We start from the raw sequence: 144,179 nt of genomic DNA, 5'->3' as shown, positions 1-144,179 counted from the left end.
TGATGGAGGTCAGTATAGATGGACTAATAGAATGATGCTATGCCCAAAAGATTTTACTTCACTAGGTGCAGTAAAAAAATTGGTATTCTATACACAGGTGGTATATCTTGCAACACAGATAGGCTACTCCACTGACTAACACACTCTGCAATAGGCCAAAAAGGATTAGCTTTGCTAGATTCAGCCAAATGCTGTGAAAAAAACTTGCACAGCACTGGCACAGACCTGCCTGGCAAAAACTGATAGGAACTGATGTAACCTAGTCCTGAAAAGGACTCCAATTACAATTAGTCTTTACTCCCACAATCTATCTATTTAAGAGCACAGACCTGGCTGATAAAAGTCGTAGGAAATGCTGTAACCTAGTCCTTAAAAGGACTGCAATCACAACTATTCCCTACTCCCAAGCTATCTGTAGATTTGTGCGAAAATTGGCTTGAAATTAACAAGGTATAGCGCACACAGCAACAGCGGTGCCGTCTAACACGCAGCTGCAGCAGTGAGAAAATGGTGGCGACGGGGAAAATGGCTTGGTCTTATAGGGCAAGGACATGTGACATACACTGCCAATGACACATGCCCTTGCTTGTGTGAAAAAAAGCACTTCGCTCCGTGTGTGCGCTGCTGATAGGCTGACAGATTGCACCTCCCCACTGCAAATGCGGGAAAGAGAAAAAAAAATGGAGATCTTCATTGTTCCTGCAGAGATCCATCCCCTGCCCCTCCCCCCACCCCGCTGTACACTCAAACTGCGTATTAACATTAATTTTCATCATTACTGAGAAAAAATCCAGTTATGATTTTGGTGCACGAACAGTTATCGAACATAACCTCGAACAGCCGAATTTTTCTCAAATTGTTCGTGTTCGCCGACCGGCTCGAACACGGCTCAAAACAGCTCGAATTTGAGATTGGCGAACAGTTCGAGTGGAACAATGCTCATCTCTAGTCTTCATAGACATATAATAAGTTAGTAATGTAAGATTTAATGGGTGAGAAAGAACAGGCTGGAGAAAAATACAAGACAACGGCTCAAAATATGGGGAGCACATTTGGCACAAAGAAGCTAAAAGGTGATATCTGATAAATCAAGTTTGTAAAATGTATTGAGCAAGTAAGAGATAAGGATCCCACCCTAGTATAGAACAGAAACAGGTAAATTCGATTTACATTTTATTTGTTTATTGATCAATTTACAAAGACAGTTCATATGATCAGAAATTCACAAGATGAATGAGCGTCCTCAACTCTTTTACAATCTCTGACTTAATTTTTTGTCAAAGGTAATGTGAGAACTGTGATTTCACTTTACTGTATACTGCAATACTGTGGTATTGAAGTATATAGTATAAGTAACGAAATGATCACAGACTGCGTTAGTAATAATGACACACAGCTCTACAGTGACATCAGGAGAGCAGACTATAAGTCATAACATGCCTCACACTGATAATGTACCCTATCATTTATAATAAGCTCTGGAGGCAGTTTCTTGGGGAGATCTATGTCCGGCCCATAGATCTTAATAGCTCATTTACATATTAAGAAAAACTGAAAAAAAACGCATTCTCTGGAATAAGAAATCAGATCGCAGATATCAAGGTATAATTTTATTCAACATTCTATGACCTACATACCCATCTACAGAGCTTATAAGGTGACCTTACTGACAGATTGCCTTTAATTTTTCTCAAGCAGCCACCATTTTTATTTGTTTTTTTTTAACACTAATCATGGATGACTGTAATGGACTGGATGGTTGAACCACTGTGCCGTGTCCCGAGGAGAACATGGGGGGGCCATAACTAAGTGCCACACCAAAACTGACCTTGGATGCACGGCAGCTGACTGTGCCACGATCCGAGGAGAGCACGGGGGCCCAAGACCAGGTTCTACACCAGGACTGACCTCGGATGCACGCAGCTGACCACCAAGGGACACAAAGCTGGAACTTCCAGGAATGACTAGACTTGGCAAGTACAGGCAGACACGGTAGGTATACCTAACAAAATAAAGTAGCACTCTGCAATGCTAGGTATGCAAAAATTAAATATATGAAATTTAAATAGCATTACTGCTCTAGAAAATAGAATTAACTGAGAAATCTTAGCGCATAAATTGGCCAAGTCATGTGTACCTGGTAGCCACGGTAAGGCGTTTCTTGTACACATGAATTGGCCAATTTATACGCTAAGATTTCTCAGTTCTTTCTATTTTCTAGAGCAGTAATGATATTCAAATTTCATATATTTCATGTTCACATACTTAGCGTTGCAGTGTGCTACTTTATTTGTTAGTTGTATATGGAGGTAGCTGCTCCTAGTAAGCACCTGTACACACCTATTTCTTGTTTTGGAAGTGCTGGTCAGTTTTTTCTGTTTATATGTATAGGCTCTCTGACTGAGCACTCCGTCTCTACGCCACAGGCAGTTTTAATTGCAGCTGGATCGTGCCTTCCTATAAACATGCAGACTTTGGCCTCTTAGAGAGGAGTTCACATTGGCAGGGTCCTGGTATCAAGAAACGCCTTACCGTGGCTACCAGGTACACATGAATTGTTCAATTTATGCCCTAAGATTTCTCAATTATTTCTATTTTCTACAGCAATAATGCTATTCAAATTTCATATATTTCATGTTTGCATACTTTGCGTTGCAGAGTGCTACTTTATTTGTTAGTTGTATATGGAGGTAGCTGCTCCTAGTAAGCATCTGTACACACCTATTTCTTGTTTTGGATGTGCCGGTCAGTTTTTTCTGTATAAACGGTAGGTATACTGACAGGCACAGCTGATTCACAGACAGGCTGGTACTGGTGGGCACGGCTGAAATATAGGCAGGTGCTGGCGGACACAGCTGATATACAGGCAGGCAAGTGAGCTGGAATATATAACTGTTACACGGGCAGGCAAGGCAGACGTGGATATACAGAACAGGTATACTTGGATACGAGCACTGGGTTACCTGAGAACTAGCAAGCATGCAAGACAAAACTAACATGTTGCTCAGGCACCTCCCAACAGGTGGAGGTGCCTTAAATAATAGGTGTCTGCCAGCCATTTGCTGGGCACACTTTAGGACGGCTCGCTGCCCCGCATCCTAAGCACTGTGTTAGGGGATCTGAGAGCAGGTATCTGAGATCTGAGAGCTGTTTGCAGACCCTGGGCAGCAGCAGGAGGAGGAGGGGAAGGAGCGAGAAGGGGGCTGCGGTGGTGAGTGAGTCTGCGTCTTTCTGGTAGAGGGGGAACAGGTGCAGAGACGTCGGAGCTACAATGACCTATAATACGTATTTATATTTATAGTGTATAGTAAAATTCTGAGCCAAAAAGTTGCAGAAAAACATGTTTTTTATTGTTTAACCTTCTCCATGTTTTACTTGTCTTTTGGAAAGAGGAAGGGGGCATGGATTTTTGCTTTAACTGTGAACAGAGACTGAAGGAAAGGGAGGAAATAGGTTAGACTGCTGCCTGATACCTCTAGCTCCCACATACCCTTAGAATAAGAGAATATTACTGACCCATTGTTGAGTCCATCCACAACACATGACTACTCCATTACCTTGACATTGTTCCTTGATATCCCATGACATACAAGAGCCTTTTAACCATAAAATATATACAGAATGTTCATGAAACACCTTTAGTACTAAATATTTACATGCCACACCATGTAATCATCTGATTCCTCATGACTTCTTTGTCTACAGAATTAAAAATGTTTTCTATTTAATGAAGTCATTGTCAGCAAATATTGACAGCGCATGATGATCAGGAGAACTGATCATCCACTAACAACAAAGTATAACTCTAAAATATAATGTTCCATTGCAATGATATATTTTTTCTTACTGAAAGGCTATGTATAAAGAAATTTTTTTAGAGTACATTGGTTTTCAGAATGCAAAGTTAAGCAACTTTACAAATAGTCTTCATTAAAATTTTCTCATCATTGTGCTGATGCAAAGTATATGAAAATGCTTTGCAAAAATGTTAGAAATCTGTTAGAGCTAATGTTGCTAGTCCTGAAGGCTCTCTATGCTCTCCCCGCCTTCCTCTTTGTGTGACAACAACAGGGAGCGGGTTGTATATAGATATCCACAGCATGGAGAGAGGGGAAAGCATGTACAGTCTCAAGGAGGTCAGAGAAATAGGCTGTAGTCGAGAGAAAAACACATAAAGAAGAAATTAGTGCAAGATAGAAGCTTGCATGATATGTGAGCTAATGATGGAGACAGAAGTTCAATGTCTTGTTGAGTGGTTGCCGCATTTCAGCCTTCTTTACCTCGACCGTGCCTCTGAGCACTAAACACCTTTTACTACTAACTGTTATGATCTGCAACAAGTACTAAGGAAAGATAGGGGAAAGCTGTCCCTACAGTAAGACTAAGCTGAATCTCTATGATGTAGCGGGCAGCCTGTTCCTAGCGAACAGACCCGCCTTACTCCTCGGCTAGTCTAAATGAAGACCTATAGCATAAAGGAAGGGGTCCCTAAAAGAACTAAGGACTGGGATAAAAAAGGGACATCTCCTAAACAGAGAAGTTGTTGCAGAACACAAAAAGACAAACTGACAAAAAGGTACTAGAGGTCCCAGAAGGACCAAGCGAACTGACAGAGAAAGGCACAGAAGCACCTGGCTAGAGAAACAGTCAAACACTGAAGTCTAGCACAGCCAAAAGGGCGGAGCTGGAATATAAAGGAAGATGATCACGTAACCGCAAAACACAAGATGGAAAAAACAAACAGGAGGGTTCTAACAGTACCCCCTCTTTTATGAGGATCCTCCGGATCCTCCAGGCCCAGGCTTATCCGGAAACCTCTTGTGGAACGCTTTAATAAGCCTAGGAGCAGAGACATCATCAGTCCTTACCCAGGAGTTGTCTTCGGGACCGAAACCCTTCCAGGAGACAAGATACTGTCTCCTGCAATCTGGCTTCCGACCGCATCACTCGACTGAAACTGCCCTGACCAAAGTCACCAACGACCTACTAAATGCCAAATCCAAGTGACACTACTCCATCCTCCTCCTTCTGGGCTTGTCATCTGCCTTTGACACAGTGGACCATTCCCTCTTACTCCAGATTCTCTCATCTCTTGGCATCACGGACTTGGCTCTATCTTGGATCTCCTCATACTTAACAGACAGGACATTCAGCGTCTCCCACTCATGCACCACCTCCTCATCTCGCCCCCTATCTGTCGGTGTCCCCCAAGGTTCAGTTCTAGGACCTCTGCTCTTCTCCATCTACACCTTTGGCCTGGGACAGCTCATAGAGTCTCACGGTTTTCAGTATCACCTCTATGCTGATGACACACAGATCTACCTCTCTGGACCCGATATCTCCTCCCTACTAACCAAAATCCCACAATGTCTGACCGCCATTTCATCCTTCTTCTCTGACAGATTTCTAAAACTCAACATGGATAAAACAGAGTTCATCATCTTTCCACCCTCTCATTCACATCCCCCATCTGACCTAGCCATCAACGTCAATGGCTGTTCACTCTCCCCAGCCCCACAAGCTCTCTGCCTTGGAGTAACCCTGGACTCTGATCTCTCCTTCAAGCCACATATCCAAGCCCTTTCCACTTCCTGCCGACTCCAACTCAAAAACATCTCCCGGATCCGTGCATTCCTCAGCAAAGACTCTGCAAAAACACTAGTGCATGCCCTCATCATATCCCGCCTCGACTACTGCAACCTCCTGCTCCGTGGCCTCCCTTCCAACACTCTTGGCCTCTCCAATATATCCTAAACTCTGCTGCTCGACTAATCCACCTGTCCCCCCGCTATTCCCCGGCCTCTCCTCTCTGTCAATCTCTTCACTGGCTCCCCATTGCCCAGAGAATTCAGTTCAAAACTCTAACCATGGCATACAAAGCCATCCATAACCTGTCTCCCCCATACATCTGTGACCTAGTCTCCCAGTACTTACCTGCACACAACCTCCGATCCTCACAAGATCTCCTTCTCTACTCCCCTCTTATCTCCTCCTCCCACAATTGTATACAAGATTTCTCCCATGCATCCCCCCTACTCTGGAACTCTCTACCCCAACACATCAGACTCTCGCCGACAGTGGAAACCTTCAAAAGAAACCTGAAGATCTACCTCTTCCGACAAGCCTACAACCTGCAGTAACCACCGCTGCACGACCAGCTCTACCCTCACCTAATGTATCCTCACCCATCCCTTCTAGACTGTGAGCCCTCGCGGGCAGGGTCCTTGCTCCTCCTGTACCAGTCGCTGACTCGTTTTGTTAAGATTATGTAAATGCTTTTGTTATGTATATCCCTATCACATGTAAAGCGCCATGGAATAAATGGCGCTATAATAATAAATAATAATAATAATAATACTGTAATCTCCCTCTATGCCATCTAGAATTCAAGATACAAGAAATTTCATATTCACCGTCTTCCACCACAGGAGGAACTGTGACAGTGGCGTCCCTATCTGATACATCAGCCTTTTTCAACAAGGAAACATGAAAACCAGGATTAATCTTCCAGGAAGTAAGGGCATCCAACCTAACAGCAGACGGGTTAACAACCTGAAGCACTTTAAATGGACCCACAAACTTAGGACCCAGTTTTTTAGATGGAATCCTCAACCGCAGGTTCTTTGAGGACAACCAAACCATGTCACCCACAGTAAACAAAACCTCCTTACGTTTCCTGTCAAAATACTTCTTGGACTTCTTGTTAGCCTCTTGAAGGTTGCAACGTACATTAGTCCAAACTCTCTCCAAATCACCGGAAAAATTCTCCTCCTCCGGCACCACCGACCCCAATTTGGAGAACGAACCAAAAGACGGATGTCTCCCAGTACAACAAAAAAAGGAGAACACCCAGCAGAAGAGGATGTATGATTGTTAAGAGCAAATTCTGTGAGAGGCAGAAACTCAGACCACACCTCTTGATTGTCCGCCACAAAACAAAGCAAAAACTGTTCTACATCCTGGTTCTTTCTTTCAGTCTGTCCATTAGACTCAGGATGATAACCAGACGAAAATGACAAATGGACTCCCAACCAGTCACAAAAAGCACGTCAAAAACGAGCCACAAACTGAGGTCCTCTATCAGAAACAATATCCGTGGGAACGGCATGGAGCTTGACAATCTCCTTAACAAACGCCTTAGCGAGTGTCTTGGTGCAGGGCAACTTAATGAAAGGAACCAAATGACACATCTTACTATAACGGTCCACGACCACCCAGATGACAGTAAAACCCTTGGACACAGGAAGATCAGTAATAAAATCCATTGTGAGATGCGTCCAGGGTGCACTAGGAACCTTCAGAGGGCAAAGCAACCCCGCAGCAGGAGTATGTGAAGCCTTTGACCTAGCTCACACAGTACATTACCACACCCACTTGATGACTTCCTTCTGCCATCCAGGCCACCAAAAACTGCGACTGATAAGTCTTTTAGTCTCTGAAATTCCTGGATTACCTGCCAACCGAGACTCATGACACTCCACAAACAAATCTCTCCTAAAGGCTCTAGGCACGAGCAACCTCCCGTGGGGCATGTTAGATGGAGCAACATCTTGAGCTTTCAGAATCCCATTCTCCAAAACGGAGTCCAATGCCGCCACCACAATTCCTTTCTGTAAAATGCTCTCCTCCTCCTCGGCACCAACCGTAGGAGAGAATCTGCGAGATAAAGCATCGGCTTTAACATTCTTAGTACCAGGGATATAGGTAACAGAAAAATGAAACCGAGAAAAAAAAAGTGCCCACCTAGCTTGACTGGCATTCAAGCGATTGGCAGCATCCAGATAGATCAAATTCTTATGATCTGTGAAAACCTAAATAGTAAATCTAGCGCCCTCCAAAAAATGACGCCAATGTTCAAACTCGAGTTTAATAGTCAGCAACTCCCGATTTCCAACATCATAATTCAGTTCGGTTTTTGATTTTTTTTATCGAAAAGAAGGCACAAGGATGTACTTCATCCTTGTTCTCCTGAGACAAAACTGCTCCGACCCCCACCGATGAAGCATCGACCTCAACCAAAAAAGACTTGGTCTCATCAGGCTGCATAAGGATAGGGGCAGAACTGAACCTCTCTTTGAGATACTCAAACGCTTCAATGGCCTCAGTAGTCCACTGGACCGTATTCGCACCTTTCCTGGTGAGATCCGTCAGAGGTAGTGATGAGAGAACGCGCTCGCTACTACTCGGTGTTCGCCCGAGCATCAGGGTGCTCGACAAGCTCGGCGAGTATTTCCGGGTTTCACAGGCGGGAACTTGGGTCCTCTCCCTGCATGTTTGGCGCTCTTTAGAGAGCCAATGAACATGCAGGGATTGCCTACCATGCACTGTAATGCCGTATCCATGTTGGTTGTGGGCATTACAGTGATTGGCTGGCCGCACAGCGTCATCAGGTCTATATAAGACCTGGCGCCGCCATGCTCGTCACAGTCACTCTGGATCAGACAGTGTAGGGAGAGCTGCTGCTGTGTCAGGGAGACATTTAATCGTGTATTAGGTAGTGTAGGGAGAAAAACCATACATTACACTTATCCATCTTAACAAACAGTCCTTTTGAGGACTAACTAATCCATCTGCAGAGATATCAGGCAGGCAGTGTATATAGGTAGGCAGGCAAGGTATATAACAGACTGAAGTGCACATAGGACAAGAGGCTCCATTCCAGTTCAGCCTTCTGCTGCTGTTATATTTCTAGAAATAGGCCCAGGTCTCAGGGGCCAGGAATAATTTTTTTTGCATCTTAATCCTCATAATTTGCTTAAAAAGCAATCCAGAGAACACCGTTTTTCTGTGCCATTTGCTTGTTGGCACTGCAGAATACAGCCAGGTCCTTTCCATATTACAGCGCTAGAAATCCAGCTATTTAAAACTGTGTTTTCTTCGTCACATGGATCACATATACGTTTTCTGAAAATACTGCCATTTCTGGCCTACATTAAATTTTTTTTTCAGTGTGTCAGCAAAGTTTTTGACACTGGTTTACTGTTCAAAATAGGTACCTACAGGCCAGGTATTTAAAACTGTGTTTTCTCCGTCACATGGCTCACATATACGTTGTCAGAAAATACTGCCATTTCTGGCCTCCATTAAAAAATTTTTTCAGTGTGTCAGAGAAGCAATTCACAACAGTTTGCTGTTCAAACTACTTACCTACAGGGCAGGTATTTTAAACTGTGTTTTCTCTGTCAAACAGCTCACATATAAGTTCACTCCAAACTCAGTCATTTGTAGTGAGCGTGGAAGATACTGTCCTCTATTTAAAATGGGCAGGGCACGTGGCAAGGGACAGGGAACTGGATGTGATGGTAATGGTGCATGCAGAGGCCGAGGACAAGGCCGTGGGCAAGCCGAAATTGTGCCACACAAACACCCACATCATCTCGCCTTACCTTCCTGCCCCAATTTCTAGGGGACTGCAGCACACCACTATCGAACCCAGAGCAGTGTCAAAAGGTTGTTGGTTGGAAAGCGGATAATGCTTCCAGTCACTTAGCCACCACCACCACCCTGTCTTCCACACGGTCAAGTCTCAGTAGCCGTGAGTCTGGACCGCATATTCCTCACCCTGATCCTCCTTCCTCTCACCATGCCGAGTACCCAGAGACAACTGATCGCGCACTTGAACACTCTGAAGAGCTGTTCACTTTTCCATTTATAGATTCGGGCCTCTCGCCGGGTCCACTTGAAGCGGGGCAAGAGGAGATTGCGTGTAGCGATGCCCAAATATTTGAGCAGCCACGGTCACACGAAGGCGACGGTGGAAACGTGTCACAAGAGGTGGACGATGATGAGACACAATTGCCAGAAAGTCAGGAGAAGGACTATGGTGCGGAAGTGGAAGACGAGGTGGTGGACGATATAGTAACTGACCCAACCTGGCAGGAGGGCATGCAGAGCGAGGACAGCAGCACACAGGGGGAGGGAGGCAGAGCACCCCAACAGCAGGAAGAAGCAGTGTGGTGGTCGCAGACAGAAGGCAGGCAACCATTCCCCGTAACACCAACACAAAGGAAGTTGCCAGTACAACTGTTAGGTCTTCCCGAGTCTGGTTGTTTTTTAAAGACTCTGCAGATAACGCCAAAAAGGCCATTTACACCACCTGCCAGGCCATCATCAGCAAGGGTGGCAAAACGACCAGCCTGACCACCACCAGCATGATCAGGCACATGGCAGCAAAGCACCCGACTTGTTGGGTCAAACCCCAGGATCCAGGAACAGTGTCTGCGGGTGGCACCATTGCTTCTTCCGTTGTTGTGGATGCAAGCCAATCCCCTGTCCATGGTGCATGCTTAGATGCCTCCTGCCCTGCACCTGTCGTTGCACACTCTCAAGTAGCAGCATCAGGAAGCATGTCCATGTCCTTGTCCCAGCACAGCGTTCAGTTGTCCATACCCCAGTCCTTGGAATGCTAGCGCAAATATGCAGCCAACGCCCCACAGGCCACACTGCTAAACTTTCACATTTCACGACTGCTTGCGCTTGAAATGTTGTCTTTTAGGCTCGTGGAGACGGAAGCATTCCTCAACATGATGGCGGCCGCCATCCCTCGGTACTCAGTCCCCAGCCGCCACTATTTCTCCCGGTGTGCCGTCCCCGCATTACACAAGCACGTGTCCCAAAACATTAGCCGTGCTTTCAACAACGCAGTTACCGGTAAAGTCCACCTAACCACGAACACATGGATAAGTGCTTGTGGGCAGGGACGGTACATCTCGCTGACGGCACACTGGGTTAACATAGTGAAAGCCAGTACCCAGTCAGACCTTGGGACGGAACACGTCCTTCCGACGCCAAGGATTGCGGGCCCTAGGTCAATCAGGGTTGCCCCCATGGTCTACAGCTCCTGCACCTCATCCTCCTCAGCCTCCACCTCCTCTTCAGCCTCCATCTCTGAAATGACCACATCAGTCACAAGCTGGAAGTACTGCAGCACTGCCTCGGCCAAGCGGCAACAGGCTGTGCTGAAGCTAATATGCTTAGGTGAAAAACCGCACAATGCTGAAGAGTTGTGGACAGCTCTGAAAGAGCAGGCAGGTCTGTGGCTCACACCACTGAACCTACAGCCAGGCATGGTCGTGTGTGACAATGGCCGGAACCTGGTGGTGGCTCTGAGGCGAGGAGAGCTCACACACGTACCATGCCTGGCCCATGTGCTTAACCTCGTGGTTCAGCGGTTTCTCAAATCCTACCCAGAGCAGCTTGTTAAAGTACGCCGCCTGTGTGCCCATTTTAGAAAGTCAGCTACAGATTCCGCCGCCCTTGCAGTGTTTCAGCAGCGTTTGCAGCTTCTGGCTCACATACTGGTGTGTGATGTCCCCACGTGTTGGAACTCTACACTGCAGATGTTGTGAAGGATTTGTGAGCAGAAGAGGGCAGTTGTTGAGTACCAGCATCTACAAGGCCGTCGGTATTCAGTTCAGACTCCACACATAAGACCTCAGGAGTGGACATGGATGTCAGACATATGTACCATCCTCCAAAACTTTGAGGACTCCACCAAGATGGTGAGCGGCGATGACGCCATAATTAGCATCACCATCCCACTTCTCTGTCTTCTGAAACGCTCTCTGCTCACAATCAAAGAGGATGCATTGCAGGCGGAGCACGATGAGATGGAGCAAGGAAACATACAGGGTGATTAAACACAGCCAAGCTTCATCTCATCCCAACGTGGATTGGGTGACAATGAGGAGGAGGAGGAGGAGTATGGACAGGAGCTAGTTTCATGCACTATAGACTGTACTACCTGCACAGCTGTCATACCTTCTGTTCAGCGTGGACAGCCAGAGGACAGAGAGGAGGAGGAGGAGGAGAGCATGGTCAGTCATCCTCTTGGTGAGGACACGGAAGTCTTGCCTGTTAGCAGTCTGGCACGCATGGCTGAGTTTATGTTATGCTGCCTTTCCCATGACCCTCGCATTCTCAAAATTTTGGGTGACAGCCATTACTGGTTGGTGACACTTCAAGACCCATGCTACAAGGAGAACTTTATATCTCTTATTCCTGAGGCGGACAGGTCTACAAAAATGGGGCTGTACCAGAAGGCCGTTGTTGCGGAACTATTAAAAAAATTCCCATCTGAAAACGCTGGCGGCAGAGGTCACACTTCGTTGGACAACCAAGGAGTAGAGGCAAGGGAGACGCAACTTCAATCCAGCAGAGGCAGGGGAACACTGTCAAAGTTCTAGGAGAGTTTTCTCCGACCCTCCCATCGGACAGGCCCTGAGGCGCGGGGTAATCTCACAAGGAGTGCAAAGTTTGGGAAGATGCTGAGGGAGTACCTTGCCGACCGTACCAACGTCCTACGTGATTCCGCTGTGCCTTATTATTATTTGGTATCCAAGCTGGATACGTGGAATGAACTGGCTCTCTATGCCTTGGAGGTCCTGGCCTGCCCTGCCGCCAGCGTTTTATCAGAGCGGGTTCTTAGTGGCGCTGGTAGAATTATAACTTGTAAGCGCATCCGCCTGTCAACTGAAAATGCTGACAGGCTGACTCTTATAAAAATGAACAAGGGCTGGATTGGGCCAGACTTCTCAACACCACCGAATGATAGCAGCGTAACATAAACTCAAATCTAGTGTCTTTTCTTGAGAGGTGTACTCCCATGCACCTTTTCACACCCACACATGGGTATACGCTTCCTGATTTTGGCTATTTTCTCTTGTCTTCCTCCTCATCCTCCACCACCATATTACCAGGGTGACCGTGGTCCGTGATGCAACACCCACCTAATTTTTTTAAAGGAAGTTTATGATGCCTGTAAAAAATTTTTTTGATACAGTATGTTCATGTATACCCCCCAGGGGTAAATGTTTGTCAGCCCATACACTTAGTGCATGGGCATTACAAGTATAGGAGGCCCGCTCCTTTCTAATGGGAACATTTTTCTATGAGGCTCTCCTCCACGTCTCTTTCAAGGGGCATTGAAGTGCCTCCAAATTTTTGGCAGCCCTTGCATTCACTGCATAGGCCAACACTATGGGAGACTCTCTCCTTTTTAATGGGAATTTGTCGTTCCTTGTTACTGTGGCCCTGCTCTATGTGTCTTTAAATTCTTAGTGGGGTTTTTCCTAAAATTGTCAGGCGTTGGACTCACTGCATACCCTATAACTGTATAGCAGACCCTCTCCTTTCTAATGGGAACATGTCATACCTTGTTACTGTGGCCTTGCTCTGTGTGTCTTTAAATTCTTAGTGGGGTTTTTCCTAAAATTGTCAGCCGTTGGACTGACTGCATACCATATAACTGTATAGCAGACTCTCTCCTTTCTAATGGGAACATGTCGTACCTTGTTACTGTGGCCCTGCTCTGTGTGTCTTTAAATTCTTAGTAGGGTTTTTCCTAAATTTTGGCAGCCCTTACAGTCACAGCAGGGGCATTACCACTTATAGGAGACCCGCTCCTTTATAATGGGAACATTTTTTTACTGTGACCCTCCTCTATGTCTCTTCAAAGGGGTATTGGGTTGCGTCCAAATTTTTGGCAGCCCTTGCAGTCACTGGATACGCAATAACAGTATAGGTGACCCACTTGTTAATAATGGGAACAACAAAGCAAAGCCGGCTGATGGCTCTCTAACAATAGCTAGGGCCGACTGCTGGCCTTTTAAGAATAGTAAGGGCCGTCTGATGTCCCTATAAAAATAGGCTTTAAGACTTTCAGAGTCCCTCCATTATAAATAAAACAGGAAGTGTCTGATGATGTGTCACACACCACATTGCCAGCTAAGGTTGTAAAATGTTAAAATGACATTTCCCGGTGAATGCATTTGTCTTAAAAAATAAACTTAAAAAAAACAAAACAATAGGATCTTTCTTTAGTATAAAAAACAGCGTCACCAATTTAACAACAATGTAATTGACAAGCCCAGGGAATGGGGATGACTCGGTACCCGGGCCTCTGCCTGGCCTTTGAGGATGTCGCGGTGGTCGTCTCCCGGGCCCGTACCCTGGGGTCAGCTTTTAAAAGGGGATTGTTTGTTAAGTTTATGAAAGTTCGTGACGCCACCTGTGGTTTCTGGTGAGAATCACCAGCGCTGCGGCAGTCCACTGAGGCCGGTGATAAGGCAGCTCGATGGTATAGCTCCCCACAGGTGGAGCAGGGCCTCAGGGCAGCGTACGGAGAGGGGGATGCAGGACAGGCGAGACCCAGCCAGGTCAGAGCAAGAACGGGGATGGACACGGTAGTCACTTCAGTACCTTTTACTGGTGGTAATTCAGGCACATCCTGGAGCACTGTAGGGTGAGGGGTGCATGTCCGGATTCTCCCCAGTGAGCGGGTGTAGGGCCTCCTGTCTCTTGCCTCTCTGTAGTAAGTTTTCTGACCTGCCTGGAGCTAGGCCTAACTGGGTTTCTGTTCTGCACCTGCTGACTTGGCGATAGGGCCTTCTGTTGGAGATCACTCTCCCTATTCTCTGGGGTCTCCATGATTCCTGACCCTGGTACGTATCAGCTTTTGGTGATCCTGGGACATGTAGTTCGCCAGGGGTTCCAGTTGTTTTCTACTGGTCATGAAGATCCACAAAGACTCTCGGACCCGGTGTATGCTTCGGGGTGAGCTGGTTAAGCTCCTCTGCCCCCTATGTTACTCACCTTCCACTCGCCTTTGGCCCCGCTCGGGCCCTCACTAGGATACACACACTGCAGCCGGGACGCTGCTCTTCTTCGCCACTCTCAGAGTGTCGGCACACTCCTAGCTCTCTATCCTGAGCTTTGTGAGTTCTAGTCTGGACTCACTCTACAGACTGTACTGAACTCTTTCTGCAGGAACTGCTAGGCTCTGGCTTGACTGCACTGACTCCTTCTGTGTCTGAGCAGGAACTCCCTAGCTGCTCTGTACTCTAGTAGGCTAGGAACTGAACTGCTTAGCTTCACCTTCCCTATTTATATCCCTAACGGGCTCCCTCTGGTGGTCTGAGGTGGAAGGTGGAGGTGTGTGTATGCTGTGGGGGCCTCTTGTGGAGAAATCTGGCAATACACCCCTCTAGGATCTGTGGTACCAAGCGCAGCTGGGCGCCACATTATCACCTTGTTCAGCTCATGCACCTCCTCCTCCATCTCCGAAATGACCACACCAGTCACAAACTGACAGCACTGCAGCACTGCCTTGGCCAAGCGGCAAAAGGCTGTGCTGAAGAAAACATGCTTAATGCTCAATTGACAAACTGCCCAGCGCTGCAGAGTTGTTGAAAGCTGTAACACAGGAGCCTGATCTGTGTCTCTCACTGCTGAACATACAGCCAGGCATGGTCGTGTGTGACAATGGGCGAACCTGGTGACGGAGAAATGACAGCCGGGGTAGATACGGTTTCCCTCTATGCCAGTCCTTTCACCGGGCTAAAGAATATGGCTGTGGTGAAATACAACTCCCACTGAGAAGCTGTTTCAGATTGAAAATCATTGTGCCCACCAGAGTATTTGATTCTGAGGGCTAACCTTTCTCCCCCACTTAAGAGCCCCATAGCAGCTGCAAAGTTAGCGCTATCATGAACTTTCCTGAGGTAGAAGCCAAGGCACACCAGAGGATTCTCTGGTGGGACCGTCCAACCCTGCCGAGAAGCAGTCCTGGCTAAGAAAAGTGTGTGGAAAGGTTCCCGGACACTCTATGGCTGCTTTTTTAATGTGGATCAGCCATGCTTATGCATGTTATTTCTCAAACCGCATTACAGATCAGGCCATTGTCCAACTCTGTATTCAAGAAATTAAATGCGCAAAGAAAGATGTGTGTGTGTGTCAAAGCACCACCGACAAGGGCGAGTTGATGTTGGATGGGCTGCCATTGCTTCTGCAACAAGATGCATTACAGGACTTCCTGTGAGAAATGACATGCAGGGTAGATAGGGTTTCCCTCTATGCCAGTCCTTTCACCAAGCTAAATACAACTGTCAGCAAAAAAAAGTTGTGGACTGGCTCCGTACCGTCCCTGGCCACATTCACCTGTCCACGTGTTTGTGGTTAGGCTTTTCTTCCCAGTAAGTGCACTGGGGAGAGCACGGGTAATGTTGTGGGACCCGTGCTTTTGGAAGGTGGAGGCTATACCGGGAAATATAGTGGCTGCTGGGGACCGAGTATGGATACCTGGCCGCCGCCGGCATGAGGTTGTGAAAAGCTTCCACCTTCACGAACTTAATAGGCCACATTTCAAGTGCAAGCAGCTGTCAAAAATTTGGCAGTATAGTATTGCAGCCTGTGGGTTGGTGGGTGGCTGGCTGCATACTTGCGCTTGCATTCCAAGAAATGGGGTAGGGACAACTGAACGCTGCAGTGGGACAAGGACGTGGACGGTGATTGTTGCAAGTCTGCAACGACAGGTGCATGGCGGGAGGCATCTTCACATGCACCAAGGATCACTTATGATGGGCACACTTTTAGACAGTGACCTGGGAGTCAGAGATGCTTCCAGAGGTCTTCCCTATGCTGTTCCCATGTCTTTTCAGCACTGTATGCATGTGTCTGATGATGTGTCACACACCACATGGCCAGATAAGGTTGTAAAATGTTAAAATTACATTTCCCAGTGAATGCATTTGTCTTCGTTGAAAGCTATGCAAAAGTGCAAAAACGCATCAAAACGCCCCTCACCTGGTGAGCACAGTACGGCGTGGGCAGCCGTTACCTGCAGAAGTGGTCTGGATAATAAGAACTGTGAGTAAAGGCCCTGGACTGCATCACTGACTCCGTGTCGTTACTGCTGCTGCCCTGCACCATCACCCCCATCCTCCGCATACACTGCCCTGAGGCTATACTCCTCCCGTGGGGAGTTATACTCCGCTCTGCTGTACCCACAATACCAGCCTCAGCGGTCTGCCCTGCAGCGGCGGTTCACTCTGACCGCAATCCACGGGTGGCGTAGTCGGACATTTAAACATCAAAACCACATAAATAGTTCCGCCACTGGTTTGACCGCCCTGAGCGACGGAACCGGGTCGCCGCCACGGAGACTACAACCCCCAGCATCCACCAAAAAGGGTCCGGCTCCGGGTGTCCCAAGGCCCAGGGGGCGCGTCAGAACATTTTCATCATCTTTCATAATCACCAATGGGACAAGGCAGGGATGTCCTCTGTCCCCTCTCTTATTCATCCTAGTGATGGAGCACCTGCTCTCATCAATTCGCCATAACCACAATATTAGGTGGATTGAGGTGGGAGGCACCGAGTACAAGTGCTCTGCATTTGCTGATGATGTCCTAGTATATATCACTCAATCACATATATCCATCCCTGCTGTTATGGCTGAAATAGATCAATTTGTTACATGATGAAATTTTAAAATCAATGCAGCGAAGTCTGAGGCCCTCGATGTCTCCCTCCCCAAATCCATACAGGATTCCATCCAGTCCAACTTTCACTTTGCCTGGCCCTCACAGGGTATCAAATACTTAGGAATTCCTATTCATAGAGACCTCTCCCGTCTATGTTATCTTAATTTTGGGCCCTTTATTGAACAACTCCATACAGACCACGGTTGGCAAGTTAGAACTGTAAGATTCACTACGTGAACCCTGGTGTTTTGTGGAAAAGCACATGTACACTGTGTTCCAAATTATTATGCAAAAAGTGTTTAGGAGTGATAAGGTAAGAATTTTTTTGTTTGTCAGTTAAACTCAATGATGGTGATGTGTGTCAGGGCTCTTTATATCACTGTAAGCAATTGCAGACACCTGTGCTAATTAGTTTGGCAGGTGTGTCCAATGAAAGGCAAGACTACTTAAGAAGGCTGTCCCACATTATTAAGCAGCCTACATTTTCTGCCAAAATGGGAAAGAAAAAGGATGTGTCGGCTGCTGAGAAGCAACAAATTGTGGAGTGTTTAGATCAAGGCATGACTACAATCAACATTGCCAAGACACTTCATCCTGATCATCGCACAATCAAGAAGTATGTATCTGATTCACAGTACACACGTGTGCGTGCTGATAAGGTAAAATTGAGGACTCTTTCCTACAGGCAATTATGTCAGGTTAAAAGAGCAGCGGCAAAAAAGCCTTGTCATAGCAGCAGACAAGTTTTTGAAGCTGCTGGTGCCTCCAACGTCCCTCGAACAGCAAGATGCAGAGTCCTTCAGAGGTTTGCAGCTGTGCGTAAGCCATCCTGTCGACCTCCTCTATCCACTGCACACAAGCAGAAATGGCTCCAGTGGGCCAAACAATACATGAAGACTGACTTCAAAACTGTTTTGTTCACCGATGAGTGCCATGCAACGCTCGATGGTCCAGATGGATGGAGTGGAGGATGGCTGGTTGATGGACACCCCACGAAAACACGGCTACAGTGCCAACAAGGAGGAGGTGGAGTAATGTTTTGGGCTGGAATCATGGGGAGAGAGATTGTCGGCCCCTTTAGGATCCCTGAAGGGGTAAAGATGAACTCCATAATGTATGTGGAGTTTCTCAAACAGCACTTCCTGCCATGGTTCAAGAAGAAGAACCGTGTATTCCACAGCAAGATCATTTTCATGCATGATAATGCACCGTCTCATGCTGCACATAACACATCTGCATCTCTGGCTGATATGGGCATAAAAGGGGACAAACTTATGGTGTGACCCCCATGCTCCCCTGACTTCAACCCCATTCAGAACCTCTGGAGCATCATCAAAAGGAGTGTCTATGATGGCGGGAGGCAGTTCACATCTAAGCAACAGTTCTGGGAGGTTATTCTGTCCTCATGCAAAACAATTGAAGCAGAAACCATCCAAAACCTGACAAATTCAATGGACGAGACAGTCCAGAACCTCCTTTCGAACAAGGGGTCCTATGTGCAAATGTAACATCACCTAGAATAAAGTTTTGAGTTGAAAACTGTTTGATTTCAGTTTCCAATAACATGCTAATGCTTATAATTTCAAAAATGACCATTTTTTTGTTCTTTATTAAAATGAAAAGGTTGATCGAAGAGTGTGGGGGATCTAAGAGTGTGGCAACCCAGTAGTCATGATTACTTCGAATTCTGACAATCTGAGGGTCATGTTGCAGGTAGTGCAGCAAGAAGGCACTCATGTGTCTTGCGCATCTAGGAGACCCAAAATTATTTTCCGGGCTAGATGCAGCTAAAACTTATTATTAATTTGAAAGCTGGTGGAGCTTAGTATAGATGGCCTAACAGAATCAGTACTGCACACTGCTACAAAGCCCAAATTATTTTCCAGCCAAGATACAGATAAACATGATTAGCAATTTTAAAGCTTAAAACGGTTGGTGAGGTGATTTTAACAAATCATCAAGCTTTTACTCTCCCCAGGATGACACAGGGGTAGAAAAGTCGTTTCGGATCCATGATTTGTTCATCTTTATGAACGTGAGTCTGTCTACATAATCAGTGGAGAGCCGCGTGCGCTTATCTGTCAGCACACCACCAGCAGCGCTGAACACACATTCAGACAGAACGCTGGCTGCGGGGCATGACAAGATCTCCAAGGCTTAAGTGGCGAGCTCCGGCCATTTATCCAGATTGGAAGCCCAAAAAGAGCAAGGGTCTAGTGACACAGTCATGGCTTCAATGTTTACTTGGAGATATTCCTGTACCATCGTCTCTAGGCGTTGACTATGTGTCAGACTTCTTGTCTCCTGTGGCCTTGCAAAGGATGGGCTAAAAAAGTGGTGAAATGATTCTGCAAAATTGATGTTACCAGCAGATACTGTGTTTCTGTTACGGTTTGAGTGCTGAACACTCGACGGTCCCAGGGTTGGCAAGTTGGAACTGTGAGATTCACTACGTGCACCACTGGTGTTTTGTAGAAAAGCACATGTAAGATGCTGCAACAGTCTCTGCTGATACTCCTGCATGCGTGCATCCCTTTCTATGGCAGGAATAATTTCTGCAAATTTACTTTTGTACCGGGGATCTAACAGTGTGGCAACCCAGTAGTCAGGATTATTTCTAATTCTCACAATTCGAGGGTCATGTTACAGGTAGTGCAGCAAGAAGGCACTCATGTGTCTTGCGCATCCAGGAGCACCAAGTCCCTGTTGTGTTGGTGGCGAGGTAACAATCATGCTTCCTTCCCCTGTCCTCTCCCCCCAACCTCGCACAACAGAAATGTGATCAAGGTCTCCCTCATCTGATGAGTCTTGCATCAGTTCGTCCTCCACTTCTTCCTGGGCTCCTGCACCTTCCTCACTAGTTTGGCTGCTACCATGCGCCCTGGTAAAACCATCTCCCCCACCCTCACATGCCTGCCGCCTTGGTGCTGCCGACCGTCTGGACCTTGCAGATGTTAGCCCTTCCGCATACAACTCCTCCTCCTCTACTTCCTCCACCTCCTCTTGTGCCAACACCTGACTCCGAATTCTGTTTAACATGTGCTCCAGCATGTAAATCACTGGAATAGTCATGCTGATAATGGCATCGTCAGCACTAAACATCTTCGTCGCCATTTCAAAACTGTACAGAAGGGTGCATAGGTCCCTGATCTGAGACCACTCCTCCAGCGTGATTTGCCCCACCTCTGGATCTCGTTGGCCCAGGCTATACATCAGAATGTATTGCACCAGGGCTTGTCGGTGCTGCCACAGTCGCTGCAACATGTGCAGAGTTGAATTCCACCGGATAGGCACATCGCATTTTAGCCGGTGAAGTGGCAGGCCCAACGACTTCTGTAGAGATGTAAGTCGCTGAGCTGCGGGATGCGAACGGCGGAAGTGAGCACACAGCGACCGTGCCCTCTGCAGAAGGCCATCTAGTCCGGGATAGTGGGCTAAAAATTGCTGGACAACCAGGTTCAACACGTGAGCCATACAAGGCACGTGTGTGACATTGCCCCGGCGAAGGGCCGCACCCAAGTTTGCAGCATTGTCGCACACAGCCTTCCCTGGTTTTAGGTCCAGTGGAGACAACCATTCATGAAACTGGTTCTCCAGAGCTCACCACAACTCCTCAGCTGTGTGACTCACATTTCCCAGACATTTCAAAGTAAAAACCGCCTGATGACATTGAGCCCTGCTGCCAGCATAGTAAGGAGGTGTGCAGGATCCCTTCTGCGCAGTTAGAAAGCTTTGGGCATGACCAGACAGGCTTTGGGTGCAGGTGGAGGACCGAGAGGAGGTTGAGGAGGCAGAAGCAGTGGAGGAACTTCGAGATAAAGAGGATTGACGCACAACTCGTGGGGACGGCAAGACTTGGACAGCAGCCCCTTGTCCTGCTGTCACCATAGTTACCCAGTGCCCAGTCAGCGACATGTAACGCCCCTGTCCATACCTACTCGTCCAAGTGTCTGTGGTGAAATGCACCCTGTCACACACAGAGTTTCTCAAAGAAGCGGTGATGTTGTGTGCGACATGCTGGTGGAGAGCAGGCACACCTTTCTTTGAGAAGTAGTGCCGACTGGGCATCTGGTACTGGGGCACTGCGACGGACATAAGGTCTCGAAAATCCTCTGTGTCCACCAGGCGGAAAGGCAGCATTTCTGTAGCCAAGAGCTTGCAGATGGTGAAATTCAACCTCTTAGCTTTCTCATGGCTAGGAGGAAATGGTCTTTTACTTGTCCACATCTGAGGGACCGAGGGCTGGCTGTTGTGCTTAGACGGGGTTGAGAAGGGTGTCCCCGGCAAACTGCCGGTCTGTGAGGAAGATGCAGGTGGACATGTTAGGTTGCCTTGATCCAAAGGTGGTGCTATCGATGTCGGACAGCGCTCAACACCAGCTGGTGTTACCACCTCCAAAGAAAATGATGACCTGCCAATCACGCTGGCTGTTGCGGGTAAAGAGGTGGCAGGTCTGCGTCCCAAACGGGGTGTGACTGCTGTCCCCCCAGTCACAGAGGATGAAGAGGCCGCGGATGCACATGATGTGTCAGACGGCGGTTGGCCCGGCCGGCTAGGCCGCATTGTAGCACAGTGAGCTTTTCACTGCAACTTATGCTTCATGTCCATGTGCCGGTTCATGCATGAAGTACTCAAACTATGTATTTTTTGGCCTCTACTTAGCTTTTGCTGACAAATGTTACAGATAACACGAGTTGCATCATCTTTATCGATCTGAAAAAATGCCCAGGCTATGCAAGGCTTAGCACCCATGCGACCTGAAGAGCCACCACGACTTGTGGTCAGAGGCAGAGTTGTGTTTGAGGATGCAGTTGTTGACGTGCTTCCAGTACTACGTCTCTGTCCAGGAAGGCGCAACCTGACCTCGTCGTCACTAGCATCCTCCTCCACCTCCTCTGCTGACCTCATCTCTTGGCTGACTGTGGTTGACAGTAAGTGGGATCTCCAACCTCATCATCATCACCCTGTGTGTTATCACACCCGTCGTCCTCAGAGCCAACCTGTTCCTGCCCTGACAAAAAACTAAAGTTGTCGCTCGAATCAGGTATTTGAGTCTCATCATCGTCTTCCTCATTGTCTCCACCAACAGGAGTTACAGTTTGGGAACGAGGGTCTACATTATGGTCAGAACCTTCTGCGTCTGGTCCTGGATCCGACTCATAAAGATTCTGGGCATCAGTGCAGATCATTTCCTCGTCTGGATTCACAGAAGCTCTGGAGCCGACCTCTGATTCCCAGGCTATAGTATGAGTAAACAGCTCTGCAGACTCAACCATCTGTTCTACCCCATACTCAGACGGGCAGCTGGAGACTTGGGAGCTGTGAGGAAGCAAGTGCGATTGGGGTGACACCTCTGAGGACTGGAGTATTTGTGATGTTGAAGTTGAGGTGGAGGAGAGCCCACTTAAAGGAGCACTTGATATCCGTTGAAGCACCTGCTGTTTTTGTGCCTCATCTGGAATTTGTAGCGATTGGCGTGGCCGTAAGAAAGGGATCTTATCACATTGTCCGCTGAAAGAAGTAGACATTTTAGTTTGGGTGGAAGATGGTCTTTCTTCTGCAGATGTTACTGTTGCATTAACACCTACCCCACGGACACAACCTTTATCCCCTTCCCAACACGCCTATTCCCCTTTCCATCAGCAGCAGGCCTTTTTCCACTCATTTTGGTGGTTAACTAATTCACAACTCTGGAGTTGTTTGCACAAAAAGATGGGAACCGAGCAGAGCTGAGTGGCCAAACTGTGGTATTAAGCCAAAAGTATTGGCTGGGTTAGATGCAGATAAAAATTATATTGAATTTGCAACCTGATGGAGGTCATTATAGATGGACTAATAGAACAAGTCCCACACACTGCTAGAAGCTGAAATATTTTTCAGAGCTAGATGCAGAAAAAAATTATATTGAATTTTCAACCTGATGGAGGTCAGTATAGATGGACTAATAGAACAAGTCCCACACACTGTTAGAAGCTGAAATATTTTTTCAGAGCTAGATGCAGAAAAAAATTATATTGAATTTGCAACCTGATGAAGGTCAGTATAGACCTCCATCAGTATAGGGATTGAAGCTTGAAGAGGACAATTTGCATATTCCAGGTGCCTTCTGGGAAAAGCGAAGAGTCTCCTTCAGCTAGAAGATCGTTGGGTACAGCCGGGACCAGCTGCTTGGAAAGCATCGCCAAACCAGGGATTGAAGCTTGAAGAGGACAATTTGCATATTCCAGGTGCCTTCTGGGAAAAGCAAAGAGTCTCCTTCAGCTAGAAGATCGTTGGGTACAGCCGGGAGCAGCTGCTTGGAAAGCATCTCCAAACCAGGGATTGAAGCTTGAAGAGGACAATTTGCATATTCCAGGTGCCTTCTGGGAAAAGCGAAGAGTCTCCTTCAGCTAGAAGATTGTTGGGTACAGCCGGGACCAGCTGCTTGGAAAGCATCGCCAAACCAGGGATTGAAGCTTGAAGAGGACAATTTGCATATTCCAGGTGCCTTCTGGGAAAAGCGAAGAGTCTCCTTCAGCTAGAAGATCGTTGGGTGCAGCCGGGACCAGCTGCTTGGAAAGCATCGCCTAATTTGTTTAATTTGTTTATCCTAGGGTATCACAAGAAAGAAGACAGACATCAAGTCAGCAGGGGCAAGGAGCAGCATGGCAGATGTGACAACCTATATGGTGAGCTGCAACATGTGCTACATGTTCACAGATCGACCAGAAGCTGAAACCAACTTCACCTGCCAGAAGTGTAGACTACTGGCTCTTTTAGAAGAAAAGGTGTGGGGACTGGAAGAAAGAATTGCGACATTAAAACTCATCAAGGAAAATGAAGACTTCCTGGACAGAACAGAAGCGTCACTACTGGTCACGGAAAGTGAAGGAAGCGTCAGAGAACCTCCAGAGGCAGACAAGTGGAGGCAAGTGATCAAAAGAAGCAAGAAGACCATGGAGACTCCACCAACCACACAACTGAGAAACAGATTCCAAGGACTTGTGGAGGACGAAGATGGCACACCTAAGGATGAGGAACTACCAGCAAGCAAAAAAGAAAAGAGTACCCAGAAACACCCAGAAGTGACAAGAAAAAGGACAGCCAAGAAGGGAAGAAGAGTGGTGGTGGTGGGAGACTCACTACTGAGAGGAACAGAAGCAGCTATCTGCAGACCGGACATAACCGCAAGAGAAGTATGCTGCCTCCCAGGGGCGAAGATCAAGGATGTTACCGATAGGATACCGAAGCTCATCAGTTCCAAGGATGTCCACCCATTTCTTCTGATACATGTTGGCACCAATGACACGGCAAAGAAGGACCTACCGACAATCTGCAAGGACTTTGAAGCATTGGGGAAGAAAGTAAAAGAACTGGATGCGCAGGTAGTTTTTTCTTCTATTCTTCCAGTAGACGGGCATGGCGTCAGGAGATGGAACAGGATCCTTGATGTGAACAACTGGCTGAGACGATGGTGCAGACAACAAGGATTTGGATTCCTGGACCACGGTGTGAATTACCTCTATGACGGACTCCTTGCCAGAGACTGACTACACCTCAACAAACCCGGGAAACACACATTCGCCAGGAGACTCGCAACACTCATCAGGAGGGCGTTAAACTAGAAGAAGAGGGGATGGGAAGAAAAACGCCGGACACGAACATGCAACCAGAGAACATACTAATGAAAGATATGAAGTGCGACAAAGAAGGTCCAAGACAAGATACTTGGAAGGGAGGTAAGAAAATTTCTAATACAATCCACAGGGAGAAGATTGGAACAAAACAAAATTGTGTAAACTGCGTGCTAGCAAATGCCAGGAGTCTGACAAACAAGATGGATGAACTGGAAGCAGAAATATCTACAGGTAACTATGACATAGTGGGAATAATCGAGACATGGTTAGATGAAAGCTATGACTGGGCAGTTAACTTACACGGTTACAGTCTGTTTAGAAGGGATCGAAGAAATCGGAAAGGGGGTGGAGTCTGTCTATATGTAAAGACGTGTCTAAAGCCTACAATACGGGAGGATGTATGGGAGGGAAATGAGGAGGTCGAGTCCTTATGGGTGGAGATACATGGGGCAAAAAACAATAATAAAATTATCATAGGAGTCTGTTATAAACCACCAAATATAGCAGAAGCCACGGAAAGTCTATTAATGAGACAAATAGATGAAGTAGCAAAAAATAACGAGGTGATTATTATGGGGGACTTCAACTACCCCGATATAGACTGGGAAACCGAAAGCTGTAGATCTCAGAAAGGAAACAGGTTTCTGTCAATTATCAAAGACAATTATTTGTCACAACTTGTGCAGGAACCAACTAGAGGGACGGCCCTTTTAGACTTAATATTAACTAACAGGCCAGACAGAATAACTGAGGTGCAGGTCGGGGGGCACCTGGGAAATAGTGACCACAACATGATACAATTCCACATGTGCTTCAGTAGGGTGCCCAGCAAGGGAGTCACAAAAACACTGAACTTCAGGAGGGCAAAGTTTGATCAGCTAAGAGATGCCCTTCATCTTATAGACTGGGATAGTATCTTTAGTAATAGGAGCACGGATAGAAAATGGGAAATTTTCAAAACAGTCCTACATAGTCACTGTAGAAGGTACATACCTTACGGGAATAAAAGGGCTAGGAATAGGAGAAAGCCAATGTGGCTAAATAAGGAAGTCAAGAGGGCAATGAAAAACAAAAAAAGGGCTTTCGGTAAACTTAAACAAGAAGGCAGCGAGGAAGCGCTAATATCTAATAGGGAAAAAAACAAAATCTGTAAGAAACAAATAAGAATAGCAAAAGAGGAGACAGAGAGACTAATTGCCAAGGAAAGTAAAACGAATCCCAAACTGTTCTTTAACTATATAAACAGTAAAAGGATTAAAACTGATGGAGTTGGCCCATTGAAAAATAACCTGGGTAAAATCATAGAGGGCGATGAGGGTAAAGCAAACCTACTCAATAGCTTCTTCTCCACTGTTTTCAGAAAAGAAAACAATTTATCGGAGGAAATGCAGAGTGATAAAGTAAACCCTCCGCTAAATATCACCCACCTAACCCAGGAGGAAGTTCAGAAATGCCTAAATAATATCAAAATAGACAAGTCACCAGGCCCAGATGGCATACACCCCCGGGTACTAAAAGAATTAAGTAATGTGATTGACAGGCCGCTGTATCTTATATTCAAGCACTCTTTATGGACAGGGACTGTCCCACTAGACTGGCGCCAAGCAAATGTGGTACCAATATTCAAAAAGGGGTCTAAAAGTGACCCTGGGAACTATAGACCAGTCAGCTTAACGTCTGTTGTGGGTAAATTGTTTGAAGGATTTCTTAGAGATGCTATTGTAGAATATCTTAATGATAATAACTGTCTAACTCCTTATCAACATGGATTCATGAGGGATCGCTCCTGCCAAACAAACCTGATGGCCTTCTACGAGGAGGTGAGCTCACAGCTGGACCGGGGAGAGTCAGTGGATGTTGTATACCTTGACTTCTCCAAAGCGTTTGATACCGTGCCACACAAAAGGTTGGTATATAAAATGAGAATGCTTGGTCTGGGGGATAATGTGTGCAAGTGGGTAAATAGCTGGCTGAGTGATAGAAAGCAGAGGGTGGTTATCAATGGAGTAAGCTCAGGGTGTGTCAGGGTTACTAGTGGGGGGCCTCAAGGGTCTGTCTTGGGCCCTATATTATTTAATATATTTATTAATGATCTAGTGGAAGGGTTGCATAGTAAAATAGCAATATTTGCAGATGATATTAAACTTTGTAAAGTAGTTAATACAGATGAGGATAGGGCACAGCTACAGGAGGATTTAGATAAATTGGGGAGTTGGGCCAAAAAGTGGCAAATGGGGTTCAATGCCGATAAATGTAAGGTCATGCACATGGGAAAGAAAAACAGCAGTCACCCATACATATTAAATTGGAAACCGTTGGGGAAATCTGACATGGAGAAGGACCTGGGCGTCTTGGTTAATAGCAAATTAAATTGGAGTGCCCAGTGTCAGGCAGCAGCTGCGAAGGCAAATAGAGTCATGGCATGCATCAGAAGAGGAATAGGGGCATATGATGAGAACATTGTTCTTCCTCTGTATAAAGCGCTGGTAAGGCCGCACTTAGAATATTGTGCACAATTCTGATCTCCGGTGCTCAGGAAAGACATATTGGAGCTAGAGAGGGTACAATGGAGGGCGACTAAGGTAATAAAGGGAATGGAGGGACTAGAATACCCAGAGAGGTTGTCAAAATTAGGCCTATTTACGTTGGAAAAGAGAAGGCTTAGGGGAGACCTCATAAACATGTATAAATACATCAGGGGGCAGTACAGAGATCTCTCCCATGACCTGTTTATACCAAGGATGGCGACAAAGACGAGGGGGCACACTATGCGTCTGGAGGAAAGGAGGTTCCTGCACCAGCATAGAAGGGGATTCTTTACGGTCAGAGCCATGTGACTCTGGAACTCTCTGGGAGAGGAAGTGGTGATGTCCAACTCACTTAATGAGTTCAAGAGAGGCCTGGACGCCTTTCTTGAGAACAATAGAATTACATCTTATGCTTAGTTAATTAATCCAGGGATTTAATCTGACTGCCAGATTGGTGTCGGGAAGTGAATTTTTCCTCAATGATGTAAATTGGCCTATACCGCATGTTTTTTTTTTGCCTTCCCCTGGATCAACGCTGCGGAATAGCTGCAGTGCACAAGAAATAGGCTGAACTGGATGGACGCTTGTCTTTTTTCGGCCTTATAAACTATGTAACTATGTAACTATGTATAGATGGACTAATAGAACAAGTCCCACACACTGCTAGAAGCCTAAATATTTTTTCAGAGCTAGATGCAGAAAAAAATTATATTGAATTTGCAACCTGATGGAGGTCAGTATAGATGGACTAATAGAACAAGTCCCACACACTGCTAGAAGCTGAAATATTTTTTCAGAGCTAGATGCAGAAAAAAATTATATTGAATTTGCAACCTGATGGAGGTCAGTATACAGTAGATGGACTAATAGAATGATGCTATGCCCAAAAGGTTTTACTTCACAAGGTGCAGTAAAAAATTGGTATTCTATACACAGGTGGTATATCTTGCAACACAGATAGGCTACTCCACTGACTAACACACACTGCAATAGGCCAAAAAGGATTAGCTTTGCTAGATTCAGCCAAATGCTGTGAAAAAAACTTGCACAGCACTGGCACAGACCTGCCTGGCAAAAACTGATAGGAACTGATGTAATCTAGCCCTGAAAAGGACTGCAATTACAATTAGTCTTTACTCCCAACCTATCTATTTAAGAGCACAGACCTGCCTGATAAAAGTCGTATGAAATGCTGTAACCTAGTCCTTAAAAGGACTGCAATCACAACTATTCCCTACTCCCAAGCTATCTGTCGATTTGTGCGAAAATTGGCTTGAAATTAACAAAGTATAGCGCACACAGCAACAGCGGTGCCGTCTAACACGCAGCTGCAGCAGTGAGAAAATGGTGGCGACGGGGAAAATGGCTGGGTCTTATAGGGCAAGGACATGTGACATACACTGCCAATGACACATGCCCTTGCTTGTGTGAAAAAAAGCACTTCGCTCCGTGTGTGCGCTGCTGATAGGCTGACAGATTGCACCTCCCCACTGTAAATGCGGGAAAGAGAAAAAAAAATGGAGATCTTCATTATTCCTGCAGAGATCCATCCCCTGCCCCTCCCCCCGCCCCGCTGTACACTCAAACTGCGTATTAACATTAATTTTCAGCATTACTGAGAAAAAATCCAGTTATGATTTTGGTGCACGAACAGTTATCGAACATAACCTCGAACAGCCGAATTTTTTTCAAATCGTTCGTGTTCGCCGAACGGCTCGAACACCGCCCAAAACAGCTCGAATTTGAGATTGGCGAACAGTTCGAGTCGAACAAGGCTCATCTCTAGACCCGAGCAACGAGTACCCGAGCATTTTAGTGCTCGCTCATCACTTGTCAGAGGCTTAACAATTATGGAAAAATTCTTAATGAATTTCCTCTAATAATTGGCAAAACCCCAAAATCTCTGCATAGATTTCAAACCAATAGGCCTAGGCCATTCCTGCACAGCCTGAACCTTCACTTGGTCCATCTCAAAGCCCGCGCTGGAGACAATGTAGCCCAAAAAACTAATTTTCTGCACAGCGAACTCACATTTCTCCAGCTTAGCAAAGAGTGAATTATCACTCAATAACTGCAAAACTTCACGTACACTCTGCCAATGGGACTCTAAATCTGCTGAATAAATCAAAATGTCATCCAAATACACAACCACATTCTTACCAATCAAAGGTCTCAGGATGTCATTAATAAGGTTCTGAAAAAATGCAGTTGCATTGGTAAGACCAAAGGCATCACCAGATTCTCAAAATGACCTACCGGAGTGTTAAAAGCAGTTTTCCATTCATCACCCTCCTTCACTCGTAACAAATTGTATGCCCCCTGGAGATCAATTTTAGAGAACCACTTGGCCCCCACCAATTGCTTAAACAAGTCAGGAATTAACGGCAATGGGTAGGAATTGCGTACAGTAATCTTATTAATTTCACGAAAATCCAGACATGGACGTAAACCCCCGTCCTTTTTTTAACAAATAAAAATCCAACTGCCACAGGCGACTTAGAAGGTCTAATGTGACCAGCAGCCAGGCTAGTCTGTATGTACTCCTCCAAGGCCTTTCTTTCAGGAATAGTCAGATTAAACAAGCGACTCTTGGGAAGAGTAGCTCCAGGAACAAACTCAATGGCGCAATCATAATCCCTATGAGGAGGTAAAACTTGCGACTCCTCCTCTGAAAAAACTCTCCAAAAATCTTGAATAGGTACAGGTAATTCCCCTTTTTCCACAGCCGCAATGCGACCATTGCAACATTTATCATAGCACTTCGGACTCCAAGACTTAATCACATTAGTAGACCAGTCCAGCAAAGGATTGTGCAGTTTTAACCAAGGCAAACCTAAAACGACCGGAGAGGGTAAATTATCTAATACAACCAAGTCCAAAATTTCTTGGTGCACTCCATTGATAGTAATAATAATAATAATAGTTTTTATTTTTATAGCGCCAACATATTCCGCAGCACTTTACAAATTTTAGGCGGGACATATACAGACAATACAGAATAAGCATATCACATATCGAAAGGAGTGAGGGCCCTGCTCGCAAGCTTACAGTCTATGAGGAAATGGGGGAGACACAAAAGGTAAAAAGTACATATATTGTATAATGCAGCCTTGATATACTGAATAGGATAAATAATAATACATGGACTGGTGTCCTGCCAGTATGTGTACTGTCCTGACAGAGGCTATTAAGTGCATGGTTGGTGTGAACCTGAAGTTGAAGAAGATTTTAATATGGGGGAAAACTGGGACGGACAGAGTGTGTTTAGGCGATACGCCAGTCTAAAGAAATGTGTTTTTAGGGTTCGCTTGAAACTGTGGGTATTGGGAATTAATCGAACTGTCCTGGGTAGTGCATTCCAAAGAATTGGCGCAGCACGCGAGAAATCTTGGAGACGGGAGTGGGAAGTTCGGATTATGGAGGATTTTAGTTTTAAGTCATTTGCAGAACGGAGGGCACGTGTAGGGTGGTAGACTGAGACAGGGGAGGAGATGTAGGGGGGTACTGAAGCATGGAGCGCTTTGTGGGTAAGCATGATAAGTTTAAAATGAACTCTATATTGGATGGGCAACCAATGCAATGACTGGCACAGGGAAGAGGCATCGGTGTAGCGGTTGGCGATGAATATGATCCTGGCTGCTGCATTAAGGACGGATTGGAGAGGGGAGAGTTTAGTAAGAGGGAGACCGATTAGTAGAGTGTTGCAATAATCAAGATGAGAATGAATAAGAGCTACAGTAAGAGTTTTTGCTGAGTCAAAGGTGAGAAAAGTCCTGATTCTTGAGATATTTTTGAGGGGTAAATGACATGAACGAGCGAGTGATTTGATGTGAGGAGTGAAAGAAAGATCTGAATCAAAAATGACCCCAAGACAGCGGGCTTGTTGCTGGGGAGTAATGGTTGAGCCACAAACGGAAATGGCAATATCGGGCACAGGTAGGTTAGTGGAGGGAGGAAATACGAGTAGTTCAGTTTTTGACAGATTCAGTTTTAGGTAGAGGGAGGACATAATGTTAGACACAGCAGAAAGACAATCACTGGTCTTTTGTAGTAATGCAGGGGTGATGTCCGGAGCAGAGGTGTATAATTGGGTGTCATCAGCATACAGATGGTACTGAAAACCGAATCTACTGATTGTTTGTCCAATAGGAGCAGTGTATAAGGAGAAGAGAAGGGGACCTAGGACTGATCCTCGAGGAACCCCGACAGTATGGGGAAGTAGGGAGGAGGAGGAGCCAGCAAAAGACACAGAGAAGGAGCAGTCAGAGAGATAGGAGGAGAACCAGGAGAGAACAGTGTCCTTCAGGCCAATAGTGTGAAGCATAGTGAGGAGGAGCTGTTGATCCACAGTGTCGAATGCTGCAGAGAGATCCAGGAGAATCAACAGGGAGTAGTGACCATTAGATTTAGCTGTTAGTAGATCATTAGAGACTTTAGTGAGGGCAGTTTCAGTAGAATGTAAAGAGCGGAAACCAGATTATAAAGGGTCAAGAAGAGAGTTGTCTGAGAGATAGCGGATGAGACGGGAGTGGACCAGGCGTTCTAGGAGTTTAGAGATAAAGGGAAGATTGGAAACAGGTCTGTGGTTGGCCTTGCATTTCTGGTCAAGGGATGGTTTTTTAAGTAATGGTTGTATGCTGGCGTGTTTAAAAGAAGAGGGAAATACCAGATGAGAGGGAGAGGTTGAAAATTTTAGTTAGGTGAGTGGTGACAGCTGGAGCAAGGGACTGAAGGAGATGTGAGGGAATAGGGTCACTGGTGCAGGTGGTAGGGCGAGAAGATGCAAGGAGCCTGATCACTTCATCTTCCGTGACGGGGGAGAGCATGCATAACATTTGGGGATTGGGAGAAAATTTCCTGTCGGATATGGTCAATTTTTTTCTTTGAAATAATTGGCCAGATCGTCAGCGCTGAGGTCGGTAGTCGGGGCCTGTGTTGTTTGATTGAGGAGAGAGTGAAATGTGTCAAAGAGTCGTTTAGGATTATTGGAAAGTGAGATTATGAGGTTGTTAAAGTAGGTTTGTTTGGAGAGGTCAAGGGCAGAGTTATACGTTTTCAGCATAAAGTTATAATGGAGGAAATCTTCGGGCAGATTTGATTTTCTCCACAGCCGTTCAGCACACCTGGAGTACCTCTGGAGAAGATGTGTTTGAGGCGTGTGCCAGGGTTGTCGCCGTCTATGCCGAATTTTCCTTTGTGTAGGAGGTGCGGCTTCATCCAGGGCGCATAGCATTATTTTGTTATAATGCTTCAATGCAGAGTCGGGACATGAGAGGGAGGAGATTGGGGCCAATGATAATTGCAACCTTTTTATAAATTTCTGGGTGTTAATGGCGCATATATTTCTATAAGTGTGGAAAGTTTGGGGGGTCTTGAGTAGAGTCACAGTTCTTGACAAAGAATGAAAGAAGATTATGGTCAGAGAGTGGAAGGGGAGAGTAAGTAAAGTCATGTACTGAGCAAAGCTGGGAGAAGATCAGGTCCAATGTGTTCCCGTCCTCATGTGTAGGAGAATTAGCAAGCTGTGAAAGGCCGAAGGAGGAGGCTAGTGATAAAAGATGTGTGGCAGATGGGGAAAGAGGATCGCCAATTGGGATGTTAAAATCTCCCATGATTATCGTGGGGATGTCACAGGATAGAAAATTTGGTAGTCAGGCAGCAAAGTGATCCAGGAATTGACGGGGGGGGGACCTGGAGGGCGATAGACAACCGCCACTCGCAGGGAGAAGGGCCGGTAGAGTCTGACTGTGTGGGCCTCAAAAGATGGGAAGATAAGGGAGGGTACAGGGGGGATAACCTGAAAAGTACATTTTGTTGAAAGAAGCAGACCAACACCTCCCCCTGATCTGTTGTCAGGTCGCGGTGTATGAGAGAAATGTAGGCCACCATAGGAGAGAGCTGCAGCGGCGGTGGTGTCCGACTGCTGGATCCAGGTTTCAGTGAGAGCCAGAAGGTTGAGTGAATTGGAGAGGAAAAAGTCATGGATGTAAGAGAGTTTATTACAAGCTGAGCACGCATTCCAAAGGGCACAGTTGAATGAGACTGAAGATATGCAGGGAATATTAATGAGATTAGCAGGGTTTCTGAATGTAACAGGGAAAGAGTTAGTGTTGTTATTACTGGAGGGTCCTGGATTAGGAGAAATATCACCTGCGACTAATAGAAGGAAGATACAGAGAGTGAGCAGATGATTGTGTGATTTGTGAGAGCGTTTCCTGTGTTGTATGGTGGGAATGAATGGATCTGCGTGGTATAACATTGTGAAGAGAGCATGACAACTGTACATAGGAGAAGAGAGGAGTGAGGGATTAATATGGATGAAGTGTGCCACAATTGTGGGAGAACGGTGAATGTGGATGATTGTAGCAGCCAGAATATAAATGGCACAGATACAAATGGTGAATACTGTTTGCCAAAAACATGACCTTGAAGCAAGTTTGTTTAAATCTCTTGCATGTCTTACCTGTCTCCTGCCCTGTCCAACTGCCATTTTCTAACTGCCAGGGCACTTTGATAAATTATGGCACTTCGATAAAGTATGCATAAATGCCCCCGCATAAATGCTGCCCCTTAACTATGTCTCAATATATAGGGACGTATCTGCTTAGACCTACACAGATTTAACTCGTTAGCAATCAATCACTAGCTTAAAAGACAACAGGAGACCATAAAGTGCAGGGAAAAAAACAAAAAAAACAGACTAGCAAATTCAGCATGGATCATAAACTCTTAAAGTAAGTGTGACCTTAAAGTATCATGGATTAAAAAACGTAGAGGAGTGAAAAATATATACCAGTAATTTATAGGCTGCAGAGCATTGCATGGAGATACAAGGCAGTTTTCAGGATAGATCACACAAGCAGTGAAAAATATATACCTGTAAGAAGAGAAGAAATGCAGCAACCTTGTGAGTAATACATTTCAAGGGAGTGTTATCAATTGCAATCACACAAATAGGTGATGACAAAGGTTTGGATTTCAATTTAAGGTTTTCCAAAAACCCTTTATCAATCACATTAAGTGTTGAACAACAATCCACAAATACCTGAAATTCAATCAAATTTTCCTGCAAAGTAGTACTCCCAGAAAGAAATACTCCTGCAGAGCGTAAAGAAGCTATATGGGCGTAACTGACTTTTTTTTTTCTTTACTTAAACGAAGCTCACAATACTTAATCAAATGGTCAGCTTTACCACAATAAAGACACAATCCCTCGGCGAACCTCCGGTCTCTTTCCTGAGAGCGGAGTGACATCGCCCCAACCTCCATTGGTTCTCCACTGTCAGAGCAGATTTTCTGGGGACTAGGACCTGGCATTACAGGAGTCTTTACCTCATTCAGCCTGGACCTCAGCCTCCTATCCACACGAACAGCTAATTGCATGGCATCCTGCAGAGTCTCAGGTGCGGGGAATGCAATTAGCAGATCCTTAACCCTTTCACTCAGACCAGCAAGAAATAAACATTTCAGCGCAGGATCATTCCATTTGACTTCTGACACCCATCTCCTGAAGTGTGTGCAATAATTTTCAACAACACTTGACCCCTGATTCAAACGCCTGAGTTCTGCCTCAGCAGATGAGATTCTATCAGGATCGTCATATAATAGCCCCATAGCAGAAAAAAATTCTTCCACAGACCTTAAACACGGATCATTAGGTTGGAGAGAAAAGGCCCACCCCTGTGGTTCATTGCGTAAAAGTGACATAATAAAACCAATGCGCTGTGATTCATACCCAGAGGACCTTGGTCTCAAACGAAAATATAACAAGCAAGCATTTTTAAAGGAAAAAAAATCTTGCTGTTTACCATAAAAAACATCAAGCAGTCCTACATTGGGTTCCACAAAATGCGCTCCAGGACAGCTACTCACGTGTTGCTGTAGCTCGGCCACCTCCAGAGACAATCCCTGCAAGCGTTGTGCCAAATCCTGGACGGAAACCATACTGATACCCGAATTTCTTTCCTTTTAGTTTTTTGGGCTGGACTTACTGTTATAATCTGCAACAAGTACTAAGGAAAGATAGGGGAAAGCTGTCCCTACAGTAAGACTAAGCTGAATCCCTACGATGTAGCGGGCTGACTGTTCTTAGCGAACAGACCCGCCTTGGTCCTCGGCTAGTCTGAACGAAGACCTATAGCATAAGGGGAGGGGTCCCTAAAAGAACTAAGGACTGGGACAAAAAAGAGACACCTCCTAAACAGAGAAGTTGTTGCAGAACACAAAAATACAAACTGACAAAAAGGTACTAGAGGTCCCAGAAAGACCAAGCGAACTGACAGAGAAAGGCACAGAAGCACCTGGCTAGAGAAACAGTCAAACACTGAAGTCTAGCACAGCCAAAAGGGCGGAGCTGGAATATAAAGGCAGATGGTCACGTGACCGCAAAACACAAGATGGAAAAAACAAACAGGAGGGTTCTAACACTAACGTTCCAAATGATAGCCGGCATTCACATCTTCTTAAAAGAATTGCTTTATTGATCCAGTAGTATAAAAGACACAAAAAATAGTTGAGCACAACAGCACAAAAATGTATTATCTTGACAAAGGACCATGCAGGTCTCAAACATGTTTCCTGGGAGCTCAATGGATATTTCTTTTCTGCCTTTTTATTTTTTTCATAAATGTATTCTATCCAGATTGTTAAATCTCAAAAGTTGATGCTAGTCTTAATATTTCATATGTGATATGAATACCTGTGTGTTACATAGTTAATAGAATGCAAATCACTAGAAGTCTTATGATACCACCGGATCTCCCTGAGGATCAGATTAGGTTCCAACAGTATTTTCTTGCCAAATAAAGGGTCCAAAAACAAAGGTGTGATAGCAATAAAATAATCATGTTCTACAAGAAATCCATTATAAGAATCACATGTTGCCATTATACCAAACCTTACTGGGCTTTTTAGTACATGTCTGCCATTTTCTGCAAGTTTTGCATAGTAAGAAATGTAAAAGGCAGTGAATGTGCACCCTTCAACTATTTTATTTCCTTCTATCTACATCTGGGATGTCAAACTCAAACACACAAAGGGCCAAAATGAAAAACTTGGACAAAGCCGTGAGCCAACCAGTGTACAGTATAATGGGCCCCACATAGTCCTCCTTATAGTATTATGGCCCCCACATTTCCTTCTATACAGTATAATGGACCCCACAAAGCCCTCCATACAAAATAATGGCCCCACATAGTGGTGGTGGTTCTGGTGTCACGGGCCAAATATAATCACCCTGGGGGTCAGATTTGGGCCACGCCCAGAGTTTGACATGTATGATTTAAATGAAGTCTATAATTCTGTACCAATTTATTTTACCTTATATCTTTCTAGAAGTTGTATATTCAATTTTTTCCCTTTCAGAGCTGCAACTCCATTCCTTATCACTTACCGGTAATTTAAATGATAGGACTCTTTCTTATGCCTCATTCAGATGTCCGAGTTTTGAGTACGAGTGGTTTTCACGGATAGCACTCATACATGTGATCGTCTATAGGGCCATTCACATGTCCGATGTTTTCCTCAGATCGAGAGGTCCATAGAGACATGTCCTATTTTGATCTGAGTGTCGGCAATGTAAGCCAATGGGTCTGTGAAAATATCTCTCCGATGACATCTGAGTGCAGTCCAATTTCAGAATGGAGAAAGTGGAGAAAATTGGATAACTCTCGTACCACCCTCTGATCATAAATTGATCAGAATTATAGGTCCGATCTTCTTGTACGCGAAAAAATCCGACATATGAATAAGGCCTTAAAGTGACCTCTAGGAGGAACTTGTATACAGCTATAATCAATTTGAATTCAATAATACATCTATTCTCCTAAACTTCCCTTGTGCCGACTTCCCTTGTGTGCAGAAACAATTGTATGTCATTTTCTAACAAAAGTGATTGGCTGCAGCATTGACCTAATTGGACCTTTCCGTGCCAGCATATCATTGTTGGTGGCCAGGACACAGAGGCTGGCCAGGGAAGTAGTTTCCCAGAAGCCATAAGAGATCAGAAAGGTCTATTAATTTAAGATGAGCTGATTTTAATACTGATGTTTGTCAAGATTCCATATTACTGGTGAAAAATTTCAGTAGCTGGACAAGCTCCTGACGTTATATCAGTGCAGGGAATCTGAATTTGGTATAAGAAATGGAGGATTCAATTTTTGTAAAGATATATGATATAATTAAAATTTTGAGCCCACCCCAAAAGAGAAGAATTAAAAAAAGTAATGTTCTTTATTGCAGTAATATAATTAATTTGAAAATTTCATAGACACAACACTGAGATAATACACCCGACTGGATCTAAACATCTTTTTTAATGCAGAACCTATTAGGCAAATTGACAGGATAATCAATATATATAAACTCTGTTCAAATCTTCTTTTCTTTGTGAAAAATGAAACTCAATTACCCAGCTTAGCTGGTTTATTCAGCTACAAAGTGATCACGGCAATATCCATAACATTTCGCAGGACGCGTTTTGGGCCGTTCTGAACTTTTCTTTGTGAGCTGCAATGAACATAATGGCTTTATAGTCAATAAGGTCACTTACAGCTGTTTTCTCCTTAACCTTACAGTAGTCAATAACGTAACCTTCTCCAACTACAGAGCTGCAAATAATGTCCTCATTACACTTAAGATGGTGGATCTTGTCTTTCCCAGCAGTTACGTATGTTGTCTCTAAACCACCAATTAGTATGATGTGTCCTCCAGCTTTCAACAACCTTGAGAACTTCCTGAGATATCTGATGTAATCATATTGGTCCTTGCTGACAACCCCTAGGAGCCAAACACTGATGATACAATCTGCTGGTGGTAAGATGATCGGATCCATCATATCTTCTTTCTCGAGGTCGCATTTCACAACGTGTTGAAGGGCTGATCGCACTTTTTTCTTCTTTGTTTTCTAATTGATTACTAAAAATGGGATATATGGGTTTGTGAGAAAAGATTCAGTATAACTTGTGTTTTTATGATTTAATCCTCTCCTCTTTCTGGGATTCTTTGTCCAGTGGACGGTCCTATCAGTGATTGACAGCTATCTCTCTATGCACACTTATACAAAGAAAGCTGTCAGTCACTGATAGGACCTCTCACAGGACTGAAAGTCCCAGGAAGAGCAGAAGTTTAAATGAATAAATCACATTTAATGATTAAATCACAAAACTCCATATCAATCTGCTCAACTTCTCCTGCTCTGTAACAGGATGTCGGCGGGCTGGACGGTATTTCATGAAGACAGGTACTCTTTTAGAAGCATGCCAATTTTCACAATTCTGACCACTGTCTCTTTATGAGGTACAGTTAGGTCCATATATATTTGGACAGAGACAACATTTTTCTAATTTTGGTTCTAGACATTACCACAATGAATTTTAAACAAAACAATTCAGATGCAGTTGAAGTTCAGACTTTCAGCTTTCATTTGAGGGTATCCACATTAAAATTGGATGAAGGGTTTAGGAGTTTCAGCTCCTTAACATGTGCCACCCTGTTTTTAAAGGGACCAAAAGTAATTGGACAATTGGCTCCAAGGCTATTTCATGGACAGGTGTGGGCAATCCCTTTGTTATGTCATTCTCAATTAAGCAGATAAAAGGCCTGGAGTTGATTTGAGGTGTGGTGGTTGCATTTGGAAGGTTTTGCTGTGAAGTAAACATGCGGTCAAAGGAGCTCACCATGCAGATGAAACAAGCCATCCTTAAGCTGCAAAAACAGAAAAAGCCCATCCGAGAAATTGGTACAATATTTGGAGTGTCAAAATCTACAGTTTGGTACATCCTGAGAAAGAAAGAAAGCACTGGTGAACTCATCAATGCAAAAAGAACTGGGCGCCCATGGAAGACAACAGTGGTGGATGATCGCAGAATAATCTCCATGGTGAAGAGAAACCCCTTGACAACAGCCAACCAAGTGAACAACACTCTCCAGGAGGTAGGCGTATCAATATCCAAATCTACCATAAAGAGAAGACTGCATGAAAGTAAATACAGAGGGCTCACTGCATGGTGCAAGCAACTCATAAGCATCAAGAATAAAAAGGCTAGACTGGACTTTGCTAAAAAACATCTAAAAAAGCCAGCACAGTTCTGGAAGAACATTCTTTGGACAGATGAAACCAAGATCAACCTCTACCAGAATGATGGAAAGAGAAAAATATGGCGAAGGCGTGGTACAGCTCATGATCCAAAGCATGCCACATCATCTGTAAAACACGGCGGAGGCAGTGTGATGGCTTGGGCATGCATGGCTGCCAGTGGCACTGGGTCACTAGTGTTTATTGATGATGTGACACAGGACAGAAGCAGCCGAATGAATTCTGATGTATTCAGAGCCATACTGTGTGCTCAGATCCAGCCAAATGCAGCCAAACTGATTGGTCATCGTTTCATACTACAGATGGACAATGACCCAAAACATAAAGCCAAAACAACCCAGGAGTTTATTAAAGCAAAGAGGTGGAATATTCTTGAATGGCCAAGTCTGTCACCTGATCTCAACCCAATTGAGCATGCATTTCACTTGTTAAAGACTAAACTTCAGACAGAAAGGCCCACAAACAAACAGCAACTGAAAACTACAGCAGTGAAGGCCTGGCAGAGCATCAAAAAGGAGGAAACACAGCGTCTGGTGATGTCCATGAGTTCAAGACTTCAGGCAGTCATTGTCAACAAAGGGTTTTCAACCAAGTACTAGAAATGAACATTTTATTTACAATTATTTAATCTGTCCAATTACTTTTGGTCCCTTTAAAAACAGGGTGACACATGTTAAGGAGCTGAAACTCCTAAACCCTTCATCCAATTTTAGTGTGTATACCCTCAAATGAAAGCTGAAAGTCTGAACTTCAACTGCATCTGAATTGTTTTGTTTAAAATTCATTGTGGTAATGTCTAGAACCAAAATTAGAAAAATGTTGTCTCTGTCCAAATATATATGGACCTAACTGTAATTAGTCTGGAAAGCTTCAACGGATTCCTCTGATTCTGAGATTGTTTTTTCATGACATATTGCACTTCATGAGTGTGGTAAAATTTCTTCGATATCACTTGCATTTATTTGTGAAAAAAATGGAAATTTGGTGAAAATTTTGAAAATGTAGCAATTTTCAAAATTTGAATTTTTATGCCCTTAACCCCTTACTGACATCTGACGTACTAATACGCGTCTGTGCACTGGGACTTAATGCCCAGACCCGTATTAGTACGTCATATCTTTAATGCGGCACCGCGACTCAAGTCGCGGTGACAGCATTAAAGTTACGGTGCCATCCTACCTCCTGGTAGATGGCGTCATCATCCCGGGGGCTGTCGCCGCCCCCCCGCACCAGCGATCGCTGTGATTGGCTGTTCAAATCTGAACAGCCAATCACAGCATTTCTCACTGTTTCCGGCAATGTGATTGCCGGAAACAGTGATCTGCAGCCTAGGATCGGTGCTCCTATGAGCACCGATCCTAGACTGTTGCTAGGACACCCCAGCCCTGGCCCCGGACTGCTATGATCGGTGCGATCGCCGATCACATCGATCGCACCGATCGTAGCGCGACCGCGCGGTGACAGGGCGGTCATGGGGCGGTGACCGGCTTGTGACCTGCCTGTCACCGCCCCATGACCCCCTGTAAAGTGATTCAAGCCCCCAGACTGCTGTGATTGGAGCGATCGATGATGACATCGATCGCTCCAATCAGAGTACTTGAATACAGGTGACCAGGCGGTCACAGGGAGGTGTCACCTTTCTGTGACCCCCTGTGGTGCGTGCTCTGCTCCAGCCATGTCTGATTGGTGCAATCAGTGTCACCAATCAGATGGCTGGGGCACAACATGCACCACAGGGGGTCACAGAAAGGTGACACCTCCCTGTGACCGCCTGGTCACCTGTATTCAAGTACTCTGATTGGAGCAATCAATGTCATCAATGATTGCTCCAATCAGATTACCTCCACCTGTCACCACCCCATCATCACCCTGTGACCGCCCTGCAGACCCTCACATTTGGTGAGGATTTCTACAGAGCGATCACATCTGATGTGTCTGTGCTGGGCCTTGTAGTGCCACAGAATATTCTGTGACGCCACAAGACCATCTTCTCACTGTTCCAGTCGCTGCTGCTGCCGCTGCTCCTGGATCTTCTGTTCCAGCGTCCTGGATCTTCTGTTCCAGCGTCCTGGATCTTCTGTTCCAGCGTCCTGGATCTTCTGTTCCAGCATCCTGGATCTTCTGTTCCAGCGTCCTGGATCTTCTGTTCCAGCGTCCTGGATCTTCTGATCCAGCGTCCTGGATCTTCTGTTCCAGCGTCCTGGATCTTCTGTTCCAGCATCCTGGATCTTCTGTTCCAGCGTCCTGGATCTTCTGTTCCAGCGTCCTGGATCTTCTGTTCCAGCGTCCTGGATCTTCTGCTCCAGCTCCTGGATCTTCTGCTCCTGACCTGCTGTGGTTCCTGCTCCAGAGCCTGCTGCTGATCCTGCAGAGAAGACTTTGGTAAGTCTGTTCTCCCCTCATCCACCCCAATCCCCCCTCCCCCCTATATTTACCCCCCCTTACCTTTTTTTCTGTGTCCTGCAGCGGTCTCCAGCTCTGGTCCGAGTATCCAGCTCCACTCCCGGTCACCAGCGACGGGCTCCTGGTCACCAGCGCCGGGCTCCCGGTCTCCTGCTCTGGGTCTTCTGTTCCAGTCCTGCAGACCCTTTGGTAAGTCCATCTCTGATCTCCCCTCATTCACCCCAATCCCCCTCTTCCCACTCCCCTGTCTTTTTACCCCTCTTCCCACTCCCCTGTCTTTTAACCCCCCTTCCCACCCCAGTGTCCCTGTTAATTCTTTTGCTTCTGATCTCCAGCTCCAGTACCGGTCTCCTGCTCCGGGCTCCTGGTCTCCTGCACCGGGCTCCTGGTCTCCTGTTCCGGGCTCCTGCGCCGGGCTCCCGGTCACCAGCTTCGGGCTCCTGGTCTCCTGCACCGGGCTCCTGGTCTCCTGCACCGGTCTCCTGGTCTCCTGCACCGGGCTCCTGGTCTCCTGTACCGGGCTCCTGGTCTCCTGTTCCGGGCTCCTGCGCCGGGCTCCCGGTCACCAGCTTCGGGCTCCTGGTCTCCTGCACCGGGCTCCTGGTCTCCTGCACCGGGCTCCTGGTCTCCTGCACCGGGCTCCTGGTCTCCTGCTCCGGGTTCCTGGTCTCCTGCTCCGGGCTCCCGGGCTCCTGCTCTGGGTCTTCTGTTCCAGTCCTGCTGACCCTTTGGTAAGTCCATCTCTGATCTCCCCTCATCCACCCCAATCCCCCTCTTCCCACTCCCCTGTCTTTTTACCCCTCTTCCCACTCCCCTGTCTTTTTACACCCTTCCCACCCCAATCCGCCTCACCCCAGTGTCCCTGTTAATTCTTTTGCTTCTGATCTCCAGCTCCAGTACCGGTCTCCTGCTCCCGTCTTCCTGCTCCGGGCTCCCGTCTTCCTGCTCCGGGCTCCCGGTCTCCAGCGCCGGGCTCCCGGTCACCAGCGCCGGGCTCTCGGTCACCAGCGCCGGGCTCTCGGTCACCAGCGCCGGGCTCTCGGTCACCAGCGCCGGGCTCCCGGTCACCAGCGCCGGGCTCCCGGTCTCCAGCGCCGGGCTCCCGGTCACCAGCGCCGGGCTCCCGGTCACCAGCGCCGGTCTCCAGCGCCGGGCTCCCGGTCACCAGCGCCGGGCTCCCGGTCACCAGCGCCGGGCTCCCGGTCACCAGCGCCGGGCTCCCGGTCCTGATAGAAGAACAGAGAGGACTTTGGTAAGTAATCTGATCTCCCCTCATCCTCCCCTCTTCCCACTCCCCACACATTTGTGCGCACATCCAGCAGCCGCCGAGTGTTGATCGGTGGCATAGTTCACCAATCCACACTCGTGCTCGCTGTTTGCACCACATACAGTATTTCCTTTTTCCACACACTCTAAATAAAGTACTGACACACACACACTCTCAAAGTATTGACACACACGCACCACATACATAACAAACAATGTCCTGCTCATCCCAAACTCAGTATTCAGCGGAGGAGGCTTACGCTATTCTTGCCTCCGACACTGACACTGACAGTGAGGGTGAGGATCCCACATTTCTTTGTTTCTCCGACTCCTCGTCGTCTTCCTCCTTCTCTTCTTCCTCCTCTTCCTCAGGTTCTGCTGGCCCGCCCCGCCGTCGTCGCAGGAGAGATGTTCCAGCGCCCCCCACTACTGAGCCTATATGGACTTCACCCCCCGAAAATTATGAGCCGCTGATTCCTGATTTCGTAGCGGAATCAGGAATCAAGTTTGACACCACCGGCCTCACAGAAATAGACTTTTTCAAAGTCTTTTTCTCTGAGGATTTTATAAACCTCATGGTGGGCCAAACTAATTTATACGCTCATCAATTTTTTGTACAAAACCCCTCTTCATCATTTTCTAACTGGTCTCCTGTAGACGCAGTAGAAATGATGAAGTTTTGGGGCCTGGTCCTTCTTATGGGGATCTTGAAGAAGCCCGAGCTTCGGCAATACTGGAGTGTTGACATTTTGTATAACACTCCAGTGTTCCGAATGGTCATGCCCCGGACACGTTTTGAGGCCATCCACAAGTTCTTGCATTACCAAGATAATGCAAGGTGTCCTGCACGCGATGACCCGAACTTTGATCGTCTTTTCAAAGTTCGGCCAGTCATCGAACACTTCAACAACAAGTTTGGTGAAGTGTACGTGCCCCAAAGGGACATCTGCGTGGATGAGTCCTTAATTTCTTTTAAGGGGCGGCTTGGATTCCGGCAGTACCTGCCCAGTAAGAGGGCAAGGTATGGGATCAAGCTGTATAAACTTTGTGAGAGTACCTCAGGATACACTCACAAGTTTAGAGTTTATGAAGGGAAGGACTCCCTGATTGAACCCCCTGAATGCCCCCCTGTTCTGGGAGTGAGTGGGAAAATTGTGTGGGACTTGGTGCACCCACTGCTTGATAAAGGTTATCACCTCTACGTGGATAACTTTTATACAAGTATCCCGCTCTTCCAGTCCCTCTCTGCGCGACGTACCGCAGCCTGCGGTACTGTCCGCAAAATTCAGAAAGGCCTCCCAAAGACGCTAATTGGGCAGCTGCTCAAAAGGGGTGAGAGCAGAGCCCAATGTAGCGACCACCTGTTGATGGTCAAGTACAAGGACAAAAGGGATGTCCTTTTCTTGACCACCATACATGGTGATGGCAGCACACTCAGCACTATACGAGGTTCCACTACACAGGTCGTCAAACCAGACTGTGTAGTGGGGTACAACAAGTACATGGGGGGAGTTGATCTCTCTGATCAAGTCCTCCAGCCATACAGTGCTTTGAGAAAGGCCAGAGTGTGGTACAAGAAGCTGGCCGTGCACATTGTACAGATGGCAATGTACAATGCTTTCCTTCTGTCACAATGTGCAGGCCAGACTTCTGCGTCGTATCTTCAGTTTCAGGAAACGGTTATCAAGGCCCTGATATTTGGCAGCGGTGACAGAGCGGGCCCCAGTACTTCTGGAATTGAAGGACCAAGAATTGTACCAGGCCAGCATTTCCCAGGGCAGATCCCTCACAGCGGAAAAAAAGGAAAGTCACAAAAGAGGTGCCGAGTGTGTTATAAAAGTGGAATACACAAGGACACCATTTATCAATGTGACACCTGCCCTGACAAACCTGGCCTGTGTATGAAAGACTGCTTCAAAAGGTACCATACTTCGATGGACTATTAAATTAATTTCTGAAGTATGACAACCTGACGAACACTGTACAGCTGACGTAGTGTTCGTCAGGTTGTCATACGTCACTTGTGTAGTGTTCGTCAGATTGTCCTACACAACTGATGTATAACACTACATTACAAAATTCAAAAATCAACTAACACTACCAAAAAGGGGGCACTTGTTAGGCATTTCACTGTTTAGGCACATCAAGGGTTCTGAGAACATGACCTGACGCCCGCAGACCATTCCATCAAAGTCTGCGTTCAAAAGCGTCACTCCTTCCCTTCCGAGCCCTTACATGCGCCCAAACAGTAGTTTTTTCCAACACATGGGGTATATGAGTACTCAGGAGAAATTGCACAACAACTTATGGGGTGCAATTTCTCCTGGTACCCTTGTGAAAATATTTTTTTTTGCATTTTTGTGGAAAAAATGTTTTTTTTATATTTTCACAAGTCAACATTATGATTTTCTGTGAGGCACCTGGGGGTTCAATGGGCTCACCACAAATCTATATAAGTTCCCTGGGGGGTCTAGTTTCCAAAATGGGGTCACTTGTGGGGGAGCTCCAATGTTTGGGCACACAGGGACTCTTCAAATGCAACATGGTATCCGCTAACAAATTGTTAGCGGATACCATGTTGCATTTGAAGAGTCCCTGTGTGCCCAAACATTGGAGCTCCCCCACAAGTGACCCCATTTTGGAAACTAGACCCCCCAAGGCACCTATCTAGATGCATAGTGAGCACTTGTAACCCTCAGGTGCTTCACAAATTGATTCATAAAAATGAAAAAGTGAAAAAAAAAACACTTTTTCATTTTTATGAATCAATTTGTGAAGCACCTGGGGGTTCCAAGTGCTCACTATGCATCTAGATAGGTGCCTTGGGGGGTCTAGTTTCCAAAATGGGGTCACTTGTGGGGGAGCTCCAATGTTTGGGCACACAGGGACTCTTCAAATGCAACATGGTATCCGCTAACAATTTGAGCCGACAATTTGTTAGCGGATACCATGTTGCATTTGAAGAGTCCCTGTGTGCCCAAACATTGGAGCTCCCCCACAAGTGACCCCATTTTGGAAACTAGACCCCCCAAGGCACCTATCTAGATGCATAGTGAGCACTTGTAACCCTCAGGTGCTTCACAAATTGATTCATAAAAATGAAAAAGTGAAAAAAAAAAACACTTTTTCATTTTTATGAATCAATTTGTGAAGCACCTGGGGGTTCCAAGTGCTCACTATGCATCTAGATAGGTGCCTTGGGGGGTCTAGTTTCCAAAATGGGGTCACTTGTGGGGGAGCTCCAATGCTTGGGGACACAGGGGCTCTCCAAACGCAACATGGTGTCACTAACAATTTGAGCCGATTTTCCGTTAAATTTGTTAGCGGACACCATGTTGCATTTGGAGAGTCCCTGTGTGCCCAAACATTGGAGCTCCCCCACAAGTGACCCCATTTTGGAAACTAGACCCCCCAAGGCACCTATCTAGATGCATAGTGAGCACTTGGAACCCTCAGGTGCTTCACAAATTGATTCATAAAAATGAAAAAGTGTTTTTTTTTTCACTTTTTCATTGTTACAAATCAATTTGTGAAGCACCTGGGGGTTCCAAGTGCTCACTATGCATCTAGATAGGTGCCTTGGGGGTCTAGTTTCCAAAATGGGGTCACTTGTGGGGGAGCTCCAATGCTTGGGGACACAGGGGCTCTCCAAACGCAACATGGTGTCGCTAACAATTTGAGCCGATTTTCCGTTAAATTTGTTAGCGGACACCATGTTGCATTTAGAGAGTCCCTGTGTGCCCAAACATTGGAGCTCCCCCACAAGTGACCCCATTTTGGAAACTAGACCCCCCAAGGCACCTATCTAGATGCATAGTGAGCACTTGGAACCCCCAGGTGCTTCACAAATTGATTCGTAACAATGAAAAGTGAAAAAAAAAACACTTTTTCATTTTTATGAATCAATTTGTGAAGCACCTGAGGATTCCAAGTGCTCACTATGCATCTAGATAGGTGCCTTGGGGGGTCTAGTTTCCAAAATGGGGTCACTTGTGGGGGAGCTCTAATGTTTGGGGACACAGGGGCTCTCCAAACGCAACATGGTGTCCGCTAATTATTCAAGCAAATTTTACAATCAAAAAGTCAAATGACGCTCCTTCCCTTCCGAGCCCTGCCGTGCGCCCAAACAGTGTTTTTTCCCCAAATGTTGGGTATCTGCGTGCCCAGGGGAAATTGCACAACAAATTTTGGGGTCCATTTTTTCTTGTTACCCCTGTGAAAATAAAAAAAAATGGGTCTAAAGTAAAATTTTTGTGAAAGAAGTTAAATGTTCATTTTTTTCTTCCACATTCAAAAAATTCCTGTGAAGCACCTGAAGGGTTGATAAAGTTCTTGAATGTGGTTTTGAGCACCTTGAGGGGTGCAGTTTTTAGAATGGTGTCACTTTTGGGTATTTTCTGTCATAAAGACCTCTCAAAGTGACTTCAAATGTGATGTGGTCCCTAAAAAAATGGTTTTGTAAATTTTGTTGTAAAAATGAGAAATCGCTGGTGAACTTTTAACCCTTATAGCTCCCTAACAAAAAAAAATTTGGTTCCAAAATTGTGCTGATGTAAAGTAGACATGTGGGAAATGTTATTTATTAACTCTTTTGTGTGACATATCTCTCTGATTTCAGGGCTCAAAAATTCAAATTTTGAAAATTGCAAAATTTTCAAAATTTTCACCAAATTTCCGCTTTTTTCACAAATAAACGCAAGTGATATCGTAGAAATTTTACCAGAATCATGAAGTACAATATGTCACGAAAAAACAGTCTCAGAATCAGGGGGATCCGGTGAAGCGTTCCAGAGTAATTACCTCATAAATTGACAGTGGTCAGAATTGTAAAAATTGGCCTGGTCATTAACGTGCAAACCACCCTCGGGGCTTAAGGGGTTAAATCAGAGAGATATGTCACACAAAATAGTTAATAAATAACATTTCCCACATGTCTACTTTACATCAGCACAATTTTGGAACCAATTTTTTTTTTATTAGGGAGCTATAAGGTGTAACGGGTCTGGGAGGCGGAACCTCTGAGCTACTATACAAGGGGGCAGTCCTTGTAAGGGAGCGGGTGGTGACCAGGGAAGACGGGCAGGAGGTCACAGCAGGTGACTGGGACAGTCTCTGAGTGAACGGGCTGGAGGTCACGGCAAGTGACCGGGGCAGTCTCTGGATGAACGGGCTGATGGTCACGGCAAGTGACCGGGGCAGTCTCTGAATGAACGGGCAGATGGTCACGGCAAGTGACCGGGGCAGTCTCTGGATGAACGGGCAGATGGTCACGGCAAGTGACCGGGGCAGTCTCTAGGTAAAGGGTTGGTACGACCTGTGGCGGCTGATGATAGACGTGGGCTCCCAGGTGAGCAGGCGAGAGTCTCTGGATGAACGGGTGGTCACAGCACGTGACGACGGAGCCTCCAGGAAGACCAACAGACAGGCGGCAGATGAGCGCTCCCAGGTGAGCGAGCAGGAGTCACAGGACAGGCAGGTGGTCACAGCACGTGACGGCGGAGCCTCCAGGTAGACTAGCAGGCAGGTAGCAGGTGTGTGCTCCCAGGTGAGCGGGCAAGCTGGTCCATAGACAGACTGACAGGAGTTGGAAGGCAGACCGTCGGACCTCGGGCAAGCAGGCAGGTGGCTGATGTGCGCTCCCAGGTGAGCGGGCAGACTGGTCCTTAGACAGACTGACAGGAGTAGTAAGGCAGACCGTCGGACCTCTGACTAGCAGGCAGGTAGCAGATAATCAGGCAGGAATCTGGCAGGTAACTGGCAGGTAACTGGCTGGTAACTGGCAACGGGACCTGAGGGCTGAAGCAGAGTAGTAAACAGTGCAACAACATTGCTCGGGCACCTCCATTTTGGAGGAGGTGCCTTATATATGGTGAAGTCCTCCAGCCATTGGCCGGGGACTCCTTAGGACGGCGCGCGCGGCCCCTTTAAGAGGGAGGGAGAGCGCGCGCGCGCGCCCTAAGCACAGTAGACGGGAAGGAGCACGCGCTGCCAGCAGAGCGAGAGGAGGACGCCGGGCACGGAGCAGGGAGGTGAGGGGAACAGCGTCCCTGCCTAGCAGAGGGCAGGGACGCCGGCGCTACAGTACCCCCCCCTTTAGGCCCCCCCTTTTTTAGGCCAGACAGAAATTTAGCTAGGATAAGAGGGGCATGGATGTTCTCCCGGGGCTCCCACGTTCTCTCCTCAGGACCAAACCCCCTCCAATCTACTAGAAAAAAGGTCTTTCCTCTTACCCTTTTGGTGGCAAGAATGTTCTCTACCTCAAACTCGTCCTCAGCAGAAACCGGAGCAGGAGGCGTACCTGTAGACTTGGAAAAAGAGTTAAGTACCACAGGTTTGAGGAGAGATACATGGAAGGAGTTAGGGATCCGTAAGTTGGCCGGGAGTTTTAATTTATAGGCCACCGGGTTGATCTGACTGATGACCTCCAGAGGACCGATGAACCGAGGCCCTAACTTGTAAGAAGGTATCTTGAGTCGGACATATTTAGACGAGAGCCAGACTTTATCTCCAGGACGAAATTGTGGAGGATCCAGGCGTTTTTTGTCAGCGTGTCTTTTCATCCGTTCGGACGACTGGAGGAGTGCGGATCGGGTACTCTCCCAAATGGAGGAAAATTTGCTAACGAGGGATTCCGCAGCCGGGTTGTCCACAGAGGTGGAGACAGGAAAAGGAATCCGAGGATGCTGACCGAAGACTACAAAAAACGGGGATTTGGAGGAGGATTCGCTCTCGTGATTGTTATAGGAGAACTCGGCCCATGGTAGGAGATCCACCCAGTCAGAATGATGGGCATTAACGAAGTGCCGCAGGTAACTGGTCAGGTTCTGATTGATCCGCTCCACTTGACCATTAGACTGTGGGTGGTAAGCGGAGGAGAAGTCCAGGGTGACGTCTAGCAGTTTACAAGTGGCTCTCCAGAAGCGTGAGGTGAACTGTACCCCACGATCCGACACGATGTGGAGGGGCAGGCCATGAAGACGGAAGATGTGGCGGATAAAGTCTTTAGCCAGCTCGGGTGCAGACGGGAGACCAGGCAGGGGAATAAAGTGAGCCATCTTGGAAAAGCGGTCAGCGACCACCCAAATGACCGTACAACCGGCAGAGACGGGGAGATCAGTTATGAAGTCCATAGCAATATGCTGCCAGGGGGCAGCAGGCACAGGAAGCGGAAGAAGGCGACCGGTTGGCAGGTGTCTCGGGACCTTGTTGCGGGCGCAGGATACACAGGCAGAAACAAAGTCTATTACGTCCTTGTGCAGGGTAGGCCACCAGTAGTGCCGGGCAATAAGCTGGAGGGTCTTTTTCTGACCGGCGTGGCCAGCTAGTTTAGACGAGTGACCCCAGTGTAGGATCCTCTCCCGATCAGGTACTGATACGAACGTCTTACCGGGAGGGAGACGATTTAGGCTCACGCATTACTCTGGCGGGATCGATGATATGTTTAGGTTCTTCCTCGAGATCGGACACCAGAAAGGATCGGGACAAGGCATCTGCTTTGACGTTTTTGTCAGCCGGGCGAAAATGAAGAACAAAATCAAAGCGAGCAAAAAACAAGGACCACCGGGCTTGGCGCGGGTTAAGTCTCTGGGCATGCTGGAGGTAAGCCAAGTTCTTGTGGTCAGTGTAAATTATTACCGGGTGAAGAGCCCCCTCGAGTAGGTAATGCCACTCCTCCAATGCCAGTTTGATGGCCAATAACTCTCGGTCTCCTATGGAATAGTTGCGCTCAGAAGAGGAGAAGAGTTTGGAGAAGAAGCCACAAGTTACCATTCTCCCGGAAGATGATTTTTGAGTAAGTACCGCTCCGGCTCCAGAGGAGGAGGCGTCAACTTCCAGGAAGAACTGCTTGTTGCCGTCCGGGCGATGCAGCACCGGGGCGGAAGAGAAGGCCTGTTTTAGGGAAAGAAAGGCCTCCTCTGCTTCGGACGGCCACTCTTTGGGATTAGTACCCTTACGGGTGAGCGCGGAAATTGGGGCAGTCCGGGAAGAGAAGTGTGGTATGAAGAGACGGTAGTAGTTGGCGAAGCCCAGGAATCGCTGAATGGCCTTCAACCCCTCCGGTCGAGGCCATTTCTCGATGGCAGACAGTTTCTCTGGATCCATTCGTAGGCCGGTGTGAGAAATAATGTAGCCCAAAAACGGAAGCGAGGTCTGCTCAAAGAGGCACTTCTCGTATTTAGCGAAGAGGTGATTCTGCCTGAGCCTGAGCAGGACCTGACGAACGTCCCTCCGGTGAGTCTGGAGATCCGGAGAGAAGACCAAGATGTCGTCCAGGTACACCACTACGCAGGAGTAGAGAAGGTCCCGGAAGATGTCATTGACCAACTCTTGAAAGACGGCAGGAGCGTTACAGAGACCAAAGGGCATTACCAGATATTCAAAGTGGCCGTCCCGGGTGTTGAATGCCGTCTTCCATTCATCCCCCTGACGGATACGAACCAGGTTGTACGCCCCACGGAGGTCCAGTTTGGTGAAGATTCTAGCCCCCCTCAGACGATCAAATAACTCCGGAATGAGCGGAAGGGGGTACTTATTCTTCACCGTGATCTGGTTAAGGCCTCTATAGTCTATACAGGGACGGAGAGAGCCGTCCTTCTTTTTGACGAAAAAGAAGCCTGCTCCCGCCGGGGAGGTAGATTTCCGGATGAATCCCCTGGCCAGATTCTCCTCAATATATTCGGACATCGACCGGGTCTCAGCAGCAGATAAAGGATAAATACGCCCACGGGGAGGAGTAGTACCAGGTAACAGGTCGATAGGGCAGTCGTATGGTCTATGAGGGGGTAGTGTCTCTGCCTCCTTTTTATTAAAGACATCAGCATAAGACCAATAAGGAATCGGAAGTCCAGGTAGATTAGCTGAGGTAGGAGAAGGACGGACGGGATGGACGGGAACCAGACAGGTCTTATGAGAGTCCTGTCCCCAGCGAAGGACTTCTCCGGTCTGCCAGTCAAGCACGGGTGCATGTCTCTGGAGCCAAGGTAGGCCTAGCAAGAGGGCGTGAGAGAGTCCAGGCAGAACATGAAAGGAGATACTCTCAGAATGCAGCATTCCCACCTGCAGAGTAATGGATTCAGTGATGAGTTGGATGGGGCGTGGTAAGAGGCCCCCATCCACGGCAGCAACAGACAAGGGTACAGCCAGAGGTTTGGTGGGGATGCGGTATTTCTCTACCAGGGACTGTGAAATAAGATTCCCGGCTGCTCCAGAGTCAAGTTGGGCTAGTTCGAAAAAACGGTTCTCCCCGCAGACGATTGAGACTGACAGCAGCAGAGATGGAGAGGATTTATTCTTGTCTAGGTTGACCTCTCTGAGCGAACCTAGACACAGGCGTTTCCCGACCTCTCTGGGCAGGCACGGATCCGGAGCTCCTTACTGCCACAGTAGAAGCAGCTCCCTTCGGCACGGCGTAAGTCCTGACGGGTTTTGACCATCTTGGTCTGGTCAACCTGCATAGACTCAGGAGAGTGTACCTGGGTAGAGACGGAGGGAGTGACGGGTTTCTGAAAAGTAGGAGCTAGACATTGTAACCTCCTCTCACGGGTGACCTCTTTGGCACGCTCCTGGAACCGTAGGTCAATCCGGGTGGCAAGAGTTATTAGGTCATCGAGAGTGGTAGGAATGTCCCGACCGGCAAGTTCATCTTTAATACGGCCGGACAGACCCTCCCAGAAGACGGATACCAGAGCGTCGTTATCCCAGGCCAGCTCCGAGGCAAGGGTACGGAACCGTATGGCATATTGGCCCACGGTGAGACTTCCCTGACGGAGGCGTAGCAGTGATGATGCGGATGAGGTCTTCCGTCCGGGTTCGTCGAAGACTTTCCGGAAAGCCGCGAGAAAAGCAGGCAAGTTGGACACCAGGGGGTCTCCTCTCTCCCATAGAGGATTTAGCCAGGCCAGGGCCTCCCCGGTGAGATGGGACATGATGAATGCAATTTTGGCCCGGTCAGAGTTAAACTGGTGGGACAATAGTTCAAAGTGCAGGGTGCACTGATTTATGAAGCCCCGAGCCTGGGCGGAGTCGCCTCCGAAGCGAGGAGGTGCAGAAAGCCGGGGTCCGGGGTAGGATACCATGGTATTAGTGGGCAGCGGAGCTGCCGGATTGCGAGACATGGCACTGGCGGTGGTTGCTGGTGGAGCAGTCAGAGTGTCCAGGCGAGTATTGACATTCTGCAGGTGACCCAGGATGGACTCCTGTTGGGACCTTTGACGGGACAGTTCATGACACAGGTCCGAGAGCGAGGGAACTTGGGTGCCACCGGGTTCCATGGCCCGAGCAAACTGTAACGGGTCTGGGAGGCGGAACCTCTGAGCTACTATACAAGGGGGCAGTCCTTGTAAGGGAGCGGGTGGCGACCAGGGAAGACGGACAGGAGGTCACAGCAGGTGACCGGGACAGTCTCTGAGTGAACGGGCTGGAGGTCACGGCAAGTGACCAGGGCAGTCTCTGGATGAACGGGCTGATGGTCACGGCAAGTGACCGGGGCAGTCTCTGAATGAATGGGCAGATGGTCACGGCAAGTGACCGGGGCAGTCTCTGGATGAACGGGCAGATGGTCACAGCAAGTGACCGGGGCAGTCTCTAGGTAAAGGGTTGGTACGACCTGTGGCGGCTGATGATAGACGTGGGCTCCCAGGTGAGCAGGCGAGAGTCTCTGGATGAACGGGTGGTCACAGCATGTGACGGCGGAGCCTCCAGGAAGACCAACAGACAGGCGGCAGATGAGCGCTCCCAGGTGAGCGAGCAGGAGTCACAGGACAGGCAGGTGGTCACAGCACGTGACGGCGGAGCCTCCAGGTAGACTAGCAGGCAGGTAGCAGGTGTGTGCTCCCAGGTGAGCGGGCAAGCTGGTCCATAGACAGACTGACAGGAGTTGGAAGGCAGACCGTCGGACCTCGGGCAAGCAGGCAGGTGGCTGATGTGCGCTCCCAGGTGAGCGGGCAGACTGGTCCTTAGACAGACTGACAGGAGTAGTAAGGCAGACCGTCGGACCTCAGACTAGCAGGCAGGTAGCAGATAATCAGGCAGGAATCTGGCAGGTAACTGGCAGGTAACTGGCTGGTAACTGGCAACGGGACCTGAGGGCTGAAGCAGAGTAGTAAACAGTGCAACAACATTGCTCGGGCACCTCCATTTTGGAGGAGGTGCCTTATATATGGTGAAGTCCTCCGGCCATTGGCCGGGGACTCCTTAGGACGGCGCGCGCGGCCCCTTTAAGAGGGAGGGAGAGCGCGCGCGCCCTAAGCACAGTGGACGGGAAGGAGCGCGCGCTGCCAGCAGAGCGGGAGGAGGACGCCGGGCACGGAGCAGGGAGGTGAGGGGAACAGCGTCCCTGCCTAGCAGAGGGCAGGGACGCCGGCGCTACATAAGGGTTACTTGAGTTTGCATCGGGTACTCAGGGATGCACCATGTATCACGCGTGCTTGAGTGACATGCTCGAGTCCCTGCCCCGCATGTTTCACGGTTATTAGACACCCCCAAAAAAACATGCAGGGATCGCACGTGCATGGCAGGCAATCCCCGCGATTTTTTTTTGTCCACGAAGCATATGGGGCAGAAATTCGAGCATGTCACTCGAGCACCCGATGCAAGCTCAAGTAGTGAGTACTTGTGCTCAACACTGGTCGCCATATCGTCATCTTTTTTTTTTTTTTTACTTTTGAAAAAAATCCCAACCCTAACCAAAAACCCTAATACAACCCCAACCCTAACTCTAGCCCAATTCTAGTCTAACCCTAGCCCAACCCTAACCCAAGCCCAACCCTAAGCCTAGCCCAACCATAACTCCAACCCCAACCCTAGCTCAACCCTAACCCTAGCCCAACCCTAACCCTAGCCCAACCCCAACCCTAACCCTAACCCTAGCCCAACCCTAACCCCAACCCTACCCCAACCCTAGCCCAACCCTAGCCCAACCCTAACCCCAACCTTAACCCTAGCCCAACCGTAACCCCAACCCTAGCCCAACCCTAAGCCTAGCCCAACCTCAACCCCAACCCAAACCTTAGCCCAATCCCAACCCTAAATCTAACCCTAGCCCAACCCTAACCGACCTCTAACCTCAACCCTAACCTTAACACAACCCTAACCCTAGAGTTTATTTTTAACGCCGTTCCTCGTGCGGTATAAGTGATTAGACGACTTTATTCTTCGGGTCGGTACGATTACAGCGATACCAGAATCATATTGTTTTTTTTATGATTGACAGCTGTCACACACTAAAAGACGCATTTTTTTGTAAAATCTAGTTTTTACATCGCCATATTTTGAGAGCTATAGTTTTTCCATATTTTAGCCGACAGAGTCATATGATGGCTTGTTTTTTGCGGGATGAGTTGACGTTTTTATTGGTGCCATTTTCAGGCACATGACATTTTTTGATCGCTTTCTATTCCGATTTTTAGGATGCAGTATAAGCAAAAACCAGCATTTCCGGAAATGTTTTTATGTTTTTATGCTGTTCCGCGTGTGGTAAAATTGATAAGGTAGCTTTATTTTTTGGGTCAGTATGTTTACAGCGGTACCACATTTATATTGGTTTTCTATGTTTTGCCGCTTTTACACAGTAAAAGCTATTTTATAGAAAAAATATTTTTTTGCATCGCTTTATTCTGAGAGCTATAACTTTTTTATTTTTCGGCTGATGGAGCTGTGTGGCAGCTTGTTTTTTGCGAGACAAGATGAAGTTTTCAGCGGTACCATTTTTATTTATATTCGTCTTTTGATCCCGTGTTATTCCATTTTTTGTTTGGCGGTATGATGATAAATCATTGTTTTTTGCTTCGTTTTTTATTTAGTTTTTTTACTGTGTTCACTAAAGGGGTTGACTAGTGGGGCAGTTTTACAGGTCGTTCTGGACGTGGTGATACCAAATATGTGTACTTTTTTTTTTTTCATAATAATATGTATTGATGGGTATATTATATTTTTATTTTTGGTGGATTATTTTTAAATTTTTTTTTAAATATTTTTACAATTTTTTTTCCATTTTTAACACTTTTTGGACTTTTATTCTGTGTCCCACTATGGGACTTTCACTTTTTTTATTCTGATCGCCTGTATAGCACAGGAATGGAGCACCATACCTGTGCTATACACGCTGTCAGTGCTGCAGATGCAGAAGTTACTTTGGCCATGCACTGCGCATGACAAAAATATCTTCCTGCTGTCTGGTGACCCGGATGTTGTCATGACGACATGGGGTCATCATGGCAACATCCGGGAAGCCACGGCAGACAGCGCTGGAGGCCGGGAGAGGAGGTGAGTATTGCGATCACCTCCCCTTGCCACCCCAATGCTGTGATCGACTTCGATCACAGTATTGCGGGGATTAATGTGCCAGGAGTGGTGTGGGACCGCTCCCAGCATATAGCATCGGGTGTCAGCTGTGACTATCAGCTGACACCCGGCGGCGATCGCCCCGCACCGATTGTGTGCAGGCGTGATCGCCATATGACCTAATAATACGTCATTGGACCAATCGGCCCAGGTCACCATGACGTACTATTAGGTCACATGTCAGAAAGGGGTTAAGACTGGTCTGCGAAATGTCTCTTAATCAATCGGGGCCATAAACTCTAAACTTTTGTTAGATTTGCTTCATATCATTTGTACTTTAGCAACAATGATAATGACAGTGGCTTCCCCTCCATTTTCGAACAAATTCTTCACCTCTTTCCTTCTATGTCACCGTGAAGTTTTGTGACATGGTTCCAATCAAACGCTCCTGTACGTTCGTCCACCCATCTCTTCAGCTCCATGATGCATCTGTCTTTGATCTTCAGGCTTGAAAAATTCACAGGCTGTAAACAAATGATGAACCATGGAACCAAGACTGAGGTCAATCAAGATGTCTCCTCTAATATGACCTGCAGGAAAAAAAATCACATATTGAAGCAGTTAACATGTTAAATCCTCATACAGTGATGGCTTCCACGTCACATTTTTGTCACAGTTTTTTTCTGCACTTTTTTATGTTTTTTCTTTTTAAAATTGCATACTGGGATACTCAATCGATGCATCATCATGGGGTAGAGGCTACAGTCATTACTGCAACCCCTGCCCCCTCCCTGAAATGAAGCTTCATCAGTGACCTTTGTTTCAGGGGTTGGGCTGGTCCCTACTCTCTCACTATGCGATGTGCACAATGCCAGTGCGCTCTCTCACTGGCTCAGTTTAGTACTAACGAGCCAGCAACTGAGCGCACTGTCAGTGCATGTTGTAAGAATACCCGGCGTGCAGTGACTTGGAGGGCGACGCTGCACTGACAGTGCAGAGTGTGGATTCAGCCACCCATTGCCCCCGGTATTAAAGCAATCATTGGCTGCCATTGCCTCCATCTTTCTGTTGTTTGGAAGCCCAATCAATAACTAGGCTTCATATGAGATCATTAAATTCACCTTAGGCCACGTTCCCACTATCGGTATTCGGTCAGTATTTTTTCTCAGTAGTGGGAGCCAAAACCAGGTGAGGAACTATCAGAGAAAAGGTATAATAGAAACAAGTCACCAATTCGGCATTTATCGCCCACTCCTGGTTTTGGCTCCCATTACTGAGAAAAAAATACTGACCGAATACCGACCAAATACTGATAGTGGGGCCGTGGCCTTATACTGCAATGCTGAAGTGTTTCAGTGTATAGCACAAGTCATAACATGTTCATGGCAGATGAAAGACAAAACTGAAAAAAATAATGTTATAACACAAAAAATTTGAATCCCCTCTTCTGATGCTGTTAGAAATAGAGATTAATTATAGATACATAAATAACATATTTGCTATCGCCACATCAGTAGGTTCAGTCTATCATAATATAAAATTATTTAACCCACATAGTAAATGTCGTAAAGCAAAAATAATTGAAAAAAAAAAACAAAAATCAAAACTCCAGAATTGCCGTTCTTATTACCGGACTTCAATTTCAATGAAAAGCAACCAAAACATTGTATGTTACCCCAAAACAATGAAATGAAACAATGAAAACTACAGCTTGCCAGACAAAAACAACCCCTCACGCACTCCATAGCCAAAAAAAAGTTTAAAGGTAATAGAGAAAAAGTCAGAATTTTTTTTTTTATCCACTAAAATAGATAAAAAATATATAGTTTGGTATTGCAAAAACATAGTGATCTGAGGACTCATAATACAAGATCATTTTTACAGCACACTAAGGGCGCAGTCAGACGGCTGTATAACATGGATGACGATCGCATTTCAATGCTCGGACTGGATGGCGGCTCTCCTGTCCTGAGCGTGACACCATGTATTTCTATGGAGCTGTCACGCTTGGGCCAGTCCGAGCATTGTGATGTGATCATTGTCTGTGTTATACGGCCGTCCGACTGCGCCTTAAATGTGATAAAAATACCTCCCCGAAAAAATAAGTATGGCAAAATTGCATTTTTTTTTTCATCATTTCATATTTTGGTTGGATGAAACTATCAGTATGCTATGCAAAAAAAAAAAATAAAAAGTTATGGCTTTTGGATGAAAGGGAAATAGAATCAATGAACTAAAGTGCCAAGAAAAAGTTTAGAAAAGTTTTTTATCACCCCCTCTTCTTTCCTTCTGGTCTGCAGGGTGTTGTGTGGGTTGTGAAATTTGTTCTATGATAAGAGGATGGAAAAAAAGCAACAACAGCATAGCATAGAAAAATACTCACCCTCCGTGAAAGTTCTTGTAAGATTTTCAATGGGAAAAATTAAGGAATCCTCCGCTAAGCCCATATCAGATTTATCAGAGAAATAATGCTCCAGATATTATCTGGAATCAAAGCCATCCACATGTTAGAGCTTGTAGGTGCAGGAATCCATCGTGTAATCTTCTATCACAGACGGGGTGACTCTTTCTACACCGGCGCTCGAATTCTTTATGTAATTATCAGGAATAGATTTGGAATTTGTTTTCCATTTAATAACAAGATCATGAGTTACTCAAGTCATAAAACGTTCATGAGAACATGTATAAGAAGAAATTCACATGGAACATTATTAATCAAATAAAAAAAATTGATTTTTATTGTAAAAAGGGCAATGGGGGAAAAATTCCAGAAACACTTGGGATTGGCATTAGAATTGAAAATAAGCTATACTAACTTATCAGTGGAAAAAAAAATGAAGTTATTGTAACTAGACAAGTTAGATTCAATCAGCAAAACCTATACTTTCCACATGGCTTTATTCACAGATACTTTTTTGCAGAGTTTTCAAAATAAAAAAAAATGCTGATAAATATACCAGTTATTTTCGGTCCGAGTGCAATCCGACAATACATTGCGTCTCACTCTGACCAGTGTTAATCTATGGGTCCGATTTTTTCCTCAAACCGAGACGATTCGAAAAAAAGAATAAAAAAAATCACAGCATGTCTGAGTTTGATCCTATATTCAGCCATGCGAGTGAATGAGTTCATGGAAAAATATCGGACTGCAGTCGGAAAACATCTGAGTGCAGTCCGATTTTCATCGATTGATAGAACGGAGAAGATGGAGACTTTTTTTTTCTTACATCTTCTCATCTGAGAAAATCAGATCACACTCTGCTCATACTCTGAATAGAGTTTGATCAGAACGTGACTAGCATAATCCACCCGGTTCCCTGATTCCCTGACTCCTTCACGTTTTGCAATGTGAACAATGCAAAAAAAAAACATGTTTTTTTTTTAACCCAGCAAGCACTTTTTATAACTTTTTTTTTTCCTGGGGAGGCTGAATGTCATAGTTACATAGTTACGTAGTTTATAAGGCCGAAAAAAGACAAGCGTGCATCCAGTTCAGTCAATAGAAAATATACAACAAACACTTTGTCTTTTCTTCGGGGATTTTTTTTACACTTTGTTTCTTTTTCAAAATCACACCGTCCTCTAGGTATGATGTTTTTCGACCACTTTTTGATAATATTCATATAAACCACCATCGTTTTTCTTGCTCTTTTACAAATGCGCACATTAACCCCTTCCTGCCCCATGCCATACTATCACATCGCGGTTAACAGATCCCCCTGTCGAGACACAGGGTGAGAGAGCAGTAATAGCTGTAGATGATCACTCTTTACCGCTGAGGAACCCAACGTGGAGGTTGCTCCATCTTCTCCATCATCTTTTCCCATCAGTGCGCTGTCGTTTATTCTTTTTTTTGTTATCCATCAGGGTCATGTTTTTTTTTTTTTTTTTATATTTTTTACTTTTTCGCTTTTTTTTTTTTTTTTTTTTAATCCTCACTTTATTTTTTAGTCCGGCTGATGGCTGTGATGGAGGTCCTCAGCAGACCCCTGGTTACCTTTTGCGATCCGTTGACTGAAAGCTTTATCGCTCTATGTCCATGGTTTGTTTTTTTCCACCCTGAATAGTGCGTTTGGTTTGGATATTTTATTAGATGAGGAAATTGAAGTCTGCAGTTATCAAGCAAGGATTGATATTTTATTTCTCGACCAGAAAGTTGGATTTCAGTTCCAAGAAAGCGCAACTTTTAATTTTTATTATAATTTTTTTTTTTTATTAGTAATAAATTTCAAGGTGCTAGACAAATTGTCCCAAGGATTTTGCTAACCCAACTGAGAGAAGCATGATGTAGGGGCTGAGACCCTAATTCCAGTGATGTGTCACTTACTGGGCTGCTTGCTGCAGTTTTGAAAAAAAATCTGTGTTTTATCTGCTGAGCTCTATATAACCCCACCTACACCACTGACTGACAGCTTTCTGTGAAATCAGTGGTGCGGGTGGGGATATCCAGAACTAATAAATATGGAGGACTCCCTGGCAGCAGGTTTACCAGTTCTCCTACTGATATAACTGTGATTTTATCAAAACTACAGCAAGCAGCCCAGTAAGTGACACATCACTGAAATCAGGGTCTGTGCCTCTACGTTATGCTGCTCTCAGATTAAATGGCAAAACCCGGTGACGGATTCCCTTTAACTTTATGTCTAAGCAGAGAGTTAGAAACTTCATACAAGAAAAGGAAGATTCCATTTTTCTAAAGTTCTATTATGACATTATTATTACACTAATATAATTTAAGACTTAAAGCAAATCATTTAATGCTTTAAATTGTAGCTGCTGAATTTTAAGGATTTGAAACTGCTTAGAAAAATGAACAGGTTTTTCTTTAGTTTCTCTAAATAAGATCAATGTGCTGGATTAATTATTATTATATTGAGGTTAAAGCTTCATTATAATAATAATCTTTATTTTTATATAGCGCCATTTAATTCCACAGCGCTTTACATACATTATCATCGCTGTCCCCATCGGGGCTCACAATCTAAATTCCCTATCAGTATGTCTTTGGAGTGTGGGAGGAAACCGGAGAACCTGGAGGAAACCCACGCAAACACGGGGAGAACATACTTTAAACTCTTCATATTCAGACGTAGTTTGTAAGCTTCTACTTTGATCTATTTCACTTTGTGAGCTGCAAAAAATATGACGGCCTTACAGTCACTATAGTCACTCACATCCGATATCTTCTTAACCTCACAACAGTCAATGATAAAACCTTCTCCAACTAGAGCTTTCCTGGCAAAATCCTCATCGTAATTGAGAACATGAACCTTGTCTTTCCCGACTTTCAGAAATGTTGTATCTAAATCCCCAATTAATATAATGTGTCCTCCAAGTTTCAGTAACTTTGAGAACTTCCTGAGATATCTGATGTAATCATCCTGATCTTTGCTGATAACATCCAGGAACCAAGCGCTGATGATACAATCTGCTGGTGGTAAGACCATCGGGTCCATGATATTTTCTTTCTTGAGATCACATTTTACTACATAATGAAGGGCTGATCTCACTTTTTCTTCTCTGTCCTCAAACTGGTCACTGAAAGAAATGGGAAAAATTGTATAAAGTTATTATTTTATACTAACAACATTAATTAGGTTATATGAAAGTTCATGAGGAAACGTTGAAGGTCTTTAATATACTGGCCTTGGTCATTCTAACACATTACAGAAAAGTGAGTTAAATCCACTGATTTCAGTAACACTGAACAATTTTCTCATGTATATAGAGGTCTCGTGTACTTTCTTATCCCTTGATGTTGAAGGAAGGTGTGTTGAATTTGGACACCAGACATTTTACTCTATAGGGTGTCCAGCTATCTTTGACAGCCATCTCCCCACTCATTGATTCTGCAATGTCATTAAGGCCCTATTGATACCCTGCTGTCTTCCAGAATTCCTTTTTGCCTCAAGGGGTATGGAGGTCTCATGTATCTTCACCATCACACTCACACAAAGTTAGGGGAAGACAGAATCTGACGTATTGAATTTCGATGTCAACCATTTTCGTCTCTAGAAAACACGATCAACTTTTTTTTTCAAATGATGACTGTGTGTCCTCGATTGGCTAAAGTGATTCTTCTTGGTTAAATATCAATAGATGAATGATCATTTTGGCTGAGTTCATTCAGTTTGATCAGCTTTAGAATAAAACCCACTCCTCACCGATCTAGAACACATGCATCCTTGGCCATATCTAGAATTTACACTGCTCCAAAAAATAAAGGGAACACTCAAATAACACATCCTAAATCTGAATGAATGAAATATTCTCATTGAATACTTTGTTCTGTACAAAGTTGAATGTGCTGACAACAAAATCACACAAAAATCATCAATGGAAATCAAATTTATTAACCAATGGAGGCCTGGATTTGGAGTCACCCCCAAAATTAAAGTGGAAAAACACACTACAGGCTGATCCAACTTTGATGTAATGTTCTTAAAACAAGTCAAAATGAGGCTCAGTATTGTGTGTGGCCTCCACGTGCCTGTATGACCTCCCTACAACGCCTGGGCATGCTCCTGATGAGGGTGCGAATGGTCTCCTGTGGGATCTCCTCCCAGACCTGGACTAAAGCATCCGCCAACTCCTGGACAGTCTGTGGTGCAACGTGACGTTGGTGGATGGAGCGAGACATGATGTCCCAGATGTGCTCAATAGGATTCAGGTCTGGGGAACGGGCGGGCCAGTCCATGGCTTCAATGCCTTCATCTTGCAGGAACTGCTGACACACTCCAGCCACATGAGGTCTGGCATTGTCCTGCATTAGGAGGAACCCAGGGGCAACCGCACCAGCATATTGTCTCACAAGGGGTCTGAGGATCTCATCTCGGTACCTAATGGCAGTCAGGCTACCTCTGGCGAGCACATGGAGGGCTGTGCGGCCCTCCAAAGAAATGCCACCCCACACCATTACTGACCCACTGCCAAACCGGTCATGCTGAAGGATGTTGCAGGCAGCAGATCGCTCTCCATGGCTTCTCCAGACTCTGTCACGTCTGTCACATGTGCTCAGTATGAGCCTGCTTTCATCTGTGAAGAGCACAGGGCGCCAGTGGCGACTTTGTCAATCCTGGTGTTCTGTGGCAAATGCCAAGCGTCCTGCACGGTGTTGGGCTGTGAGCACAACCCCAATCTGTGGATGTCGGGCCCTCATACCACCCTCATGGAGTCGGTTTCTAACCGTTTGTGCAGACACATGCACATTTGTGGCCTGTTGGAGGTCATTTTGCAGGGCTCTGGCAGTGCTCCTCCTGTTCCTCCTTGCACAAAGAGGGAGGTAGCGGTCCTGCTGCTGGGTTGGCCTGTCTCCTGGTAGCACCTCCAGCCTCTGGACACTACGCTGACAGACACAGCAAACCTTCTTGCTACAGCTCGCATTGATGTGCCATCCTGGATGAGCTGCACTACCTGAGAAACTTCTGTGGGTTGTAGAGTCCATCTCATGCTACCACTGTGACGCCTCTACTCAGAAAGCCCGTGTTTTACCCTGGGTGTTGGGGGACTCGGTGACGGGCCCTGTGTTGAAGAGATGGGATGCAGCCGTGGCCCGGGCCCGACCTGCGCTCAGGGCCGTCACATTAGAAAGAGATGGTGTGGGCTATTCTGGGTTGAGTGGCTTAATTAACGACTACGCCACCTGTGGTGTCTGGTAAAGGGCCACCAGCGCCGCTAGCAGTCCACTGAGGCCCGATGTCATGGAGGCTAAAGCTCTCACTGCTCCCCACAGGCGGAGCAGGGCCTCAGGGCAGGCCAGGCAGGATGAAGGGGGTAGTAGTAGTAGCGTGGGGAATGCGGGCACCGCGTCGCATGGTACAGCACGTAATGAACAGTCCGGAGGCCATAGGGATGAGTTTCCAAGGCTTTACTCACAGTTCTCATAAGCAGCGCAAGGCTTCTCCCTGTTCCTCGCGGAGTCCTGTGACCACCAGGGAAGGGGGTCCGACTACCTCCGAGGAAGTCCAGTGTGAGGCAGCATCCCTACACCAGAGTGTTCCTGCACTACAGACTTTACCCTCTCCGGTCTGTGCGTGTGTAGATAGGCCGGGTCCCCCTCTGAGCTCCTCTCAGGTGTAGGGCTCGGGTGGCAATTCCTCTCCAGCCGAGGCCCGCTGGGATCCTCAGGGCCTAACCTGGCTTTCCCGTCCTGGACATAGAGTACGAGGTCGGGTGTCGGGGGCCGGTACCCCTCTTGCAGCCGGAATCCCTCTGAATAGATCAGGTAGAAGAGGAAAGGTGGCGTGCTCCGCTCCGTCTGCATCCTCCCCGGGACCCATTTGCTTGGGAGCCACACTCTAAAGCTCCCGGGCCTTCTTGATCCTGGTCCTTGGCCGGGTTGAGACATTCCTTGTCTGCAACCTCCCTCTCGTCCCATAGATCGGGGTACGAGGGCTGTGTCCCATGCCGGTGCAGGCCCACACAGGATCTGCGCTCCCGGAGGGAAGTCACTTTACACACAGTATTTTGACAGCACAGTACGACCACTTGACAGTCAGACTGCCAGAGGCCAACCAAAGACCGAAAAAGACCAAGATCAAAGATGGCATTCTAATATATATGAAATTAGAAGTGTCACTCACTAACTGTTCCTCCACCCACACCCAATAACTGGTTCCTACCACTTTGTGTACCCCAGTCTCCCTGTAACCAGGGGAGCAGCACTAGTGCATACTTGCTCCCTCTGGGGGAAATGTGGTGTTGGATGCAAAAAGCTAGGTCACTACCATTGCACTGGACTTACCTCAGAGGAGGAACATCACACTCCATTAAAGAAGTGCAACATTCCTGTGGCGGTCGAACCCTCAGGGGCGCCACATTCCCCCCTGGTAAAACACAGTACGTCCGCGGGCTGCAAAGGAATAACACCCAGGAAAGTTTCTTTTTATATAAACAAGTAGAACTATCATCCCTTTATGGGAGGCACATTTCTTGTAATGTTGCATAACAGTTATAAAAGTTCAAAAGTGCAAAAGTATAAAATTATAAAAATACAGATATATAAGTGCAAAATTATAAATTAGGACAAGAGACTTTTTGATCAAGGCAGCGGACTGGTTAAAGGTGACGACGGTCAGTTCAGTAGCAAGAGGGACCTGCCCTAAACCCTCTACGTGGGCCCTGGGGTGGCTGCAGGGCATGAAGATCCAGAGTTGGACCCCCACACATGCCACTCTAGACAGGTTTTGCTTCTGAGGTCTTAGGTAGAAGAAAAGACACGGTTTTGTATAAAACCAATAGGAAGCACCTAAATAGATGCATAACTTTTTACAGGGAAAGTCTGCCGCCTGCCATAGTCTGCATGGACCAAAGTCTCTATAAACAGGGAAAAAAAAAAAAAAAAATAGCAGCATTCAACTAAACTTTAAATAACTACAACAGCAGCCGGGGCTGCTTTAGACTTGGGGCTCGCGAGGAGGGAAGGTCTCATTTCTCCCGACAGAGGCTAGCCGGTCACCTGAGGATGAGGATGGGGTGGCGTCACTCCCAGACACTTTACGGACGTCCAGGGCATACCACCCACGCTCCCCCTGGTGGCGAGCAAAAGTCACAGTATCGCCAGGGAAGAGGTTCCGGCCGGGGTGTCCCTTCTTAAGGCGCGGCTCAATGTCCCGCCTGCTGACAAACACATCATCTCGGAAGAGGGGACACCGGATAAACCCCCACCCCTCCTCATGGTGAAACCGCACGACCTTGCCTTCATATCGGGGACTGGGACGGGTGGCCTCCTCCTGTCACGCCCGAGTCTTTGTAGCCTTGGTCCTGACTTCGAGGCGCTCGTAGCGTTGCTCCCGCCGACGTTGCTCCCGGGCCAGCTGGAGGACCTGATCGCTGCACCATTGGCTCCTCCTGTGCGCTTCAGATCTGGTCTCCCACAGGAAGCCCATTAGGTCGCCCCCCTGGTTTTCCCAGGCCCACTCCTCGGCTTCGGGCCAGGTCACCACTGGTGCAGGTAGCGGGGTGAGGACGGGTTGCTTCAAGTCCTCGGAAGATGCAAACCAGTCCGGGTTGGAGCCGGTAGCCTCCTCCGCAGCTCCAGGCACCTCCGTTTCTGAGCTTTCGTGACAGCGCAGGTCCCCACCGATGGCTGCCGCTTGCAGCTCGGGAGCTAGCGCTTGCTCCCAGGTTACTGCTTAGGGAAGTATATACTCCGCCATGAGGTCCAGGATTGTCTCCGAGGGCTCCTCAGCCGGGGCAGGGGTTGCACTCTCACCTGCCGTTAGGTCACTCTCGACTTCGACCTCAGGGCCGACTGGTTCTGGAACCTCCACTCCTCGGCGGCGGTCTCGGATGCGTTGCAGCATCTTCTCTTTCCACGCTGCCGTTGCCGCCTCCTGAGCCTCTTTCTGCCTCCTGGTGAGTTCTGGAGCTTCTTTATGGGGAAATTCAATATCTCCCGGGGTTAACACGCTGCCGCCTTGCTCTCTGCCGGGTGAAGGGCCTGAAACGGGTTCAGTGGTCGCGTGGTCTTGCTCCCCAGAGGCATCCATGACTGCCTCCGTTGACTGCCAAGCTCCGACTGACATTGCCGCACCTTGTTGCTTGCTTCGTTTTCCTCCTCTTTCGGGGCGGTTCCTGGGCAGAATGCTGACAGGCCCGCCTTCGTTCAGCCCATCCTGTTTGACGGGCATTACCCCGCGGACAGTCTCTGATGGAAGGGGCAGTCCACATTTTTGGTGCCAAGCGGGAGCCCGGCCCACGATGGGAGGTGTACAAAGTCAGTCTTTTCACAGCATCATGGCGTCTGTTCTTCTTGGGCGGGCGCCATTTTAAGTGTCAAAACAACAGTTCAAGGTGTAAGGCACACAGTACCCGATAGCAATGGGCACTTTTCTCTGCTGCTGCGGGCACGATACCCTGCCGACTACGCCAGGTTGTGACTCCTCTACTCAGAAAGCCCGTGTTTTACCCTGGGTGTTGGGGGACTCGGTGTCGGGCCCTGCGTTGAAGAGATGGGATGCAGCCGTGGCCCGGGCCCAACCCGTGTTGAGGGCCGTCACATTAGAAAGAGATGGTGTGGGCTATTCCGGGTTGAGTGGCTTAATTAACAACTATGCCACCTGTGGTGTCTAGTGAAGGGCCACCAGCGCCGCTAGCAGTCCGCTGAGGCCCGATGTCATGGAGGCTAAAGTTCTCACTGCTCCCCACAGGCAGAGCAGGGCATCAGGGCAGGCCAGGCAGGATGAAGGGGGTAGTAGTAGTAGCGTGGGGAATGCGGGCACCGCGTCGCATGGTACGGCGCGTAATGAACAGTCCGGAGGCCATAGGGATGAGTTTCCAAGGCTTTACTCACAGTTCTCATAAGCAGCGCAAGGCTTCTCCCTGCTCCTCGCGGAGTCCTGCGGCCACCAGGGAAGGGGGTCCGACTACCTCCGAGGAAGTCCAGTGTGAGGCAGCATCCCTACACCAGAGTGCTCCTGCACTACAGACTTTACCCTCTCCCGTCTGTGCGTGTGTAGATAGGCCGGGTCCCCCTCTGAGCTCCTCTCAGGTGTAGGGCTCGGGTGGCAATTCCTCTCCAGCCGAGGCCCGCTGGGATCCTCAGGGCCTAACCGGGCTTTCCTGTCCTGGACATAGAGTACGAGGTCGGGTGTTGGGGGCCGGTACCCCTCTTGCAGCCGGGATCCCTCTGAATAGATCAGGTAGAAGAGGACAGGTGGCGTGCTCCGCTCCATCTGCATCCTCCCCGGGACCCATTTGCTAGGGAGCCACACTCTAAAGCTCCCGGGCCTTCTTGATCCTGGTCCTTGGCCGGGTTGAGACATTCCTTGTCTGCAACCTCCCTCTCGTCCCATAGATCGGGGTACGAGGGCTGTGTCCCATGCCGGTGCAGGCCCACACAGGATCTGCGCTCCCGGAGGGAAGTCACTTTACACACAGTATTTTGACAGCACAGTACGACCACTTGACAGTCAGACTGCCAGAGACCAACCAAAGACCGAAAAAGACCAAGATGAAAGATGGCATTCTAATATATATGAAATTAGAAGTGTCACTCACTAACTGTTCCTCCACCCACACCCACTAACTGGTTCCTACCACTTTGTGTTCCCCAGTCTCCCTGTAACCAGGGGAGCAGCACTAGTGCATACTAGCTCCCTCTGGTGGAAATGTGGTGTTGGATGCAAAAAGCTACGTCACTACCATCGCACTGGACTTACCTCAGAGGAGGAGCACCACACTCCATTAAAGAAGTGCAACATTCCTGTGGCGGCCGAACCCTCAGGGGCGCCACACCACGAGTGTGAAAGCACAACCAACATTCAAAAGTGACCAAAACATCAGCCAGAAAGCATTGGTACTAAGATGTGGTCTGTGGTCCCCACCTGCAGAACAACTCCTTTATTGAGGGTGTCTTGATAATTGCCAATAATTTCCATCTTTTGTCTATTCCATTTGCACAACAGCATGTGAAATTGATTGTCAATCAGTGTTGCTTCCTAAGTGGACAGTTTGATTTCACAGAAGTTTGATTTACTTGGAGTTATATTCTGTTGTTTAAGTGTTCCCTTTATTTTGTTGAGCAGTGTATATACATATATATGTGGTGGAGGGCTGGAATAAAGGTCCCCATACACATTAACTAAAGTCGTCTGAACACTGGTGGAGTTGGGCCCTAATTTAATGTGTATGGTGGTTTCCCAACTTTCCCCAGATCAATAATGTTGGGGAAAGAAGGATCTGGCCACTGGAATTTTAATTGCTGATACTTTTGGTCTACAAGTAGATAAACTGCTGCCTGAAGTGTCTGACAATGGCTCTCTCATAAAGAAAACAGGGACACTTGACCAAGTAAGGAGAGATTCCTGTCAGCCAAATGTTTGTTCAACCAACAATTATTTGATCTTTTTTAGGGCAAAAATAACTGTCAAGTTAACAATCACTTGTCCGCTAGTGAAGGTGTACAGGCAACTTAAGGAATGTATCTTCTAATTTTTTGTACTAGTGAAAACCAGATTTCTTATGGTAGATTTTTTTAATAACTTAATTGATTTCCACAAAAGGGAACATGTAACATTATTCATGCTACCTTAACTATAAGAACCATAAATCAGATACCAGCTCCTACATTACAAACATCTGTATTTTATTCCGCAACGCTGCAATTTTTCAGAGAAAAATTATCATTCAAAGCACAGCCGGAAGCAAGGAGACTAGTCCAAGGTGTAAGTCCCCGTCACCACCTCCACCTTCAGCTCAGCTAGACTGAGATGTCTTCCCCATACAACGCAGGAGTCGATCCTTGATTCATGCGGCTCGTTGTTTGGATTGCATGAATAATGTGATACAGTAGATTCCCTTTAATATTTGGACAAATATTTTACCTTTTTCCTTCTAGGTCTACTTGAAGTTTTGCGGCATAACCCCAATCAAATGCTCCTGTACGATCCTCCACCCATCTTTTCAGCTCCATGATGCATCTGTCTCTGATCTTCAGCACGATGATTTGTTTGAAATATTCGCAGGCTGCAAAAAATTGATGAACCAGTGGACCAATACTGAGGTCAATCAAGATGTCTCCTTTAATATGACCTGAAGAAAAATATTAAAATATGGAAGTCACGATGACCTATTGCTTCTAAGAAAACACAAAAACTTTTAGTAGATAAAATTGTGACTTTTTAAAAAAAATATATTTATCATAAATAAATCAGATAATTTCCTTTAGTATTTCAGGGATGTAAGTTGGACTTTGTCAGCGTCAGTGAGCTCAAAAATATGGTGAGATTCTTTTCTCTAGGAAATTCTGACCGTTGGGGAGGGAAAGGTGTAGAAATTCTATAAAGCGTCTGATTGTAAATGGAGTGTTGGGCTTGGATGTGGTCAGAATTCAGTGTTGAGTCACTGGTTCATACAATATAATGAGAGAATCGATTCAGTTATGCCAAAAGCAAAGTAGAAACATGGTCAATTAATTCACCAATGCATCCAAATGTGCTGTGAATTTGCAAAACGCAAATCAGGCAAAACTTTTCCTCACCTCCAGCCAGGAGCCTGAACTTTACTTCACATCGAATTTTGTTATATTTCAGCCACGTAATAGGATATCCCTATGTATTAGGCAGCTTTGATATAGAAAGATACAGCTGCTTCTAAAAGGTTAATTTGCAAAAGGAGGGCATAATTGCTTCTAAAGAGTTGGAGTACTAGAAGAGAAAAAAGCTGCTTGTAAAGGGTTAAACTACTCTGGCTGAGGTCATAGCTGCTTCTAAGGGGTAAATCTGAATCTCTTACTACCTATAGACAGACCCTCTGTCATGGGTGTGTCAGAGGTGACAGACAGTCGCCCTGCAGTTGGTTGCAGAACATCTCTACGTTTGGCATTACAGACATCTTCTTAGAGGCTGGCTGTCTCTGGGACCCATCGCCTACCTCCCTCTGGCTAATTAGCTCCCTGGCCTGAGTGTATGAGAGGGAGGTGTCGGCGATATTCATTACTACTTGTGAGGCTTTACCAAGAGCAGTACTTTTCCTCTCTGGAGCTTGAGGCAGTGTGCGCATCTGTCTGGAGTTGTCTAAAGCTAAGCAATCCCCCCCATTTGTCTACCCTTGTTGTCTATAGAGTTTAGTGGAAATCGACCAGTGCTTATCTCCTCCCGTCCCTAGCCTTATCCATACGCCAGGGCAAGTCAGGTCGAGGCACGCGTGCGGCGATTGGTGAAGAGCCAATATAGGGACGGTAGTTGAGATAGGGTGAGACTAGACCAGACTAGGAGGTCTCCCTTTCCCCCTTTCCCTAGAGTATGGGCTCCCTTTCCCTTTTTGCTTTGTGTGGCAGTAAGTCTTTCCCACACTTGGCGTGATATTATAGCCGGCCGAGCACGTTTTGAAAAGAAAAAAAAAAGAAACTGACATTTCTTTTTTCTGTGTGTGCTTTTGGGCGTGGACCTTTTTTTTTCCTTTCTCCCTTGGTATGGGTTCAGTTGCAGAGCTCACAGAGCAGTTCCACCGTCTGTCTCTGGAGGTGAATGACCTCTGCTGTGAGGTTCAGTAGCATCAGGGGTTACAGGTCGCCAATGTGGGGGTCTCTGCAGGTAGGCCGGTCCAGCCCGAACCCAAGGTTGCCCTACCGGACAGGTTTTCAGGAGGTAGGGACAAGTTTTTTGTATTTAAGGAGGCCTGCAAATTGTACTTTAAACCATGTCCTTACTCCTCTGGTAATGAGGAGCAACGGGTTAGTATTGTGATCTCTCTATTGCAGGGAGATCCTAAGTCCTGGGCGTTTTCGTTACAGCAGGACTTGGTTTGTCTCCAGTCTGTGGAGGTTTTTTTTGGGGCTCTGGCCCTCATCTATGATGACTCTGACCGAGTTGCCTTGGCTGAGTCTAGGCTACGTCACCTTCAGCAGGGGAATCGGTCAGTGGAAATGTACAGTTCAGAATTCTGTAGATGGGCAACGGATTCCAAATGGAAGGACTCAGCCCTTAGAAGTAAATTTTGTGAGGGGCTTACTGAAAGGTTGAAAGATGCCTTGGCAGTATATGAAACCCCTCAGTCCTTGGAGGCTGCCATGTCTTTGGCCATATGTCTCGATACACGCCTTTGGGATAGACGGGTGAGACCACCTTCCTCGGTGCCTTCTTGTGGGGGTTGTGTACCTCTGTAGGGGAGCGGCCTGGACATGAATCAGTATTGGGGGAGGTGGAAGAACCCATGCAGTTAAGCTGTGTCTCTGCATCATACATCTCCCAGGAGATTTGCAAGAAAGAAGGCGTATGTTGTTTTTGTAGGAAAAAGGGACATTTTGTTGGGACCTGTCCTTCAATTCCTAAACAAAAGGAGACTTAATTAACTCTTGGTAGTCTGGAGTTGGATAAACAAGGGGTGCATTTGTGGCCAAACTGCAGTTCCCCTTTTGTCCTGACAGCAGAGATGGTGCTAGAGAACAAAACCGAGAAAATTTCTGTGCTTGTTGACAGTGGAGCTGGAGTCAGCATGGTGGATGCTGAGTTTGTGAACACTCATGATCTTGCTTGCTGTACTTTGGATAAACCTATTTCCATTTTCGCCATCGACTCGGCGCCACTTGCACAGAAAGCATTTACTCAGATTGTACATAATGTAAAACTGAGGGTGCGGTCAGTTCATTGTGAAATAATCTTTTGCTATGTCCTGGACAATCTTCCCACACCGATTGTCTTGGGTATTCCTTGGCTTGTTAAACATAATCCATGTGTGGATTGACAAATTGAGGAGATTATTGGATGGCGAAATTACTGCCATGAGAACTGTTTAGATATTTCCCTTGCTACTGTCTCTGCATAAATATTACCTGCTTTTCTGTCTGGTTTTGAGGATGTTTTTTCTGAGAGGGGGTGTCAGGATTTGCCTCCTCATCGTGCTTATGACTGTCCTATTAACCGAACCCCCAGAGCTAAACTACCAAAGTCCAGACTGTATAATCTCTCTGGCCCTGAGAGACAAGCCATGAAGGATTTCATTGCGGAAAGTCTGGATAAGGGTCACATCAGACCCTCATCTTCACAGCAGTGTTCTTCTTTGTGAAGAAAAAAGATGGCAGTCTATGTCCCTGTTTAGATTTCCGGGAATTAAATCAAATTACCATCTGTGATCTATACCCTCTTCCTCTGATTCCTGATTTGTTCAGCCAGGTTGTGGGAGCTAAGGTATTCTCCAAGTTGGAATTAAGGGGAGCCTACAATCTGGTTAGAATCAGAGAAGGGGATGAATGGAAAACAGCATTCAATACCCCGGAAGAACATTTTGAGAGTCTGGTTATGCCTTTTGGTTTGACCAATGCACCTGCGGTATTCCAGCATTTTATAAATAATATTTTCCATCATTTGGTGGGGAGGTTTGTGGTGGCCTATCTGGACGATATTTTGCTTTACTCACCTGATTTTGAGACTCATTGTGGGCATGTTAAGCAGGTGCTCCATATATTAAGGGATAACAAGCTTTATGACAAACTAGAAAAATGTGTTTTTGCTGTTCAGGAGGTGCAGTTTTTGGGGTACTTTTTGTCATCTTCAGGTTTTCGGATTGATCCGGAGAAGATCCATGCAGTCCTTGACTGGGAACATCCCGAGAACCTGAAGGCTCTTCAATGTTTTCTGGACTTTACTAATTTTTACCGGAAATTCATCCAAAATTACTCTGTTATTGTGAAACCCCTTACTGACATGACTGAGAAGGGGTCTGATTTTTCCAAATGGTCGGATGCTTCCCTCCAGGCTTTTTCTTCCTTAAAGAATCATTTTGCCACTGTACCTATACTCAGTCAACCAGATGTTTCTCAACCCTTTATTGTGAAGGTTGATGTGTCGGATGTCGGGGTTGGGGCTGTGTTGTATCAGGGTTTGTCCCCTGGTAAATGGTGTCCATGCGCCTTCTTTTCTAAAAAATTGTTTTCGGCTGAGAGAAATTATGACGTGGGTAATAGGGAACTTTTGGCAATCAAATTGGTGTTCGAGGAATGGCATTGGTTGGAGGGGGCTGTCCATCCTATTACTGTTATTACTGACCATAAGAACCTGTCATATCTCCAGTCAGCTAAACGTCTCAACCCTAGGCAAGCCAGTTAGTCCCTGTTTTTTGCTAGGTTCAATTTTGCTGTCACTTTTCGTCCAGGGGTCAAAAATGTCAAGCCTGATGCTTTTTCCCAGAGCTTCCCTGGTGGTGGTGACCATAACAACCCTGCCCTGATATTACAGAAAGGGGTAGTCATTTCGGCACTTTATCCTGAGCTAGAGGGTGAGGTGTTGAAGGCTCAGGGGGACGCCCCTGCCTTCTGCCCTTCAGGAAAGTTATTTGCACCATTTAATCTGCGTCGCAAAGTAATTAAGGAACATCATAACTCTGTGTTTGCTTGTCATCCAGGTGGTAAGGCAACCGGGGACCTCCTCTCTCGTTGTTTTTGGTGGCCAGTGTTGCATCGGGATGTAATTGAACACGTAGCTGCTTGTAATATTTGCGCGCGTTCTAAGGTTTCGCATACCCGTCCATCTGTTACTCTTCTTCCGCTACCTATCCCTAGTAGGCCATGGACACACTTGTCTATGGAATTTATTACTGACCTACCAGTTTCTGCAGGAAAACAGTGGTTTTGGTGGTAGTTCATAGGTTCAGTAAAATAGTTCATTTTGTCGCATTGCCTGCACTTCCAAATGCCAAGATACTTACTCAGGTGTTCATAAATAAGATTGTCAAGCTTCACAGGGTTCCCTCTGATGTGGTGTCAGATCAGGGGACCCAGTTTGTTTCCAAGTTCTGGAAGGTATTCTGTTCTCAACTGGGGGTTCAGCTGTCCTTTTCCTCTGGCTTCCACCCTCAGTTGAATGGACAGACCAAGCATGTCAATCAGAATTTGGAGACCTACTGTTAGGTGTCAGGCGTTTGCTGGATTTGAAATTGGTTCAGAGCCATCAGGGGATTCTGTGGTCTCCCATTCTGGTCCAGTCAGGGCTGATGCTGCTCAGCATTTTTGTCAGTCCCAACACCTAGCTGGTGCACGAGATGGACGAGTTGTTTCCTGAGTCTTTATCCCTAGCAACATGAAGCGTAGGTTGCGGAGGGAAACAGGGCTGCTACAGCCTAAGTCCAGGATTCTCTGCACTGAGCATGCCCGTGACATGGCGGACCGTGATTGGTGGTTTGGGAGTCAGCTGATCCGGTGACCTGGCACTGCCTGATTGGTCGCAGGTGATGGTGGGCAGGGCTTAATCTTTAAAAAGCCCGCCCACAAACATGGCGGCGCGCTCTGATCATTGAGCAGTGATGGTGTTGTGTGGACGCTTGGTCGTTTGAGCTCCACGGGTGCTTTAGTGGAAATAGGCAGGTTAGTGGAAATAGGCAGGTAGCTTCGTCTGACAGTCTGGCTCCGACTAAGGGGTCGCCATACACCTCGAGCAGTCTGCAGACGCCGTATTCCCGGTACCGCCTGTAAGCCACGTGGAGAGATTCTCCTCAGTCCGGTAGCACGCCGGCTGAGAGCACTTATACACCGGCGTGAGTCATACACGCATCCTAGCGCCAACTGTGTAGTCCCTGTGCAGCAACAGGACTACAGATACTTTATTTATCACACATCTCTCGTGCAAGTTAACGGAGATAGTGCGAATTCCTATTCCCGCTCTGGTGTGCTGTAACACGGAGGGGATTGTAATTTAAGTTGGTTGTTTTACCTTCTCACCCAGAAGGTGTTCGGCCGCAGTCCACCAGGCTGCATTGGTCGGTTGCGTTCCATTATAATAAAGTTGTTTTCAACCGTTCTCTTAACACCTACCTCAGGTGTTTTGTTTACGAAAAACAGGAGGATTGGGCATCCTACCTACTGCTGGCAGAATTTACCATTAATAATCATCATCAAGAATCCACTGGCAGGTCACCGTTCTTCGGTGCATGCGGATATCACCCACAGTTTTGTACCTTTAGTGGGGGAGGAACTTCAGGAGTTCCTGAGGAGGAACGGTTTGCTTCATCACTCTCCTTGGTAGGGCAGGGTGTGCTGAGTAATTTAAAGATCATGGGAGACAGGTATAAACGTTTGGCTGACAGAAAACGCTTGCCAGGTCCGGAGCTGAATGTGAATGACTTTGTGTGGTTGTCTACCAGGAATATAAGATTGAAGGTTCCTTCTTGGAAGCTGTGACCTAGGTTTATTGGTCCCTATAAAATAACCACTGTCATTAACCCAGCAGCGTTTCATCTTGAGCTTCCTCAGGCCCTTAAAGTCCACAATGTGTTCCATAGGTCCTTACTTAAAAAATATGTGGAACCTCTTGAGTTCTCGCCTCTACCACCGCCCCCAGTAATGGTTGATGGTAATCCAGATTTCCAGATTATGAGGATTGTAGATTCTCATCTCCAATGTCGTTCTCTTCAATACAAGGTGCACTTGGAAAGGCTATGGTCCAGAGGAGAGGATGTGGGTTTCTGCATCAGAGGTGAACCCTCCCAGATTGTTTTGCTCATTTCACACCTCTTTTTCTGAGAAACCCGGTCCTGAGCATCCGGAGGCCACTCGTAGAGGGGGGGTACGGTCATGGGTGTGTCAGAGGTGACAGACAGTCGCCCTGCAGTTGATTGCAGGAGATCTCTACATTTGGCATTACAGACATCTTATTAGAGGCTGGATGTCTCTAGGACCCAGCGGCTACCTCCCCCTGGCTAATTAACTCCCTGGCCTGAGTGTATAAATACCTGGTGTGTCAGAGGGAGGTGCCGGTAATATTCATTACTACTTGTGAGGCTTTACCAAGAGCAGTACTTCATCCTCTCTGGAGTTTGAGGCCATCTGTCTGCAGTCGTCTAAAGCTAAGCAATCCCCCCTGTTTGTCTACCCTTGTTGTCTATAGAGTTTAGTGGAGATCGACTACTGCTCATCTCCTCCCATCCCTAGCCTTAGCCATATGCCAAGGAAAGTCCGGGCGAGGCACGAGTGCGGTGATTGGTGAAGAGCCAATATAGGGACGGTAGTTGAGACAGGGTGACACTAGACCAGACTAGGAGGTCTCCCCTTTCCCTTTTCCCTAGAGTATGGGCTCCCTTTCCTTTCTCCCTTTGTGTTACACTAAGTTTTTCCCACACCTGGCATGACACCCTCAAGCAGACACACTGAGAAGCTATGACAGTCTAATACGGACATTGTGTACCCATGGATAGGGTTCAACTGGTTCTTTTAGGTTCATCTGAGTCAGTTGATATAAATACTACTGTTTTGTTGAACCAGAAAAAGCTATGCCTCAATCTGGTTCTCCAACCTTCTAATGATGTTGAGTCTCAAAACTGTCACAACCAAGGTAAGACTGCTGATCTGGCAGCGGACTAATGGGTCCACATCACATTTAATGTTCTTAGGATACAGATGCCATTAAAAACAAAGCATAGAGTGATTGACCCCCTGCTCTGCTACACAATCTGGCAAGCCACAGGCAGCTTTAAGTTTGTGTCCTACAGATGATGTAAGGAAGGAGATGTCAGGCGATGGGATGACATACAGTATTTCCATTGTATCGCCTATGCCAGGCGGAAAAATGTAGGAATAAGGAAGAATCTACCAACCCACTTTGTGAGAGTGGGGTACGATGAGTTTCAGCTTATTTTTAATTTGCATCGTAAAGGTATGTGCACATGTTGAGTAAATGGATGTAGAAATTTCTGCACCATTTCTGCATCTCCTGGCAGGAAAAACACAGCTACAAAAACGTGCGATTTTGCTGCATTTTTGCAGCATTTTTGACTGTTTTGAGTGAAGTCAATGGTGAAAAACACAGGGCAAAAATGCACAGAGAATTGACAAGCTGCAGATTATTTTCTGCACTAAATCTGCAAGTTAACAATAAGTAATGTGTGCATGACACTTCAGGTTTCTCATTCACTTTGCTGGCATCAGGATTGCTTCAGGTTTTGCTAGCAAATCTGCATGGGAAATACACACCAAATCTGCAACGTGTGCACACAGCCTTAGCATTTGTGCAGAAATTTCTGCATCCAAATACTCAACGTGGGCACATACCCTTTGGCTATGAGAGGATTTAAATAGTCGTATGGAATTACTATTGCATGGGGCAGAAAAGGGACATTTGTTTGTGATGCAGGGTGCACTGTTAGTATTTGTAGGCACAGAGGGGACATTATTACTATGTTGACGCACAGAAAAAAAGGCAAAAAAAAATTTCACATGATGAACAAGTATTTTACATGTTCAACAAGTGATCGGTGACATGTTTTTGATATACTAAAACTCAAAGGAAATGCAAATCATCAGAAAATGACATCATATATAAAACATATTTTGACTAGAGATGAGCAGTGTTCGACTCGAACTGGTCGCCAATCTCAAATTCGAGCTGTTTTGGGCGGTGTTCGAGCCGTTCGACGTACCTGAACGATTTGCAAAAAATCCGGCTGTTCGAGGTTATGTTCGATAACTGTTCGTGCACCAAAATCGTAACTGATTAACAGTATTACTGTGAAAAAATCCAATGTTAATAGACAGTTTCAGTGTAGAGTGGACGGGGGGAGGGGCAGGGGATGGATCTCTGCAGAAATAATGCCGATCTCCATTTTTTTTTCTTTCCCGCATTTACAGTGGGGCGGAGCAGTCTGTCAGCCTATCAGCAGCGCACACACGCAGCGAAGTGCTTTTTTTTCACACAAGCAAGGGCATGTGTCATTGGCTGTGTATGTAACATGTCCTTGCCCTATAAGACCCAGCCATTTTCCCCGTCGCCACCATTTTCTCTCTGCTGCAGCTGAGTGTTAGACGGCACCGCTGCTGCTGTGGGCGCTATACTTTTTAACTGTGTAAATTGCAAGCGAATTTGCTCTTAAATAGACAGATAGGTTTAGGGAGTAGAGACTAGTTGTAATTGCAGCCCTTTTGAGGGCTAGGTTACAGCAGTTCCTAGCACTTTTTGCCAGGCAGGCCTGTGCCAGTGCTGTGCAAATGTTTTTCACATCATTTGGCTAAATCTAGCTAAGCCAATCCTTTTGGGCCTCTAGCAGTGTTAGTCAGTGGAGTAGCCTATCTGTGTTGCAAGCTACACCACCTGTGTATCTAATACCAAATTTTTACTGCACCTAGCCAAGTAAAACCTTTTGGGCATAGTAGCTGTGTCTATTACTCATTGTAGTAGCCCATCTGTACCAAGCTACACCACCTTTGTATTTAATAACAATTTTTTACTGCATCTAGCCCAGTAAATACTTTTGGGTCTGTAGCAGTGTCTGTTACTCATTGTAGTAGTCCAATTGTACCAAGCTACACCACCTTTGTATTTAATAACAATTTTTTACTGCATCTAGCTCAGTAATTACTTTTGGGCCTGTAGCAGTGTCTGTTACTCATTGTAGTAGCCCATCTGTACCAAGCTACACCATCTGTGTATCTAATAAAATTGTTTTACTGCATCTAACCCAGCCAATCCCTTTGGGCTAGTACCACAGTTTGGCCACTCAGCTCTGCTCGGTTTCCATCCATTGTTTTTTGTGCAAACAACTACAGAGTTGTCAATTAGTTAACCACCAAAATGAGTGGCAAAGGGCCTGCTGCTGGTGGAAAGGGGAATAGGCGTGTTGGAAAGGGAAAAAAAGATTGTGTCCGTGGGGTAGGTGTTAAAGCAACAGTAACATCTGCAGAAGAAAGACCATCTGCCAGCCAAACTAAGATGTCTACTTCTTTTCGTGGACAATGTGATACGATCCCTTTCTTACGGACACGCCCATAGCTACAAATTCCAGATGAGGCACAAAAACAGCAGGTGCTTCAATGGATATCAAGTGCTCCTTCAAGTGGGCTCTCCTCCTCCTCAACTTCAACATCACAAATACTCCAGTCCTCAGAGGTGTCACCCCAATCGCACTTGCTTCCTCACAGCTCCCAAGTCTCCAGCTGCCCGTCTGAGTATGGGGTAGAACAGATGGTTGAGTCTGCAGAGCTGTTTACTCATACTATAGCCTAGGAATCAGAGGTCGGCTCCAGAGCTTCTGTGAATCCAGACGAGGAAATGATCTGCACTGATGCCCAGAATCTTTATGTTTCGGATACAGGACCAGATGAAGAAGGTAGACCCTCGTTCCCAAACTGTAACTCCTGTTGGTGGAGACAATGATGAAGACGATGATGAGACTCAAATACCTGATTGGAGTGACAACTTGACTTTTCGGTCAGGGCAGGAAGAGGTTGGCTCTGAGGACGATGGGTGTGAGAACACACAGGGTGATGATGACGAGGTTGGAGATCCCACTTACTGTACACCCACAGTCAGCCAAAAGATGAGGTCAGCAGAGGAGGTGGAGGAGGATGCTATTGACGACGAGGTTAGATTGCGCCTTCCTGGACAGAGACGGAGTACTGGAAGCACGTCAACAACTTCATCCTCAACCACAACTCTGCCTCTGACCACAAGTCGTGGTGGCTCTCCAGGTCTCATGGGCTCTAAGCCTTGCATAGCCTGGGCATTTTTTCAGATCGATAAGGATGACCCAACTCGTGTTATCTGTAATATTTGTCAGCAAAAGCTAAGTAGAGGCCAAAAAATCCATAGTTTGAGTACTTCATGCATGAACCGTCACATGGATATGAAGCATAAGTTGCAGTGGGAAGCTCACTGTGCTACAATGCGGCCTAGCGGGCCGGGCCAACCACGTATTTTTGTCTGTTTGTCTTTTTGCTCCACTACAACTTCTGCTAGGGGGTGTCCAATTTTGTCCCAGTCCTTAGTACTTTTAGGGACCCCTCCCTTATATCTATAGGTCTGCGTTCAGACTAGATGAGGACGAAGGCGGGTCTGTTCACAAGGAACAGGTTGCCCGCTGAATCGTAGGGAATCAGCTTAGTCCTATTGTAGGGACAGTTTTCCTATCTTTCCTTAGTTCTTGTAGCAGATCATAACACATCCTCTGTGACTGGGGGACAGCAGTCACACATGTTTTTGGACGCAGACCTGCCACCTCTTTACCCGCAACAGCCAGTGTGAATGGCAGGTCATCATTTCATTTGGAAGTGGAAACAGCAGCTGGTGTTGAGCGCTCTCCGACATCGAGAGCACCACCTTTGGATCAAGGCAACCTAACTTTTCTGCCTGTATCGTCCTCACAGACCGTCAGTTTGCCGGAAACACCCTACTCAACCCCGTCTAAGCACAACAGTCAGCCCTCAGTCCTTCAGATGTAGACAAGTAAAAGACCATTTCCTCCTAGCCATGACAAAGCTAAGAGGTTGAATTTCTCCATCTGCAAGCTGTTGGCTACAGAAATGCTGCCTTTCCGCCTGGTGGACACAGAGGATTTTCGAGACCTTATGTCCGTTGCATTGCCCCAGTACCAGATGCCCAGTCGGCACTACTTCTCAAAGAAAGGTGTGCCTGCGCTCCACCAGCATGTCGCACACAACATCACCGCTTCTTTGAGAAACTCTGTGTGTGACAGGGTGCATTTCACCACAGACACTTGGACGAGTAGGCATGCACAGGGGCGTTACATGTTGCTGATTGGGCACTGGGTAACTATGGTGACAGCAAGACAAGGGGCTGCTGTCCAAGTCTTGCCGTCCCCACGAGTCCCCACTTCTTTATCTAGAAGTTCCTCCACTGTTTCTGCCTCCTCAACCTCCTCTCAGTCCTCCACCTGCACCCAAAGCCTGTCTGGTAATGCCACCCGCTTTCTAACTGCGCAGAAGGAATCCTGCACACCTCCTTACTATGCTGGCAGCAGGGCTCAACGGCATCAGGCGGTGTTTACTTTGAAATGTCTGGGAAATGTGAGTCACACAGCTGAGGAGTTGTGGTCAGCTCTGGAGACCCAGTTTCAGGAATGGTTGTCTCCACTGGACCTGCAACCAGGGAAGGCCGTACGCGACAATGCTGCAAACCTGGGTGCGGCCCTTCGCTGGGGCAATGTCACACACGTGCCTTGTATGGCTCACGTGTTGAACCTGGTTGTCTAGAAATTTTTAGCCCACTTTCCCGGACTAGATGGCCTTCTGCAGAGGGCACAGTCGCTGTGTGCTCACTTCCGCCGTTCGCATCCCGCAGCTCAACGACTTACATCTCTTCAGAAGTCGTTGGGCCTGCCAGTTCCCTGGCTGAAATGCGATGTGCCGACACGGTGGAATTCAACTCTGCACATGTTGCAGCGACTGTGGCAGCACCGACAAGCCCTGGTGCAATACGTTCTGACTTATAGCCTGGGCCAACGAGATCCAGAGGTGGGGCAAATCACGCTGCAGGAGTGGTCTCAGATCAGGGACCTATGCACCCTTCTGCACAGTTTTGAAATGGCGACGAAGATGTTTAGTGCCAACGATGCCATTATCAGCATGACTATTCCGGTGATTTACATGCTGGAGCACACGTTAAACAGAATTTGGAGTCAGGTGGTGAGACAAGAGGAGGTGGAGGAAGTAGAGGAGGAGTCGTATGCGGAAGGGATAACATCTCCAAGGTCCAGACGGTCGGCAGCACCAAGGCGGCAGGCATGGGAGGGTGGGGGAGAGGGATTAACCAGGGCGCATGGTAGCAGCCAAACTGTTGAGGAAGGTGCAGGAGCTGAGTAAGAAGTGGAGGACGAACTGGCGATGGGCATGGAAGACTCATCAGATGAGGGATACCTTGATCACATTTCTGTTGTGCGAGGTTGGGGGGAGAGGGCAGAGGAAGGAAGCATGATTCTTACCTCGCCACCAACACAACAAGGACTTTGTCCTCCTGGATGCGCAACACACATGAGTGCCTTCTTGCTGCACTACCTGCAACATGACCCTCAGATTGTCAAAATTCAAAGTAATCCCGACTACTGGTTTGCCACACTCTTAGATCCCCGGTACAAAAGTAAATTTGCCGAAATAATTCCTGCCATAGAAAGGGATTCACGCATGCAGGAGTATCAGCAAAGGCTGTTGCAGAATCTTACATGTGCTTTTCCACAAAACACCAGTGGTGCACGTAGTGAATCTCACAGTTCTAACTTGCCAACCGTGGGACTGTCGAGTCTTCATCACTCAAACCGTAACAGTAACACAGTATCTGCTAGTCACAGCAATTTTGTGGAATCGTTTCACCACTTTTTTAGACCATCCTTTGCAAGGCCACAGGAGACAAGAAGTCTGACACATAGTCAACGCCTAGAGAGGATGGTACAGGAGTATCTCCAAGTGAACATCGAAGCCATGACTGTGTCACTGGACCCTTGCTCAATTTGGGCTTCCAATCTGGAAAAATGTCCGGAGCTCGGCACTCACGCCTTGGAGATCTTGTCATGCCCTGCAGCCAGCGTTCTCTCTGAACGTGTGTTCAGCGCTGCTGGTGGTGTGCTAACAGATAAGTGCACGCGGCTGTCCACTGAGAATGTAGACAGACTCACGTTCATAAAGATGAGCAAATCATGGATCCGCAAGGACTTTTCTACCCCTGTGTCATCCTGGGGAGACTAAAAGCTTGAGGATTTGGTAAAATCACCTCACCAACCATTTTAAGCAACTCTGGGGCAATTGATGCCACTTAAGTGGTGTCTGTGCCACAATTTTTGGAAAAAATGGAGACTCTTTTTGGAGTCCCCTTGCTGTGTTTTACGTGACGTTGGCATCGTCAATTCCAGGTGGGTTAGGTCGCTCCCCCCCCCCCTTTTAACCGTAAGAAACTACATACACTATGGCTTTGGGTAACACAGATGGTTAAGTCTGAAGAGCTGTTTATTCATACTATAGCCTGGGAATCAGAGGTCTGCTCCAAAGCTTCAGTGTCTGCTAGTCAGCGGAGTAGCAACCGCCTGTAGATCTAATTACAAATTTTTAACTGCATCTAGCCCAGGCAATACTTTGGGCCTAGTAGCAGTGTCTGCTAGTCAGCGGAGTATCCCAGCTGTTAAGCAAGCTACACTACCTGTGGTTTGGACACTTAATTTTTTGAAAGGAAATGCTTCGGGCCCCCGGGACACTCAGTGAAGAGCATCGGGTAGGCGCCCCAAGGCTACGGGGCTGGGACTGGCGGTAGCACGCCTTGCGGTGGACCGCCAAGCTCGATCCTTATAAAAGCTTTTTAACTGCAGCAGCTTTAGTGGACGCTACTGGAACTGGAATTACCGCGGCTGCTGGCATCAGACTTGCCCTCCAATAGATCCTTGTAAAAGGATTTAAAGTGTACTCATTCAAATTAGAGAGCCAATTTAAATTACAGAGCTTAGACCTGCCTCCACCGCGGGGGGGCTCGACCCACAACCGGACAGGCACCAGTATTGGGAGAGAGGGGCTGGCCGTCAGGGTCCACCGCGGCTCTGGCAAAAACCCGGCGACACGGAGGTCGCACGGGCAGGAACGGACTGGCCGTGTCGTCTTCGCACTCCAGCGTAGTCCCTCTGCCCGCTCGCGCCCATAACCTCAAAGGGATGCGCAAGCGGCTTTTCTTCTCAGGGCTGTTCCCCGCCCAGCAGGAACGTGGGGGAGCTCAGGTCGGCCTTCCACTGTACTCCCTTACCTACCTCGCCCTCTTTCCTTCTTCCGTTCTCCATCTAACCCCTCGGCTCTGTGGTGTCCGCTCTCCCTCCAGCTCTCTCCTTCTCACAGGTGGACTACCGCGTGTATTCACACTGTGGCGAATCTTTTGGGCCCAGGCACAAGAAGTTGTCGAGGTAATGGATAATATGTGCCCCCTTAGAAACGTCTATTACAACCCATTCGAGGAAGCAACTAAACGCCTCAAATAGTGAGCAGGATCTGGACTAGAGATGAGCGTTGTTCTACTCGAACTGTTCGCCAATCTCAAATTCGAGCTGTTTTGGGCGGTGTTCGAGCCGTTCGGCGAACACGAACGATTTGAGAAAAATTCGGCTGTTCGAGGTTATGTTCGATAACTGTTCGTGCACCAAAATCATAACTGGATTTTTTCTCAGTAATGATGAAAATTAATGTTAATACGCAGTTTGAGTGTACAGCGGGGTGGGGGGAGGGGCAGGGGATGGATCTCTGCAGGAATAATGAAGATCTCCATTTTTTTTTCTCTTTCCCGCATTTGCAGTGGGGAGGTGCAGTCTGTCAGCCTATCAGCAGCGCACACACGGAGAGAACTGCTGTTTTTCACACAAGCAAGGGCATGTGTTATTGGCAGTGTATGTCACATGTCCTTGCCCTATAAGACCAAGCCATTTTCCCCGTCGCCACCATTTTCTCACTGCTGCAGCTGCGTGTTAGACGGCACCGCTGTTGCTGTGTGCGCTATACCTTGTTAATTTCAAGCCAATTTTCGCACAAATCTACAGATAGCTTGGGAGTAGGGAATAGTTGTGATTGCAGTCCTTTTAAGGACTAGGTTACAGCATTTCCTACGATTTTTATCAGGCAGGTCTGTGCTCTTAAATAGATAGATTGTGGGAGTAAAGACTAATTGTAATTGCAGTCTTTTTCAGGACTAGGTTACATCAGTTCCTATCAGTTTTTGCCAGGCAGGTCTGTGCCAGTGCTGTGCAAGTTTTTTTCACAGCATTTGGCTGAATCTAGCAAAGCTAATCCTTTTTGGCCTATTGCAGAGTGTGTTAGTCAGTGGAGTAGCCTATCTGTGTTGCAAGATATACCACCTGTGTATAGAATACCAATTTTTCTACTGCACCTAGTGAAGTAAAATCTTTTGGGCATAGCATCATTCTATTAGTCCATCTATACTGACCTCCATCAGGTTGCAAATTGAATATAATTTTTTTCTGCATCTAGCTCTGAAAAAATATTTGGGCTTCTAGCAGTGTGTGGGACTTGTTCTATTAGTCCATCTATACTGACCTCCATCAGGTTGCAAACTGAATATATTTTTTTTCTGCATCTACCTCTGAAAAAATATTGGGCTTCTAGCTGTGTGTGGGACTTGTTCTATTAATCCATCTATACAGACCTCCATCAGGTTGCAAACTGAATATATTTTTTTCTGCATCTACCTCTGAAAAAATATTGGGCTTCTAGCTGTGTGTGGGACTTGTTCTATTAATCCATCTATACAGACCTCCATCAGGTTGCAAACTGAATATAATTTTTTTCTGCATCTAGCTCTGAAAAAATAGTTGGCCTTCTAGCAGTGTGTGGGACTTTCTCTATTAGTCCATCTATACTGACCTCCATCAGGTTGCAAATTAAAAATAATTTTTATCTGCATCTACCTCTGAAAAAATATTTGGGCTTCTAGCTGTGTGTGGGACTTGTTCTATTAGTCCATCTATACTGACCTCCATCAGGTTGCAAACTGAATATAATTTTTTTCTGCATCTAGCTCTGAAAAAATATTTGGCCTTCTAGTAGTGTGTGGGACTTTCTCTATTAGTCCATCTATACTGACCTCCATCAGGTTGCAAATTAAAAATAATTTTTATCTGCATCCAGATCTGAAAAAATATTTGGCCTTCTAGCAGTGTGTGGGACTTTCTCTATTAGTCCATCTATACTGACCTCCATCAGGTTGCAAATTAAAAATAATTTTTATCTGCATCTACCTCTGAATAAATATTTGGGCTTCTAGCTGTGTGTGGGACTTGTTCTATTAGTCCAACTATACTGACCTCCATCAGGTTGCAAACTGAATATAATTTTTTTCTGCATCTAGCTCTGAAAAAATATTTGGCCTTCTAGCAGTGTGTGGGACTTTCTCTATTAGTCCATCTATACTGACCTCCATCAGGTTGCAAACTGAATATATTTTTTTTCTGCATCTACCTCTGAAAAAATATTGGGCTTCTAGCTGTGTGTGGGACTTGTTCTATTAATCCATCTATACTGACCTCCATCAGGTTGCAAACTGAATATATTTTTTTTCTGCATCTACCTCTGAAAAAATATTGGGCTTCTAGCTGTGTGTGGGACTTATTCTATTAATCCATCTATACAGACCTCCATCAGGTTGCAAACTGAATATAATTTTTTTCTGCATCTAGCTCTGAAAAAATAGTTGGCCTTCTAGCAGTGTGTGGGACTTTCTCTATTAGTCCATCTATACTGACCTCCATCAGGTTGCAAATTAAAAATAATTTTTATCTGCATCTAGCTCTGAAAAAATATTTGGCCTTCTAGCAGTGTGTGGGACTTTCTCTATTAGTCCATCTACACTGACCTCCATCAGGTTGCAAATTAAAAATAATTTTTATCTGCATCTACCTCTGAAAAAATATTTGGGCTTCTAGCTGTGTGTGGGACTTGTTCTATTAGTCCATCTATACTGACCTCCATCAGGTTGCAAACTGAATATAATTTTTTTCTGCATCTAGCTCTGAAAAATTATTTGGCCTTCTAGTAGTGTGTGGGACTTTCTCTATTAGTCCATCTATACTGACCTACATCAGGTTGCAAATTAAAAATAATTTTTATCTGCATCTAGCTCTGAAAAAATATTTGGCCTTCTAGCAGTGTGTGGGACTTTCTCTATTAGTCCATCTGTACTGACCTCCATCAGGTTGCAAATTAAAAATAATTTTTATCTGCATCTAGCTCTGAAAAAATATTTGGCCTTCTAGCAGTGTGTGGGACTTTCTCTATTAGTCCATCTATACTGACCTCCATCAGGTTGCAAATTAAAAATAATTTTTATCTGCATCTAGCTCTGAAAAAATATTTGGCCTTCTAGCAGTGTGTGGGACTTTCTCTATTAGTCCATCTGTACTGACCTCCATCAGGTTGCAAATTAAAAAGAATTTTTATCTGCATCTACCTCTGAAAAAATATTTGGGCTTCTAGCTGTGTGTGGGACTTGTTCTATTAGTCCATCTATACTGACCTCCATCAGGTTGCAAACTGAATATATTTTTTTCTGCATCTAGCTCTGAAAAAATATTTGGCCTTCTAGCAGTGTGTGGGACTTTCTCTATTAGTCCATCTATACTGACCTCCATCAGGTTGCAAACTGAATATAATTTTTTTCTGCATCTACCTCTGAAAAAATATTTGGGCTTCTAGCTGTGTGTGGGACTTGTTCTATTAGTCCATCTATACTGACCTCCATCAGGTTGCAAATTCAAAATAATTTTTTGTGTGCATCTAGCTCTGAAAAAATATTTGGCCTTCTAGCAGTGTGTGGGACTTTCTCTATTAGTCCATCTATACTGACCTCCATCAGGTTGCAAACTGAATATATTTTTTTTCTGCATCTACCTCTGAAAAAATATTTGGGCTTCTAGCTGTGTGTGGGACTTGTTCTATTAGTCCATCTATACTGACCTCCATCAGGTTGCAAATCGAATATAATTTTTTTCTCCATCTAACCCAGCCAATAGTTTTGGCCTAATACCACAGTTTGGCCACTCAGCTCTGCTCGGTTCCCATCCATTGTTTTTTTGTGCAAACAACTCCAGAGTTGTGAATTAGTTAACCACCAAAATGAGTGGAAAAAGGCCTGCTGCTGGTGGAAAGGGGAATAGGCGTGTTGGGAAGGGGAAAAAAGGTTGTGTCCGTGGGGTAGGTGTTAAAGCAACAGTAACATCTGCAGAAGAAAGACCATCTTCCAGCCAAACTAAAATGTCTACTTCTTTTAGCGGACAATGTGATAAGATCCCTTTCTTACGGCCACGCCAATCGCTACAAATTCCAGATGAGGCACAAAAACAGCAGGTGCTTCAACGGATATCAAGTGCTCCTTTAAGTGGGCTCTCCTCCACGTCAACTTCAACATCACAAATACTCCAGTCCTCAAAGGTGTCACCCCAATCACACTTGCTTCCTCACAGCTCCCAAATCTCCAGCTGCCCGTCTGAGTATGAGGTAGAACAGATGGTTGAGTCTGCAGAGCTGTTTACTCATACTATAGCCTGGGAATCAGAGGTCGACTCCAGCGCTTCTGTGAATCCAGACGAGGAAATGATCTGCACTGATGCCCAGAATCTTTATGAGTCGGATCCAGGACCAGACGCAGAAGGTTCTGACCATAATGTAGACCCTCATTCCCAAACTGTAACTCCTGTTGGTGGAGACAATGAGGAAGACGATGATGAGACTCAAATACCTGATTGGAGCGACAACTTTAGTTTTTTGTCAGGGCAGGAACAGGTTGGCTCTGAGGACGACGGGTGTGATAATGCACAGGGTGATGATGAAGAGGTTGGAGATCCCACTTACTGTCAACCCACAGTCAGCCAAGAGATGAGGTCAGCAGAGGAGGTGGAGGAAGATGCTAGTGACGACGAGGTCAGGTTGCGCCTTCCTGGACAGAGACGTAGTACTGGAAGCACGTCAACAACTGCATCCTCAAACACAACTCTGCCTCTCACCACAAGTCGTGGTGGCTCTTCAGGTCGCATGGGTGCTAAGCCTTGCATAGCCTGGGCATTTTTTCAGATTGATAAAGATGACCCAACTCGTGTTATCTGTAACATTTGTCAGCAAAAGCTAAGTAGAGGCCAAAAAATACATAGTTTGAGTACTTCATGCATGAACCGGCACATGGACATGAAGCATAAGTTGCAGTGGGAAGCTCAGTGTGCTACAATGCGGCCTAGCCGGCCGGGCCAGCCACCGTCTGCCATATCTTGTGCATCCGCAGCCTCTTCATCCTCTGTGACTGGGGGGACAGCAGTCACACCTGTTTTGGGGCGCAGACCTGCCACCTCTTTACCCGCAACAGCCAGCGTGATTGGCAGGTCATCATTTTCTTTGGAGGTGGTAACACCAGCTGGTGTTGAGCGCTGTCCGACATCGATAGCACCACCTTTGGATCAAGGCAACCTAACATGTCCGCCTGCATCTTCCTCACAGACCGGCAGTTTGCCGGGGACACCCTTATCAACCCCGTCTAAGCACAATAGCCAGCCCTCGGTCCCTCAGATGTGGACAAGTAAAAGACCATTTCCTCCTAGCCATGAGAAAGCTAAGAGGTTGAATTTCACCATCTGCAAGCTCTTGGCTACAGAAATGCTGCCTTTCCGCCTGGTGGACACAGAGGATTTTCGAGACCTTATGTCCGTCGCAGTGCCCCAGTACCAGATGCCCAGTCGGCACTACTTCTCAAAGAAAGGTGTGCCTGCGCTCCACCAGCATGTCGCACACAACATCACCGCTTCTTTGAGAAACTCTGTGTGTGACAGGGTGCATTTCACCACAGACACTTGGACGAGTAGGCATGGACAGGGGCGTTACATGTCGCTGACTGGGCACTGGGTAACTATGGTGACAGCAGGACAAGGGGCTGCTGTCCAAGTCTTGCCGTCCCCACGAGTTGTGCGTCAATCCTCTTTATGTCAAAGTTCCTCCACTGCTTCTGCCTCCTCAACCTCCTCTCGGTCTTCCACCTGCACCCAAAGCCTGTCTGGTCATGCCACAAGCTTTCTAACTGCACAGAAGGGATCCTGCACACCTCCTTACTATGCTGGCAGCAGGGCTCAACGTCATCAGGCGGTTTTTACTTTGAAATGTCTGGGAAATGTGAGTCACACAGCTGAGGAGTTGTGGTCAGCTCTGGAGAACCAATTTCATGAATGGTTGTCTCCACTGGACCTGAATCCAGGGAAGGCCGTGTGCGACAATGCTGCAAACCTGGGTGCGGCCCTTCGCCGGGGCAATGTCACACACGTGCCTTGTATGGCTCACGTGTTGAACCTGGTTGTCCAGCAATTTTTAGCCCACTATCCCAGACTAGATGGCCTTCTGCAGAGGGCACGGTCGCTGTGTGCTCACTTCCGCCGTTCGCATCCCGCAGCTCAGCGACTTACATCTCTACAGAAGTCGTTGGGCCTGCCACTTCACCGGCTAAAATGCGATGTGCCTACCCGGTGGAATTCAACTCTGCACATGTTGCAGCGACTGTGGCAGCACCGACAAGCCCTGGTGCAATACGTTCTGACGTATAGCCTGGGCCAACGAGATCCAGAGGTGGGGCAAATCACGCTGGAGGAGTGGTCTCAGATCAGGGACCTATGCACCCTTCTGCACAGTTTTGAAATGGCGACGAAGATGTTTAGTGCTGACGATGCCATTATCAGCATGACTATTCCGGTGATTTACATGCTGGAGCACATGTTAAACAGAATTCGGAGTCAGGTGGTGGCACAAGAGGAGGTGGAGGAAGTAGAGGAGGAGGAGTTGTATGCGGAAGGGCTAACATCTGCAAGGTCCAGACGGTCGGCAGCACCAAGGCGGCAGGCATGTGAGGGTGGGGGAGATGGTTTTACCAGGGCGCATGGTAGCAGCCAAACTAGTGAGGAAGGTGCAGGAGCCCAGGAAGAAGTGGAGGACGAACTGATGGAAGACTCATCAGATGAGGGAGACCTTGATCACATTTCTGTTGTGCGAGGTTGGGGGGAGAGGACAGAGGAAGGAAGCATGATTGTTACCTCGCCACCAACACAACAGGGACTTGGTGCTCCTGGATGCGCAACACACATGAGTGCCTTCTTGCTGCACTACCTGCAACATGACCCTCGAATTGTGAGAATTAGAAATAATCCTGACTACTGTGTTGCCACACTGTTAGATCCCCGGTACAAAAGTAAATTTGCCGAAATTATTCCTGCCATAGAAAGGGATGCACGCATGCAGGAGTATCAGCAGAGACTGTTGCAGAATCTTACATGTGCTTTTCCACAAAACACCAGTGGTGCACGTAGTGAATCTCACAGTTCCAACTTGCCAACCGTGGGACCGTCAAGTGTTCAGCACTCAAACCGTAACAGAACCACAGTATCTGCTGGTAACATCAATTTTTCGGAATCATTTCACCACTTTTTTAGCCCATCCTTTGCAAGGCCACAGGAGACAAGAAGTCTGACACATAGTCAACGCCTAGAGACGATGGTACAGGAGTATCTCCAAGTAAACATTGAAGCCATGACTGTGTCACTGGACCCTTGCTCTTTTTGGGCTTCCAATCTGGATAAATGGCTGGAGTTTGCCACTTACGCTTTGGAGATCTTGTCATGCCCCGCAGCCAGCGTTCTGTCTGAACGTGTGTTCAGCGCTGCTGGTGGTGTGCTGACAGATAAGCGCACACGGCTCTCCACTGATAATGTAGACAGACTCACGTTCATAAAGATGAACAAATCATGGATCCGAAACGACTTTTCTACCCCTGTGTCATCCTGGGGAGAGCAAAAGCTTTATGATTGGTTAAAATCACCCTACCAACCGTTTTAAGCTTTCAAATTACTAATCATGTTTATCTGTATCTTGGCTGGAAAATAATTTGGGCTTTGTAGCAGTGTGCAGCACTGATTCTATTAGGCCATCTATAATAAGCTCCACCAGATTTACAATTACTAATCATGTTTATCTGTATCTTGGTTGGAAAATAATTTGGGCTTTGTAGCAGTGTGCAGCACTGATCCTATTAGGCCATCTATACTAAGCTCCACCAGATTTAAAATTAATAATAATTTTTAGCTGCATCTAGTCCGGAAAATAATTTTGGGGCTCCGAGATGCGCAAGACACATAAGTGCCTTCTTGCTGCACTACCTGCAACATGACCCTCATATTGTCAGAATTCGAAGTAATCATGACTACTGGGTTGCCACACTCTTAGATCCCGCAAACTTTTCGATCAACCTTTTCATTTTAATAAAGACAAAAAAAATGGTCATTTTTGAAATTATAAGCATTAGCAGGTTATTAGAAACTGAAATCAAACAGTTTTCAACTCAAAACTTTATTCTAGGTGATGTTACATTTTCACATAGGACCCCTTGTTCGAAAGGAGCTTCTGAACTCTGTCGTCCATTGAATTTGTCAGGTTTTGGATGGTTTCTGCTTCAATTGTTTTGCATGAGGACAGAATACCCTCCCAGAGGTGTTGCTTAGATGTGAACTGCCTCCCGCCATCATAGACACTCCTTTTGATGATGCTCCAGAGGTTCTGAATGGGGTAGAGGTCAGGGGAGCATGGGGGTCACACCATAAGTTTGTCCCCTTTTATGCCCATATCAGCCAGAGATGCAGATGTTTTATGTGCAGCATGAGATGGTGCATTATCATGCAAAAAAATGATCTTGCTGTGAAATACACGGTTCTTCTTCTTGAACCATGGCAGGAAGTGCTGTTTGAGAAAATCCACATACATTATGGAGTTCATCTTTAGCGCCTTCAGGGATCCTAAAGGGGCCGACAATCTCTCTCCCCATGATTCCAGCCCAAAACATTACTCCACCTCCTCCTTGTTGGCGCTGTAGCCGTGTTTGCGTGGGGTGTCCATCAACCAGCCATCCTCCACTCCATCCATCTGGACCATCGAGCGCTGCACGGCACTCATCCGTGAACAAAACAGTTTTGAAATCAGTCTTCATGTAATGTTTAGCCCACTGGAGCCGTTTCTGCTTGTGTGAAGTGGATAGAGGAGGTCGACAGGATGGCGTATGCACAGCTGCAAACCTCTGAAGGACCCTGCATCTTGTTGTTCGGGGGACGTTGGAGGCACCAGCAGCTTCAAAAACTTGTCTGCTGCTATGACAAGGCTTTTTTGCCGCTGCTCTTTTAACCTGACGTAATTGCCTGTAGGAAAGAGTCCTCAATTTGCCCTTATCAGCACGCACACGTGTGTACTGTGAATCAGCTACATACTTCTTGATTGCCAAGACACTTCATCCTGATCATCGCACAATGTTGATTGGGCCTTGGGACACCCGGAGCTGGACCCTTTTTGGTGGATGCTGGTGGTTGTAGTCTTCGTGGCGGCGACCCGGTTCCGTGGCTCAGGGTGGTCAAACCAGTGGCGGAACTATTTATGTGGTTTTGATGTTTAAATGTCCGACTACGCCACCCGTGGATTGCGGTCAGAGTGAACCGCCGCTGCAGGGCAGACCGCTGAGGCTGGTGTTGTGGGTGCAGCAGAGCGTAGCATAACTCCCCACGGGAGGCGTATAGCCTCAGGGCAGTGTATGCGGAGGATGGGGGTGATGGTGCAGGGCAGCAGCAGTAACGACACGGAGTCAGTGATGCAGTCCAGGGCCTTTACTCACAGTTCTTATTATCCAGACCACGTCTGCAGGTAACGGCTGCCCACGTCGTACTGTGCTCACCAGGTGAGGGGCTCAGACAACTCCCAGATAACTTTGGAGCGCTTCACAGGACCCCCTTTGTGTGTCCTTTGTCTGGCCTTTCTTACCAACCCTTCTGTCCGGCTGCCTCGGGCCTACTCTTGGTAAACTTGGCGCCAGTTTCCCTGACCCTATGTGGTGCCTTCCTAGCGGGTGTAGCGAGGGGCTGCGCCACATAAAATGTCAGAGCCTCCGGTTTCTAGCTGAGGGTCGTTTCCTGCCTCCACTAGCTTCGGGGACCGGTCTCCCCCTTTGGCCTGACCCCTCCACGCAGGTGGATTCGGGCGTGCGGTGGCGACTCGCCCGTCCGCACCCCTGGGATCCCTTCATTCCTCGTTCCTGGAGCCTTCTCCGCTCCTCTTCCTTCCTTCTCCCTCTTCCAGGCCTGGGCCTCTGTTACTAGGCCCGCCTCCGGAGCAGAGCTCATGCAGAGCCCCTGCTCCCTGCCACTTCTGCTCAGACTTCTCTGCACTGAACTAAGATGGTGCCCACCTTTTATACTCCCTTCTCAATGCACCCAGGAACTGCTTCCTCCCTGCTCCTGCACTACAGGGTTCCCCTTCCTCAGTGTTCCCTCCCCCCACTCCAGCCAGGGACAGGGACTGTCGTGCCCATCTCAGAGGCATATTGGTCGCCCTGCCCCACGGCAATGTGGTGTAATGCATGCAGGTGTCGGGTCCTGATCCACACTGCATCCTTACCTGAGAGTGAGATATCACACCTCTGGGTGAGGTGCAATACCTCTGTAGCAACCGAGCCCTCAGGGTGCTACAGTTCCATTTATCTTCAGCCTAGGTGACGTATTGTGATACAGGGCCGTGATTTTGGCTATAAAAGGGTCCCCTAGACCCCTACCCCAAGCTTTTTAAGAGAATCATATATGGCGTGCCAGGAGACTCTATGGAATGCTTTCTCAGCATCCAACGAGAGTATCTAATTACAAATTTTTAACTGCATCTAGCCCAGGAAATACTTTGTGCCTAGTAGCAGTGTCTGCTAGTCAGCGGATTATCCCGGCTGTTAAGCAGGCTACACCACCTGTAGTTTGGACACTTAATTTTTTCAAAGGAAATGCTTGGGGACCACGGGATACTCAGTGAAGAGCATCAGGAGGCACCCCAAGGCATAGGGGCTGGGACTGGCAGTAGGATGCCTTGCGGTGGACAGCCGAGCTCGATCCTTATAATAGCTTTTTAACTGCAGCAGCTTTAGTGGACGCTACTGGAGCTGGAATTACGCGGCTGCTGGCATGAGACTTGCCCTCCAATAGATCCTTGTAAATGGATTTAAAGTGTATTCATTCAAATTAGAGAGACAATTTAAATTAAAAAGCTTAGAGCTGCCTCCACCACAGGGGGGCTCGCTCGACCCACCAGCGGACAGGCACCAGTATTGGGAGAGGGGGGCTGGCCGTCAGGGTTCACCGCTGCTCTGGCACAAACCCGGCGACACGGAGGTGGCACGGGCAGGAGCGGACTGAACGTGTCAGCTTCTCACTTTTTGGATTTTAGAAGGGCATGACATGCCTATATTTGTGTCTCCCCCTCCTTTTACTCCTCCACTTTTCTTTTCGCATGACTATATGTACTTGTCACTTTTCCATGTGTTAGTTGTGTCTTCTGAGCAGTTTGTCAGCTTTTGGACACCTTTGAAGGTGTTTTCTATGTGTTTCTATGTGTTTTTGTTTGCCTGCCATTGGTTTTAACGGTGTTCGAAGGTGTTCGACGAACAGTTCGACGAACAGTTCGGCGAACACACGGGTGTTCGACGAACCGAACCGAACTCGAACACTACGGGGGTGGCTCAACACTAATCTGGACCACCCCATGGGCAAACAGCGATCTATATAGTATGCTCCTTCCCAGAAGCAGCCCAATAGATGGACACTATTCAGAGGCACAGGTAGTAAGTAACCGGAACGCCGCATCAATGTCTGTTTTGGCCATTAGGGTGACCCTTCCCAACTTCTTGATCTGCCTGATTGCCTTGTCAAAGGATGTACAGCTTATACTACTGTACTTGGTTCCGCGTCGATGTTGTCGTTTACTGACCTGTCCCTTGGATATGACAAATGGTGGATTAGTTCGAATGTATTGGTTTCCGTTTTTGGCACAACTCACAACTCACTACGTCTTGTAAGGAAAGTGTTCTGAATGGAACGGCCATTCTATCTAAAGATATTTCTTTTTTTAATTTTCTTGTCACGACGTCTGGGTGTTGGTAGGCTGATTTTAGATTTTTACTCCAGCCTTTCTTGATTTTAGAAGGGCATGACATGCCTATATCTGTGTCTCCCCCTCCTTTTACTCCTCCACCTCTTTTCTTTTCGCATGACTATATGTACTTGTCACTTTTCCATGTGTTAGTTGTGTCTTCTGAGCAGTTTGTCAGCTTTTGGACACCTTTGAAGGTGTTTTCTATGTGTTTCTATGTGTTTTTGTTTGCCTGCCATTGGTTTTAACGGTGTTCGACGGTGTTTGACGAACAGTTCGACGAACAGTTCGGCGAACACACCGGTGTTCGACGAACCGAACCCGAACACTACAGGGGTGGCTCAACTCTAATTTTGACGCAAAATGTATTTGTTTAAATATTTACTGATTTTCTTCGTGTTTACAATGAAATATTATATTTTTATTTTCTGATTTTAGCAAGGTCAATTTATACTTGTGTTGCGCAACATGTTATCACAGTCACCCTTCTATCATTAGAGGAAGGGATTGCCATGACAGATACAGGTGTATCTCTCTAAATTAGAATATCATCAAAAAGTTCATTTATTTCAGTTCTTCAATACAAAAAGTGAAACTCCTATATTATATAGAGTCATTACAGACAGAGTGATCTATTTCACATGTTTATTTCTGTTAATGTTGATAATTATGGCTTACAGCCAATGAAAACACAAAAGTCATTATCTCAGTAAATTAGAATACTTTAGAACAACAGCTTGAAAAATGATTTTAAAATCCAAAATGTTTTCCTACTGAAATGTATGTTCAGTAAATGCCCTCAATACTTGGTCGGGCCTCATTTTGCATCAATTACTGCATCAATGCGGCAATGTGGCATGGAGGCGATCAGCCTGTGGCACTGCTGAGGGGTTATGGAAGCCCAGGTTGCTTTGATAGCAGCCTTCAGCTCGTCTGCATTGTTGGCTCTGGGGTCTCTCATCTTCCTCTTGACAATACCCCATAGATTCTCTATAATAGATTCTCTATGGGGTTAAGGTCAGGCGAGTTTTCTGCCAATCAAGCACACTGATACTGTTGTGTGTAAACCAGGTATTGGTACTTTTGGCTGTGTGGACAGGGGCAAGTCCTGCTGGAGAATGACATTTCCATCTCCAAAAATCTTGTCGGCAGAGGGAAGCATGGAGTGCTGTAAAATGTCCTGGTAGACGGCTGCGGTGACTTTGGTCTTGATAAAACACAGTGGACCTACACCAGCAGATGACATGGCCCCCAAACCATCACTGATTGTGGAGACTTCACACTAGACCTCAAGCAGCTTGGATTGTGGCCTCTCCACTCTTCCTGCAGACTCTGGCACCTTGTCGAGTGTGTCAATGACTGCCTTCTGGACATCTGTCAAGTCAGCAGTCTTCCCCCTGATTGTGGAGCCTACTGAAACAGACTAAGGGACCTTTTTAAACGTGTAGGAAGTCTTTGCAGTTGTTTTTTGTTAATTACTCTAATTTACTGAGATAATGACTTTTGTGTTTTCATTGGCTGTAAGCCATAATCATCACCATTAACAGAAATAAACACTTGAAATAGATGACTCTGTCTGTAATGACTCTAAATAATGAGTTTCACTTTTTGTATTGAAGAACTAAAATAAATTAAGTTTTTGATGATATTCTAATTTAATGAGATGCACCTGTAATTGTTCTATCATACTACTGTCGGCCCTTTTCCTGCCATCCCCAGAGTATATAGAGCTAAAGTTAACATCAGTTATAGATCTGTTCAAAAAATTGCATTTTTTTATGCACTCAATAAGGGTGCGTGTAGGAATGCCCGTTCCCGAAAAACCTGTGTATATACAACCTTATTGAGTGCGTACAAAAAATAAATTCTTTATACTATAATGATAGAAAGATGATTCTGATAACACAATGCAAAACACAAGTTAAAACTGAACCTACGGTACCTAAATCAGACCAAATATTTCATAGTAAAAGGGGGAAAAATAGCATAAAAAAACAAAAAACATTCTCTAAAAATATGGTTTAAATAAGATGTCATTTTTGGGTGAAAAATGATTTCATTTGAGTTTTAGTAAACTAAAAATAAAGTTTGAAAAGGTAAGAAAATGATAAAAGTTAATGGGAAAATGATCCCCAACAAGTTTCCAATGCTCTGAAACTAACAGAGGGAGAAAAATTTACTCTACTAGACCCCGATACCAAATATTCTTTATCATATTCGATAATCAAAAGCCTGTAGATAATAATACTGGGGCAACTTAGTTGCCCTTTTTGATCTCCCACGTTTCAAACAATAAGTTTGCCCCTTTTGCATTTAGTTACTTATAAATTTTTAAACACAATTTCACTAAATGCCAAGAAAAAGCTTGAAAAAACTTTTGCCCCTCCTTTCTTCTCATCGGAAGTTGGGTGGTGGGGGATATGAGGTTGGGCACAAAATGATTTTTAGAATGACACACTTAGTTTTATGGGAATTCAATTTGTTATGTGATAAAAGTATGGAAAAAAAGAATTAAGCACAGTAAAATACATACCTTCTGCAAAAATTTTTGTAAGATTTTCAATGGGAAATTTCAAGGTATCGTCTTCAAATACCATTTCATGGTTATCTGAAAAGTAATTCTCCAGATATTGTCTAGAATCAAAGCCATCTTCATAATAGAACTTATAGGTAGAGAAATCCATTGTCTAATCTTGTATCACACACGGGGTGGCTCCTTCTACACTCGAGGTTTTTTTTTTCATTAAATCAACAGGACTCAATTTACATTTTGCATTAATAAGAATGACTTATCGTGTCATGAGTTACAATCGTAATGATCCAGTCATGGGAATATGTGTTAGAATAAATTTACATAGAGAATAAAATGATCTTTCTATCTTTATATACTGAATTTTAGTTCAGTTTCGAAAATCCTTAGCAGAACTCATGGACAATTTTTAATAAAGAAAGAGGAAAATTGCGATCTAAATCCACTTCCCATCCTACTTCAGTCATGAATTTTATCATAGCCAGTTTCCTACATACGTTTGTTCTTTTTTTCCCATATATCATGTATATAAAACTCTTCCAGTGATTGATAAGCTTCATGATTGTGAGTCAGCCCTGGATAATTAAAGTCAACGGCGGAATCGAAAGATATTTGCGAGTCTCTTGTCCAGCGGCTAGAGACTACTGACTTGGCCTGTGAATCGATCCTCACATCTCTCCTTATTACCATGTCTTGTATCCTGTTGCTTCCCCTACATTATAAATCATGTTTAGTAGTATAAAAGTCTTAGGTCCCGATTCATCAATATAGGCGTTATTCACCCCCGGCCTGGATGCAGGGGTGTGCTGGAGACAGATGATTCATGAAGAAGCATAGAGGAGTCAGATAAGTGTCGTTCACCTCTGTGTGCGCCTCGCCACAATTCTTACTCCAGTCAGGGACTGGAATAAAATTTGTGGCATAGCAAACGTCGCCTTTCATCATAAATTTGAGGAGCGGCAGTCACCACGACCCCATATTCTGCCCCAGCTTTGCCCACTTTGTGGAAGCTGGGCGAAAGTAGCATGATAATGCCAAAAGTCTCGACATTTGATGACAGCTTCGAGGTGTGCCAAAACTTTGCAACTTTTTAAGCTTTTTAGTCCATAATTCTGGCTTTGATGAATCGGGCCCATAGTCTGTCCAGAACAATGTGTTATCATTTGTTGATTTATGTTCTCTATTTAGTCGGTTTTGGAGATGATAAATATCTTCCCATTCTAATCTGTATAAAAGGAAAACTAAATGATTGTCTACATGGTTAGTGGTCAGTACTGTCTTAGCTCGTCCCTCATCTTTCTTTTAAAACATTAACATCATTTTTCACATCTCCTGCCATCATTTGATACTCTCTGGTATATTTTTCTCCAACCTTAAAGCTACATTTTTGAAAAATTGTCTGGTCTGGTACTTCCTTTTGGACCACTCATTTCATACATAAGAACACAGGTCAGATTAGTTGGTAAAAATATCACTTTTATTCTTCTTTCTTTGAAGACTGAATTTGGCTTTACACTGGCACAGTATAGCACTATGTGAGCACATTATGCTATTATACACATGGTTTATCTCTAAGGGCCCGTGCAGACAGACGTAGATTGTCTCATCCCAGAGATCGGGCTGATTATACAAATGACGCTCCGATCAGAGTGTGAGCACGGTGCGATCTGAGTCTTTCGGATGAGGAGAAGATGGAGAACAACATTTCTCCATCTTTTCCATTCTGTCAGTGCGCGGAAATAGGACTGCGCTCAGATGTCATCCGCATGCCGTCCAACGATTTCCACACACTCACTGACTTGCATGGCCGAGTGCGATCCGAATATCTGATCAAACTTAGCCGTGCAGCGATTTTTTCTTTCTGACAAGCTTTGTCCCAGGAAAAAATCGGACATGTGCACGGCCCCATACATTGGTCCCGGTGTGATTCGATGTTTTGTCGGATTGCACTTGGACCAATAATACGGCCGTCTGCACCTGAACCTGGAGAACACCAGGATACACTTTTCGCAAGATTTAGGCTGTGTGCCCACGATGCGTATTTGGTGCGTTTTTTGGTGCGTATTTGCAGCGCATAAACGCTCCAGAAACACATTGCATACCTTATCCCATGACTTCCTATGACATTCTGCAAGTTCTGTGCACATGGTCCGTATTTTTTCTGCGCAGATTTTACTCGCAGAAAAAATACGGACATGAGCAATTCTTGTGCGTTTCTGCATGCGTATTTGCCTATACAATGCATTAGAAAAACGCATGGCAAATACGCGTCAAGTACGCGTCAAGTACGCGTCAAAAATGCATGTAAAAACCGCATGCGTTTTTCTGCCAAGGAGATGCAGAAATGCTCAGGAAAATTTCTGCTTCATTTCTGCATCGTGGGCACTAAGCCTTAGAAAATACTTCAAAAAACAAATATTAAAAAGGGATGAAGCCACGTCATGTAATCATCTGATTCCTAATGATTTCTGTGTCAATAAGAACGTGTGATGTTTCTTGTTTAGTGAAGTCATCTTCAGCAAATATTGACAACTCATGAAGATCAGGACAACCCAATCATCCACTAACAGCCAAGTGAACCTGTATCATACACAGTCACAGCTACAGAGTTTTCATTTAACCTCTTAACACCACACACTGGGTAGGTTGTAGAGACCCTCCGGTCACTATAAAACTTTTCCAATTAATGTTGATGTACAATACAAAGTTATATTGTGGTACCTTGTTAGCCAGGAAATTCAATGTAAATACTTTTATACCCAAAAATGACAAAAGTATTCTCGGACTGATACCTTTTTTGGCTAATCAGAAGAAATATAAATTTTCAACAATTAATGTTGAAATTCCGGGTGACCTCCATTTTAAATTTTTGAACTCTGGGCTTTGGAAATCTGAGACCCTTCCACCTGCCGTGCACTGGTCCATCTAAGAGCATTGGGGGGTGTCTCAGGTTGGAATATTTTTCATGGTTCTTTGGTAAACTGACCAATGTCCTTCGTAAGAGAATCAACGTCCTTTGCTTACTGAACCCTTTCCCGACATCAGGGCTGTGGAGTTGGAAAGTCAAACCTCCGACTCCGACTCCTCAATTTCCCTGACAACTGACTCTGACTCCACAGCCCGGCCTCACTACTGAGCATGTACATAAAGTGCAGCACAGATTCATCTCAACTAAAAGCCGAGATCTTTGTATCAGGATCAGAACAGACATTTATAGGACATTTCATAACTTTCTCAAATTCTTATTAAAACATTTACATTGTACTACTGTACCCAATTTACTATATAGTTTAAGAGTTGGAGTCGGTCCATTCTATACCGACTCCACCAAAATGGACACCGACTTTGACTCCAACTCCACGACTTTGACTCCTACTCCACAGCCCTGCCCGACATATACTGTATATGTACCACTATTGGGAAAATGTAGTTGCAAAAATCTGAACATGTTCAATGGGGAGATGGGGCAAAATCAGGAGCTTAGTTTACTGTTGTTATCAACTGCATTCTGTATTATAGCTTAGAACCTGCTGCAATGGTTGAGATTGGACATAACTCCTATCCTGGCCTTTTAATTCCTTAGATGACATATTAAATAGTAAAGTTTCAAATGTTTTTAACCCAAAAATTTAATAATATTTACCCCTGAAATGACCAGAAATGCCCACTTTGGGGTGTGGTTTGCACAAACACACTCCTAAATTTTACTCGACCCATTGTATTGTTCCGCTGCACTGTTGTCAAATATACAGTAATGTAGCATCTAAACAAATAAAAGAGCAAGAGACTCTCTCTGTAACTCCTCAGTCCCTTGTGATGTGATCATGTGGTGACTATGAGTATCTTTTAATTGCTTGCCATGTACGAAAAAATAAATAAAATGTTTTGAAAAGCAATCAGTGATTACGTGGTCAATTTCCATATTTGGACAAAAAAAAAGTAAAAAAAAAAAGTTCAATAAAATGAAAATATAAAAAAATAAATTAATAACAGACAAACTACCCTTTTCCACATTTTGTATAGATGATCAGATCTTTTGAAATAAGAATTTGCTGTCTTTGCCAAATTTTCCCAAAAGATCTGATCCTTGGGGAATAAATTTACGCGAATCTCAATAGTAGAAAACTTGCAATTGCTCTGGAAATACACATGAGGGAAAGGAGAGCGCGAGAAAACCCTGCTGACCCTAAGAGCTTACACTCTACAGGAGAGAGAGAGGACCCGCTGACCATAAGAGCATAAACTCTACAGGAGAGAGAGAGAGAGGACCCGCTGACCATAAGAGCATACACTCTACAGGAGAGAGAGAGAGAGGACCCGCTGACCATAAGAGCTTACACTCTACAGGAGAGAGAGAGAGGACCCCGCTAACCATAAGAGCTTACACTCTACAGGAGATAGAGAGAGGACCCGCTGACCATAAGAGCATACACTCTACAGGAGAGAGAGAGAGGACCCGCTGACCATAAGAGCATAAACTCTACAGGAGAGAGAGAGAGGACCCGCTGACCATAAGAGCTTATACTCTACAGGAGAGAGAGAGAGGACCTGCTGACCCTAAGAGCATACATTCTACAGGAGAGAGAGAGGACCCGCTGACTATAAGAGCTTATACTCTACAGGAGAGAGAGAGGACCCTCTGACCATAAGAGCATAAACTCTACAGGAGAGAGAGAAAGAGGACCTGGCTGACCATGAGAGCTTATACTCTACAGGAGAGAGAGAGGACCCGCTGACTATAAGAGCTTATACTCTACAGGAGAGAGAGAGGACCCTCTGACCATAAGAGCATACACTCTACAGGAGAGAGAGAAAGAGGACCTGGCTGACCATGAGAGCTTACACTCTACAGGAGAGAGAGAGGACCCGCTGACTATAAGAGCTTATACTCTACAGGAGAGAGAGAGGACCCTCTGACCATAAGAGCATACACTCTACAGGAGAGAGAGAAAGAGGACCTGGCTGACCATGAGAGCTTACACTCTACAGGAGATAGAGAGAGGACCCGCTGACCTTAAGAGCATACACTCTACAGGAGAGAGAGAGAGGACCCGCTGACCATAAGAGCATACACTCTACAGGAGAGAGAGAGAGGACCTTGCTGACCATAACAGCTTATACTCTACAGGAGAGAGAGAGAGGACCTGCTGACCCTAAGAGCATATATTCTACGAGAGAGAGAGAGGACCCGCTGACTATAAGAGCTTATACTCTACAGGAGAGAGAGAGAGAGGACCCACTGACCATAAGAGCATACACTCTACAGGAGAGAGAGAAAGAGGACCTGGCTGACCATAAGAGCTTATACTCTACAGGAGAGAGAGAGAGGACCTCGCTAACCATAAGAGCTTACACTCTACAGGAGATAGAGAGAGGACCGGCTGACCATAAGAGCATACACTCTACAGGAGAGAGAGAGAGGACCCGCTGACCATAAGAGCATACACTCTACAGGAGAGAGAGAGAGAGAGGACCTTGCTTACCATAAGAGCTTACACTCTACAGGAGAGAGAGAGAATGACAGAGGACCTTGCTGTAATAAGAGCTTACACTCTACAGGAGAGAAGAAGTGACATAGGGAGAGAGTGAGAGGAGTAGAAAGAGGACCTTGCTGACCATAAGAGCTTACATTCTATAGGAGAGAGAGAGGACCCGCTGACCATAAGAGCATACACTCTACAGGAGAGAGAGAGAGGACCTTGCTGACCATAAGAGCTTATACTCTACAGGAGAGAGAGAGAGGACCTGCTGACCCTAAGAGCATACATTCTACAGGAGAGAGAGAGGATCTGCTGACCATAAGAGCTTATACTCTACAGGAGAGAGAGAGAGGACCTTGCTGACCATAAGAGCATAAACTCTACAGGAGAGAGAGAGAGAGGACCCGCTGACCATAAGAGCATACACTCTACAGGAGAGAGAGAGAGAGGACCCGCTGACCATAAGAGCATACACTCTACAGGAGAGAGAGAGAGGACCCCGCTAACCATAAGAGCTTACACTCTACAGGAGATAGAGAGAGGACCCGCTGACCATAAGAGCATACACTCTACAGGAGAGAGAGAGAGGACCCGCTGACCATAAGAGCATAAACTCTACAGGAGAGAGAGAGAGGACCCGCTGACCATAAGAGCTTATACTCTACAGGAGAGAGAGAGAGGACCTGCTGACCCTAAGAGCATACATTCTACAGGAGAGAGAGGACCCGCTGACTATAAGAGCTTATACTCTACAGGAGAGAGAGAGGACCCTCTGACCATAAGAGCATACACTCTACAGGAGAGAGAGAAAGAGGACCTGGCTGACCATGAGAGCTTATACTCTACAGGAGAGAGAGAGGACCCCACTAACCATAAGAGCTTACACTCTACAGGAGATAGAGAGAGGACCCGCTGACCTTAAGAGCATACACTCTACAGGAGAGAGAGAGAGGACCCGCTGACCATAAGAGCATACACTCTACAGGAGAGAGAGAGAGAGGACCTTGCTGACCATAACAGCTTATACTCTACAGGAGAGAGAGAGAGGACCTGCTGACCCTAAGAGCATATATTCTACGAGAGAGAGAGAGGACCCGCTGACTATAAGAGCTTATACTCTACAGGAGAGAGAGAGAGAGGACCCACTGACCATAAGAGCATACACTCTACAGGAGAGAGAGAAAGAGGACCTGGCTGACCATAAGAGCTTATACTCTACAGGAGAGAGAGAGAGGACCTCGCTAACCATAAGAGCTTACACTCTACAGGAGATAGAGAGAGGACCGGCTGACCATAAGAGCATACACTCTACAGGAAAGAGAGAGAGGACCCGCTGACCATAAGAGCATACACTCTACAGGAGAGAGAGAGAATGACAGAGGACCTTGCTGTAATAAGAGCTTACACTCTACAGGAGAGAAGAAGTGACATAGGGAGAGAGTGAGAGGAGTAGAAAGAGGACCTTGCTGACCATAAGAGCTTACATTCTATAGGAGAGAGAGAGGACCCGCTGACCATAAGAGCATACACTCTACAGGAGAGAGAGAGAGGACCTTGCTGACCATAAGAGCTTATACTCTACAGGAGAGAGAGAGAGGACCCCACTGACCATAAGAGCTTACACTCTACAGGAGAGAGAGAGAGGACCTTGCTGACCATAAGAGCTTACACTCTACAGGAGAGAGAGAGAGGACCCGCTGACCATAAGAGCATACACTCTACAGGAGAGAGAGAGAGAGAGGACCCGCTGACCATAAGAGCATAAACTCTACAGGAGAGAGAGAGAGGACCCGCTGACCATAAGAGCTTATACTCTACAGGAGAGAGAGAGGACCTGCTTACCCTAAGAGCATACATTCTACAGGAGAGAGAGAGGACCCGCTGACTATAAGAGCTTATACTCTACAGGAGAGAGAGAGAGGACCTGCTGACCCTAAGAGCATATATTCTACGGGAGAGAGAGAGGACCCGCTGACTATAAGAGCTTATACTCTACAGGAGAGAGAGAGAGAGGACCCGCTGACCATAAGAGCATACACTCTACAGGAGAGAGAGAAAGAGGACCTGGCTGACCATAAGAGCTTATACTCTACAGGAGAGAGAGAGAGGACCTCGCTAACCATAAGAACTTACACTCTACAGGAGATAGAGAGAGGACCCGCTGACCATAAGAGCATACACTCTACAGGAGAGAGAGAGAGAGGACCCGCTGACCATAAGAGCATACACTCTACAGGAGAGAGAGAGAGGACCTTGCTGACCATAAGAGCTTATACTCTAGAGGAGAGAGAGAGAGGACCTGCTGACCCTAAGAGCATACATTCTACAGGAGAGAGAGAGGACCTGCTGACCATAAGAGCTTATACTCTACAGGAGAGAGAGAGAGGACCTTGCTGACCATAAGAGCTTATACTCTACAGGAGAGAGAGAGAGGACCCCACTGACCATAAGAGCATACACTCTACAGGAGAGAGAGAGAGGACCTTGCTGACCATAAGAGCTTACACTCTACAGGAGAGAGAGAGAATGACAGAGGACCTTGCTGTAATAAGAGCTTACACTCTACAGGAGAGAAGAAGTGACATAGGGAGAGAGTGAGAGGAGTAGAAAGAGGACCTTGCTGACCATAAGAGCTTACATTCTATAGGAGAGAGAGAGGACCCGCTGACCATAAGAGCATACACTCTACAGGAGAGAGAGAGAGAGGACCTTGCTGACCATAAGAGCTTATACTCTACAGGAGAGAGAGAGAGGACCTCGCTAACCATAAGAACTTACACTCTACAGGAGATAGAGAGAGGACCCGCTGACCATAAGAGCATACACTCTACAGGAGAGAGAGAGAGAGGACCCGCTGACCATAAGAGCATACACTCTACAGGAGAGAGAGAAAGAGGACCTGGCTGACCATAAGAGCTTATACTCTACAGGAGAGAGAGAGAGGACCTCGCTAACCATAAGAACTTACACTCTACAGGAGATAGAGAGAGGACCCGCTGACCATAAGAGCATACACTCTACAGGAGAGAGAGAGAGAGGACCCGCTGACCATAAGAGCATACACTCTACAGGAGAGAGAGAGAGGACCTTGCTGACCATAAGAGCTTATACTCTAGAGGAGAGAGAGAGAGGACCTGCTGACCCTAAGAGCATACATTCTACAGGAGAGAGAGAGGACCTGCTGACCATAAGAGCTTATACTCTACAGGAGAGAGAGAGAGGACCTTGCTGACCATAAGAGCTTATACTCTACAGGAGAGAGAGAGAGGACCCCAGTGACCATAAGAGCATACACTCTACAGGAGAGAGAGAGAGGACCTTGCTGACCATAAGAGCTTACACTCTACAGGAGAGAGAGAGAATGACAGAGGACCTTGCTGTAATAAGAGCTTACACTCTACAGGAGAGAAGAAGTGACATAGGGAGAGAGTGAGAGGAGTAGAAAGAGGACCTTGCTGACCATAAGAGCTTACATTCTATAGGAGAGAGAGAGGACCCGCTGACCATAAGAGCATACACTCTACAGGAGAGAGAGAGAGAGGACCTTGCTGACCATAAGAGCTTATACTCTACAGGAGAGAGAGAGAGGACCCCACTGACCATAAGAGCTTACACTCTACAGGAGAGAGAGAGAGGACCTTGCTGACCATAAGAGCTTACACTCTACAGGAGAGAGAGAGAATGACAGAGGACCTTGCTGTAATAAGAGCTTACACTCTGCAGGAGAGAAGAAGTGACATAGGGAGAGAGTGAGAGGAGTAGAAAGAGGACCTTGCTGACCATAAGAGCTTACATTCTACAGGAGATAGAAAGAGGAGAAAAACAATGCCAGAAATTCTCTTCTTTCTACTTTCTGACTCCCCAACAAACAATAAAAAAGATATCAAAAAGTCCAGTCATTTTGCAAAAAAACTGCATCACACTGTTCTCTTGACATAAAAAGATACTACTCATGCATTTCAAAATATGTTGACATAAAAACATAACGTATTTTGTAGACTATAACACACACCTAAACTTTTGGGGAGGATTTTTTTTTTGAATAAAATGTTGGTCCTTCTTATAGTCCAAATTTACATTAGGTTACCGGTGGGCTCCGGCAGTGGAGCGGGGTTACAGGAGGCAGGGTTTCTGATGGAAGAAGCTGGCGGCGACAGGAGTGGGATGATACTTTGGGCCCCTGACTGGGAGGAGGAGGTGTCCCGGCAGTGCAAGGCTGCGGGCTCTGGGCTTCCAGAAAATGTCGGTGGTAAGCAGAGTCCCCGCTCTCCCCATTGATTTCCCTTGGTGGGCTTTGAGAAAATAGTCGTCGGAGGTGGCACATGTGCCGATTGGGATCTCAGAAGCAGAGATCTCGGGAACCGAGTTGTCAATCTGCGCATGCACCACCTCAGTCGGCCATTGTCCCGAGGGCCACTGATTTTATTTTTCCATTAAATGTACTCAAAACGGTGCCATTAAAAGATGCAACATGCAGCTCAAGAAACATGCACTCATACTACTATGATGAAAAAAAATATGAAGAAAAAAAAGTTGTAGTCTGTAGCCTCATGTTACCATTTGCAAGACCCAACAAGTAGACCCCAATGATGCTGCAGAGTTATGGCATTAAGGGGCTTTGTGCTACATATAACTAGTGAATAGGCCACTTAAGAGTAGATATTTTGTAACACCAAAATTTACCGCATGACAATCTCGTGAACACAACTACAGCATATGGTAAATAATATGATGGCCGAGTAGTCTTCTATTACTTTTATGATGTTATACTTTAATTATTTCTTCTTATCTGGTCTGGCATGTCGCATGTACATACTTTTTTAGAGACATGGTGACTCCCCAGAAGAAGCCATTGAGGGAAAAGACCCAGGTCACACTTGATGATCAGCATGCCATTTGTTGAGCGTATGGAATAACAATTTTTGTTTTCTTGCCTAAAATGCTGGCTGGCCTCTGCTATGGCCAGTAATGATTGTGTTTGTACTAAGGCCTTCTTAATATAAGTGCATAATAAAGGTATATTGATATGTTTGATTTAGGCCCACGAGTGCCCATGGGAGTTTATAATCATCTCTAGTGATGAGCGAGCATGCTTGTTACTCAAGATTTACAAGCATGCTCGGGTTTTTTCCGAGTATCTTCGGTGTGCTCGAATGCTACGAGTGGTGTTCAAAAGTCCTGCATAGGCATAGGATAAATTGATTTTTCAAGTTTTAAACGTTTTCTGTCGAATATCTTCGATGCTAATATGACATATTATATATGGTTTTGTTCAGAATACAATTTTGCATTCTCTCCCTGTAATATTTTTTGAAGCAGTTTTGCCTGAAATTATTGCAACAATATGGGAATTGAAAGCACAACTAAATATTGTACAGCTTCAGATCCAAAATTAGCCAATCACAGATGAGGTTCTTGTGACCAATCATAACCTGGATATGGCAGCCAATCACATTCCATTACATTGCATCACATCTGCTGCTTTGTTGGTTTGTTTTATCTGTTGGGCTATCTAGTGAATCATACTGTAGAGCTTTATGTTGGGAGCCTTCAAATTTTTGTCAGCGGAGGATCGTGTGCGAGTTGTGGTGCTACATGAAGAGGGTTATACTGGCCCCCAGATCGCAAGGAAGGTTGGCTGTAATCAGAATACAGTCGTAAGAATTTTGCAGAAACATAAGCAGCTTGGAATTACCCAGGACAGGCCCAGATCTGGTCGGCCCAGAAAGTCAACTAAAAGGGAGGATAGAGTACTGATAAGAACATCCCTTGCCAATCGAAAGCTCACCTCTCCTCAGCTTCTGCGAGAATGGCAAGAAAAGTGCAATATTGAGGTATCAACATCAACTGTTAGGAAGAGATGTTTGGAAGCAGGATTGAGAGGGTGCAAGGCCCGAAAGAAGCCATTGATGACAGCCATACAAAGACAAAGGCGAAAACTGTGGGCATTGAAATATTCAAAATGGAGGAAGGAGGAGTGGGAAAAAGTGCTATTTAGTGATGAAAGCACTTTTTGCATTTTAGGAAATGAAGGCAAGTCTTATGTGAGAAGGTTTCCACATGAAGAGTACAAGCCAGAGTGTTTGAGCTTCTCTGTGAAACATCCGATGAAAGTAATGGTCTGGGGCTCTATGGCAGTCAATGGTGTTGGAAGGCTTCATATTGTGGAGGGTATGGTTAATGCAAAAAAATACATAGACATCCTTAATAAGAAAATGCTGCCTTCTGCTCAACACCTGTTTTCAGGGGATTATATCTTCCAGGATGACAATGCTCCTTGTCACAGAGCTAAGACAGTAACGGAATGGAAAAAAAAGAACAAGGTGGCTACTATTGACTGGCCAGCCCAATCCCCGGACCTCAATCCAATTGAAAATTTGTGGCACAAGGTATCAATAGAGATATCTAAAAAACAGCCAAGGACCAAGAGAGAGTTGATTGAGTCTCTGATACAGGCCTGGAACCACATCATCACTCGTGAACATCTGCAGAAGCTTGTTCACTCAAAGCCACAGAGATGCAAGTTGGTGCTCAAGAGCAAAGGCTGGCCAATAAAGTATTAGAAGCTAAAGATGCACTCAAAAGGCCCTTTTCAGGACCATGAATTAAATAAAAAATAATAAATCTTAAAAAGTAAAATTTTATTCTGTGTGAACTTGCATTGGAAGTTAATGAACTTAGAAACTTGTTCACCATTCTACACACTGTACTGGTGTAGGTATGGTTATGCTGTAAAAAAAAATTATCAAAAATGCTCATACCATAACAATTTATACACTTGGGACATTCAAAAATGAGTATGGCATACAATGAGGGATTACAAAAACATATATGTTCCACCAGTTTCACTGTAGAGATGCAGAAGTATGAAATATATTGTTTTCTTCACACCTATGCAGGACTTTTGAACACCACTGGTATGTTTGAGTCACTCCGTGCTCATGATTTGCGACTGTTTGACAGTTTTAATACATGTGAGGTATGCCTGTTTCTTAGGCATTCCTCACATGTAGAGTATTAAAGCTATCAATCAGTCGCAAATCATGAGCATGGAGTGACTCAAACATCACACCCGAACACACTGAAGATACTCGGTGAGCACCTGAGCATGCTCACTGAAAGGGTTAGCAGAACATGCTCGCTCATCTCTAATCATCTTAGCTCATTAGACCCACATTTGAGTCATAACTTGCAATTAAAAGAACCTGCATAGCTCTGAGCCACTCAAGAGACAAGTTGAGGATATTCATTTAACATGATTTTCTTTAAAATCTATAGGTAAATATGATCGATTATAGATGAAGCCCTGTTTAAAGCTTTAATTAGAAACTCTAGATATGGACATAGAGAAGACAAGTTTCTACTCGGGCTTTGTGAGCTACAATGAATATGACGTGCTTATAGTCACATAGGTCACTCACAACTGTTCTTTCCTTAACCTCACAGGGGTCAACAAGAAAACCTTCTCCAACTAGAGCTTTCTTGACAAAATCCTCATCATAACTGAGACCACGGAGGTTGTCTTTCCCAACTGTGTAATATGTTGTATCTAAAAGCCCAATTAATATAATGTATCCTCCAGGTTTCAGCAACATTGAGAGCTTCCTGAGATATCCAATGATAGTTGCTATAAGCCAGGCACTGATGATGCAATCTGCTGGAGGTAAGACCATCAGTTCGATTATATTTTCTTTCTTAAGATCACATTTCACAACATGTTGAGCTGCTGATCTCACTTTTTCTTCTTTCTCCTGAAAGTGTTCACTGAAAGAAATAGGAAAAATTATCTAAAAATTATCTCACAGTCCCTTTATGACCAAGCGATTTTCTTTTTTTTTGAATATTTGTTCTCTCCTTTTCCAACATTTAATTTTTTGCCTTGGACAATGTTGTATGAAAACATTTTTGTATTACAAGTTGTGTTTTTGAATGACACCAGTCATTTTATAGTATAATGTAGTGGAATACAGGAAAATAAAAATTCCTAGAGAGCATAAATGGTTAAACAGACACAATGCCGTCATTTTTTTCTGTTTCACTTTTATGACATTGATTGTGCAGTAAAAGTGACCTGGCAACATTCATCCTCAGATCAGTATGATTATGGCATTAACAAACTCATAAAGTTTCTTTTTATTTAAGTGTTGAAAAAAATTCTGAAATTTACAGAAAATTAAATGTGTTTGTGTCTAGTGTTGAGCCACCCCCGTAGTGTTCGAGTTCGGTTCGGTTCGTCGAACACCCGTGTGTTCGCCGAACTGTTCGTCGAACTGTTCGTCGAACACCTTCGAACACCGTTAAAACCAATGGCAGGCAAACAAAAACACATAGAAACACGTAGAAAACACCTTCAAAGGTGTCCAAAAGCTGACAAACTGCTCAGAAGACACAACTAACACATGGAAAAGTGACAAGTACATATAGTCATGCGAAAAGAAAAGAGGTGGAGGAGTAAAAGGAGGGGGAGACACAGATATAGGCATGTCATGCCCTTCTAAAATCCAAAAAGTGAGAAGCCGAGACGGCCAGTCCGCTCCTGCCCGTGCCACCTCCGTGTCGCCGGGTTTGTGCCAGAGCCGCGGTGAACCCTGACGGCCAGCCCCCCTCTCCCAATACTGGTGCCTGTCCGCTGGTGGGTCGAGAGAGCCCCCCTGTGGTGGAGGCAGCTCTAAGCTTTTTAATTTAAATTGTCCCTCTAATTTGAATGAATACACTTTAAATCCATTTACAAGGATCTATTGGAGGGCAAGTCTCATGCCAGCAGCCGCGTAATTCCAGCTCCAGTAGCGTCCACTAAAGCTGCTGCAGTTAAAAAGCTTTTATAAGGATCGAGCTCGGCTGTCCACCGCAAGGCATCCTAGTGCCAGTCCCAGCCCCTATGCCTTGGGGTGCCTCCTGATGCTCTTCACTAAGTATCCCGTGGTCCCGAAGCATTTCCTTTGAAAAAATTAAGTGTCCAAACTACAGGTGGTGTAGCTTGCTTAACAGCCGGGATAATCCGCTGACTAGCAGACACTGCTACTAGGCACAAAGTATTTCCTGGGCTAGATGCAGTTAAAAATTTGTAAGTAGATACTCTCGTTGGATGCTGAGAAAGCATTCCATAGAGTCTCCTGGCACGCCATATATGATTCTCTTAAAAAGCTTGGGGTAGGGGTCTAGGGGACCCTTTTATAGCCAAAATCACGGCCCTGTATCACAATACGTCACCTAGGCTGAAGATAAATGGAACTGTAGCACCGAGGGCTCGGTTGCTACAGACGTATTGCACCTCACCCAGAGGTGTGATATCTCACTCTCAGATAAGGATGGAGTGTGGATCAGGACCCGACACCTGCATGCATTACACCACATTGCCGTGGGGCAGGGCGACCAATATGCCCCTGAGATGGGCACGACAGTCCCTGTCCCTGGCTGGAGTGGGGGGAGGGAACACTGAGGAAGGGGAACCCTGCAGTGCAGGAGCAGGGAGGAAGCAGTTCCTGGGTGCATTGAGAAGGGAGTATAAAAGGTGGGCACCATCTTAGTTCAGTGCAGAGAAGTCTGAGCAGAAGTGGCAGGGAGCAGGGGCTCTGCATGAGCTCTGCTCCGGAGGCGGGCCTAGTAACAGAGGCCCAGGCCTGCAAGAGGGAGAAGGAAGGAAGAGGAGCGGAGAAGGCTCCAGGAACGAGGAATGAAGGGATCCCAGGGGTGCGGACGGGCGAGTCGCCACCGCACGCCCGAATCCACCTGCGTGGAGGGGTCAGGCCAAAGGGGGAGACCGGTCCACGAACTAGTGGAGGCAGGAAACAACCCTCAGCTAGAAACCGGAGGCTCTGACATTTTATGTGGCGCAGCCCCTTGCTCCACCCGCTAGGAAGGCACCACATAGGGTCAGGGAAACTGGCGCCAAGTTTACCAAGAGGAGGCCCGAGGCAGCCGGACAGAAGTGTTGGTAAGAAAGGCCAGACAAAGGACACACAAAGGGGGTCCTGTGAAGCGCTCCAAAGTTATCTGGGAGTTGTCTGAGCCCCTCACCTGGTGAGCACAGTACGACGTGGGCAGCCGTTACCTGCAGACGTGGTCTGGATAATAAGAACTGTGAGTAAAGGCCCTGAACTGCATCACTGACTCCGTGTCGTTACTGCTGCTGCCCTGCACCATCACCCCCATCCTCCGCATACACTGCCCTGAGGCTATACTTCTCCCGTGGGGAGTTATGCTACGCTCTGCTGCACCCACAACACCAGCCTTAGCGGTCTGCCCTGTAGCGGCGGTTCACTCTGACCGCAATCCACGGGTGGCGTAGTCGGACATTTAAACATCAAAACCACATAAATAGTTCCGCCACTGGTTTGACCGCCCTGAGCCACGGAACCGGATCGCAGCCACGAAGACTACAACCACCAGCATCCACCAAAAAGGGTCCGGCTCCGGGTGTCCCAAGGCCCAGGGGGTGCGTCAGAACATTTTCATCACCTTTCACAATCACCAATGGGACAAGGCAGGGATGTCCTCTGTCCCCTCTCTTATACATCCTAGTGACGGAGCACCTGCTCTCATCAATTCGCCATAACCCCAATATTAGGTGGATTGAGGTGGGAGGCACCGAGTACAAGTGCTCTCTATTTGCTGATGATGTCCTAGTATATATCACTCAATCACATATATCCATCCCTGCTGTTATGGCTGAAATAGATCACTTTGTTACATGGTAAAATTTTAAAATCAATGCAGCGAAGTCTGAGGCCCTCGATGTCTCCCTCCCTAAATCCATATAGGATTCCATCCAGTCCAACTTTCCCTTTGCCTGGCCCTCACAGGGTATCAAATACTTAGGAATTCCTATTCATAGAGACCTCTCCCATCTATGTTATCTTAATTTTGGGCCCTTTATTGAACAATTCCATACAGACCACGGTTGGCAAGTTGGAACTGTGAGATTCACTACGTGCACCACTGGTATTTTGTGGAAAAGCACATGTAAGATTCTGCAACAGTCTCTGCTGATACTCCTGCATGCGTGCATCCCTTTCTATGGCAGGAATAATTTCTGCAAATTTACTTTTGTACCGGGGATCTAACAGTGTGGCAACCCAGTAGTCAGGATTATTTCTAATTCTCACAATTCGAGGGTCATGTTGCAGGTAGTGCAGCAAGAAGGCACTCATGTGTGTTGCGCATCCAGGAGCACCAAGTCCCTGTTGTGTTGGTGGCGAGGTAACAATCATGCTTCCTTCCTCTGTCCTCTCCCCCCAACCTCGCACAACAGAAATGTGATCAAGGTCTCCCTCATCTGATGAGTCTTCCATCAGTTCGTCCTCCACTTCTTCCTGGGCTCCTGCACCTTCCTCACTAGTTTGGCTGCTACCATGCGCCCTGGTAAAATCATCTCCCCCACCCTCACATGCCTGCCGCCCTGGTGCTGCCGACCGTCTGGACCTTGCAGATGTTAGCCCTTCCGCATACAACTCCTCCTCCTCTACTTCCTCCACCTCCTCTTGTGCCACCACCTGACTCCGAATTCTGTTTAACATGTGCTCCAGCATGTAAATCACCGGAATAGTCATGCTGATAATGGCATCGTCAGCACTAAACATCTTCGTCGCCATTTCAAAACTGTGCAGAAGGGTGCATAGGTCCCTGATCTGAGACCACTCCTCCAGCGTGATTTGCCCCACCTCTGAATCTCGTTGGCCCAGGCTATACGTCAGAACGTATTGCACCAGGGCTTGTCGGTGCTGCCACAGTTGCTGCAACATGTGCAGAGTTGAATTCCACCGGGTAGGCACATCGCATTTTAGCCGGTGAAGTGGCAGGCCCAACGACTTCTGTAGAGATGTAAGTCGCTGAGCTGCGGGATGCGAACGGCGGAAGTGAGCACACAGCGACCGTGCCCTCTGCAGAAGGCCATCTAGTCTGGGATAGTGGGCTAAAAATTGCTGGACAACCAGGTTCAACACGTGAGCCATACAAGGCACGTGTGTGACATTGCCCCGGCGAAGGGCCGCACCCAGGTTTGCAGCATTGTCGCACACGGCCTTCCCTGGTTTCAGGTCCAGTGGAGACAACCATTCATGAAATTGGTTCTCCAGAGCTGACCACAACTCCTCAGCTGTGTGACTCACATTTCCCAGACATTTCAATGTAAAAACCGCCTGATGACGTTGAGCCCTACTGCCAGCATAGTAAGGAGGTGTGCAGGATCCCTTCTGCGCAGTTAGAAAGCTTGTGGCATGACCAGACAGGCTTTGGGTGCAGGTGGAAGACCGAGAGGAGGTTGAGGAGGCAGAAGCAGTGGAGGAAAAATGACATAAAGAGGATTGACGCACAACTCGTGGGGACGGCAAGACTTGGACAGCAGCCCCTTGTCCTGCTGTCACCATAGTTACCCAGTGCCCAGTCAGCGACATGTAACGCCCCTGTCCATGCCTACTCGTCCAAGTGTCTGTGGTGAAATGCACCCTGTCACACACAGAGTTTCTCAAAGAAGCGGTGATGTTGTGTGCGACATGCTGGTGGAGCGCAGGCACACCTTTCTTTGAGAAGTAGTGCCGACTGGGCATCTGGTACTGGGGCACAGCGACGGACATAAGGTCTCGAAAATCCTCTGTGTCCACCAGGCGGAAAGGCAGCATTTCTGTAGCCAAGAGCTTGCAGATGGTGAAATTCAACCTCTTAGCTTTCTCATGGCTAGGAGGAAATGGTCTTTTACTTGTCCACATCTGAGGGACCGAGGGCTGGCAATTGTGCTTAGACGGGGTTGATAAGGGTGTCCCCGGCAAACTGCCGGTCTGTGAGGAAGATGCAGGCGGACATGTTAGGTTGCCTTGATCCAAAGGTGGTGCTATCGATGTCGGACAGCGCTCAAGACCAGCTGGTGTTACCACCTCCAAAGAAAATGATGACCTGCCAATCACGCTGGCTGTTGCGGGTAAAGAGGTGGCAGGTCTGCGCCCCAAAACAGGTGTGACTGCTGTCCCCCCAGTCACAGAGGATGAAGAGGCCGCGGATGCACAAGATATGGCAGACGGTGGTTGGCCCGGCCGGCTAGACCGCATTGTAGCACACTGAGCTTCCCACTGCAACTTATGCTTCATGTCCATGTGCCGGTTCATGCATGAAGTACTCAAACTATGTATTTTTTGGCCTCTACTTAGCTTTTGCTGACAAATGTTACAGATAACACGAGTTGGGTCATCTTTATCGATCTGAAAAAATGCCCAGGCTATGCAAGGCTTAGCACCCATGCGACCTGAAGAGCCACCACGACTTGTGGTGAGAGGCAGAGTTGTGTTTGAGGATGCAGTTGTTGACGTGCTTCCAGTACTACGTCTCTGTCCAGGAAGGCGCAACCTGACCTCGTCGTCACTAGCATCTTCCTCCACCTCCTCTGCTGACCTCATCTCTTGGCTGACTGTGGGTTGACAGTAAGTGGGATCTCCGACCTCATCATCATCACCCTGTGCGTTATCACACCCGTCGTCCTCAGAGCCAACCTGTTCCTGCCCTGACAAAAAACTAAAGTTGTCGCTCCAATCAGGTATTTGAGTCTTATCATCGTCTTCCTCATTGTCTCCACCAACAGGAGTTACAGTTTGGGAATGAGGGTCTACATTATGGTCAGAACCTTCTGCGTCTGGTCCTGGATCCGACTCATAAAGATTCTGGGCATCAGTGCAGATCATTTCCTCGTCTGGATTCACAGAAGCGCTGGAGTCGACCTCTGATTCCCAGGCTATAGTATGAGTAAACAGCTCTGCAGACTCAACCATCTGTTCTACCTCATACTCAGACGGGCAGCTGGAGATTTGGGAGCTGTGAGGAAGCAAGTGCGATTTGGGTGACACCTTTGAGGACTGGAGTATTTGTGATGTTGAAGTTGATGTGGAGGAGAGCCCACTTAAAGGAGCACTTGATATCCGTTGAAGCACCTGCTGTTTTTGTGCCTCATCTGGAATTTGTAGCGATTGGCGTGGCCGTAAGAAAGGGATCTTATCACATTGTCCGCTAAAAGAAGTAGACATTTTAGTTTGGCTGGAAGATGGTCTTTCTTCTGCACCTACCCCACGGACACAACCTTTTTTCCCCTTCCCAACACGCCTATTCCCCTTTCCACCAGCAGCAGGCCTTTTTCCACTCATTTTGGTGGTTAACTAATTCACAACTCTGGAGTTGTTTGCACAAAAAAACAATGGATGGTAACCGAGCAGAGCTGAGTGGCCAAACTGTGGTATTAGGCCAAAACTATTGGCTGGGTTAGATGCAGAAAAAAATTATTTTTAATTTGCAACCTGATGGAGGTCAGTATAGATGGACTAATAGACCAAGTCCCACACACCGCTAGAAGCCCAAATATTTTTTCAGAGCTAGATGCAGAAAATTTTTTTATTCAATTTGCAACCTGATGGAGGTCAGTATAGATGGACTAATAGACCAAGTCCCACACACTGCTAGAAGCCCAAATATTTTTTCAGAGCTAGATGCAGAAAAAAATTATTTTTAATTTGCAACCTGATGGAGGTCAGTATAGATGGACTAATAGACCAAGTCCCACACACTGCTAGAAGCCCAAATATTTTTTCAGAGCTAGATGCAGAAAAAAATTATTTTTAATTTGCAACCTGATGGAGGTCAGTATAGATGGACTAATAGACCAAGTCCCACACACCGCTAGAAGCCCAAATATTTTTTCAGAGCTAGATGCAGAAAAAAATTATATTCAATTTGCAACCTGCTGGACGTCAGTATAGAAGGACTAATAGAACAAGTCCCACACACTGCTAGAAGCCCAAATATTTTTTCAGAGCTAAATGAAGAAAAAAATTATTTTTAATTTGCAACCTGATGGAGGTCAGTATAGATGGACTAATAGACCAAGTCCCACACACTGCTAGAAGCCCAAATATTTTTTCAGAGCTAGATGCAGAAAAAAATTATTTTTAATTTGCAACCTGATGGAGGTCAGTATAGATGGACTAATAGACCAAGTCCCACACACCGCTAGAAGCCCAAATATTTTTTCAGAGCTAGATGCAGAAATTTTTTTTATTCAATTTGCAACCTGATGGAGGTCAGTATAGATGGACTAATAGACCAAGTCCCACACACTGCTAGAAGCCCAAATATTTTTTCAGAGCTAGATGCAGAAAAAAATTATTTTTAATTTGCAACCTGATGGAGGTCAGTATAGATGGACTAATAGACCAAGTCCCACACACTGCTAGAAGCCCAAATATTTTTTCAGAGCTAGATGCAGAAAAAAATTATTTTTAATTTGCAACCTGATGGAGGTCAGTATAGATGGACTAATAGAACAAGTCCCACACGCTGCTAGAAGCCCAAATATTTTTTCAGAGATAAATGAAGAAAAAAATTATTTTTAATTTGCAACCTGATGGAGGTCAGTATAGATGGACTAATAGACCAAGTCCCACACACTGCTAGAAGCCCAAATATTTTTTCAGAGCTAGATGCAGAAAAAAATTATTTTTAATTTGCAACCTGATGGAGGTCAGTATAGATGGACTAATAGACCAAGTCCCACACACCGCTAGAAGCCCAAATATTTTTTCAGAGCTAGATGCAGAAAAAAATTATATTCAATTTGCAACCTGCTGGAGGTCAGTATAGAAGGACTAATAGAACAAGTCCCACACACTGCTAGAAGCCCAAATATTTTTTCAGAGCTAAATGAAGAAAAAAATTATTTTTAATTTGCAACCTGATGGAGGTCAGTATAGATGGACTAATAGACCAAGTCCCACACACTGCTAGAAGCCCAAATATTTTTTCAGAGCTAGATGCAGAAAAAAATTATATTCAGTTTGCAACCTGATGGAGGTCAGTATAGATGGACTAATAGAATGATGCTATGCCCAAAAGATTTTACTTCACTAGGTGCAGTAAAAAAATTGGTATTCTATACACAGGTGGTATATCTTGCAACACAGATAGGCTACTCCACTGACTAACACACTCTGCAATAGGCCAAAAAGGATTAGCTTTGCTAGATTCAGCCAAATGCTGTGAAAAAAACTTGCACAGCACTGGCACAGACCTGCCTGGCAAAAACTGATAGGAACTGATGTAACCTAGTCCTGAAAAGGACTCCAATTACAATTAGTCTTTACTCCCACAATCTATCTATTTAAGAGCACAGACCTGCCTGATAAAAGTCGTAGGAAATGCTGTAACCTAGTCCTTAAAAGGACTGCAATCACAACTATTCCCTACTCCCAAGCTATCTGTAGATTTGTGCGAAAATTGGCTTGAAATTAACAAGGTATAGCGCACACAGCAACAGCGGTGCCGTCTAACACGCAGCTGCAGCAGTGAGAAAATGGTGGCGACGGGGAAAATGGCTTGGTCTTATAGGGCAAGGACATGTGACATACACTGTCAATCACACATGCCCTTGCTTGTGTGAAAAAAAGCACTTCGCTCCGTGTGTGCGCTGCTGATAGGCTGACAGATTGCACCTCCCCACTGCAAATGCGGGAAAGAGAAAAAAAAATGGAGATCTTCATTGTTCCTGCAGAGATCCATCCCCTGCCCCTCCCCCCACCCCGCTGTACACTCAAACTGCGTATTAACATTAATTTTCATCATTACTGAGAAAAAATCCAGTTATGATTTTGGTGCACGAACAGTTATCGAACATAACCTCGAACAGCCGAATTTTTCTCAAATTGTTCGTGTTCGCCGACCGGCTCGAACACCGCCCAAAACAGCTCGAATTTGAGATTGGCGAACAGTTCGAGTAGAACAACGCTCATCTCTATTTGTGTCATCATTTTCTAAGACTCGGAAAGTGAATGAAGACTTGCTGTTTTTCATGTCAAGCTGACGCTTTTATTGGTACAATTTTGGGGTAGTTACAATGTTTTGATTACCTTTAATAATTCTTTTTTTCTAAGCTTAGTTTCCAGAGTGGGTTAAATAGTTTTTAAACACATATTTTTTAACTTTATGAATAATTATACATTTCATAAAATGCACTTTTACGCATGGGCTATGCTAAATATATTTCTGTTTTGTTTAGATTTTTTTTAAATTACAAAAGGTGTGATTCAAACTTTTTTTACACTTTTAAAAAATATTTTTCTTTATTTTTTTCCTAACTATCACTGACAAAAATATAGCCATTTTGGATTTTCATTTTTTTTGTCTTTTTGCAGCTTTTATCAATAAATAATGTTATATTTTTTATATAGGACTTTTATTACCACAGTGACAGATAGTCTGTTTCTTTAGATTTTTTTATGTTTAAAGAGGAAAAGGTGAAAAGTTCTTTACATTTTTTATGTTCTTTTGTATTTTTTTTTTTACATTTGACCCATGATCTCATCACAGGAGGTCGATGGATCAGTTGAGCCCTCTAGACCATTACTTTAAATACCACTGTCAGAGCTTTCAAAGCTTAACAGCAAGAATCAGAACTTAGTGTAACTCTGATTGCTGCTGTTAGAGGCGGATAGCAGATGTATAACAGCCATCATCCTCCATGTGTGTGGAGGACTCAGTTCTTGAGCCTGCTCCATAAACAGGCAGCAGGATTTCTGTTGCCTTCTACAGTTTGACCACTAGTGGCTGCTATTGTTCACGTTGATAATTGTGCTGCAGTTTCACTCCTTACCACTGGAGGCTGCTGTTGTGTTCTGCAATTGCCCTTTACCAAGATGGCGGGTTCTGAATCTATGGACTCCATCTTATTTCCTGTTTGGGCCTACTTAAAGCCACATGGACCTTTCACTCATTGCTTGAGTATTGTTTCTAGCTATTAGCCTAGTTTCAGTCTCCAGCGAATGAACATTCTTACCCAGACTGTTCTTAATTCATATATGGACTGTTTCTTACAGCTCCTTACTAACTTCAAGAACTTCTCCTACTGCTTGCTGTTCCTGCTTGTGCTTCTTTGGCCACTGGTTTCCAGCAGTGCTATGCCAGTATCGTAACAGCTTCATATGCTTAGAGCCTGGGTGAACTGTTTTTTTCTGTTTTTGGACAGCATACTTATACTGTCATCTGATGATCACTTTCAGCATTTGCACTGGGAAAACTCCTATAGGGCTCTGTGCCTAATGTAGCCATAGAGCCCTATTTACCTGACAGAGGACAAAAGAGTATCCAGGGATACCTTTTTTTCATTATATGAGAAAGCAAAGCAAGCTTCACTTTGATATACATTGGGCCACCTAAAAAAAATACACTGTGCTTTAGCCATTCTTCTGCATTGTGGTCAATGGCCAACATGTCACTGTTGGCCAGTTGTATTTGTCAAAGGTGTATGTTGGAGGTATACATTGAGGAATACACTAACTTTATACTTCCAATACATAAACCAAATGCAATGAAAACAGAGCCCTACTTTGCCCACCAACATTACCAATTATTAAATCACTGCACCCATTTTTTCTGACTTCTGAAAATTGATTTTGATTAGATTGATATTACACAAATATACAATTTATGTAGGGAAAAGGTATTGTCTAAGCATTTCATAGATCTGGATTTGCTTCATATTCCTTGCACAATACCAACAATGACAATGACAGTGGGTTCCCACCAATATTTGGACAAATATTTTACCTTTTTCCTTCTGTGTCTACATGAAGTTTTGCAGCATGACCCCAATCAAATGCTCCTGTACGTGAATCCACCCATCTTTTCAGCTCCATGATGCATCTGTCTCTGACCTTGAGCATTATGATGAGTTTGAAATAATCACAGACTGCATATAAATGATGAACCAATGAACCGATACTGAAATCAATCAAGATATCGCCTTTAATATGACCTGCAGAAAAAAAAATTAAACAAATATTTACAGCTGAAAGTTTTTAAAATGTGATTCATGATCTCCTAAATACTGTATAGACGTCTTCTACTTTAAATTAAATTCCTCATCACTGAATGGAAAAATGTTAACTTAGTGATGAGCTAGTATGTTTTGTTAACCCTTTCGCCGAGTATGCTCGGGCGAGCACCGAGTATTTACGGCTGCTCGATGTTATGTTTGAATCACTCCGGTGTGCATGATTTGCGATTGTTTGATAGCTTTAATACATGTGAGGAATGTGTAAGAAATAGACATTCCTCATATGTTTTAAAACTGTCAAACAGTCGCAAATCATGCACACAGGAGTGATTCAAACATAACACTGAGTAGCTGTAACTACTCGGTGCGCGTCCGAGCAGACTCGGCAAAAGGGTTAACAGAACATACTTGCTCATCACCATTTAAACTTAATTTTATTCAGTCGGGGTCTTCTGTTTAAAGCCCTGAAAAGCAAGAAACAGGCATCCCCCTGACAAAGCCACAGGCTTCATGTAGGGAGTAGTGATGAGCGAGCACTAAAATGCTCGGGTACTCGTTGTTCGAGTTGAGCAAATTGGAATGCTCGAGGGCTCGGACCGAGCAACAAGCCCAATGTAAGTCTATGGGAAACTCGAGCATTTTTTCGGCGCTACCCCCGGCGGTCTGCAGAGGGCCTACAAATTGCCCAAATCGATGGGAACAGTGCTCAAATGACATGGGAACAGCATGGGGAAGACCCATGGAAGCATTTCTGACTCCCAGGTCAATGCTGTCAACAATGTTGTCAGAGGTATTATACCACTTTTACGAACTCACAATAAAAAATACAACAACGAAAACAAAATGGATTTTCCTGGGAAATATATTAAGGAACATCCTTTCCAGGGTAATGACTTGTATATAAGGCAAAATAAATATACAAAAACAAAAATGCTCCTCCACACCTTGGGCTATGTTCAGATGTAGCATCTTTGATGCGTTTTTGCACTTTTGCATTGCTTTCAACCGTGACAAATGCATTCACCGGGAAATGTCATTTCAACATTTTACAAGTTACAACCTTATCTGGCCATGTGGTGTGTGACACATCATCAGACACATCCTGTTTCATTTATGAAGGAGGGACTCTGAATGTCACAAAGCCTATTTTTATAGGGCCATCAGGCAGCCCTTACTATTCTTAAAGGGCCAGCGGTCGGCCCTCGCTATTATTAGAGAGCCATCAGCCGGCTATGCTTTGTTATTTCCATTATTAATGAGTGGGTCTCCTATACTGTTATTGCGAATGCAGTGACTGCAAGGGCTGCCAAAAATTTTGTCGCAACTCAATACCCCTTTGAAGAGGCATAGAGTAGGGTCTCAGTAAAAAAAATGTTCCCATTGTAAAGGAGCAGGTCTCCTATAGTGGTAATGCCCATGCAGTGACTGCAAGGGCTGCCATAATTTGGGGGAAACCCCACTAACAATTTAAAGATACATAGAGCTGGGCCACAGTAACAACATGTTCCCATTAGAAAGGAGAGGGTCTGCTATGCAGTTATAGGGTATGCAGTGAGTGCAACGGCTGCGAAAATTTAGGAAAAACCCACTAACAATTTAAACACACATAGAGCAGGGACAAAGTAATGACATGTTCCCATTAGAAAGGAGAGGGTCTGCTATACAGTTATAGGGTATGCAGTGAGTCCAATGGCTGTCAAAATTTAGGAAAAACCCCACTAACAATTTAAACACACATAGAGCAGGGACAAAGTAATGACATGTTCGCATTCTGTTTGCCTATGCAGTGACTGCAATGGCTGTCAAAAATTTGGAGGCACTCCAATGCCCCTTGCAAGAGACGTAGAGGTCAGAGGGCTCCTAAAAACATTGTTCCCATAATTAGGAAGTGGGTCTCCCATACTGTTTGCCTATGCAGTGAAGTAACGGCTGCCAAAAATTTGGAGGAACTCCAATGCCCCTTGCAAGAGACGTAGAGGTCAGAGGGCCTCTTGAAAAAAATGCTCCCATTATTAGGAAGTGGGTCTCCCATACTGTTTGCCTGTGCAGTGAATGCAATGGCTGCCAAAAATTTGGAGGAACTCCAATGCCCCTTGCAAGAGACGTAGAGGTTGGAGGGCCTCCTGAAAAAATGTTACCATTATTAGGAAGTGTGTCTCCCATACTGTTTACATATGCTGTGAAGAAACAGCTACCAAAAATTTGAGGGAACTCCAATGCCACTTGCAAGAGATGTAAAGGTCAGAGGGCCTCCTGAAAACAATGTTCCCATTATTTGGAAGTGTGTCTCCCATTCTGTTTGCCTATGCAGTGAATGCAAATGCTGCCAAAAATTTGGAGGAACTCCAATGCCCCTTGCAAGAGACGTAGAAGTCGGAGGGCCTCCTGAAAACAATGTTCCCATTATTAGGAAGTGTGTCTTCCATACTGTTTGCCTATGCAGTGAATGCAACGGCTGCCAAAAATTTGGAGGAACTCCAATGCTCCTTGCAAGAGTTGTAGAGGCTGGAGGGCCACCTGAAACAAACATTCCCATTAATAGGAAGTAGGTCTCCCATACTGTTTGACTGTGCAGTGAATGCAACGGCTGCCAAAAATTTGGAGGAACTCCAATGCACCCTGCAAGACATGTAGAGGTCGGAGAGCCTCCTGAAAACAATGCTCCCATTATTAGGAAGTGTGTCTCCCATTCTGTTTGTCTATGCAGTAAAGCAAAGGCTGCAAAATTTTTGGAGGAACTCCAATGCCCTCTGCAAGAGACGTAGAGGTCAAAGGGTCTCCTGAAAACAATGTTCCCATTATTGGGAAGTGTGTCCCCCATACTGTTTGCCTATGCAGTGAATGCAACGGCTGCTAAAAATGTGGAGGAACTCCAATGCCCTTTGCAGGAAACGTAGAGGTCAGAGGGCCTCCTGAAAAAAATGTTCCCATTACTTGGAAGTGGGTCTCCCATACTGTTTGCATATTCAGTGAAGAAACAGCTACCAAAAATTTGGGGAAACTCCAATGCCACTTGCAAAATACGCAGACGTCAGAGGGCCTCCTGAAAACAATGTTCCCATTATTAGGAAGTGTGTCTCCCATTCTGTTTGCCTATGCAGTGAAGCAACGGCTGCCAAAAAATTGGAGGAAATCCAATGGTCCCTGAAAGACACGTAGAGGTCGGAGGGCCTCCTGAAAAAAACTTTCCCATTGTTAGGAAGTGAGTCTCCCATTCTGTTTGCCTGTGCGGTAAAGCAACGGCTGCCAAAAATTTGGTGGAACTCCAATTCCCCTTGCAAGAGATGTAGAGGTCAGAGGGCCTCCTGAAAACAATGCTCCCATTATCAGGAAGTGTGTCCCCCATACTGTTTGCCTATGCAGTGAAGCAACAGCTGCCAAAAATTTGGAGGAATTCCAATGCCCCTTGCAAGAGATGTAGAGGTCAGAGGGCCTCTTGAAAACAATGTTCTCATTATTGGGAAGTGTTTCTCCCTTACTGTTTGCATATGCAGTGAAGCAACAGCTGCCAAAAATTTGGAGGAATTCCAATGCCCCTTGCAAGAGATGTAGAGGTCAGAGGGCCTCCTGAAAACAATGTTCCCATTATTAGGAAGTGGGTCTACCATACTGTTTGCCTGTGCAGTGAATGCAACGGCTGCCAAAAATTTGGAGGAACTCCAATGCACCCTGCAAGACACGTAGAGGTCGGAGAGCCTCCTGAAAACAATGCTCCCATTATTAGGAAGTGTGTCTCCCATTCTGTTTGCCTATGCAGTAAAGCAAAGGCTGCAAAAATTTTGGAGGAACTCCAATGCCCTCTGCAAGAGAAGTAGAGGTCAGAGGGTCTCCTGAAAACAATGTTCCCATTATTGGGAAGTGTGTCTCCCATACTGTTTGCCTGTGCGGTAAAGCAACGGCTGCCAAAAATTTGGTGGAACTCCAATGCCCCTTGCAAGAGATGTAGAGGTCAGAGGGCCTCTTGAAAACAATGTTCTCATTATTGGGAAGTGTTTCTCCCTTACTGTTTGCATATGCAGTGAAGCAACAGCTGCCAAATATTTGGTGGAACTCCAATGCCCCTTGCAAGAGACGTAAAGGTCAGAGGGCCTCCTGAAAACAATGTTCCCATTATTAGGAAGTGGGTCTCCCATACTGTTTGCCTATGCAGTGAAGCAACGGCTGCCAAAAATTTGGAAGAATTCCAATGCCCCTTGCAAGAGATGTAGAGGTCAGAGGGCCTCCTGAAAACAATGTTCCCATTATTAGGACGTGGGTCTACCATACTGTTTGCCTGTGCAGTGAATGCAACGGCTGCCAAAAATTTGGAGGAACTCCAATGCACCCTGCGAGACACCTAGAGGTCGGAGAGCCTCCTGAAAACAATGCTCCCATTATTAAGAAGTGTGTCTCCCATTCTGTTTGCCTATGCAGTAAAGCAAAGGCTGCAAAAATTTTGGAGGAACTCCAATGCCCTCTGCAAGAGAAGTAGAGGTCAGAGGGTCTCCTGAAAACAATGTTCCCATTATTGGGAAGTGTGTCTCCCATACTGTTTGCCTATGCCGTGAATGCAACTGCTGCCAAAAATTTGGAGGAACTCCAATGTCCCTTGCAACAGACGTAGAAATGTTGATAATGTACATATGGTGGTGATATGGTGTTGGAGGATGAAGATGCGAAGAAAAAGGAGGACAAGAGCAAATAGACAAAATCAGAAAGTATATACTCATGTCTGGGTGTGAAGACAGAGGTGCATGGGAATAGAGTTAGACCTCCCAAAAAAACCCACTGTATTTGAGTTTATGTTACGCTGCTATCATTCGGTGGTGTTGAGAAGTCTGACCTAATCTAGCCCTTGTTAATTTTTATAAGAGTCAGCCTGTCAGCAATTTCAGTTGACAGGCGGATGCGCCTATCCATTATAATTCCACCAGTGACACTAAAAACCCGCTCTGACAAAACGCTAGCGGCAGGGCAGGCCAGGATCTCCAAGGAGTAGAGAGAGCCATTTCATGCCACATGTCAAGCTTGGATACTCAATAATTATAAGGCACAAAGGAATCATGGAGGACGTAGATACGGTCGGCAAGGTACTCTCTCAGCATCTTCCGAAACTTTTCCATCCTTGTGAGAGTACCCTGTGAATCAGGGATTGTGCAATGGGAGGGTCTGAGAAAACTGTCCCAGAACTTTGACAGTGTTCCCCTGCCTCTGCTGGATTGCATTTGTGTCTCTCTCGCCTGTACTCCTTGGTTGTCCAACGAACTGTGACCTCTGTCGCCAGTGTTTTCAGATGGGAATTTTTAAAATAATTTCGCAACAAGGGCCTTCTCGTACTGCCCCATTTTATCAGGCCTGTCCTGCACAGGAATAAGAGACAGAAAGTTCTCCTTGTAGCGTTGGTCTAGAAGTGTCACCAACCAATAATGACTGTCACCCAAAATTTGGACAACCCGAGGGTCATGGTAAAGGCAGTGTAACATAAACTCAGCCATGTGTGCCAGACTGCAAAAAGGCAAGACTTCCGTGTCCTCACCAAGGGGACGACTGACCATGCTCTCCTCATCCTCCTCCTCTTCCTCCTCCTCCCTGTCCTCAGGCCATCCACGCTGAACAGATGGTATGGCAGTTGTGCAGGTAGTACCGTCTATAGCGCAAGAAACTAGCTCCTGTTCTTCCTCCTATTGTTCCTTATTGTCACCCAATTCAGGTTGGGATAGGATGAGGCTGTGCTGTGTGGAATCACACTGTATGGTTCCTTGATCTATCTCATTGTGCTCTGCCTGCAATGCATCATCTTTCATTTTGAGCAGAGAGTGTTTCAGAAGACATAGAAGCGGGATGGTGATGCTAATTATAGCGTCATCACTGCTCACCATCTTGATGGAGTCCTCAAAGTTTTGGAGGATGGTACATATGTCTGACATCCATGTCCACTGCTGAGGTCTTATATGTGAAGTCTGAACTGAATACCGACAGCCTTGCTGATGCTGGTATTCAACAACTGCCCTCTTCTGCTCACAAATCCTTCCCAACATCTGCAGTGCAAGGGGACATCGCAGATCAGTCAGTGAGCTGGAAGCTGCAAATGCTGCTGAAGCATGGCAAGGGCGGCGGAAGCTGTAGCTGACTTTCTAAAATGGGCACACAGGCGGCGTACTTTGACAAGCAGATCCGACAGATCCGGATGGGTCTTGAGAAACCGCTGAACCACGAGGTTAAGCACATGGGCCAGGCATGGTACGTGTGTGAGCTCGCCTTGCCTCAGAGCCGCCACCAGGTTCCGGCCATTGTCACACACGACCATGCCTGGCTGTAGGGTCAGCGGTGTCAGCCACAGATCTGCCTGCTCTTTCAGAGCGTCCACAACTCTTCAGCGTTGTGCAGTTTGTCACCTAAGCATATTATCTTCAGCACAGCCTGTTGCCGCTTGGCCGAGGCAGTGCTGCAGTGCTTCCAGCTTGCGACAGATGTGGTCATTTTGGAGATGGAGGCTGAAGAGGAGGAGGAGGATGTGCAGGAGCTATAGAATGTGGGGCAACCCTGATTGACCCAGGGCCCGCAATCCTCGGCGTCGGGAGGATGTGTTCCTTCCCAAGGTCTGACTGGGTCCTGGCTTCCACTATGTTAACTCAGTGTGCTGTCAGCGAGATGTACTGTCCCTGTCCAAAAGCACTTGTGGTTAGGTGGACTTTCCCAGTAACTGCGCTGTTGAGGGCACGGCTAATGTTGCGGGACACATACTTGTGTAATGCAGGGACAGCACACGGGGAGATATAGTGGTGGCTGGGGACCGAATACCGAGGGACAGCCGACGCTATCAGGTTGCGGAAAGCTTCCATCTCCAAAAGCCTAAAAGGCAACATATAGAGCACAAGCATTTGCGAAATGTTTGAATTTAGTAGTGTGGCCTGTGGGGCGTTGGCTCCGTATTTGCGCTTATGTTCCAAGGACTGGGGTAGGGGCAACTGAACGTTACACTGGGACAAGGACGTGGATGTGCTTGCTGATGGTGCTACTTGAGAGAATGCAATGACAGGTGCAGGACGAGAGGCATCTTGGCATGTGCCATGGACAGGGGATTGGCTTGCATGCACAACAGCGGAAGAAGCAATGGTGTCACCTGCAGACACTGTTGCTGGACCCTGGGGGTTCGGCCCACTTAATCGGGTGCCTTGCTGCCATGTGCCTGATCATGCTGGTGGTGGTCAGGCATGTGGTGCAAATGTCCTTTTTGGGGTTATCTACAAAGTCTTTAAAAAATAACCAGACTCGGGAAGACCTAACAGTTGTACTGGCAACTTTTGTTGTGTTGGCGTTACGAGGAAAGATTTCCCACCTTGTGTCGGCAGCCACCACACTGCTTCTTCCTGCCTGTTTTGGTGCTATGCCTCCCTCCCCCTGTGTGCTTCTGTCCTCGCTCTGTATGTCCCCCTGCCAGGTTGGGTCAGTTACTATATTATCCATCACCTCGTCTTCCACTTCCGCACTCTGGTCCTCCTCCTGACTTTCTTTCAATTGTGTCTCATCATCCACCTCTTGCGACAGTAATTGCTCTTTCCCACCGTCGCCTTTGTGTGACCATGGCTGCTCCAATATTTGGACATTGCTACACGCATTCTCCTCTTGACTCGCTTGAAGCTGGCAGAGCGAGAGGCCCGAATCTACAAATGGAAAAGTGAACAGCTCTTCTGAGTGTCCAAGTGTGGGATCAGTTGTCTCCGGACACTTGGCAAGGTGCGAGGAAGGAGGATCAGGGTGAGGAACATGCAGTCCACACTCATGGCTACTGAGACTTGACCGTGTGGAAGACAGGGTGGTGGTGGCAAAGTGACTGAAAGCATTATCTGCTATCCAACCAACAACCTTTTGACACTGCTCTGGGTTCAATAGTGGTGTACTGCGGTCATCTAGTAATTGGGACAGGAAGGTCGAGCAACAAGATGTGGGTGTTTGTTTTGGCACAATTTCAGCTTGCCCACGGCCACATCCTCGGCCTCTGCATGCACCATCACCATCACGTCCACTTCCCCATCCCTTGCCACGCACCTTGCCCATTTTAAATGGAGGACAATGTTTTCCATGTTCATGAGAAATGACTGATTTTGGAATGCAGTTATATGTGATACGTCTGACAGAGAACCACGATTTTAAATAGCAGGCCTGTAATTGACTAATATTATTCTACACGGAGACCTAGTGTGAATAGCTTGACCGACCCACTGCATCGAAATGAAAGTGGAAGAAATGGCTGATTTTGGAACACTGTTATGGGAGATAAGTCTGACAGAGAACCACGGTTTTAAATAGCAGGCCTGTAATTTACTAATATTATTCTACACAGAGACCTAGTGTGAATAGCTTGACCGACACACTGCAACAGAATGGAAATGGAAGAAATGGCTGATTTTGGAACAGTTTTATAGGTGATATGTGTGATAGAGAAGCACAGTTTTAAATAGCAGGCATGTAATTTACTAATATTCTACACGGAGACCTAGTTTGAATAGCTTAACCAACACACTGCAACAGAATGGAAATGGAAGAAATGGCTGATTTTGGAACTGTCTTATAGGTGATATGTCTGACAGAGAACCATGGTTTTAAATTACAGGCCTGTAATTTACTAATACTATTCTTCACAGACACCTAGTGTGAATAGCTTGACCGACACACTGCAACAGAATAGAAATGGAAGAAATGTCTGATTTTGTGTTCAAAATGTTTTTATTGAAAGTTTTTTCAAATTAGGAAAGGCATGGGTAAACAAGGGAAAATATAGGAAAAAAGTGGGAAAGAATGATACTTCGTAAAGCAGACAATAAAAGAATCAAGAAATTCATTATATATAGGGCGGCACGGTGGCACAGTGGTTAGCACTGCAGCCTTGCAGCACTTGGGTCCTGGGTTCAAATCCCACCAAGGACAACATCTGTAAGGAGTTTGTATGTTCTCCCCATGTTTGCGTGGGTTTCCTCCAGGTTCTCCAGTTTCCTCCCACACTCCAAAGACATACTGATAGGGAATCTAGATTGTGAGCCCCAATGGGTACAGCGACAATAATGTATGTAAAGCACTGCGGAATATGTTAGCGCTATATAAAAATAAAGATTATTATTATATTCCTTCCATATAATAGCTGTTAATAAAATATTCAAATGCAGTATTGTAACATGAAGATGACGAACATTTTTGTTAGGACTCAGTTAAACATAAATTAGGCATAAATTTTTTAGGCCAAGGAAGCCATCTTAAATTGTATCTTCCGAAATTCTTGTGTCTTAGTGCAAAAATGTATTCATAGACTTTGTGTGCTGAAACTCTTTGGATAATTTCAGTAATGGCTGGGGTTTGTGCTTGTTTCCGTTTTGTAGCAAACAAATGTTTGGTAACTAACAAAATATGACATATTATGTGTCTATACTTATTTGGAAAGGATTCAAGATCTATGGAAAAGAGGACAAGTTGTGGGGAAAGAGTAATATTAAGCCTAGAAATGTTATATATCAGATTTTGAATTTCCTGCCATAGCGGATATCATTTAGGGCAACTCCAAAAAATATGGCTTATGCTTCCTATCTCTCCACATTCTCTCCAACACAATGGGGAATGATTTTGAAAAGTTCTATTTAGTTTTTTGGGGGTAAAATACCATCTGGAAATTATCTTGAATTGTGTTTCCTGAAGAGAGGTACATGTTGAGTTGGAGTAAGTTGTATTTAAAGCTTTTTGCCACTGAGCAGTAGTAAAATTTTGTTGAAAATCCTTTTCCCAATTAATTATATTTGACTTTTTGTTAAAGAATTGATCCTCATTAAGTTTTTGACAAATAATACTAGTTCTCCAAAATTATTCTGTTGTTGGATTATTTAATAGTTCTATGATATCAGAAGGTATTTCAAGCTTCAGTTACTTTTTATTCGTAAGATAATGATTGATTTTTAGCTAATTACCATATTCTTTGAAATGTATATTATACTTTTACTCAATAGGTATCCAACTAGCTTTTTCATGCTCGTTTAGCCATTTTTGGCTTTGCTTTAAAATATTCGCGATAAAGTAGCTAGACAAATTTGGGAGATTAAAACCTCCTCTCTTTTTATGTTTAACCAAGATATTTTTAGCAATTCTGGGGCTTTCATTGCACCAAATGTATCTGGAGAGCTGTGTTTGAAATTTTTGAGTCCAGTACTTGGGAATGAGAAGTGGGATACAACGTAGTACGTATAAAAATTTAGATAAAATTAACATTTTGTATGTAATTATTTTGCCCATCCATGTTAGTTCGTCTTGGCTATACTTTGTAAGACTGATTGAATAGATTTAGGTAATGTCAATTGGTTTTTTGTAACTAGTTATGATAAAGAACTAGTTAAATAAATACTTAAATATGATATGTGTTCTTCTTCCCATCTAAAGAGGAACTCGTTCTTGATTATATTTTGGAGTTGCTCTTCAATATTGAAATTTAGAATCCGCGATTTGGATTAGTTAACTTTGTAATAAGATACATCAGAGAAAGAGTTAAGAATTTCGATAAGATGTCTTAATGAATTTAAAGGATCGGACAGTGTAAGATTGATTTCGTCTGCGAATAAAGTAGCCTTATACTGTCTTAGGTTTGTATGTATGCCTTTAATATTATCACACATTCTGATGGCTTCTGCCAAGGCCTCTATCAGTGCAAATAATGTTGGTGAGAGGGGGCAGCCCTGTCTAGTGCCAATAAATATAGTAAATCCCCTGGACAAATAGCTACTTGTTAGGCTTCTTGCTGTTGGGGTTCTATAAAGTGCTGAGATGAAATTCAGAATGTTCCTTTTGAATCCAAACTTCTCTAGAGTGGTGAATAGATATCCCCAATGGACTGTATCAAATGCCTTCTCTGCATCTAAGGCTAGGACCAGGGAAGGCATTTTATTGTTATCAATGTGAGATAATAGGTTGATGATTTTCCAAGAGGCATCAGCTGTGTGCCTGCCTTGTATAAAACCAACTTGATCTAAGTGTATTAGATTGGGGAGAATTTTTTGTATTCTGTTGGATACTAATTTAGCATTTATCTTGGTATCGGAGTTTAATAAGGAGATTGGTCGATAATTGGTTACTCCCTGTGGGTCTCCTTTGTTTTTGGGAATGACGGTGATTATGACTTTTAACATTTCTGATGAGATGTGGCCATCTAATGAGATTTGGTTGGTTAATTTAGTTAAAAATGGGACAAGTATAAGAGCAAAAGATTTACAATATTCGTTTATGAATCCGTCTGGTCCTGGTGATTTCTGTTTTTTAAGAGAATGTATAATGGAACCTACTTCCTCTTTTGTAAAGGGAGCATTTAGCTTTAATAAAGAAATGTCTGATTTTGGAACAGTCTTATAGGTGATATGTCTGACAGAAAAGCATGGTTTTAAATGACAAGCCTGTAATTTACTAATATTATTCTTCACAGATACCTAGTGTAAATAGCTTCACTGACACGCTGTAACAAAATGGAAAAGGAGGCCAATATTTTCCACGTTCAGTTCAAATTTCTGGATTTTTATCGCTGAAATATGGAACTGATCTGGCTTTATTCTGCAGTGAGAACAAGCAAATGGAGCAGATAAATGGTGTACTCTGGATTGCTTTTTAAGCAAATAACCAGAATTAAGATAAAAAAATTTACCCTGATACCTGGGACTATGTCTACAAATATCTGTAAGAACAGCAGCAGCAGCAGCAGACAGGACGTTCAATGGACCCTCTTGTGCTGTATCATACACTGCAGTCTGCCACATACCCTGCCTGCCTGCCTAATTCCTGCTATCACCACTGATTATATGCTGCTGGATTAGTGCTGCTCCAGCCACTATACTCAATCAAATGAGAGAGAACATAAGCTAAGGAAAAAGGAGTGCGGTGGATCGCGGGCGCTGACGCTGACAAAGGATAATCCAGGCGGTAAGTATAAAAAACTTCCAATTTATTGCAGTGCATTTAGGAGTAGAACCTACTCCTGCTTCAGGTTCCTGATGAAGGAGTAAGTTCTACTCTGAAATGCGTTGCAATAAATACTTACTGCATGGATAAGCCTTTGTCAGTGGCTTTTTCCTTTACAGACTTCAATTAGAAAATGAAGTTCACAACTTGCAACTTTGGACTCTAACCTTTTTTTTTGCCATATATTTTCTTAGATGAACACAATAGCATGTGTCGAACATGTCCCACTCTGGATATAAAAAGCAACATCCTAGTGTTAATAATATATAGGCTGTTACATTGTCAGTTAAATAAATTTTTGTCATCTTATTTATGACCAATTTATTGTTAAGGGTGACATGGTTTTACGATGGCTTCGTTGGGAAGGTAGACTTTCTCTACCATTTCTACAATACTTGTGTTGTATGAAAAAGTTAAAGCTTTGTGGCCACACTTAAGTTTTAATGTGGTCGCGGGTCGTAAGTCAACAATCTGGTACCAGTTATCACGCCGCAAATGCTGTAATACAGCAATAACGTTGGGTCGAAAATCGTGTACAAATGTACACAATGCTTTTTCCCTGATCACGCACAGTGATGCTAAGTTTACAATCCGTATGATTTGCACTTATCTAGGAGTCACCACATCTTCATGGGTAGAAAGAATGTATTGTCGATGAGATTTGCATCGCAAGCACTATGTCAGTGTTTGGGGCAGTTTGGTACTGTGATGTGTTTGTTTTCTAGTGAATAAACAACTGTTATTTTGGAAATTATTTATTCTTCATACTATGGGGCAGTATGGAGGACATCAATCATGTGACTCTAGACATGACAAGAACTCTGGGATTGTGGCTACCAAGCAAAGTAACTACCCATAAACGGTATCATTATAAACATCAGCTCAGGGCGCAAAAAACAAGGCCTTCAAACAATTCCATTGACCTAAAATTTTAAATGTTATGGGTCTCGGGATATTCGACACAAACAATTTTTTTTAATAAATTTTTTTAAATTTTAAATAAAAATAAAAAACAATAAATGTTTGGTATCACCATAATCGTACCAACCTTGAGAATCATGTTGTCAAGTCATTCTACTGTAAAAACAACTGCCAAATTTCTCTTTTTTTTTGCAATTTTGTCTCTTTTGGAATTTTTTATTTTGTTTGCTTTTCAGTATATCACATAATAAAATGTATGGTGTCTGGAAAAAAACAAGCTTTCATATGGCTATTTTCAAAAATCACTGACTGAGGTGGAACAGCAATAGTTAAAAAACAATATTTTATTATAAATATTAAAACCCCATGTACAAAACCACCATACTGTATGCTGAATCAAATAGCTGAGAGCAGAGGCTCCTGTAAATGTTTAAGCAAAAAACGTAGTGTCTTAGCCTCCTGATGTGCCCATAAAAGTATCATATGGGTGAAACACGTAGAGGCGTACATGAGTGTTTAAGGCGTGTATGTTGATATAGGGATGTACATGTTAAGATGTTGCTGTGGTACCCTGAGCTATAAATAAAGGGGCAGCAATTCTTAAAGGAAAAGCTTAAAGTTGTCCACTTACTTTTACATTGATGCCCTATCCCTAGGATAAGGCATCAATGTATGATCGGCCTGGGCCCCGCACACGGCACCCCCCGCTGATCAGCTGATATTGGTGCCGGCGGCGGCCGCCGGTCGGAAGTACTCACCTGTGAGACTCCGTCGTGAAGTGGTAGTGGCTGCCGCGGTGTACTGCACATCCGCCTCCTATTCAATTGAATGGGAGGTGGATCTGCAGTACACCACTGTGGCCACTACCACTTGACGGAGGAGCCCTGCAGGTGAGCACTTCCAGCCAGCAACCGCCAGCGCCGGCACCGATAACAGCTGATCGGTGGGGGTGCCGCGTGCGGGACCCTGGCCGATCATACATTGATGCCCTGTAAAAGTAGTGTTGTTAAATATTAATTACGGATATTCATTTTATTCTGAATTCTGAGTTCTGTACCATACATTGCATAAGATTGCATCAGCCATCGTGCTAGGGTTTCTAGATGACATGCACTATTTGTGTGTGTATTTTTAGTTCACTGCCATATACAAAACAACAGGTGCTATATAAGCCCATGTTAGAGACAGGGAGGCTTGCCATTCCACAAGACACAGGACGTGAATCTGTGTGTAAAACAGCGGCTGATGTAGGCCCAAGGAAACACGTTCTTTACCCGGACACATGTTGTCATGCTGACACACGTTGGACACAGACAGATACAATCTACTATCCCAGATCCCAGGGAAAGATGGGTGAATCTCAATTATTAAGCTAATTATGGACAAATGGACAATCACTCTGTAACTATTTAACTGTTGTATGTAATCATTCTTTTTAATGGACAATCCGAGAATAAATCGATACATTTTTTAATAAAAATATCTTGATATTGATACGTTGATTAATCGCATCTGATAAGAAGTCGTCGATAGGAAGAAAGAAGTATTATTTTACATTGGCGAGCTTTAGCCCGTCCTGATTTTTCATGTTTGCAAGTCAATTTCCTTCTTGAAAAAAGGGGGGGAGAGAAGAGACGAGACGAGCTGAACAGCTGTTGTTCACGTGTCAGGAAATCCACTAACTTTGTCACAAGAATCAGAAAGAACCTACAGATTGAGAACTGATCTATTCTCCAGATGGATTGACAGGCACCAGAAGAACTACAAGGCACCAGAATCAGATGAACTGAGGATAAGACCTGCTGAACACCAAAGCTAAGAAATCTGAAGGTAAGCAAAATATGGATATAATTTCTTCTTTTGCTAAACAAAGTAAGATTAACTTCAAAGTTAATTACAAAACTGACTTAGATATTTTGTGGCTTAGTTTATATAGCGTATGTGAATTGCAGAATTTACAGTTAAATTCTAAGTTAGTATCTTTTCACAGAGACAAAGAAAAATTGAGAAATATTCTACAGTTGGTAGATGTATTTCATAGTCTTGTGTTAGAGAAGTCTAAGCAGGACAATTGCGTAGAAGTAGTGTCAAATGGTGGTACTGATTCTAACTGTAATGTGGAAATTGAGCAAGAAGTAAGACACATGTCTGTTAATGAAGGTGACCTTGCGTCTGAGGAAGAGACGGACATACCAAAAACTGACATGGGAGGAGACATGATTGACATACGAGAAACTGACATATTAGGTGATTTGGGAGGAGACATGAGTGACGTAGGAGGAGCTGACATACAAGGGTCACTAAAAATAGCAGAGAACTTAGCTACCGAGGCCCAACTCCAAATTAAAGTGAGGAAAAATTTGCTAAAATTATACAAAATCATGCCAAAATATGATGTCAAAATCCATGTCTGTAGGAATTCAGAGAAATTTGAGAGCTTTTCTGATAAGTTTGATTTATCCAATGAGGAGAGGAATCAATTATTTAAAATGTGGATTCCAGTCACATTTTCCAGACGTTTAAATTTAATGCCCTGTGAAAATGACTCTCCTAATGAATGGGAAAATGATTCGGAAAGATTAAAATATTTGATTTATTGTACCACAAAGGATTTCCCAGACACAGATGATCTGAAAAAATTAAGGATTGGTAGGAAAGAATGTACATATACATTCATGTCCATATTTGAACGGTTGTACAAAGCACTCATCAAAAATGGAAAATTACAACAAATGATAACCACTTTTGTACAAAAATTCAAATTCATAAATCCGATATCTCGAGTTATTGCATCATAGAAAGAATGTTTATTTGAATGTGCGCAGTTGCTTGATTTCATTAGAAAACATGAAAACCGTGAAAAGAAAATAAATCACGCTAAATTTATAAAACCAGAAAAAGAAAAATATCAAAATGAGTCATCCTCGAAATGAAATCTATGAAATACGTAGAAGATTTCATATATGTTATAAGCCATATCAGATGATTCAAAAGTCAATTTCTCCACAGAAAGAGTTAAAAAGTCAGAACTGTGACTTCTCCCTAGAAAAGCAAATGTCCGAATTGACGGATAGAGATGAGCGGTGTTCGACTCGAACTGTTCGCCAATCTCAAATTCGAGCTGTTTTGAGCCGTGTTCGAGCCGTTCGGCGAACACGAACGATTTGAAAAAAATCCGGCTGTTCGAGGTTATGTTCGATAACTGTTCGTGCACCAAAATCATAACTGGATTTTTTCACAGTAATGCTGATAATCAATGTTAATACGCAGTTTGAGTGTACAGTGGGGTGGGGGGAGGGGTAGGGGATGGATCTCTGCAGAAATAATGAAGATCTCCATTTTTTTTTCTCTTTCCCGCATTTACAGTGGGGAGGTGCAGTCTGTCAGCCTATCAGCAGCGCACACATGGAGCGAAGTGCTTTTTTTCACACAAGCAAGGGCATGTGTCATTGGCTGTGTATGTCACATGTCCTTGCCCTATAATACCCAGCCATTTCCCCCGTCGCCACCATTTTCTCACTGCTGCAGCAGCGTGTTAGACGGCACCGCTGTTGCTGTGTGCGCTATACTTTCAGTGTTAATTTCAAGCCAATTTTCTCAGAAATATACAGATAGCTTGGGAGTAGGGAATAGTTGTGATTGCAGTCCTTTTGAGGACTAGGTTACAGCATTTCCTACGACTTTTAGCAGGCAGGTCTGTGCCCTTAAATAGATAGGTTGGGAGTAGGGACTAATCGTAATTGCAGTCCTTTTGAGGACTAGGTTACAGCATTTCCTAGGACTTTTTGCCAGGTAGGTCTGTGCCAGTGCTGTGCAAGTGTTTTTCACAGCATTTGGCTAAATCTAGCTAAGCAAATCCTTTTTGGCCTCTTGCAGTGTGTGTTAGTCAGTGGAGTAGCGTATCTGTGTTGCAAGCTACACCACCTGTGTATAGAATACAATTTTTTTTACTGCACCTAGCCAAGTAAAACCTTTTGGACATAGCATCATTCTATTAGGCCATTTATACTAAGCTCCACCAGCTTGCAAATTAGTAATAATTTTTATCTGCATCTAGCTCGGAAAATGATTTTGGGCTTGTAGCAGTGTGTGGGACTTATTCTTAGTCCATCTATACTAAGCTCCACCAGCTTGCAAATTACAAATAATTTTTAGCTGCATCTAGCTCGGAAAATAATTTTGGGCTTGAAGCAGTGTGTGGGACTTATTCTTAGGCCATCTATACTAAGCTCCACCAGCTTGCAAATTCCAAGTAATTTTTATCTGCATCTAGCTCGGAAAATAATTTTGGGCTTGTAGCAGTGTGTGGGACTTATTCTAAGTCCATCTATACTAAGCTCCATCAGCTTGCAAATTACAAATAATTTTTAGCTGCATCTAGCTCGGAAAATAATTTTGGGCTTGTAGCAGTGTGTGGGACTTATTCTTAGTCCATCTATACTAAGCTCCACCTCCTGTGTATGTAACAAAATTGTTTTACTGCATCTAACCCAGCCAATCCTTTTGGGCTAATACCACAGTTTGGCCACTCAGCTCTGCTCGGTTCCCATCCATCGTTTTTTGTGCAAACAACTCCAGAGTTGTCAATTAGTTAACCACCAAAATGAGTGGAAAAAGGCCTGCTGCTGGTGGAAAGGGGAATAGGCATGTTGGGAAGGGAAGAAAAGGTTTTGTCCGTGGGGTAGGTGTTAAAGCAACAGTAACATCTGCAGAAGAAAGACCATCTTCCAGCCAAACTAAGATGTCTACTTCTTTTAGCGGACAGTGTGATAAGATCCCTTTCTTACGGCCACGCCAATCGCTACAAATTCCAGATGAGGCACAAAAACAGCAGGTGCTTCAACGGATATCAAGTGCTCCTTTAAGTGGGCTCTCCTCCACCTCAACTTCAACATCACAAATACTCCAGTCCTAAGAGGTGTCACCCCAATTGCACTTGCTTCCTCACAGCTCCCAAGTCTCTAGCTGCCCATCTGAGTATGGGATAGAACAGATGGTTGAGTCTGCAGAGCTGTTTACTCATACTATAGCCTGGGAATCAGAGGTCGGCTCCAGAGCTTCTGTGAATCCAGACGAGGAAATGATCTGCACTGATGCCCAGAATCTTTATGAGTCGGATCCAGGACCAGACGCAGAAGGTTCTGACCATAATGTAGACCCTCGTTCCCAAACTGTAACTCCTGTTGGTGGAGACAATGAGGAAGACGATGATGAGACTCAAATACCTGATTCGAGCGACAACTTTAGTTTTTTGTCAGGGCAGGAAGAGGTTGGCTCTGAGGACGACGGGTGTGGGAACACACAGGGTGATGATGACGAGGTTGGAGATCCCACTTACTGTCAACCCACAGTCAGCCAGTCGATGAGGTCAGCAGAGGAGGTGGAGGAGGATGCTAGTGACGACGAGGTTAGGTTGCTCCTTCCTGGACAGAGACATAGTACTGGAAGCACGTCAACAACTGCATCCTCAAATACAACTCTGCCTCTGACCACAAGTCGTGGTGGCTCTTCAGGTCGCATGGGTGCTAAGCCTTGCAAAGCCTGGGCATTTTTTCAGATCGATAAAGATGACCCAACTCGTGTTATCTGTAACATTTGTCAGCAAAAGCTAAGTAGAGGCCAAAAAATCCATAGTTTGAGTACTTCATGCATGAACCGTCACATGGATATGAAGCATAAGTTGCAGTGGGAAGCTCACTGTGCTACAATGCGGCCTAGCCGGCCGGGCCAACCACCGTCTGCCCCAACTTGTGCATCCGCGGCCTATTCATCCTCTGTGACTGGGGGGACTGCAGTCACATATGTTTTTGGACGCAGACCTGCCACTTCTTTACCCGCAACAGCCAGTGTGATTGGCAAGTCATCATTTCAGTTGGAAGTGGAAACACCAGCTGGTGTTGAGCGCTCTCCGACATCGAGAGCACCACCTTTGGATCAAGGCAAGCTAACTTTTCCGCCTGCATCTTCCTCACACACCGGCAGTTTGCCGGGGACACCCCTCTCAACCCCGTCTAAGCACAACAGCCAGCCCTCGGTCCCTCAGATGTGGAGAGTAAAAGACCATTTCCTCCTAGCCATGAGAAAGCTAAGAGGTTGAATTTCACCATCTGCAAGCTCTTGGCCACAGAAATGCTGCCTTTCCGCCTGGTGGACACAGAGGAATTTCGAGACCTTATGTCCGTCGCAGTGCCCCAGTACCAGATGCCCAGTCGGCACTACTTCTCAAAGAAAGGTGTGCCTGCGCTCCACCAGCATGTCACACACAACATCACCGCTTCTTTGAGAAACTCTGTGTGTGACAGGGTGCATTTCACCACAGACACTTGGATGAGTAGGCATGGACAGGGGCGTTACATGTCGCTGACTGGGCACTGGGTAACTATGGTGACAGCAGGACAAGGGGCTGCTGTCCAAGTCTTGCCGCCCCCACGAGTTGTGCGTCAATCCTCTTTATCTAGAAGTTCCTCCACTGCTTCTGCCTCCTCAACCTCCTCTCGGTCCTCCACCTGCACCCAAAGCCTGTCTGGTAATGCCATCTGCTTTCTAACTGCGCAGAAAGAATCCTGCAAACCTCCTTACAATGCTGGCAGCAGGGCTCAACGGCATCAGGCGGTGTTTACTTTGAAATGTCTGGGAAATGTGAGTCACACAGCTGAGGAGTTGTAGTCAGCTCTGGAGACACAGTTACATGAATCGTTGTCTCCACTGGACCTGCAACCAGGGAAGGCCGTGTGCGACAATGCTGCAAACCTGGGTGCGGCCCTTCGCCGGGGCAATGTCACACACGTGCCTTGTATGGCTCACGTGTTGAACCTGGTTGTCCAGCAATTTTTAGCCCACTATCCCGGACTAGATGGCCTTCTGCAGAGGGCACGGTTGCTGTGTGCTCACTTCCGCCATTCGCATCCCGCAGCTCAACGACTTACATCTCTACAGAAGTCGTTGGGCCTGCCAGTTCACCGGCTGAAATGCGATGTGCCGACACGGTGGAATTCAACTCTGGACATGTTGCAGCGACTGTGGCAGCACAGACAAGCCATGGTGCAATACGTTCTGACGTATAGCCTGGGCCAACGAGATCCAGAGGTGGGGCAAATCAGGCTTCAGGAGTGGTCTCAGATCAGGGACCTATGAAGTTGACGCGCCCCCTGGGCCGTGGGATACCCGGAGCCGGGCCGGTAGACGCTGGGGGTTGTAGTCACTGTGGCGGTGATCCGGTCCATGACCCAGGGCGGTCAATCCAAGGGTAATTTGTATATATGGGTTTTATAATGTCCGACTACGCCACCTGTGGAGTGTGGCCAAAGGGGCCGCCGCTGCGGAACAGTCCTCTGAAGCTGGTGGTTTTACAGCAATGGTATTATTACTCCCCACAGGAAGAGTGTAGCTTCAGGGCAGTGTGGGTGGATGATGGTGGTTGTAGTGTAGGGAGTCAGTAATGAACATAGAGTCCGTGTGATGCAGTCCCAAGATTTTTACTCACAGTTGTTGCAGTCCAGATTATAGGTACCAGAGCAATCTCCCCCGTCGTGCTGTGCGTACTCAGTGAGAGGCTCAGTCCACCCCCAGATAGCTCCGGAGTACTTAGCAGGACCCCCTTCTGTGTGTCCTTTCTCTGGCCTTCTCCCTGCACCTCACACTTCTATCCGGTATCCTCTGGCCTTGGCGGGCGACATGTGTTCAGTCCCCTGGGTCCGATGTGGCTACCTTCTTAGTGAGACTGGTGTGGACTTTGGCCTGCAGTACATGAAATGCTGCAGCCTCCGGTTTCTAATTGAGCCTTGATGTTTCTCCGCTAGTTGAGGGATTGGGTTCCTCTTATCTGGCCTGACCCCTCTACCTCCTGGTAGCAGCGGGCATACGGGTGGCCTTCTGCACGGCCCGTACCGTTAGGGTACGTTTGGTTCCTGGAGCCTTCCTGCTCCCACTCCTCTCTTCTCTCCTTCAGTCCTGGGCCTCCCAGGCTAGGCCCGCCTCTGGAGCAGAGCTCATGCCGAGCCTCTGCTCCTGTCACTTCTCCTCCTCTGACTGGCTTGCTCTTTCTAAGATGGCTTCCTATTTATACTCTCCCTGTCATGTGCTCCTCTAAGCTGCTTTCTCCACCCACACCCACTACATAGGACCCTCCCGCCAGCTAGGGACCTGGGACTGTGCTCTCCCTTAGGAGCAATCTCACCCTACCCCCACTGCGGGTATGTGTTGGATGCAGGTGTTAGGGTGCCGAGCCATACTCCTTCCTTACCTGAGGGTGAGATACCACACCTCTGGGTGAGATATAGTACCTCTGTGGCGACTGAACCCTCAGGGGCGCCACACACCCTTCTGCACAGTTTTGAAATGGCGACGAAGATGTTTAGTGCTGACGATGCAATTATCAGCATGAC

General features: G+C 45.7%; 2 protein-coding genes and 1 pseudogene across 2 annotated transcripts; all 3 read right to left on the bottom strand.

Annotated features, from left to right (window-relative positions):
- Positions 1-35,971: 35,971 nt before the first annotated feature.
- On the bottom strand, positions 35,972-60,426 carry LOC141172747 (nicotinamide N-methyltransferase-like; annotated as a pseudogene).
- A 1,109-nt stretch (positions 60,427-61,535) lies between these two features.
- LOC141172746 (nicotinamide N-methyltransferase-like) lies at positions 61,536-98,851 on the bottom strand. Its single transcript, XM_073657217.1, has 3 exons — positions 98,638-98,851; positions 69,775-69,982; positions 61,536-61,987 (listed from the first exon to the last, which is right to left on the bottom strand). Exons 1-3 carry the CDS (start codon positions 98,786-98,788, stop codon positions 61,564-61,566), a joined length of 783 nt encoding a protein of 260 aa, XP_073513318.1. The 5' UTR covers positions 98,789-98,851; the 3' UTR covers positions 61,536-61,563.
- A 12,594-nt stretch (positions 98,852-111,445) lies between these two features.
- On the bottom strand, positions 111,446-122,892 carry LOC141171817 (nicotinamide N-methyltransferase-like). The gene is made up of 2 exons (XM_073655449.1): positions 122,685-122,892; positions 111,446-111,878 (listed from the first exon to the last, which is right to left on the bottom strand). Exons 1-2 carry the CDS (start codon positions 122,798-122,800, stop codon positions 111,446-111,448), a joined length of 549 nt encoding a protein of 182 aa, XP_073511550.1. The 5' UTR covers positions 122,801-122,892.
- Positions 122,893-144,179: the final 21,287 nt, after the last annotated feature.

This window comes from Phyllobates terribilis, unplaced genomic scaffold, assembly GCF_046119375.1.
Source record: "Phyllobates terribilis strain yellow unplaced genomic scaffold, ASM4611937v1 Scaffold_12__6_contigs__length_324123572, whole genome shotgun sequence".
In the NCBI taxonomy this organism is placed as follows: Eukaryota; Metazoa; Chordata; class Amphibia; order Anura; family Dendrobatidae; genus Phyllobates; species Phyllobates terribilis.
The sequence above is the reverse complement of the archived record's forward strand: the minus strand, read 5'-3'. Positions and strand labels throughout refer to the sequence as shown.

Coding starts and splice junctions, on each gene's coding strand:
- LOC141172746 (XM_073657217.1), bottom strand. CDS start 98,788: ATGGATTTCTCTACCTATAAGTTCTATTATGAAGATGGCTTTGATTCT. Junction 69,983..98,637: donor TACAAAAATTTTTGCAGAAG/GTATGTATTTTA, acceptor ATTTTTCTTCAG/GTCATATTAAAGGAGACATC. Junction 61,988..69,774: donor GTAGACCTAGAAGGAAAAAG/GTAAAATATTTG, acceptor CATTTCTTTCAG/TGACCAGTTTGAGGACAGAG.
- LOC141171817 (XM_073655449.1), bottom strand. CDS start 122,800: ATGCTCAAGGTCAGAGACAGATGCATCATGGAGCTGAAAAGATGGGTG. Junction 111,879..122,684: donor GTAGACACAGAAGGAAAAAG/GTAAAATATTTG, acceptor TATTTCTTTCAG/TGAACACTTTCAGGAGAAAG.